At 42.8% G+C, this 138,623-nt stretch overlaps 2 protein-coding genes across 2 annotated transcripts; both read left to right on the top strand.

The window, feature by feature from the left end:
• The first annotated feature begins 1,618 nt into the window (after window positions 1-1,618).
• DYNC1LI2 (dynein cytoplasmic 1 light intermediate chain 2) lies at window positions 1,619-45,993 on the top strand. Its single transcript, XM_075940046.1, has 13 exons — window positions 1,619-1,858; window positions 2,820-2,893; window positions 3,659-3,775; window positions 10,381-10,611; window positions 21,795-21,961; window positions 24,591-24,684; window positions 25,282-25,417; window positions 26,346-26,457; window positions 27,648-27,707; window positions 33,508-33,549; window positions 34,057-34,174; window positions 37,167-37,283; window positions 42,986-45,993. Exons 1-13 carry the CDS (start codon window positions 1,764-1,766, stop codon window positions 43,087-43,089), a joined length of 1,467 nt encoding a protein of 488 aa, XP_075796161.1. The 5' UTR covers window positions 1,619-1,763; the 3' UTR covers window positions 43,090-45,993.
• An 18,169-nt stretch (window positions 45,994-64,162) lies between these two features.
• CMTM4 (CKLF like MARVEL transmembrane domain containing 4) lies at window positions 64,163-136,951 on the top strand. The gene is made up of 4 exons (XM_006130547.2): window positions 64,163-65,154; window positions 106,065-106,241; window positions 123,608-123,706; window positions 125,253-136,951. Exons 1-4 carry the CDS (start codon window positions 64,969-64,971, stop codon window positions 125,424-125,426), a joined length of 636 nt encoding a protein of 211 aa, XP_006130609.2. The 5' UTR covers window positions 64,163-64,968; the 3' UTR covers window positions 125,427-136,951.
• Window positions 136,952-138,623: the final 1,672 nt, after the last annotated feature.

Here is a 138,623-nt window from a genome sequence, read left to right as displayed (position 1 = left end):
GCATGGCTTGCTCATGACTGCTTCAGTCCCATTGGATGGGCCTCAGCCCCTTTTCTACCCCTGCCCTGCTTTGCGAGGGGGCTGTAGATTCTGGGGAAGAAGGGTGGAGGCAGGTAGAGGTGTGTCCCTGCAGCAGATGTAGACACGTCTCTGTATTAATCATTCTCTCATTGAAGTTTTTAACTTTGTATTATGTCTTGGTAGAATAGTCCCTAGGACAAGTGAGGCAGAGACTGTCCCTGTGGGGTGAATGTGGGAATGGATAAGGCAGAAGGTGAGCACCTCTGGGAAGTTGCAAGGGTTGGAGAGGGGATGAAAGCCAGATCCAAGACCAATGAGCCCTGGACAGTGCCTGTTGAAAGGAGACTGGACTTATGGATGCCTTGGGGGGTCAGCAACAAGGACCTGCTTTGGAAAGCCCCCTCTCTTTGGAGGTGAATGTGGCACCATTGAGACAACCCTTCCCCCTCGAAACAGGCACCACAGACACTAACTGCAGATGCATAGGATGGCTCTCACAGATCTTGTACATTCATAAGATGATAGATCTGCAGGAGGGGGGAGCAGTGGCATAGCGTGGGGGCCGGAGGGGTCAGTTGCCCCTAGGCACCATGCTAGGGAGGTGCCAATTTAATCCCATTCTGCTCCCTGTCATCCCTGGGCTCGCCTGCTCTTACTCCACCTGCTGCCTGCAGCTGCAGCCTCCTCCCTGCCTCTCTACTCCTAGCCCCACCCTCCTCCCTCTCTGCAGGCTGGTTAGTGCATGCAGGAACCCAGCCCCAAACTGGAGGGGGTGAGGGAAGATGCGGTACAAGTTTCCTTACCCCTCTCCTCGCAGGGTCAGGCTTAGCTGTGTACCAGGTTCTGGGCCCTGCCACATGGCATTGGGTGTAAATTTTTCCTTTTCCCCCAGGGTGCGTAACATCCTGACTACACCTCTGCTCCACAACACACCCTTCTCTGCTCTACCACAGAGATCTCCTTTCTGACTCTGTGGTAGCCTCCTGCTGCATGAGTAGAGAGTAGCTCATGTGCTGGTAGCCCAACATATGTTGCTACTAAAGTTTTTTGACCCTCAACACAGGGATGCAGGCACACCTATACTGAAGCACTCCCTGGGGACACACATCTTGAAGAACCTTCATTACTACACAAAATGAATAACTTCTTCCTCCTTTCCCAGCAGCTGAGAGCAAAAACTGTGGAGAGAAAAAGCAAAGCTCTTCCTCAACCTCCCTCCTCTTCAGCACCTGGCGGATGGTGAGCAGGCGTAAATGGCCTCTCCACGTACTCATTCACTAGCAACAACTGGGACAAGGAAAAGCCTAAAAAACACTAATCGCCTCACCCCGCCCCCCCCCCTTCCTTCGCTGCCCTGCAAGCCCCTGGTAAGGAGCACAGTGGAAAGAGAGCGAGACCCTTGCTCAGCTCAGCTGCTTTGCTGTCAGACTTGGCATCTTCTTGGCGGAGAGCCCGACGGACGCTAGGGGGCGCTGATCCGGCGGAGGCTGGGCGGCGGCGCCTCACACAGCCCGCACTCATAGCTGCCTGAGGCGCTGCCTGACCGGATCGGCGCGCTCTGGGGGGAGGCCCCCGGCAGGCCGCGCCTAGAGGACTCTGTCGGGCTGCAGCGTAGCGCGCTGGGTGTGTGCGGGGCGCGGGCGCGGCCTATCCGGGGTGGGAGGCGGCGCCGGGCAGCCCCGTCGGGCGGGTCCTCGGCGGGCCCGGTGAGGTCACTCTTTGTGGTGGTTGCTGTTGGCAAGATGGCGCCGGTGCTGGTGGAGAAGAAGTTGCTGGGGCCGGAGGCGGCCGGGCCCGCCGAGCTCCCCAGCGAGGAGGAGGAAGGGCAGAACCTGTGGTGAGCTGGGCCGGGGCTCGCCGCTCCCGCGGGTCGGGCGGGGGGAGGCTGCGGTTTCCCAGGGGGTCGGGGCGGGCTGGGACCGGCTCCCCTCCCGGAGCGCCCGGGGTGGCAGGAGGGAGTGGCGGGCGCAGCTTGGCCCCCCGCAGCGGAGAGCCCTCTCCACACCCCCGCGCCGAGGCCGGGCTGCCTCTCAGCCAGAGCGGACCGCGGCTCGGCGCAGAGCTGGGGGCAGTGGCGCGGCCTGCGCTGCCCGGGCCTGGGGGTGGGAGGAGGGATGGAGACTTGGGCGCCGCGCCTGGGCTCGTGCCAAACCTGCCCAGGCCCCCTCCCCTGCGCCCTGGGGAGTTCAGGGGCTGAATCTCCTCCGCAGCTCGTGGGCAGAGGCCGCTTCTGCCCTTTCTGGGTGGGGACATGGGGCTGGGGAATGACTTGCGTGTAGTGACACAGGAAATCAATGCAGAGCTGGGGATGCTCTGTGGTCTCCCAGCCCTTCGCTTTCACCACAAAGCCGTGTCTCTGACTTAATCTGGTATTCAAGGCAACAGAGTAAGGGGCTTTCACCACACATTAGTACCAACCAAAATAGCATGATGAGGAACACCCAGGCAGTCAGCACTTAGAGTGGGAGGTTTTCCTACAATTACCAGGCTTCTTCCTTAGAGTTTCAGGTTTGTACATTAGCTGTTAAATGTGTCATTGAGACTGCAGCATTTGTTGTAAAAGTGAGCAGCTGTGTTGTTTGCCTTTCATATTCATTCAAGTGAGGTATCTGTTTGAATATTTTTATTTAGAGATTTCATAAATACCTCAAAGAGACAGGATAGATATCTTTTCTGAATGCATGACATTTGTCAGGTCTGCTTAAATATCTGTTTGAAAATGATTTTGAGCTGATATTTATGTGATCTTTCTTTCCGGTGCCCCACCGGCAAACTAACAAGTAGTGCTGTCCCCATAGGTCCTCAATACTGAGTGAAGTTTCCACCCGGTCCAGATCTAAATTACCATCAGGCAAAAACATCCTCGTTTTTGGTGAGTAGTATCTACAAACAGCATGTAGGGTTAATTTCTTAGAAATAATAAAACTTGGTTCACACACAAAGCAGGTATTTTGAATGGGTAAGGGAGGAGTTAAATGACTTAACAAAATTGTATGAACAAAACCATGAGTGGATGTTCTTAACTGACTTAAAACCTTGCTTATATCTGTTTAGCTTGATTTGTAAATATATATATAATACACACACACACAGATCTGCTTTTGATAGGGGTTTAACTTAATTAGTTTTTAAAGTAAATTTAAATAGTTAGACAAGATCCTTTTGTTGGGATAGAATTGGTCCAACAAAGCTGATCATAACTTTTATCTTTTTGTTCAGGCAATACAGCATGTGGGATCCCCCAGGTTATGTGGAACTTGAAAAGTTGCTCTGGAGCTGGCTTTGCTTATACTGGGAATTAAGAGGGGGCATATCAGATATATCAATTAATGTTCAGATCTACGTTTACTGACTTCAAATTCATGAGCTATGATGTCCCCAAACTAGTAAACTGGCTAGCCTCCTACTGTTAGACTCTGTTATATTAAAACTACTGTAATGGAATCTATTTTTGAACAGTGGAACTGCTCTTCTCACTGTTCCATCTATAAATTGACAAATTTAGCTCCAAGTTTTGAGGAAGGGGGAAACACAAGACTACTTTAAACATTGTGACCTCTTAAGCTTGCTTAGATTATCCTTCCAGTTACACATACATTTCTGAATGTATCTTTTCACTGTACGAACTTATTGGTAGGTGATGACGGTTCAGGTAAAACAACTCTTATGGCTAAAGTACAAGGAGCAGAATACAGCAAGAAAGGAAGAGGACTGGAGTATTTATACCTAAATATTCATGATGAAGACAGAGATGGTAAGTTACATATTTTCACACATAGCCTTTTGCTGCAAATGAGTAGTTAACATTTTCATAGTCATTAAGGGAGTCCCTGGTGTATATTACACCATAGTAGCTGATTCAGCATTCCCTTGTTGTATACGTTGTAAGAAATTGATATGGCTCATAAAAGAAAAATGCATTTCACACACAGAGTATTGTGTCTTTCTCTGCCCTTCTCACAATCTAGGCTCTTTAGGGAAAATGCATTAGAACAACTTGTTCTCATAAGATCCATTTACTTGCAGGATGACTTTTTGCTGATGCTGATTTACTAGTATGTTTTCTATCCTGCTTACACTCAAATAAAGGTTCGTGTCCAGTCTTAAACTGAGAAGCATTTTTAACCCATCTAAGGGCAACCAGGATCTTAAATATGGATTTTGTAATTTTTTTGTAACCAAAACTTTTATAAACTAAGTTATATGTAGGTTATGCTCTTCTATATCTTATGTCTTCGGTTAGATTGTTGCCATTGTCTACATAATGGTGAAATTCCAGTAAGCATGATTAGGTAAGTGAAAAGGAGATAGAACCCATATTTCCTTTTCTACAAACTTGTGGTTGTCTTTCCTCTTTTCCTCCTCTCACACTTCCCAAATCTTGTTGCTAATTTAATTGAAGCTATTATCCAGCAGCACACTGGAGGCAAAAGACAAGTTAATTAAAAGGGGAAGCATCAGCCAGGAAGTAGAGCACTGTTCTGAGTCAGGAGAGTTTAGTGTTCTGCCACAGACCTGTTGTTTGATTTTGCACACGGCACTTCACCATTTTATTCCTCAGTTTCCTTACCTATAAAGTGAGAATATGGTATCAACTATTGTTTATAAATACTTTGAGCTCTAGGTGACCGTGATAATGGTATTGCTCTTCTGTGCCCCTGAAAATAGAAGACTTTGGGGTGAATTGCGTTGGCCACATTGCTGCTTGTTTAGGACTGACACACCTTATGCTTGCATCAGTATTCAACATAGGCTCTGTACCCTCCTTACCAAAGGTACCTTGTGAATCATACTCCTTGATTCCAGATACAACTAAAGAAGTCTTCAGCTATCATGTGGTCTTGCTGGCAAAGGTGGTCCTCCTCATTCCTGAGGTCTAGAGAAAATGTATCAGACATGAAACTTGCTGCAACTTTCCCTTTTGCCTTTCCTCTGCCTCTTACCTTCATGTTATAGCTCCCAAATGGGTACTAACATCTGCAGTGTTACACTTTCTGACTGCTTGCCTCCTTCAGAGGAAGATGGGAAGGAATTTGGGATCTGCAGCAGTACTTTCAACCAACAGGAAGGTATTGCTTCCTCTACAATCTCTCCTATGGTCCTGCATAACTGGTAAAGAACCTTCTTTGGGTATACATAGGCTTTAATCAACCACCTTTCTGAGGAACAGAAAAAGAGAAAAGGAAATGGGGAATGAGAGGAATGCAGTGTTCAGTAACATCCAACGAGCCACTTATCGGGTTTCAGATTAACTTATACAGTAACACTGTTATGCGTATAAGAAGCACACGGGATCTTTTTCAGGGGAGAAGGCAATACACTGTTTATTGAGAATATAGTAGAAAAGCAGTTAGCATATGCTTTATAAAGACAAATGCACGCACGCACACACACACACGTCCTGCAGATGGTGCATAGTTACCAGTCCATGGTCAGTCTTACTGGTCAGGCTAACTGAGCAAGGAGTTGGGCTTTCTCTGAGACTCCTCTGAGGCTTGGCTTGCAGGACTGAATCCAGAGTCCCATGGCAAGAAGTTCCCTATTTATCCATGTCAGTTCCCACTAGAGTCTGTGGGTTTTGCAGGGTAATGTGTCTGTCATCCACCCTAAGGAAGTGCTAATCTGTGTTTCTTTGATGGTGATTGACAGGGTTCCCATTGTTTCTCACTCTTGGTGGGGTCTCTGCCTGTCTCCAGGGTTCCTCAAAACTGCCAGTTGAATTCAGCCTCAAGACACAATGGATGTTTCAAAGTTTCCACTTCTTGATCACCTGGACATCTGTGATGGCTTTCACTCTCACACACCTTCCATTCACACCAAACAGTTGTATAGAGTTTCAAACTAGATCAATAGCTACAAGGGGTACAACTTAATTTGCAATACTTAACAGGTACCAAGGCCTTGCAGTGAACATTATCTAATCATAAGAGATCTATATAGAGAGAAATAGAAGTTATAGAGCTTATAAGCAAGTCATTACATCAATCATTATGTATCATACTTATAATATAATCAATATCAAAATATGCATTTTTTTGCTACCATCTTAGAAAAACATGTTGATGCTGTATGTCAGTCAGGTCATCTGCCTTTTATCAGGGTCTTAGGATTGTGTCAAAGGGAAGGATTCCTAAAGACCAGTAAGATGCTGGAGGAAAATGAGGGGCATCAAATTAACACCCAAGTCCTAGTCACTCTTTCTGTGAGACAAGAAGAGAATGGCCTTTGCATCTTGTTTTGGTTCTTGCATCTGTTCCCTTCATGTTTCCAGACATGGATCCAGAAAAGTTTAATTTTGTGAGGAAAATGCAAAATACTTTGGGCAGAGAGTTGGCTTATCTCTCTTCCCCTACCTAATTGGGCCTTTAGAAGCAAGAGAGCAAACTTGATTGTTCATGATTCCAAAAGCAGATACACTCTTCATTTCCTTCTTTCACACTTCTATTTTCTCTTCCCTCCTTCCAAAATCCCATTTGAGCATTTAGTTGCTTTTCTTGCAACTTAAACTAGAATATAGATTAGGCCCAAGAGACTTACCTTGGAGCTGCCATTACCTTCATCCTTTTTACCACACAAGAGATTTCTACTCAATTCTTGGAAGTAATTGAAATCTGTCTTGGGTGCCACGCTATTCATATAGTCCTTTACTTGAATAGCTGGCAAGTTGAGGGCAGTTATTGTCAGGTATTAGTCATTCAACATTAAATGCACAATATTTAATCTGTAGGTCTCCTGACATGTTAGAACCAATCCACTACTGTATTTCTACCTGAAGATTCTCCTTCACGGGGTATTAAACAATCCTCTATTCTCCTTAGGCCAAGGGATTTACTTCAGAAGAGTTGGTTCAGGGACAGTTGGAAAGCAAAAGGATCCTTGAAAGTCAGTGAGACTATCTGAAGCTAATGTTGTTTCTACCACTACATGACACTTCAGCTCATCTAAACATTGATTGTCAGCAAAATTCACTCAGTGTGGACGACCTGGAAATTTTGTATTCCTTTTAAAAGTTTACTGAACCCTCTAATGGTGAGACTTCCTAGGAACTACGATGGAGTTAATTTCTGTTTCATTCCCTGGCTGTTGTGATCACCACCAATACATCTCATTTAAGCTGGAGAACATGTTCTCAAGAGCTGATGTAATCAGTGGAACATGTGCAAGATGAGCTCCATATAGCTCTGTTACAGCATATTTATTTATAAAGTGACTTTTAAAATCTTTTCTGACACTATTCAAGGGCAGCTTTGTTAAATGATAATGGACAGGACAGAAGCATATTACATTAGCAAGCAGTGAAGTGGCAAGAGACAAAGACTATGTGGGATTGGTGAAGAGGGTTTTACACAACAGATACCATGTAGAAGGAGCATACCATCAGATCACTTCACGCTGCAGGAACAATTTAAGCAGATTCTGACCATGGTAGACATGGTTAAAATAAGACCATTCTTCTGTGTTTGCATTGTTGCTTGTTGCAGAGATAAATAGTTTTAACTTCAGAGAAATTCTGGACAAGATTGTATCACAGATGTGTACCGATTGAGCTAATTGCTTCAGCATGAGACAGATACTGTTAGTACATGTACGTCTCATCAAAGGAGAAACAGAGGCTCTTCTTGGTGTCGTTGGAGCTGCCATCTCAGGATGATGATTTTGACTTCCATCCTATTTTGCAGTTGCTTCACTTCCCAGTTTGGATTGTGGGTAACTGACCTTTTGACCTGATATACCACACGTAAATGCAGGCGATTCAGCTGCAATAGAGAGAGCCTTTTCCCCTTTGAGTAACACTATAAATGGTTTTCTCAGTTATTTTGCTGCTTGCAGTCTGTTTCCATATTGTTTCCAATAAATAAAAAAATAAAATTATGCATGTATTCTAAATCCATTTGCCCAAATTTTTAACAAGTTGCACCTATCTGCATCTTAATGTATAATCTGCTAAATGTTTGATTCTGTATTCAGCCATTTCATTGTCACAACTTTCTTGAAAGATCTAGTTAACTTCCTGTCATAGAATAGGTTCTGAGAACTGGGATGTTGCTTTTACATTCATAAAGTTGATAAACACACTATTCAGGTCCTTGTAAGAATGCTCTTTATGCTACTTGCTTATAAACTAGTTACACCTCAAAGAAATCTAGTTCCAAGCTTTACTACTGATCTCCCAACAAAGAACAAATTTTGTCTTGCATTTTTGTGTCTCATTAAATGGAAAAGGTAGGCAAGTCTGACACAAATTAGACTTTGTTTTCTTCCCAGCAACTTGATTTTATCTAGCATCTAGTATATGGAGAATAGCTTACCTAAAGTGGCTTTGAGCTGCTGTTTGGATGGGACTAAGGCATTTAGCAGATAATCAAGAGTTGTGTGGCCAGTTAGAATCAGTGCAAAACCATTTCTTTTGAGACGTGGTTAGAGAATTAGGTTGTGCAAAGAGACGTTTATTAGTCTCGGATGTATTAGTCTTAGAATTCACACTGCGATGAAGTCAGCATCGATTTACACATTTCTCCATCTAAACATTTCTGTAGGGTTGCTAACTGGAAGTGTGTACATGAATGTATACAAAACCACTCAACCTGTATCTAGAACTTCATGGTCATCTTAACTTTCAGAAGGTAATTCTGCAATTCATGTTTATAATAAAAATTCTCAGCCCACCTTCCAGGAGTTTGTACTATTTGTTAGACTTCTAAAACTGGAAATGCAGATCACACTTCTAAAAAATTGAAAATGATTGCTTTAACATAGCTTTGTCTGTGCATGTTTAAATTACTCATCCAACTTCCCCTTTGTACTCTCATAGGACTTTGGGGTTTAACAGTAAGGCTGCTTGCCTTTCTATAATTTCAACTCCAGACACTTAGTGCTGTGAGAGTACTTCTGTGGTCCCAGTGGGCACTGCAAGTCACAGTTTTAAAAAAGCCACAGTTAAAAGTAATTATAATATTTTTAACTGTATATGTTTTCTGTGTGCTTTTATCACATTCATCTTCCAAAAGTGTCTTGATGAAGTCTGGGAACCCAGAGGAATATTTAGAGGGAGTATTGAGGCCTGGGCCAGCCCCCCACAGAGGATGGAGAGGGAGCACTGTTCTGCCCCCAGTTCTGCTTTGACTTTGTCAATAGCCTTGACACTGACCTTGGCCCCCAGACTCCAGCTCCTGATGATGACTTCCGAGGCAGCATGGGCAGATTGTGTAGGGGGAAGAGACATAACTTAAGACAGGCCCACACTATGGGGGAAGGTTAGCTTAAGGTTCTCAATTCCAGCTACATAAAAAAATATAGCTGGAGTCGACATACCTTAAACCGAGCTTCGGTGCCATCCTCACAGCGGGAGGTTGACAGGAGAAATGCTCCCATTGAATTCCCTTACTCTTCATGACAACGCTGATGGGGGCACCCTCGGTGTTTGTTTTAACAGGTTTTTAGTAGATCCTCTAAATTAAATGACAAAAGAGCGGCCGTCTGCGGCATCAGTCTTCCTGTAAGTGGAGACATGGCCTTAGAATGTATACTGATCAGTAGACTTGGAATACATGCAGATCTTCAGTAGAAAGTTCAAATTTTCACATGTTGCAAGTAAGCAAGATTTGTTTTCACAACAATACTATCCGAATGAGACCAATGATTGCTAATATTAGATACTTCAGTGTTCTTTATAGAATATTGGCTTGCATTAAAGATTTGAGGCACAAATGGAATAGTTGTTAAATTATATTTCAGTTCTAGCTGGGGTTATTTGTGAACTGGTTACATTGATGTCTGCGTTTTCGAGTTTATTAGAGAGGTGTGTTTTTAACTTCTCATGCTAGACTTGCAATACGTTGCAGGATTCTAGCTAAAGATACTAGCACCTAACACAGTGAAGCCTTAACAATGGGCACAATTGTAATGATCTCATGACATACTTGGAGTCCAGGTATGTGTACATATGCCAAATTAATATGTGCTGTGAAAGATATTAAATGAATGATTGTATTCAATGTAACACAAAGCAGAAAGTATCCTTTTTCAAAAATAAAATATATGCTTATACTTAAAAAGCCAGGAAATACAGGTGTTCATTCCTCTTCACTGCTAAGTTAGAACCAAGATTCTTACAGAAAGCAACAACTCATTTTACAGGTACAGTGCCAAATTGTAGGTGCTCTTTTTCTCTTAAGGGATAGGCAGTATGCATACTCATTATGTTAAATGCAAACAGGCTAGACTTGCTTGTAGCTAGCGTCTGCTTATCTTCAAACTGGCAGTGTTATATCATGTTGGTTTGCTACTTACTGACGGGACAATATGGATGTAGCAAAATGCACACCAGTTTGAGGTATAATTGTACCTTTTCCTTTGCAGATCATACACGCTGTAATGTTTGGATTCTGGATGGAGACCTGTATCATAAAGGGCTCTTGAAGTTTGCTGTTTCTGCAGAAAACGTACAAGAAACCTTAGTAGTTTTTGTGGCAGATATGTCTAGACCGTGGACTGTTATGGAATCTTTACAAAAATGGGCCAGTGTCTTACGTGAGCACATTGATAAACTGAAAATTCCTCCAGAAGAGATGAGAGACATGGAACAAAAATGTAAGTTTAGTATGATTTTTCTTATTTTTAATCAAATATATTACACAACTTTAATTTAATTTTATCAAGTTATTAAACGACTCTTCTACCTTTTGCTTGTATTCACCGTCAGAATTCTAATTGAGTTATTTACTCTTTGAGTAGAGGATGAATATTTCAAGTTGTCTTGTATTTGAGCTTTAGTGCTTTCATAGAAATAGATCCGCATTTCATCAGCCAATTTTAGTGTGCAACCCTGAAGTATTTCAGTATTTTCTGATAGAGCACAGAAGGGAAAGAGATTTGTTGAGGTAACTCTAAGGTGCAGTCTCTCTCCTTTAAGCTGTATACTGAAGGTTAAGTCAGTTTGAATCAAGTTAAAGAGCTGAAGCAAAGTTATTAGTGTAGGGTTTCAGGATTTTGAAAGATCACATGGCTTTGTTTTGGGATTTGTATATCAAAGCTTCTTAGAATTAGTAGCTTATATTACTCTTTACTATAACAGATTCTGGGAAGATGATTGTGATGGAGAAATGTTAGTAACCTTCATAGTCTTGATGGGAGGGTGGATAACTCAAACCAATTTAAATAAGTTGATTATTTAACTTAATCAATTTACTTGCTTTTAAATATAGCCTTTGCACTAAATTTGATGCTGCTTCTTGCTAACCAGGGAGATACTCTATATTAATGCATATTTATTTAAGTAATTATGTAGCTTACTTTTTTACTAGGTAATTATGTTTTTACTCAGAGTTTGTGTCACGCTCTAATAGGATGCACTTTCTGAAGCTGACAAGCTATGAAGATTATATTTATCATGCTCTGTGCAGACCTAAATCTACACCGAGGTTATGTCAATACAGTGTCATAGCTGTGCTGCTTAGCAGTGCCGGTATAAGGTATGCAATGTAGCCTCTTTGGCAGGAAAAGCTTCTCTACAGACAAAATAAAACCAACCCCTTGTTGGGGGTTGTAGCCTTGTCAATGGGAGAGTCTCTCTGGCTGACAAAATGCTGTCAAAACCAGCATTTTTCATCAGTAAAACTTTTGTCAGTCGAGATGTTAGCAATGTAGATGTAGCCTCAGACTCTGGAAGGATAGTTTCCACAAGAGAGGTGTTAAATCTATTCAGTATAACCCATGCAAGACTTTTCCCAGCAACAGAAAAGAAAATGCTGGTGTAATTATCAGTTTGTCCTATCACCCTTATGTTTATAGAAATGGACAGTGTTGATGTCCTTGAAATCCCGTCAATGAATCTTGCTGTCAGATAATGTGGAAGAGCCATGTGATGTCGTGTCTTGCAGTGTGGTAATCACACTGCTTATAGAGCTCGGCTGGAATGCTGTCTGGTCCAGGTGCTTCCTTTTGTGACATCTGTATGATTGCTGTATAGTCTCATATTAAGTGGGGGCTAATGCAAATTCTGTTTTAAATGGGAATTGTGGAACAGCATTAATTGCTTCCTCAGAAATGTTAGAAAGGTGATCAATGGATGAAACACTTCAATCTGCTTCTCAGTCAGTTTTTGTTTTTCTGAGAGAAGGTGGGTGAAGTAATATCTTTTATTTGTTAGAGGCAAGCTTTCAATCTTCCACACAACTCTTCTTCAGGTTAATGAAAGCTTGTCGTTTTAAAAGACAGAATTTGGTCCAATAAAATATATTACCTCACCTTCTTTGTGTTTCTAATATCCTGGGACCAACATGGCTTCAACAGCACTACATGCTACAGTAAACTTCCGATAATCCGGCACCTTTAGGACCCAGGGGGTGCCAGATTATCAGATATGCCGGACTATCAGAAGGGGGGGGCTATGAGGGGTCTGGAGTGGGGTGGGAGGGGATGCCACCCCAGGCCCCTCATAGCCCCCGCCTTACGATAGTCCGGCTCTGCCCCAGGCATCCCTGATTCAGCCGCTGCTGGTCAGTTTCAGCAGCAGCTGAATCGGGGATGCCTGCAATAGAGCAGCTGGGGTGCTGCCGGGTTGGTCCCGCAGCGCTGAGGGGCGGCGCTACGGCACCAACCCAGCAGCACTCCAGCTGCTCTTGGGGACGCCTGGGGCAGAGCAGCTGGAGTGCTGCCAGGTTGGTCCCTCAGCGCCAAAGGACAGCGCTGCGGGACCAACCCGGCAGGACCCCAGCTGCTCTGCCCCAGGGGTCCCCGATTCAGCCACTGCTGAAACAGATCAGCGGCTGATTCCAGGAAGCCCCGGGCAGAGCTGCTCTGCCCGGGGCTTCCTGGAATCAGCCGCTGATCTGTTTCAGCAGCGGCTGACTTGGGGACCCCTTGGGTAGAGCAGCTGGGGTCCTGCCGGGTTGGTCCCGCAGCGCCGAGGGGCGGTGCTACAAGACCAGCCCCGCAGCACCCCAGCTGCTCCGCCCCAGGCGTCCGGATTCAGCCTGCTGGTGAAATTGACGCTGCTGGTCAGTTTCAGCAGCGGCTGAATCCCGACGCCTGGGGCAAAGCAGCTGGGGTGCTGCTGGGTTGGTCCCGTAGCACCGCCCCTTGCTCTGCCCGGGGCTTCCTGGAATCAGCTGCTGATCTGTTTCAACAGCTGCTGAATCGGGGACCCCTGGGGTAGAGCAGCTGGGGTCCTGCCGGGTTGGTCCCGCTGCTCTGCTCCCGGCTTCCCCGATTCAGCTGCTGGTCAGTTTCAGCAGCAGCTGAATGGGGGAAGCCTGTCCGGCTGCCCCAGCACTTCCGGGTTCCTGATGGTGCCGGACCATCAGGAGTCCCCGGAGCATTGGATGCCGGACTAATGGAGTTTTACTGTATATTTGTTTTCTCAGTTAAGAGTCTGTTGCTGTGCAATGTACATATAGGGATTATCCTGTTGCACCTGGGGCCATACACCACAGAAGGGCCAGCAAAATGGCTTTTTACTGTCTTTGCTCCCTTGCCAGTTGTAACTCCACTGTTGGATTTCCATGTGCTGAAGTGGGTCTGTGCCATCTGTTTTGTTCAGTGATATGCAGTCTTCCTAACTACTGAATCCTTATCCACTATGTAGGCCGATTGGGTGCCATGTAGTGAGTTCAGGAGCTGACTCACTCAGTTCTCTGAAAACTTCCACGCAGTGTGCAGCGGCGGTCAAAAAGGCAAATAGGATGCTAGGAATTATTAGGAAAGGGATAGAAAATAAGACCCAGAATATCTTACTGTCCCTGTATAAAACTATGGTACACCCACATCTTGAATACTGTGTACAGATGTGGTCTCCTCGCCTCAAAAAAGATATTTTGGCCTTGGAAAGGGTTCAGAAAAGGGCAACTAAAATTATTAGGGGTTTGGAACGGGTCCCATATGAGGAGAGATTAAAGCGACTGGGACTTTTCAGTTTAGAAAAGAGGAGACTGAGGGGGGATATGATAGAGGTCTATAAAATCATGAGTGGTGTAGAGAGGGCCGATAAAGAAAAGTTATTTATTAGTTCCCTAAATAGAAGAACTAGAGGACACCAAATGAAATTAATGGGGAGCAGGTTTAAAACTAATAAAAGAAAGTTCTTCTTCACACAGCGTGCAGTCAACCTGTGGAACTCCTTGCCAGAGGAGGCTGTGAAGGCTAGGACTATAATAGAGTTTAAAGAGAAGCTAGATAATTTCATGGAGGTTAGATCCATAAAAGGCTGTTAGCCGGGGGATAAAATGGTGTCCTTGGCCTCTGTTTGTCAGAGGCTGGAGAGGGATGGCAGGAGACAAATCGCTTGATCATTGTCTTTGGTCCACCCTCTCTGGGGCACCTGGTGTTGGCCACTGTCAGTAGACAGGATACTGGGCTAGATGAACCTTTGGTCTGACCCCCCGCTCCCCCGCGGCCAGCCCTGCGATCTCCCCCAGCCAGATTCACTGCCCCCACCAGCCAGTTCGCACCCCCGCGATCTGCCCTGGCCAGCCCTGCTTCTGCTGGCTGGTTCCCTTCCCTAACTCCCCCGGGCACCTCCACTGCCCTGACCCTGCTTCCCTGTGGCTCATAACCAACCCCTCCTCCCCCCTCCACAGCCAGCAATAAGAGCTCACCTGGTAACACTCACTATGCCTCTGCTGGGGAGCCTGAAATAATACAGCTGCATCGGCCCAGCTCTGCTGAGGGCTTGGGGAACCCAGCGCTGCACGGACAGTCCAGTACCCCGGAACAACCTGGCAGCCACGCTGAAGCCCGGTATTCTTTTCCTGTGACCCGGTACCGGATTGCCCATAGTTTGGGAAATGCTGGTCTAGACTACATGACTCCATCAACGGAGCCTTGTAGATGAGGCAGGACAAGAAAGGGAAATGAAGCGGCGATTTAAATAATCGCTGCTTCATTTAAATCAAAATGGCCACCGCTCTGTGCCGCTCAGCTGTTTGTCGGCACAACGTGGCAGTCTAGACAGGGATCTGCCGACCCCAGAACCCTTTGTTCCTTTGTCCGTCGAGCCTTTATGCCTCGACAAACAGCTGATCAGCACAGCATGGCGGCCATTTTTATTTAAATGAAGCAGTGATTATTTAAATCGCTGCTTCATTTCCGTTTGTCGAATAAACTAATCTACATGGCTCTGTCGACGGAGCCATGTAGTCTAGACATACCCTATTAGTGTATTCAAACAGCAGAAGCAGCGCCTGCCTTTGATCTTGCTGCTTGCAATAACAAACATCGGTGACTCTCGCAGCAGCTTTCACGATGCCATTGCCAGCTCATCTCAGCACGGCACCACAGTCCCACTCTGCACCAGAACATGTTACTGCAATTTGGCTCTGCTCAGCACCAGTTTTACAATGCAGCTGATCTCACGGTCTTCCCCTCTCCAGAGTCTCCTTTTCTGGATGGGGATTTTTCACCAGAACTACTAGTAAAATACTGCCAAGCGGCGCAACCCCTCTTTTCCAGTGGGGAGGAAGATGACTTGGAGAACAAAGACCTTTCTCTGCCTAGTATCCACTTGAGTATAGGGGCCCACGCAGGCAAAATACACCTGCCACTCAATACCCGTGGTACACCCACTTCTGGATGGCACCACCTATACCATTCCCTGACTACCTGCCATACTGGGGCAACTGAAAACACTGCAGAGCGCGACATACTAATCGTCCTGCAATTTGGAGGCAAGTCCACAAACCGCCCCCGCCAACCCTTTAAGTGGTGGTGAACTCTAATACTGAACCTATACTGGACATACAAACAGAAATCACAGGGGATGATTCGCCTATGGCCACTGTGGCACCCCCTTCACCTCAGCAAGCCAAGCTGCCCTCCACATCTACAAATGAACTCTCTCACTTTCAGGATCTCTTTAAAAAGGTGGTGGATAACCCCAATATTGCTTTGGAGGAAGTCTCAGATAGCTAACATAAGCTCACAGATATTGCAAGCCACTGATACCTCCAAAATAGCACTCCATATTAATGCAGCCGGCCTGCACAGACTATATGGTGGACCAGAAATACTTGGTTGCTGAGGTGGCATTTCAAAGGGGCAGTGCTGCACCGCTGATCCTAGGCTCTGTGCAGCACTCGCCCTTTGAAATGCTGCCACAGCGTTTCAAAATGACAACACCGCATGGAGCCCGGGGTCAGCTCTGTGTGGCGTTGCTGCTTTGAAGTACCCCCTGCCCCCCTGTCTGATAGAGGCAGCAAGGGAAGGGAGAAATGGACTAGTCCTTAACATCTGTAGTCATGTATCCTGGCTCTGTCTTCCTCTTTCCCAAGGGAACCCCATACTGCAGTAGAGGGTCTTCCATTTGATAGGCACAAATTCTTTGCTGCCAACATCAATGAGGTCCTTCACTCCTTTTGAAGCACTCTCGAGCAACCCTAAGATCCTTTGGCATACAAACACATATGCCAAAGAAGAAACAATACAGGTATCAACCATACCAACAACAGAGATATCCTTATTCACATCATCGACAATATGATACTCATTACCACCAATACTAGAGATCCAGAGCCCAAAGACATCGCCCTCCCTCTTCTGAGGTGAACCAGCCTCCAATAAGCTAACTTGAGGCATTGGTAGAGAGCAATTAGATGAAAACTATCTACTCTCTCCAGTGCTTATAGTAACCAACCCATCCTTCACCTTCTGTTTACAACTATTCTTCCATAACTGGGAAGCTACCACTTCAGACCATTGGCTCCTGAGATCATTCAGTGAGGATATACCATCCATTCACATCCTCTCCTCCCAATCACCACCCGCTCTCACCCTCTTCAGGGACCCTTCTCTCATGCTATTACTCCATTCAAAGGTGCAACGCCTTATCCATCTCAGAGCCATAGAGCCAGTGCCTACTCAGCACAGGGCGAAAGGGTTTTATTCATGATATTTCTTGACAGAAAGAAAAACGGGAGATGGCGCCCCATTCTAGACCTCCAGGGTCTGAACAAATGTACAAAAACAAAAATTCAGAATGGTCACTCTTTCCACAATAATCCCAGCCCTGATTCTAGGAGATTAGTTTTCAACTCTTGACCTCCAAGGTGCATGTTTTCATGTTACTATCCACCCGGCACATATTAGATGCTTCCTCACATTTCACATTTACGCTTGAGAGTGGCCACTATCAATACACTGTGCTTACCTTTGGTCTTTTCACAGCGCCACAAGTGTTCTCAAAACTACTGGCAGCGGTAATAGAATATTTAAGGATGAAGGACCGGATAATCTTCCCATTTCTGTATGATTGTCTGCTGAAGTCTCCAACCCTTTCTCACAGCGGTGTTTCTTGCAACATCGATGATGCAGTGCTTCCAAAAGTTGGTCCTACAAATAAACAGAGACAAGTCAACATTAACACCTACCCAACAAATCCATTTCATAGGCTCTTTTCTCAACTCCACTACTGGTCAAGTCTCACTGCCACAGGAAAGATTCAGAGCAATCTGCAGTCTTGTACAAACCATTTGCATCAGGTCACAGCTCACAGCTGCCTCCAGCTGCAGGGACACCTGGCAGCCTCCACCTTTGTCATCCCCAGTGCCTGCATATGAGTTGCCTTCAAGCCTGGCTAGCTTTAGTATACAAACCAAAATGGTACAAACTCCTCAAGTACTCACAGTGCCACCTGCAGTCAAAGACTCACTAGTGTAGTGGAGCATCCCACTGCACATACGCGAAGGGGTTCCATTTCAGCAAGAATCCCCTCACAATCACTATCACAACAGATGCACTCCTCACTGGATGGGGGAGCACACATAGGCCAAACGACAACGCAGGGACTATGGTCCACCTCTGAAACCAGCTTCCATATCAAGCTCTTTGATCTCAGAGCTATACGCTATGCCTGCTTCCACTTCCTCCCTGTCATCAGAGGCTGCAATATAAAGTTCATGACAGATAACGTGTAGCATGCATGTTCTACATGAACTCTGCCTGAAACTCTGGCATTGATGCCTCAGATACAATATCACCATATCCACCACATACCTACCTGGTATTCAGAACACCACTGCAGACAAACCTAGTCTTTGCTTCCCCATACAACACGGGTGGGAGTTGGACAGTTCTGTCCTATACACGATTTTCCAACACTGGGGGTTTCCCCAACTTGACCTGTTCACAACATCCCAGAACAAAAAATGCCCAGAGTTCTGTTCCAGAGCAGGATTGGAATCCCACTCCAGGGCGGATGCCTTTTCGCTCCCATGGACCAATTTTTAAAAATTTTTAAATGCCTTTTCACCCATACTTCACAAGGCAATACAGAAGATCAGAACAGAGATAAGATGTGTGAATTAATAGCACTGGCATGGTCCAGGCAACCCTGGTATGCCTTCTTGATGGGAATGTCGACTATCCTCCCCCCCCCCCCATTGTCCTACCACTCAGTCCAATCTCCTATCTTAACACAGTGGCCAGATTCTTCAACCCAACATAGACAATCTCCACCTGAGAGCCTGGCTACTCAGTGGTTCTCTCATGAAGAGCTAGTGTGCTCAGAACCAGTATGCGCACATGCTACCTACCTCCAAAAATGAAAGAGGTATGCTGCTTGGTGCACACAAAAGCATACCTCCCCAACCTCTGTGCTTCTTCACTCAATCCTTGATTGTTTACTGGAACTTAAATCCCCATGCCTTTCTATTAGCTCCATTAAGATCCATCTCACTGCCATTGCCACATTGCACCATAAGGTAGACAATGCCACAGTATATGTCCATCCAGTCGCCAAAAGATTTATGAAGGGCATCCAGGCATTATACCCCGATATCAGACCACCAACACATCTCTGGGATCTATGTGTTGTCCGTAATGCACTCATGCACAAATTCTGTGAGCCTTTGTCACCATATTCTCTCTTACACCTCTCAATGAAAACAGCTTAAGCAGCTTTCCTGGTCACAATCACCTCTGCCAGAAGAGTGGGAAAACTTGGAGCTCTCATGGCAGCCCCTCCATATTCCATTTTATCATGTGAGAGTCATACTTCACACCCTAAACGTCTACCCGTAGCACGTTCTTCCTTCCATCCATCAGATAGTTGACTAGACCTTAACATCCCTCATTTCAGTGTAAAACAGAAAATTAATGAATTTAAATAAATGTAAGTTGTACAATTATTTTGGAAAAAGAGAAGCAGACAATTCTTACCTGTGTTCTTTATAGATAAAGGAGTTGCATGGACAGCAGAGTCTGTGAAGGGTCAACTTTTTGCACAAATTTCAAGTTGTGGGTGTATTTTCAATTCTGTGAATCACAAGTTGTTTGGGAGGGATCAGGTTTTTTGCATGGATGACTATGTATTGAACATTGTCTTATACTACAATAGGTTTAGAAAATGGGAACTTATTGACAGCAGAACATTTAAATTAACTAGCACCACGTATGTTATACTTGTTTGTGAATCTTTGTTCTGCCTTGTCAGTTTTTTTTGAACAGTGGATAATTACTGGGGCAGGAGGGGGGGTTTTTTAATTTTGCATTTTTGAATTATTTTAATAGTTTCAAAAATTTTCAAAATATAATTTTTTGCAACTCTGCCACATAAATGGAGGCCTTTCCAGATTGAGATTTATTTATGTACCGCATACTAAAAAGAGCCTTGAATATAGTCATGGACTCAGCGTACAGATAGTGTTTGACTTTGTGACGTGAGAGATAATAACAGCAAAAAAATGAATTTCTTTTTTAAATGAAGGAGTGGCTGTTTAATTTGATGTGTTCTGCACTTGTTTACATTTTGCAAAAAAGTGTCTCTCCAAAGGGTGTGGATAAATAGCATTTGCTTGCAGAAGGTAATTCTTCTAGTAGGCTTTCAGTGAATTAAAGTTACAGTGAGCTGTCTGATATAAGGCACAGAAATTTGTTTGGCCTGAACTACCAGAACAACAATTATTTTCCTTGATGCTTCTGTCAGTGCACACTTAATACTACGAAGTTTGTTTGCTTGGAGTGCTACTTTCATGTTCAGCTCTTAACTTCTATATTTCTCATTTATATTTTCTGTTGTGATTAAACTGTTAGTATCCTGAATTGGATATGTACCGTAGTTTTTCTGACCCTGAAATGACTTTTCAGAAGCAAAATTTTTGGTCAGCAGGGATCCAGAAATATCAAGTTAGAAATCACTTGTTTGAATAGTTATCTCATTTTCTTTAAATGTTATGCTCTTGTAGTTTAAATTTGTGATCTCAGGGTATCTGTAATTGTTTCTAGATTTGAGGGTCCCATTAATTCTCCTTTTTTTTAACCAAGACTATGATTATTTTATGTCTCCTGTTAGCTCCCCCTGTAAATACAAAGCACAATGCTCAGTAGCTTCCCATGTTGTCCAAATTATCCATAAATATAATTTTAGAGTTAACTTCAAGTCGTTGTAGTTTATTTAATATTGCATAGGGATGTAAAGGGTTAACTGGTTACCTAACACTAACCTTCCTGGCTTATCTGGTAACCAGTTAACCAGCAGTCCTCTTCTCCCCCCCCCCCCCCCGGGAATTTACATATCTAACACTACATAATTGTAATTCCCCATTGCAGCATAGAACAATATTTGGTAGTGGTAGCACTGCTTGCTTCAGAGATGGGAAGCACCACTGCTTTAAAAATCTGGGGAACAATATCCCTTTCCTTTAATATAACATTAGTGTACAGGATGTCATGTAACACTATTCCTTATGTGCTCAGTGGAGTACCCTGATGATATAAAAGAGTGGTCCCCAAAATGTGGGGTGCACAGGAATATTCAGGGGTGTGTGGCCGATCATAGGCCAGCCTACAGGGGGTAGAGAAGAAGAACCATTCATCCCCGCTTCTGGCCTGTACAGGTATATGTGCCAGCTTTAAGTGAACAGCCACTGAATTTTACACTGTAACTTGTGTTTGCCAAGTCCTGTATTAGCAGGGTTGTCATTAAGTGCTTCTACTTGATCTCTTGCTAGAGAAATAAACTTAAGTAAATCTGGGTTTGCAGTCTTTCACGTTCGTTACTAAGAGTTTTGATCAGAGCTGTCCTGTCCATAGGATAGTTCCGGGCAGCCACTCCAGGCCCTGCACTTTGCGGGTCCAGCTGTGGCTGCCTCAGCCATCTTCTGGACAGAGTCAGGGAAGTTATCAAGGGGCCTAGTGTGTGAGGCAGCAGTAGGGGCTGCCCGCCACAACCACCCCTGCAGCAGGAAGCACAGCAGAGTGAGCTGAGAGGGGGCAGAGCAGGCTGCCATGGCGAGTAAGGGAAGCCAGACCCCTGCAATAGGCCCGTTCCAGGCCCCGTGCTACATCACTTGGAGGAAGAAGCTTTGGTCTTGGGGAAGGGGTGGAGCGGGGCAGGGCCTACAGGGGGAGTTGTTCTGGACCCTGCACTTAAGGGTCCTTTGGGAGGAGGGATTGCATCATCCCTATTTTTAATGCTTAGAAAAGTTGAGATCCAAGTTGGAACATTTTTAAAGGATTCTAATGTTCACAAGATAAGAATCACTAAATACTCCTGAAAATGTTGGCCCTTGTATTGAAATTACAGGTGTGCTTTGGGTTCAAAAGCTGAAAGCTAGTAATAGCCAAATTCCAAAATCTCTTTTTTTTTTTTTTTTTTTTTTTTTTTTTAATTTGGAGAAATTATAGTTTCTGAAGTCCACATTCTTTTTTCAATTCATGCCTCACCTTAAACAGGTTGTTAAAAAGATGCTCATAAACATGACGTGAAATAATTTCAGATAACTTTGATACAAATTTTAAAAATTTATTCCCATCTCTTACCTTACAAAGATCTTTTTTCATAGTTATAAAGGAATTCCAGGAGTATGTGGAACCTGAAGAAGGCTACCAAGGATCACCACAGAGAAGAGGTCCATCATCTGGCCAAGAAGATGAAAATGTTACTTTGCCACTAGGAGAGAATGTGCTGACTCACAACCTTGGGATCCCTGTGCTAGTGGTTTGTACAAAGGTGAGCTTGAACTTGAGTTTATTAGAAAGGTTAGTTACTTATCCTTTTGTAAGATACATTTCGTGCAGACATTTGCAAGCTGAAAATGAAAGTTCTGGATTTAGAGTAGATACACTTTTTAAATAAAATTTTGATGTGTGTTTAGATTCTAAGTTTTTAATTTTTATTCCAGAAGTATTGAGAGACTAGTCAGGTCTTTTCAGTTTGGCTGAAAGATATGAGGTCTAAAGGGTGGACTTTCTCCACCTTTAGCTTAAAGAGGGAAGATGTTTTATCAAATCTTTTCTCCAGGTTTTGAGGCATTTGAAATAAATGCTTCATTTTTTTTCCATCAGGTTTCATTTAGGCCAGGTATACACTAGACCCGACAGCTCAGCTTAAGGTGTGCAACTCCAGCTACGTAGAACACATAGTTGGAGTCGGCTTACTTTAAGCCTAGGTTTGTGGTGTCCCCATAGCAGGAGCTGACGGGAGCCAGTGCTCCCATCGACTTCCCTTACTCCTGGCAAGAGAGAGAGTACCAGACGCTGGCGGGAGTGCCATCTGAGTTCGAATTAGTAAGTCTTAACTAGACTCGCTAAGTTGAAATCCGGAAGATTGATAGCAGCAGCATTTTATCCATTAGTTACTTAGCTCAGTTTCCCAAATGAATGCTGATTAATACAAGGGAAGATGTGTACAGTAAGATCTCGAAGTCACAAATACCAGAGTTACGAAGTGACCAGTCAACCCCACACCTCATTTGGAAAGGGAAGTAGGTAATCAGGCAGCAGCAGAGATCAAAACGAAAAAGCCACCTTTCCCTATACAGAGCATTTTCCAAACTATGGTCCGCGGCCCGATATCGGGCCGCGGAAAAAAAATACCAGGTCTCCTCATGGCTGCCGGGAGGGGAACAGAGCGGGGAGGGGTGGGACAGGGGAGGAACGAGCCGCCGGGAGGCAGTGCTGGGGGCAGTGTGGCTGTCCCGGTGGAGATCCGGGCAGACTGGTGGGCAGCCAAAGCAGGGCTGGGAGCGGCAGGGCTCTCCCGCGAAGATCCGGGCGGGCAGCGAAAGCAGGGCCGGGAGCAGCGGGGCTGTCCCTGTGGAGATCCGGGCAGGTGGGCGAGCAGGCGGCGAAAGCAGGGTTGGGGACAAGCGGGGCTGTCCCACCGAGATGTGGGCAGCGAAACAGGGTTGGGAGCAGCGGGGCTGTCCCGCAGAGATGTGGGGGGAGAGCGGGCGGGTGGCAGAAGCAGGGTTGGGTGTAGCGGGGTTGTCAGGTGGCAGAGATCGGAGAGGGCAGGCGGCGGAACCGGGGCTGCACGAGGGGAGAGGGAGGAGAAAGAGGAGGACAGGAAAATCAGCTGCTGGAAGCAGGGCTGGACGGGGGCATCGGGGCTGACTGGGGGAGATTGGTGGGTGGTGGGGGGAACCGACCACTAGAAGCAGGGCTGGATGGGGGCAGCAGGGCTGGATTGGGGAGATCGGAAAGAGAAAGTCGGGGGAGTGGGACTGACCTGGGCACATGCAGACCCTGGCAGATGAGAGAGTCTGGCTGGGGATTCCATTTTGCCCCCTCCCCCCCACATACCCTCCCTGGAGTAGTTACGAACTGCCTGGCAGGTAGATACACTCAAGACAGCGTGAGCATATCTACCAGCCAGGCAGCTAAGGACTAATACACCTAATTATAATAAAATGTACCTAATTAGAAAATACCAGGCATTTTATGTGTCTGGTAAATTCTCAACTTCTTTCCCAGACAAAACCTTCAAATACCAGACTGTCCAGTACAAAACCAGACACCTGACAACCCTACCCTTCCTTGCACCCTCCCTCTTAGCCAGATCCTCTACCCCCAATCTGCTCCTGCTCCCGCCTCCTGAAGTGCTCATGTGGCGCTGGGTCCCCCAAGCCCTGGCCCAGGCTGGGTGGAGGATGCAGCCAGGTGAAACACTGAAAATTTATTCATTTTTCATTCTTTTTTTTTATATGCGTTTATATTTTTGGGCTGCAAAAGACAGTACTGAAAAAAATGGGTTCCAACTAAAGTAAAAAGTTTGGGAAACCCTGATCTAGCCAGCTTTCTATCCATCTTACAGTCCATCTATCCAATCCATATTCCCTTAACTTGCTGGTAAGAATATTGCGGGTGACTGGCACTGGAGGCTTTGGGAAGACCAGAAACAACTTATTTGAATATTCATCATTTGCTTATTGAATATGCAGATATGCAAATGAATGTTACCAGACCTCCAAAAGCTCGTGAATGGATTTACTGGTCCCCGTGTCAAAAAGTTTGGGAACCCCTGCTATACAGTATAATACTGTGTTGAACATAAATTACTAAAAATGAAGGGAAAATTTTAAAAAAATATGACAAGGAAACTTTCTGTGCTTATTTCATTTAAATTAAGATGGCTTAAGGCATTTTTCTTCTGCATAGTAAAGTTTCTAATCTGTATTAAGTCAGTGTTGAATTGTAAACTTTTGAAAGGACAGCTATAACATTGTGTTCATAGTTACAAACATTTAAGACCTATGATCAGCTTCCATTCCCGGTGTTCATGTTCTACTGTACATCTGAAAACTTGAAGAAAATGCAAGTTCTATGCAAGGAAGTGTTAAGTGGCTTTTTTTTTTCAGTGTGATGCAGTGAGTGTGCTAGAGAAGGAACATGACTACAGAGAAGAACACTTTGACTTCATTCAGTCACACATTCGTAGATTCTGCCTACAGTGTATCCTTTTCTAATCCGAGGATAGTGGGAGAACAAAATCTGAAAGATAGGGAATATATTTTATTATATCGTGTGTGATGGAAATAAAATAACCTAAGGCAAAACTGCATCTCAAATTAACTTCTGGTATTTATAGTAACTTAATGTATAGTATTTGGAGTGTAGCTGTGAAAATATATTAAGAAGTTTTAAGTTTTCTTTTATCTGAAGCTATACATTTGATCTAAGGTCTATTTCATTCTTTGATAAAGGACTTCAGTTCTGAGATGTACCACATTACTTTTTTTCCCCAGAAATGTGGATTTCCATTTTAAGCTTGCAGCCTGTGGCTTTTTTCAACATTATTCTGGTGTCTACATTGGTCAGTGTTTTTAAAGTTAAATCTTATTTCCTAAATGACATGATTCCCCTACTTCCCAATGATGCTGAACACAGATAGCTTCTATAGACCTCTAAAAATTAAGGCGTTAGGTGCCTAACTTTAAGCACCCTACTTTGAAAATCGTGGCTGCTACTCAATAGAAAACTTCAAATCTTTCAGTTGAATTTAATGTTTAAGTTCTATACTTCAGACCTTTCCTTAAATGCAATAATTAGATGGAGCTGCCTTGATTTATACGTCAGTTAAGGAAGAAAAGAATCTTGACTTGTTGTATAAGTACATTGTACATAAAACGTATGGCTTTCACTTTACCACACCTGCCTTAGTGGTAGAAAAAGATGCAGTTTTTATGTAAGTTGATGTAAGAAATATATTTTTCAATTTTTTTTGTTTTGTTTTATCTGACACCCTTATCACTGATACGTATGTGCTGGATAACAAAGCAGCCCTTGCTGGCTCTGCTCTAGGAGAGGAGGAAGCTTTCTCCCCAGGAGCAGGGATGGCAGCTCATCCAGCACTCAGTTAAATTCAGAATTTGTTAGCTGGCTGATGGCAATGCTGGTTAACAGAGTTTTCCACTTAAGAGAGTGCCTGACAACAACTTTTACAGTATAAGGAGATAATACAAGTGAAACTTGTGCACCTTAAGATTTAGTGCATTTTATTCTTCAACAGAAAATAAAATTATCATTTAGATATGAAATATTCTGTTCTAATGTATGAAATTTAAACTTGTTAAAGTAGAACAAAAACCAGTTCTTTCCAATAAACAATTCTTCATTAGATCCATAATAGCTTTTCTCCAAATCCAGCCTCCCTTCCCTCTGAAGATAACAATCATATTCCTGTACATTTGTAAAGACTGATAGCTAAATATCAACATGCTGGTAGGAAGCTGGAAACACCATGTAGGCATGTTTTCCAATAGATACTGTCTGGGTTTTGGGGGGGAAGTACTTGCATTGTTTTAGGATTCAGTCCCTAGATTTATTATAGTCTAACATATGTGCTTCCTTGCATTCCACATTAGCTTTAAAAAAGTATAGTAGCCATAGATGTATTTACTTAGTGATAATGCCATCTTCATGTCTTGGTAAGCATAGTATGAGTGTTCAGTGTGAGAACTGTGTAATGACATCTTAATGACATGGTAAAACTGTTACAAAGGAAATACAGTAGTATGCTAATAAGATTGCTTGCTTAAATGTGCAGACATTGTGCCAACAATCTTTTGAGTCTAAAAATTCAAACCCTCCCTTAAAATTTTTTTAACCTGTAGACCTGCTGGTTGGGACAATGAAAAGAAAATTGCTATTTTACATGAAAACTTCACAACGGTGAAGCCAGAAGATGCATATGAAGACTTCATTGTAAAACCTCCAGTAAGAAAGGTACAAAAGCGTTACTTTTTGAAGTTCAATGTAAAGAAATTAGAAATCACCTCACTTTATGTGGATGGCTGAAATTGATTATTGCTAACATAGTATATCAATTTTTACAGTAATATGCTTTTCTTCTAAATGTTAAACCACATTTGAAGTACTGGCATACATTCTTCAGTGGTTTAGGGCTGGGGTTATAAATACTTTTCTTGCTGGGCTATAAAACTCTGCAAATCAGCTGTGCCACAACAACTTTTATACGTCTTCCTCCCCTCCCTTCCCCCCCCCCCCCCCCAAAAAAAAGGGGCTAGATGCTGCATTTGCAGATAGCAAGGAAGGACACTAGCTCAGGGCCTCATGCAACAGGGGGCCCCGCAAAGCTAAGTTACCAGGCTTTGGTTTCAGCCCCAGGGGGTGTGGCTTTGGGCCCTGGGCTGCAGTCCTGAACAATGGGGTTTTGGCTTTCTACTGTGGACCCCAATGAGTCTAATGCTGGCTATGCTTGGCAGACCCCCTGAGGTCTGCTCCCACATTCCCCAGGAGGCCCCAAAACCCTGGTTTGGATTTGTCCCTGGCCAAGGGATTTTTTTGCTAGTGTCAGACTCTACTTTTTAACACTCATGGCTAGGGTTGCCAGATAGTTTAACCAAAAATACCGAACACTTATTCCCTCCTCCCGCCCCCCCCAAAAAAAAACTGGGGGAGGGGAGAAAGGGGGAGACCAAAGTTGTTGAGCAAAAAAATAAAAACAAGAAAAAAAGATCCCTGACAGTTATTAAGCAAAAAACAAACCAAAAAAATCCCAAAATACCAACAAAAACAAACAAACAAAAAAACCCAGCATGGCCCCTTTTAAGGGGCTTTTTTGCCGGCGGCATCTTGTTTTCTTCCTCTGTGCCAGAAGACATTATCTCTGCAGAACCAGGTAAGTGGGGAGACTGAGAGGGGGCTGGTAACATATGCATGCAAAAATCATGTCAAGTTCATAACTTGAGTTTTCTTTGCCAGACAGAAAGACATAGCAAACTTAGTAATAGTAATTCTGCACCTGAAATAAGCCAGAAGTCATAGGATGGATATAGGGGAGAGAATCTGGCGAATGAAGTGGAAAGGAGTTGAAGTTTTTTGTATGCATCTGTAATTATTTGTAGTTTGGGTGACCACTTTCTGTTTCTAAAGAGAAATGTATTGCTCAACAGTTAGTCCATGAGAAAGAATTGGCCGCAGAAGATGAGCAAGTGTTCCTTATGAAGCAGCAGGTAAGAAAGTGAAAATGAAGCTATTTGAAATGAAAGATAACTTGAATTAGACATTACTTCACTTGGAACTTTTCACAGTTATATGAAGTTTAGGGCATTTTGTTTGCAATATTTCATTTTTGATTGAGTATCCATTATTCTATTTTGCAGATTAAAATGAAATTATAAAACTTTGCCTAAAATGTCCATTTTTATTTTATTTCCATCCATATCAATAGACAATATAGTCACAGTTTTCAAACTTCGTATTCCTGCTAGTGGAGGGTGGATGCCTTTGAGAAGACAGAGGAGCCACCAGGAGTACTCAACACTCTGGAAAAATCAGGCCACTTTTTGGTGCTGAAGAATTGTGGTTCTTCGAGTGATTGCTTATGTGCATTCCTATGTGTGCACGAGTCTTGGAAGACTTTTCTCTAGTGGTACCTATAAAGTCAGCTGTAGCAACTCACAACATCACACACACACACACACACACACACACATAAAAAATACAGGGCTCGTCGAGCAGCGCGGTTCTGCGCTCTGCATATGTGCAGATCATTCCGCGCCGGCTCTTCCAGGGTGTAATCTACTCGCCACGGGCGAGTATATTACACTGTTTGTCGAGGTAGGTGTGTGTGTGTGGGACACACACACACACCCCTCCCTGCTGACTCAGCAACTACTTCACTTCTTTCTTCTGCCAGTGACGGTTGTTGGACTGTTTGGACTTCTTACCTAACACGTAGTAGCGATGTCAGTGTGCAGTCAACTATACAATTAACTATTAAGCCTAGGCTTATCGGTTAATCTAGTCCACTACACTCATTCTCTGCACCTTGTTTCCTCTGTATCAGCGGCAGTAAGGTGCAAGGGAGCAGTAGTCGTTGTGAGGAGCTGGTGTTGAGCAGGCTCCCCATGGCCACCAGATCCACTTGTCTGTTGTCCCCGTCCCCCCGGCACGGAGGATGAGAGGGGCTGGCTGGAGCCAATACTCACAGGTAGCTGGCTTTCAATCCAGCTCTCCGCACATGCTGGCTCCATGGACCCACATTCCCACCCCCACCCGCTGCCTCTTACAGAGGTAGGGGAGCAGGCAGGAGCCAGTGCTGGGAGGAGCTGGCTTAAAAGCCAGTTTCCCCCAGCATCAGCTCCCCAATGCCACATGTTCTCTCCCCCTTTCCCCCTGTGCTGCTATCTCTATCAGAGACTGCAACGTGAGGGCAAAGGGCAGGGGAGGCATAGAATCACACAGAGCAGTTTAAACCAAACCACAAAATAAAGAAAAATTACCCTGAGGGCAACTAGACTCACATTTCCCTGGTACTCACTTCTAATTTTCTCTTTGTTCAGTCCGCTCCCATGGCCTGAACTCCATGGGGCGGGGGGGAGGCCACAGTAGTCCTGCTGGGGTTTAAATCATTGTGTGTCAACTCCCAGTTTAGCTCTCCCACACATAGAAAGCAGGCAGAGGGGCTATATCTAATTCAAATTTCAACCCTCTATCTCCATTGGTTCTCCTGGTCCCCTGGCCGAGACTTTTGGTAGGTGCTTTATTTAACTCCTTAGTCACCGGGTGTTGGTCAGCTCTCCTCCTGTTCTTGACAGTGTCAGAAAATGCATGGTGGTCTAGCTAACTTGCCAGGCATTCCTGCCTCCATTGAGAGACAGAGGTGTGATGGTGATGACTGACAACACCGCAGCAATGTTTTATATCAACAGACACAGTACTGCTCACTCTTCTTCCCTGTGTCAGGAGGCCATTGCACTGTGGGGCCTATGCATCTCCCGCAACATCTGCCTGCTGGCCTCAAGCCTTTCGTGAGAACAGAATGACTTCTCGGATCACCTCGGTCTGATGTTTCAGTCCCACGAGTGGTCTCCAAGTGGATGTTGCACTCTCCATTTTCCTCAAGTAGGTTCATCTCCAGGTAAACCTGTTTATGACCCGTCTTAACAGGAAGTGCTGGCAATTCTGCTCCTTCCAGGAGCATGGCAGTGGGTCACTGTTGGATGCTTTCCACTTAATGTGGACACAGCCACAGATATGCAGGGTCCTCCTCAAAATTTGACAGGATAAAGTGGTCATCCTGGTCATGGCCAGGTCCATAACACTCCCTCTGGTGCCAGACCTGCTGAACCAAGGGCTACGCCACCCAAACTTAGCATTGCTCCATGTCAGAACGTGGATGATCTATGGCTGAGCCGTCTCGAACTCCAGTGTTTGGACTCAAGTCAGGGAGGTGGAACAAGATTTCTACCAAGGCAACATACCTAGCTAAATATAAGCAGTTCTCCCCCTGTGGTGTTTCGCCGGGGTACTCCCCCCTCTCCAAACAGTTCTTGGTCTCATTGCTCCTAGATTACCTGCTTTCTTTAAAGCAGCATTAAGGTGCATTTGGCAGCTGTCTCTGCCTTCCACCTGGGGTCTGGACCAACATCCCTCTTGGGGACCCAGTAGTGAGTCACTTCCGTTAGGGGTTGGACTGTCTCTTCTCTCCAGTGTGGCAGTCTTTGCCCTCTTGGGACCTGCATTTGGTGCTCTCTCATCTTATGGGCCCTCTGTTTGACTCCCTGGCCACCTGTTCTTTAGCATACTTCTCATACAAAGTGGCCTTTCTGATAGCGATTACTTCAACCAAATGGATGTCAGAGCTAGGAGGTCTCATCTCTGAGCCCCCTCACACTATTTTTTATAATGACACAGTGCAGCTGTAATCCCACCCCTCACCCCGTCCTACTTTTCTACCCAAGTTAGTGTCACCTTTTCATGTCAATCAGGATACTTTACTCACTGTATTCTTTCTAAGGCCACATACTACAGACAGGGAAAGGGCGCAGCAGTCCCTGGATAATGGCCGAGCCCTTGCTTTTTATCTGGAGCATACCAAACCAGCGGTTCCCAACCACCGGTCCACAGACCAGCAGTGAGTCACGAACCACTGCTTGCCAGGTCTTGGCACTTTGCCAGGCCATACCACCAGCTGCTAATGAGCCCTGCCTGCTGTGGAATTCCGTCCCCTATAAGGTGTGTGCCTGCATGCACACTGAAAACTCTCCTAGCGCCCTCTCATGGTGAGTGTCGCTGCGGACTGCCCTAGTTCACCATGGCTGGAGCTGGAGCCACAGTGAGGCTGTCTCTACTCGGGCAGACTTACCATGGCCCTGGTTCCAGCTCTTGCAGCAGCCACACGCCTGGTCTCCAGGTCTTCATGGCAAGCGGCTGCCCTGAGTTTTTTCAGTTGTGGGTGGTGTGTTCAGGACCAGCAAGCAGAGCTTTTGCAGCCGTGAGTGTCCTGGCCTTCATTGGTATTACAGAGGATCAGGTTAGAGGCCCCAGGGAGTTGTGCTGGGTGCCCATGATTTCTGCCCCTCCCCCAGCAGGGCCCAGTTTCTCCCCTGGGGTCTCCCCTGCCAGCTTGTGTCTGCACCACATGTCTGGCCGTTTCCCAGCGTCCTGGTGCAGCACAGCTGGTAGCACCAGTTGGAGTTGTGTGGGAGGAGCTGGGCTCCCTGACTCAAACCAGTAGGTGTCAGGGGGTCTAGTCAGGTGGGTGTCGTGTGCCTGAGATGTGCACAGGCTGAGTGACCTTGCACTTCTAGGCCCTGACTGTTAATAGCATAGAGAGGAACTCTCAAGCCACCAGAAACGTTCACTCGCCTGTCATCTGTGCCGCAGACACCGCTGATCCCATGCATGTGTCGGGCTGGGCTATTGCCAGGTCTGGAAGGGCAGGAACGGGGTTTGCCGCACAGCGGAAGTGTCATGTGGAGCCTGGTATGGCAGCCTTAGAGCAGTCGCAACCTAGGCACCAGCGCGCAGCTGGGAGGCAGTGTAGGACTAGGTGAGGGGGCATGGCAGGCACTGTGACTTCTGGGGGTGCAGCTAGTTCTGGAGGGACTCTAGAGATATGGGGCTCTAAGAGGTGGGGGCTGGCAGTAGGAGGCTCTGGGGGCGAGGCTAGTAGTAGGAAGGCTCTGGGATCAGGGTTGGCACTGGGGGGCTCTTGGGACAGGGTTAGTATTGGGGACTGGCACTGAGGAGGGAGGCTCTGGGGGTTTGGGTGCACTGGAGCTCTGGAAATAGGCATGGAGGACTGGTGGTGGAGGGCTGGCGATGGAGGGGTTGGGTGCAGGGGTCTCTGGGGTCAGTGGCTGGCGCTTGGGGGGTAGTGAAGGGGTGGAAGTCTCTAGGCGTTAGGGCCAGCACTATGGGACTCTGGAGGCCAGGGCTTTTGGTGGACTGGTTTAAAAAAAAAATAATAATAATAATAATTATTTGCATGTTCATTTGCATAGTAAATATTCAAATGTTGGCAGTCTGCCAATCATTTTTTAATGGGTTTGCTGGTCCTTGGAATCAGAAAGGTTGGGAACTACTGTACTAAACCAATCTAGCAGTCGATGCAGAATGCTTTTTATTTCCATTGTGGACTGCATGAAGGGCCTCCCAATTACATTACAGTGCTTCTCGTCCTGGATCACTACATACATCAAGCTGTACTATGAATTGGCCAAGATACTGACCCCACCTGTCATAGCCCATTGAACTTGAGCTCAAGCCTCACCATCAGCCTTTCTGACACAGTTCCTGATTCAAGACATCTGCAGGGTGGCTACATGGTCCTCAGTGCACACTTTACAACTCATTACATCCTCACTGAGCAGCCCCAGGATGATGTGACATTCAGCAGTTCTGTACTGCACTCTGCAATGAGGTCCAACCCCCCCTCCGTTTGGAATGTACGTGAGCAATCAGTCAAAGAAAGAACCATTACTTATATTTGTAACTGTTGTTCTTTGAAAGGTGTTACTCATGTCCATTCCACACTCACCTTCCTCCCCTCTGTTTGTTCTGGCATGAAGGAACTGAACCAAGGGTATATATACAATGCTGTGAGGCATCAAGGGGCACTACAGCTGACCCAATGGGTATTGCTAGGGAAAAGCCTTCCAACAGTTGTGCATGCAACATGTACACATATTGGAATGGACACGAGCCAATACATCTCAAAGAATGACAGTTACAAAGGTAACTGTTCTATTTGGTAGCCTCATCTTGGATTCTCAAGTTAGAAAACTGAGGCATACGTTTTCCAAAATGGAATCCTATAACCCTTTTGGATATTTGCAATAACTGAAAATACTCTTGTCTGTGAGTGGATATGGCATGTTGAGATTACATTGGCATATTTTCCCATTTGATGTATTCAGGAACAAATAAATGCTCATTCATATAGCAGAGAAGAAAAATAAATGGTATTAATATAGCAGAAATAATTGCAGAATGTTTGAAATTGGCTACAGAGATATGTAAACCCTAAAAGTGATGTGAAATTGTTCTGTAAAGTATCAATAATAATGCAGTAGCCAAACTTCAAATTAAAATGCTTCCTCAAAAGCTTTAATATATAAGCAAACACTTTGGCATGTGCTTTTAAGATGTTAGACATGAACAAAGCCAGCTTTCAGATATGCTGCATATTAAGAAATATGTACAGTAAAGAAATGAGAACATGAGAGTGCCATACAGTTGTATGTATTTGGATGGGTGTGCTTGAGAGGTTCTAAATTGAGCTGTAAGAATCATTCCACATCAAGATTGAAGTGTTAGTGAAACTGTACAAAGAAACTTTTGTGTACTTATTACACAGTATTTAGTTCTTGTAATTGTAGTGCCCTCTAACGGTAACATTTGGAAATACAGCTATAGAATAAATGGTTAAAATAATACATGGTCAAAGTCCGCTTCCCTGTTTTTATTTGAAAAGTGTGTAGTTTTGCTCAGGTATGTTTACAAATCACTTTACTATCTTCGCAGTCTTTACTCGCCAAGCAGCCAGCCACGCCTACAAGAGCATCTGTAAGTATGCAATAGTAGCTTTTCATGAAAGGGGAGTAGCTTTTCTTAGACCAAGAAACTATTCATATGGTCTATAAACAAGGTACAGACTAGAGCCCCTTCTCTGAACGACCAAATATGAGCATTCCTTTATAGAGCATGATTCTAATCTGTGGGAGGCATATTGTACAGCTCATTAATGTAATTATGAGCTAATGAAAAAATTGAAATTATGAAGTGTTTGTAGGTATTCAGATATAATGTGACAGAATGTTTAAGAAATAATTGTGGACACTTGGCATTAAATGATCTGGAAACTGAGTTGAATTTAGACAGTGTTGTAGTAATTGTGTATATTAGTGCAGAGGCCCTCGTAAGTTTGGCTCTTGTAAATAATTTTTCAGTGTAAAAGTGTTTATGCATCACAATATCAAAAAAGGTAAATGTAGAAGATTTGTATGTAGAACAATATTTATAGACTGTTGTAAATTAGTCTATTCACTTACTTGGATTTGGACTGTTTCTAAGGAATCTCCTGCAAGAGGACCTGCAGGATCCCCAAGAACCCAAGGCAGAGCTGGTCCTGTCAACGTTCCCAGTGCCTCACCAATAACATCAGTTAAGAAACCAGATCCAAATATTAAAAGTATGCATTACAATTTTGGCATTTTACTAGGCATTTTTTGTTTCCTCTTAAAAAGAGAAAAACACATCGGTTTGGAGATTGACTGACTCATACGCCATGTATGACACATCCTTAGCATTCCAAGTTGTTTTCTGAGACACTCATTGCTTGAAGTAGCATTACACTGTTGTCTAGCAGGTCAAAGTTCATATACATTAGTGTTAACAGTTACCTAAAATAGTATAACTTGACTCTTTCTCAGCCAACTGATGTATTTCCCTCTCATCCCCTCTTTCCCACCCTTTTTTGTTTTGTTTTTTCAATTTCTGCCATCTGATCTTAAATCTAATTTTACATTTTTATCTCAGCTATTTCTACTAGAACCCAGAATTGACCTTTTTTCCCTGGTTCTCATAGACCTTAAAGCCAAAAGGGACCACCATGATCAATCTAGTGTGGCCTCCTGCACATCTCATGCCATAGAACCTCACCCACTCCTATAATTAGACTATAGTTTCCATAGTGCTTCTGAATTTAGAACTTACAAATATTTCTAGGAAGATGTAGATCCATTTTTCCAGAACCCAGGACTGACTTTTCTCTCTCTCTCTTCTTTATGTACATTGAGAGAGGTAAGGAAGAAGGCATTCCTCAATGCCATTCTCTCTCACTTGGATATGTAGACTGCTCTTGTCAGAGTAGTGTATTTATCTGTTGCCGTTTAACACCCATCGATCTGTGTCTGAGCTTCTGGATTTTCATTGAGTAGCTATATGCTGAGAGGCCTGCACAACTCGGAAAGCAGCGAGGGCCATATTACTTGAAAGAAAATAGCTGAGGGCCGCACGGGGAGGTTTGGGGAGGGTTATACTTTCAGAATTTTTCAATTAAATCACACACACAATTTTTGTAATTATTTTAATTTTTATTTATGAATGCAGATCACACCAAAGAGATGAGGGAAACATTTCCGAAGCATTTAAGAAATAAAACAGATCAGAGAAACATTTAAGTTACTATGTATTTAAATGTTTTAAGCTTTAAGGATTTGTAATTAAGTGTCATAACTAAGAAATTAAATGTAATTAGGATAAAAGTTTTTATGTAACATTGTAGGATTTGACCAAAGTATATAGCGGTGAAGTTTTCAAGGGCAGAAGCTGAATTCATAACGATAGAGCTTTGTCTAAACATAGATGTTCACCATTCAAACTAACTTAGTTTTAATTCATACATGGTGTAGTTCTGGTGTAGACCTGTGTGTAGACACTCTTATTTCAGCATGTATCCTGTTTTGATTTAATTGGTCAAAATTTACCAACTTGAGCATAATTAATATAGGACAATTTTATTCCAAGACAAGTGTCTGTGTACAAACTTGCACTGATATAACAAAAGCTATGAATTAAAACTGGATTAGATTTTGTCTAGACTAGGATGTAAAGGCGCAGTATTAGCCCATACTGACGGAGGCATTCTAAAAGCCTAGTGAAGACAAGGTTTTGTAGGTGTCAAGATGTGTTAGGCTGATTGAGTGCCCTGGTAACAGCCTAGCTTTAACATGCTTAACACGTATTATTACACTTACACATTTACAGTATATCTTTATATTTTTTTGTCCTGTATAAGATACTCTATGGGGACAGGTTATCTCTTATATGAGGGAGAAAAATTGTTCTCCTTGACCTTTGGTGATAGGTCAAGAAGCAATGGGCTTAAATTGCAGCAAGGGAGGTTTAGGTTGGACATTAGGAAAAAATTCCTGTCAGAGTGGTTAAACGCTGGAATAAATTGCCTAACATTAGTGTTCTGGAAGAGGTAAAGACCACCAATATCAAGGCAACTTTGAGAGGTATCACCGGTGTTGGCAACTTCTCTGGACTGATCACATTGTTCAGATTGTAGAGCATCACCTCCTTAAACAGTTCCTGTTTTCTCAGCTGAAATAAGGATACTGTAATGTAGGAGGACAATGGAGGCATTATAAAGACTTGCTAAAGGGTAACTTAAAGAAGTGAAATATTGACATTGACACTTGGAAGACACTCGCCCAGGGATCACTCAAAATGGAGAGAAGTCCTATGCAATTACTCCCTGCATTTTGAATTTGCCCGCTGACAAGTGAAGGAGGAGAAGAGGCACAGGAGGAAGGAGAGACTAGCTTCTAGTCATGGTCAGCAGCCTCCTGCTGTACCTGGAAATATCTGTCCTCATTGTAATAGAACTTGTGGTTCAAGGATTGGCCATATCAGCCACTTGAGGGTCCACAACTCCCATGGAAGATGATGATACTCAGCAATGAGTGATTTCCCATGATCAGGCTTACAGGAAAAACAAAAATCATTGCCTTGAGCACTGGGCCATTAAGTTCCTTAAGTACCATTAAAGGCTTGCACTAGAAATTCTAGATTAATAAACAGGTTTATACTTCATATTTCTAACTTCACATACAAGAATGATACACACGCACCATAAAATATACACATTCAGGGCTCACAAGTTCTTGAATGATAGGTTTTTTGACCAGTTTTGCATGAAGCATATTTAAGTTGTGCATATGCGTATTCAAAACATTTCCATTACAAATATGGGTGCAAAGCATCACACATAGACTTAAGTTGAAATTCTTTGCTGCTTTTCTCTAAGGTTCAGTGCAGAGGGTGGAGCAGTCTGAGAGAGATAGTACTTTAACCCATCCACCCTTCACCTTAAAGATTCTGGGCTGCTTCAGGATCTCGTGTATCCCAGAATTCTTTTAACAATCTGTGCTATAGCCCTGTCCCTACATGTCTCCTGTGCCAGAGTGCCCCCCTTTCCCACTGTCCGTGCATATTTGAAAACAGGCTGGGTAAGTGAGAGTTTCTTATACTTGAGATTTTTCTCTCTTGGCTAGTGGGTATAAAAGGTATTTTTTCTTAGCACTTAGAGAAATGTAGGGATACATATATTTTGGAATTTATGATTAAAAAAATGGTTTGAGTAATTTTATATTGGTTATTTATTTTTTAATTAGACAATGCTGCAAGTGAAGGTGTGTTGGCTAGCTTCTTTAACAGTCTGTTGAGTAAGAAGACTGGCCCTCCTGGGAGTCCTGGAGCTGGAGGAGTGCAGAGTACAGCTAAAAAATCAGGTATTGAAAATCTTTGTTGTTACAGAATGTTTTGCATGCTTTTAATGTTTGACTTGGGTGGGCCACATTTAAATCAATGTGCTTATCAGTTAAAAGCTGCTCAGTCAGATAAGAGCTTGAGGAACATGATATGGAGCCAGTATATAAAGTCTCCTTAGAAATGAAATAGACCAATTCAGATGTGCAGATTTTTGGGTTGGCCATTGAATTTGCTATAGCTTGACCCTTTTAATGAAGTTGCATTTCTGGGAAATAAACAGCACTGAGCCTTAATTATATTCTGAAGGTGTTAATCTACCATGTAGTTTAAATTTTATTTCTGAAATCAATCTATGTGGCACTTTGCTATTACTTACCTGATAGGAAGGCAGCTAGCTTAATTGTTTAAGGCTGCTGTTTCCAATCAAATCCCTAAAATCTCTCTGGAATTTAAATTAATACATATTAACTGCTATGAAGGAATGTGTTAAAACTACAGTAATAAGTATTAAAATAGTGTCATCAGAAGCAATTGACAGCATTGATCAAATAACTCAATCATACATATGTAGTTGGCTCCAGTGAGCAGTTACAGTGCATTGAAGGGACAAAAAAGTTAAACCTTCAAGATTTTTGGCACCTGCGTCATAAAAATGACTGAATTCAGTTTTCTAATACAGGCAGTCCCCGACTTACGCGGATCCGACTTATGTCGGATCCGCACTTACGAACGGGGCTTTTCTCGCCCCGGAGCTCACGGGCGGCGGGTTGCCACCCGTGTCCTCCGGGGCGAGAAAAGCTTCTCCCGGTCTCCCAGGTCTGCTGGGGGGGTCCAGCAAAGCCGCTGGACCCCCCCCCCCCCCCAGCAGACCAGGGACACCCGAGCAAAGCGGCAGCGGCTTTGCTCGGGTGTCCCTGGTCTGCTGGGGGGGTCCAGCGGCTTTGCTGGACCCCCCCAGCAGACCAGGGGGACAGTAGCAAAGCCGCAAAGCACGCCAGCAGTGGGACAGCCGCGGCGTGCCTGGACTGTCCCGCTGCCCACGTGCTCTGCGGCTTTGCTCCGCGTCTCCTAGGTCAGCAGACCAGGGAGGCGGAGCAAAGCCGTGGAGGACTTGGACGGTCCCGCCACCCCCGTCTCCCTGGTGCAGCTAGTGCCCCCCCCCCCCCCCCCAGCTTTTCTTGCCTACCTCTGGGGTAGAGCAGCTGGGGGCTGCCGGGTTGGTCCTGCAGCGCCGCTCCGGACCAACCCGGCAGCACCCCAGCTGCTCTGCCCCAGGAGTCCTGATTCAGCCGCAGTTTCAGTAGCAGCTGACTTGGGGACGCCTGGGTTTCTTAAGTTGAATCTGTATGTAAGTCAGAACTGGCATCCAGATTCAGCCGCGGTTGAAACTGATCAGTTTCAGCAGCGGCTGATGCCAGTTCCGACTTACATACAGATTCAACTTAAGAACAAACCTACAGTCCCTATCTTGTACGTAACCCGGGGACTGCCTGTATACATAGTCAGGGCTCGACAAACAATTATAGCCCGGAAGAGACGGCGCAGAGCGATATGCGCATGTGCGGAACGATATGCGCAGAGTGCAGAACTGCGCAGCTGATGAGCAGGGCTCGCCGCCACTCGGTGAGCCCTGTACGTAGTTGTTGCATAATAATTCCACCCAAAAAGGCAGCTCCCAAGATTACCTTCCTTTACAGCTGCTGTACCCATGTCACCTTTCAAACTTTGATAGTGGTTTCCTGTATTTGTTTTCCATTTAATTCATGCTTCTGTGTACTTTGAAAACTATTCATAATGCAGTGGATAAATGTGTCTCTTTTTAAAATTTCTCAAATTATTCAGTATTACAAGAGGGCCAACTAAGCCCTCAATTTTCTTGCACTTAAAAAAACCCATAGTTACTCTGATACCAATATGATAGCTGTAGTAAAGGAACTAGAATAGAATACTTATCACAGAGTTGAAGCATGTAATTTTTTGCCATATAACTTAAATATTGAAAGGTTTCCCCCATTATATTAGTTTCCATCCTCTCATAATTCATATGTCAGTAAGGGCTTTGGTCAAAATTAAAAAAAAAAAAAAAAAACATTCAGGCAGAGATTGAGCATAGAAAATTTCAAATGATGTATATTTGGTAAAGCTGTATATGAAAAAAAAAAACAGTAAAATGGAAACTCTGCCAAGAGACTATTACATTGTCAATAGTTATGTATGAAATATGGGTGGATGCCATTAAAAAGTAAAATGTGTGCTAGTACACACCTGTAACAGAAGTGGATGATAAAACTAAAATACACCGCTTTTTTAAAATGGCACAATGGACACTTCCTCCCCCCCCCACACACCTCACCTCCTCTCAGACAGTTTGTGCTCTTGATTCTTAAGCAGCACAAAATTAAACTTTCAGCTAAGATAAGGGCTCCCAAGGGTTTGTGAGGTAGTGAAGAGGATACAATGCTGGAATTATACCTCTTTCATAAAATCTTTGTGTCTGGCCAAAGGTCCACGACGGAGGGAGAGGTTGGCAATGGCAGGAAAGTAAAGGCAAGTTTAAGTGTCTGAGGAGCATATTGGCACTGACAGTTGCTCAGATTAGAAAGTGTGTTATGCATTGGCGCCCTATTCTACACTAATAAACATACTAAAGTAGTCTTGGTGTAGTGATTATTAAATACACAACCTGAAAACCCCTTAGAGGGGCCTGATTTTTAGGCATGCTTGGTACTCACTGAAAGTCAAGACCCTTTATAGTGCCTCATTCAGTACCCAAAAGCACTAGTTTCTGAAAATATAGACAAAGGTTTTCTCCAGACAGCTTTGCTACTGTACATCACAGCAATCTTGTTGGTTTATTTTAATCAAAATAGTAATTAATTGGCAGTGTAAAATGTCAGGACTCTCACTTTTTTTTCCAGTACAAGTTTGACCTCCCTGCTCCAGAACCCTTGGAACCTCAGTGGTACCGAACCAGTGAGTTTTTTTGGATGAGGGTAGGTTAAGGCTCCACTCCCAGCCATCAGCCCAGCTCTTGGGCGCCAGCCATGGTCACTGGGCTCCGCTCCCAGCTGCACTGGCTCTGCTGCCACCAACTTTGGCCAGAGCTGCGCTCTCCGCTGCTAGCCTCGGCCGCACTCCTGGACTCTGGCCCCGTTGTCACCAGTCCGGGCTGCGCTTTTGACACTGGTCACCCCCACTCCCAGCCAGGCTCTCTTGTCCAGCAATACCCATGACCCTGCCAAACCACGGAGGTAGTCGGACTAAAGAGTACCAGATTTTAGAGTTTCAACCTGTGCATCTGCTTCAGTAATAAGTTTATTCCCAGTATGCTGTTCAATGAGTTCCACTAGTGTTACCTTTCAGTGGGAGGAACTATATGGCTATGTCTTCTGGCATTTCTTTTAACTCAGATGCCCATCAGGATGGTTTAGAGTTGTATTTTTTTCCAAAACTTGAGCTAGTGTTTAAAAGAAGTTCCTCACTTTGGCAGAAGCCGCTTGTACAGTGTCTGCCTGACCTATGTGCAGCACCTCTTATTTACTTTTTGATGTCGTCAGACACAGGCCTAGTTCTGTTTTGTGAACAGGTTTTCTATGTTTCTTTTTAACTCAAAGGTTTTCAAAGGATGCGAGAAATGGGCTTTTGTGTTCATATTTGTGTGTACACCAACTAATTTCAAAATAAGTACTTTTCAAACAGATGCTTCAATACTCATATTACTTACATGAATATCGCTAAATTGTTTCTACTTGAGTCTGTATCTTAACCCTTTCAAAAAATAATGTTAGCTGTTTTTAACTTCGTTATGTCTTTGTACTTTGGAAAAATGACTGCTTAGAGATTTAAGTGCTATCTTGCCACTTAATGTTTTCAGCATGTACCCTGGGAAAAATTCACCTAATATTTCACACACATTTCTGAGCTGGAAAACAGATGCCTGTTAAATTCTTTGGCTGTGCAAAAAAAAAGGCAGTTGGAGGAAGCTGTACATAATTACATAATTAATCTATTTTTTATTGAGTGCATGTCTCAAAGCTTTGCTTTTATACCTTAGCATTTGCGTGGTTTAACTTGGGAAAAAAAAATGTATCCTATAAGCAGGGCTCAACAAATAATGTAATCTACTCGCCCGTGGTGAGTAGATTACAACCCACAAGAGCCGGCGCAGAGCGATCTGCGCATGCGCAGAACCGCACGGCTGGCGAGCGGGGCTTGCCGCCGCTTGGCAAGCCCTGCCTATAAGGATGTTAAAAATTGTATAAGTAGGGTAACTGTGTATCTACTTAAAATCTTAGCAATTATACCTGCACAGGCTTTGCAGTATAAAGCTTAGCTGAATTTAACAGAGACCACTTACTATTAAGCATCAGCTTGTTGATTAAATTTAAACATCCCTACTATCATATTCGAATCCAGATTCAGACCGTGATAAACCAGGATACAAACAGACTAATAACTCCAAAATACTAGTGATCAGTCTCTAACTCAGGGGTCTCAAACTCATGGCCCGAGGGCCATCTACAGTCTGGATCATATTCACAATCTGACTAGGGAGACCTGGCAGCTGGGGGGCAGGCAGGGCATGTCCAAACCCATTCCCCATTCCTGCTGCCGTCCATCCTCCCTCCCCCTGTTGTACCCGTCTCCAAGGGACCTGACTGTGGGGATTGCTGGAAGTGGTCTTTGGTGTGGGACGGCAGCAGTGGTTGGGCCCCCCGCACTCCTTCAATGGTGGGATCTGCGGGGAAGCAGAACACACTTGCTTCACTTCCCCAAAGATCCTACTGCTGCGAGAAGTGTGGGGAAACCCTAATGCTGCTGCCACCCCACACAAGGCCTTCCCCAGTAATGTCCAAAGCAAGGGTGCCCGGGGGACAGGGTGCCTGGGGGGGGGGGAGAGGGAGAGAGGATTTTCAGAGGTAGGAAAGGGTGGGGTTGGGGAACACTCCTCTTCTGCCTTTCCCTTAGGCTGTCAGGTCTCCCGTGTGGATTGCGAATATGTCCCAGACCATAGATGGCCTGCAGCCCGAGAGTTTGACTTCTCTGTTGAAGCTGAACTGAGTATTAATCCTGATAGATAAAAATCTGAATGGTAAAATCTCCCTATTTGTACCCCTATTGTAAAGTATATGTTGATTTTAATTAACAAATGCAACACATTTAAATCTAATTCTTCATTCAGTATTAAAGAATGTAAAATTTGTGCCCCTTAGAAAAATGAAGAATTTTAGTTTCACTTTTGAAGATCAACACAGTTAATTATGAAGAAAACAATGAGAGTGATTCAAAACAAACTAATAATACCTTGTAGCAAGTGCCACATTATATCATAGAATTTTTCTTATGCAACTTATTAAATATTTCAAGATTTCCATTAAAAAAAGTTCTTGAGTATGACCCACACAATGGTCTATACTAATGATGGAAGAATTGTTTACTTTAGTTTTTTGGAAGAAACATCTTCACGAGATTGTTGTTAAAATTTTAGTTGTCATAACAAGGTACATCATCATACATATTTAAAAGCTGAATCACACAGAAGTGTCTCTTAAGGGCTAATCTATTTCTCATTAAAGTTACTAGGAATCCTACAAAAGGCATTAATTGATAAATGAATCAAACCCTATGTTTTAGGCAAGATGGATGAAATAAAGAGAAGTTACATACATATTTTCAAATAATGAATTTGAACTGCATTATTTATTATTTCTTTTCTTTTTAGGACAAAAGACTGTTTTGACAAATGTTCAAGAAGAACTGGATAGAATGACACGCAAGCCCGATTCCATGGTAACAGCAAACTCTCCAACAGAAAACGAAGCTTGATATTGCTTAAAAATGTATATATAAATGACCAAATAACTATGTACATTGATCTGATAAGACCAGGATTTTTCTGCTATGGCAGATGCTGTAAGTTTTCTTGGGGCAGGGGAAATGAACTTAAATCTTCATTGGCTTGTCCCAGTATAAAGTGCACATTCAGGAAGTTTGCATATAAAATCCCTCTGTATAAGATAACCATTTAGAGTTTATATAGGGCAATTGTAATTTTGGAGATAAGCAGGTACAACTGCATTTCTTGTCGTGAAGAGCACAGAGAAGCAAAATGCAGAATTCCTTTTGCAATACTACTACTGACTGCACGCAAAGCGAGAAAGACATGAAATCCCTTTTGAGTTACTGGAGCTGGTCATTTGTATGTTAGCAAATGCATTGGTATACTTGGAAAGGTGGTGATGTAGCACAGAAGTAATTAGATGAAGGAGAGAGAAATCCAGGTAAGAAATGCAGCACTAGTAGGGAGAACACAAGATATGTCTCAGTAGGAATAAAGAATGCTGACGGGATTGGAGATGGAACACAGATACTAAATCCTGTGGTCAACATAGGGCAAATAATCACTGTTTTAAAAGACTTCTTGAAATTCAAATTTCCAAGCCAAACACTAAGCATCATGGGAATTATTCTTGTTATAAATTGTGTCTTTACTTTAACAGAAGATGTATAAGATGCGGTGGTACCCTTTTTTGGTGTAGCTGATACAGGGAGAAACTACAACTTGCTTAGATCCAAGTGCCTGGCACAGTGTGTGATGTCTTTGGAAGGTGCTTGAACTAATTGTGCACTGTAGTACAAACAGTCACTGCTTGGTTTTATTTTAAAATCAGTAGTTTTGACAGTTATATTTAATTTCAAATCCTGTTTTCTGATTGTTCCTGCCTTGTTTTTTAAATGCCAAGAGGTTAGCCTATTAAGAGTAGTGGGTGACATATCATTTTCCCATAATGAAATGTGCTACAGAACTCTCAAATATTTCTTGTTTGTAATTAAACAATGACTACCAAGCTTAAACTGATTCCTGCCTTATACCTATGGAAGTTTATAGACTTTCAGGGTTCTTGTTCCAGCCATGTAGGCTGCAATCTGCAGCAGACTCTCCAATTCTAACTGTAAACTGAAGAGTATGAATGTGTATACTGAAGAATATAGAATCAGTGACTGTTCAGTTTGTACGTTCCCCTGATGGTAGCATTTTCATATGGAAAGTTGTAGTTGTCCCCTGTTGCTGTTCAAAATCGTGTCCTTGATCAAACCGTCATTCCGTAAAACACTTCTACAGTTAATTAAATGGCACTTTGATTTTATCACAGTATATTTGTTTTACACATAAACACTACCATAAGTTAACAGTTCCAAGCATATTCTGTGCTCTGAAGGGGAAAAAAACACAATTTGAATTCTACAAAGTTTACTTTTTATTGATATGATGAACTTGCTTGTTGTACTAAATCTGATGTCTGGATATAGCTTCCCTAATATATATCATTACTTAAATATGCAGAATTAGATTGACCATTAACACAGACCTGGACATAACTTCAAAACTCATGTTAAATCAAGAGACTAGCTTTTCCTGTTTTTGTAAGTCTGTCTAAACATTATCTAGAAAGCTAAGAGTATTTACTTGCCTCTGACAAACATTAACATAAAAGCATGTTACTTGTGCCAGTTTTATTCTTGAAAAATATATATTATGTTTTCCTTTTTTTAAAAACTTTTTATAATGTTATGACCTTGAATTACACATCTGTCTAAATGGTTGAAAATTGAGAGGCTGTGGATAGCAGATAGGTTATGTGGTTATACTGCCTGGTGTAACAGGTGCCAGTGACAAGATGAAGTAAAAATAATCCTGTTACCACACCAGAAGAAGCAATTGAATACTGTCTTGTGACATTGAGATTGGGGAATAAAACATCAAAAGCAAGACACGTAAATTGAAAAAGTCTGTGTTTCTAATGGTATACAGTTGTAATGAAACCTGTGCAAAACTGCATATTTGTATTAATGTTTTGTCATTTGAACTGATAAGCACTTTCTGTATCAATATGGCTAAAGTTACAGTTTATGTATAAATTCTCTTAAATCTACTAAAACTGAGCAAAAGCCTATAACGTATTATACAATTTGTCAACTGTGTAGAGGGATGCTTCTGACAAAACAGAAGTTTTGATTTCCAGTTCTTGCAAGTTGATGCTCCTAGTTTATTGGAAGAAACTTTGTAAGTAATGTAGTGTCCACTGTTTGCCAAAGTCTAGCAACTTTGGAGAGCTGCACAGTTGTTTTTCTGGTGTTTTCGAGCATTGGAACCAAAGGCCAAACTGCAAACAGCCTTTACATTTTAAAGTAAAATTTATTTTATTTGCAAGATACACTTGTATGTTAGACTGTTAAAACTATTATATGACTTATATTTATATGCATTATAGTGATTGCATCTACTGTTCTGTTTAAACTAAAAAAATTAACTTATCAACTTGAAGATAAGGCAAGTATAAAGGTTAAGGATTGGCCCTCCATAAAAATGCTATGGTTATGCTGCTTGATTTTAAGTTTGCACTTTTTATTGGCGTTTTAGAAACTGTTTAAACTGAACAGAATTTGTCATATTTTATTTAATTTAACTACGTTGAAGGTGACTGCTCTGTACATCATGAACTTAACAATATACATGCTGTAAATGAAAGTTAACTGTCCTGTATACTAAGTTTATTGATGTTTTTAACTTACAATTAGGACTGCAGATGTATCAAACACAAACTTTAGTTCAGTTGTATGGCTTTAACCAGGTGCAGTATGCAGTCATGTGGAATCTTGCTTTCTAGTGCTGGCAAAAATGAGGACATGTCTTTAGTTACTGGCTTCAATAAACACGAATCCAGACTGCTTATAATGTGCCTTTTTTATTAAATGAGACAAATTCGAGAACTCCTTTGAAGGGGACACAATCTCAAGGCATGTATATAACAGGCACAGTTGACTCATAACTGAGATTCAGCTCTGGCTTTATTATCAAAAAGTGCCATTGCAGATCATATTCTTGCAACAGTTGCACTAAATTTAGTGGGAGATGTTTACATGCATAAGGTAGTCAGTACAAAAAAATGTTGCTATGTTGTGATCCCTACCCAACATAGCTGTGCAGGTAAAAGCCCCTAATGTAGATGCTGTTATGTTCACAAAACTGCTTTTGACACTACAGGCAGTCGCTGAGTTACGCGGATCCGACTTACGTTGGATCCGTACTTACAAACGGGGCTTTTCTCGCCCCGGAGGACGCGGGCGGCAGGACCGCCCAGACGTGCCGCGGTCGCGCCGCCCGCGTCCTCCGGGCCGAGAAAAGCGGCTCCGTGTCTCCCTGGTCTGCTGGGGGCGGGGGAGGCGCAGCTAGTGCGTGCCCCCCCCCCCCCCCCCCCCCCAGCAGACCAGGCTTTTCTCGCGGACGCCTGTGTTAGAGAAGCTGGGGCGCTGCCAGCTTGGTCCCCGCAGCGCTGAGGTGCGGCGCTGCGGGGACCTACCCAGCAGTGCCCCAGCTGTTCTGTTCCAGGCGTCCAGATTCAGCCGCTGCTGAAACTGATCAGCGGCTGATTCCAGGAAGCCCCCTGGGCGGAGAAACTCTCCCTCGGGCTTCCTGTAGTCAGCCGCTGGTCAGTTTCAGCAGCAGCTGAATCTGGACACCAGTTCTGACTTACGTACAAATTCAACTTAAGAACAAACCTACAGTCCCTATCTTGTACGTAACCCGGGGACTGCCTGTATGGCTTATTATGCTCCAGGTGGTGGGGGTAAGGGCTGGAATAAGCAAAAGCCCCCTTTTCTAGTATAACCTAGTGCTTTCCCAGTTTAATATTATAGCTGTACCAGCAGAGCGTTCCAGATGTAGACTTGTCCTTAAATGTGTTGGTCTGGAACCCAAATTACTAGGTGTTAAAGTACCGTATATTCAGGCGTCCAAGACGACCTCTGATGTTAAAAAACATCCCCCAAAAATCGGGGGTCGTCTTGTACGCCGGGTATACATCCCAGGCGCGCCTGGGATACCCCGCCGCCGGAGCCCCTCCGCGGCTTTGAAAGCCTCGGGGGAAGCCGGCGGGGGAGCATCCCAGGTGCGCCTGGGCTGCCCCCCCCCCCCCCCGCCGGAGCCCCTCCACGGCTTTGAAAGCCTCGGGGGAAGCCGGCGGGGGGGCATCCCAGGTGCACCTGGGATGCCCCCCCCCGCTGGAGCCCCTCCGCGGCTTTGAAAGCCTCAGGGGAAGCCGGCGGGGGGGGGGCATCCCAGGCCCCGCCGGCTTCCCCCGAGGCTTTCAAAGCTGCTGCAGCTTTGCTCCCGGTGCCTCTGGTCTGCTGGGGACCATCTCCAGCAGACCAGGGACACCGGGAGCAAAGGAGGCGGAGGGGCGCTGGGGTATAAGATGAAACCCTATCTTTTAATTAAAAAGATAGGGGGTCGTCTTATACGCCCAGTCGCCCTATACGCCGGAAAATACGGTAAGAAGCTGCAGGGCCAGTGCAGTTCCCCATTCTCTGCTAAAAGCTCCCTCTCCTTGGCTGATGTGGTGAGAGCTACGCCTCCTTACTAAAAATTGATTTAGTTTTGGCTTCAGTGCCCCCCTTTCTTCCATTATTTCCTATGTTTAAAGAATTCAGTATCTCTAAAAAAGCTGGCTTTTATAACTTAGATGCCTGTTGCATGCTTTGTCACCAAAATTCTGGTTATTCCAATGTGTCTTAGATTTCTTTGGTATTTTCCTATTATAATAGCTGCCCTCCATGCCAAGATTGGCAGGTTTCTACAGTAGAGTTTTTTTTTCCCCCTGAATTCAATCCTTATGAAGACCAGTTCAGCAATAGTATAAGTTTTGATTATAGAGGATAAACTTAAGCATGTCTCACTTTTTAAATTTTAGTTCATTAATTTACAACAAAGAATGTAGCACAGCTAACCATGAAACCAATGAGGTGAAATTTAGAACAAAATTTTATAGTATATGCAACTAGAAGAGTTCTCCATTTCCAGTTGCAGCATCATTGAAGTGACTGACAGATTTCACAAGGAGCATGAAAACACTGGCAAAAAAGAATGCCCATATCATGTTTGTTCAGCAGTATCATACCCTGACATACTGAAGCAGTTTTCTCCATGCTAACTGCAGTTTGAAAGATAAATGCCTCAGCTTGGCAAATGGCCTGAGTGTCTTCACTGAAGAGACAAGGTGGATGAAGTAATATCTTTTATTGGATTATCTATTTAGGGAGAAACAATCTTTCAGGCTTACACAGATCTCTTCCTTAGTTCTGGAAGTGTATTCAATAGTGTCACAGATTAAAAAAAAAAAGGTGGAACAGATTGCTTAGCATAAGTAGTTAACAGTTTTCAAAGGGTAAAGTGCTCTGTTAACACCCATCTAGTTAGACAGGGGAAAAAACAAAAAAAGTGGATGGAGGGGTTAAGCAAGTTATAGATAGTTGTATTAAGCCATAAATCCAGTGCGGTGTATCTATTCAGTTCATACACAGGAGCAGTGGCTATTATTGAACACTAATCCAGGTTATGATCTCTTTGAACTCCTGTATTCTGATCCAAATAAAGACAAACTTCAGTGTTTTTTCATCTAATACATTAAAAATCACAATCGTCACTTAGGCTACGTCTAGACTGGCATGATTTTCCGCAAATGCTTTTAATGGAAAAGTTTTCCGTTAAAAGCATTTGCGGAAAAGAGTGTCTAGATTGGAACGGACGCTTTTCCGCAAAAGCACTTTTTGCGGAAAAGCGTCCGTGCCAATCTAGACGTGCTTTTGCGCAAAAAAGTTCCGATCGCCATTTTAGCCATCGGGGCTTTTTTGCGCAAAACAGTACTGTGTTGTCTACACTGGTCCTCTTGTGCGCAAGAGGGCTTTTGCCCAAACGGGAGCAGCATAGTATTTCTGCAAGAAGCACTGATTTCTTACAGTCAGTGTTCTTGCGGAAATTCAAGCAGCCAGTGTAGACAGCTGGCAAGTTTTTCCGCAAAAGCAGCTGATTTTTGCGGAAAAACTTGCCACTCTAGACACAGCCTTAATGTTTACTTTCTGGTGGTTATTCTTGTTGATTGTAGGGAAAATGTCCAGGGAATAATATCTGCTAGAATATGTAGCTAGAATATGGCCATCAGATTGTTGAAGAAACAATTTGCCAGACTTCCAGAAACAGATTAAAGCGTTATCTGAATGTAGTCTCTCTCTCACACCCACCCACCCCGGCATTGCTTAGGTCTGTAACTCAAAGATTTATTTTTATTTTTTTTAAATGAAAAATATACATGCATTATTTCAATTATTGTATTTTTCAAAAAGGAAAATGGAGGCTGAAGTGAGTTCAGGGTGAGAAGGGGCAGTGGGTAAGTGACTTACAGCAGGAGCTTGGAAGGTATGGAGGGGCTCAGAGCAGGGGGAGGGCATTCTGAAGTCAAGGCAGGTAGGAGGTGCAGGACAAGTGGCTGAGGCTCAGGACAAGTGGCTGGGAGTGGGATATTAAGGGGTGCTGTTCCAGTAGCAAGTCCTCCCAGCCAGCTGCAGCAGCGCTCCCCTACCAGTGGCCTCTCCACTTGCCATCACCCGCAGGCTGTCTGGGGGTTGGAAACCAGGCTGTTATAACTAGGGCTGTAAAAATTTGTTTGGGAATGTAATTGCTAAAAATAATAACAGTGACACGCACTGTGGGCTCTGCAGCATAAAGCTTAAATAAGCTTTAAACTGCAGAGCCTGCAGCAAAGCCTCCCTGGGAGCATGACTGGCCCCACTTTTGTGGAGGAAGATGCCACATTGAAGACGGAGTCCCAGCTTTAGCTTTATACGTTCTGCATTTCCAAAATATAGCCAAACTGCAAGCAGTGCTTTCACAGATGTCGCACGATCTTTCCCATGATGAGGTTCTGTATTTGGTTGCCTATAACTTTGCCATACTTTAATCATTTTGGGGCTGAAATTTTCCAGGCCAGGTGTATGCCTCAGACTGAACTCTTAAATATTTTTGCTGAATTTTCTCTAGCCATTTCTCAGAATGAGGTTGAGAAAAATATTTTTATGATGGGATGCAATCTCAGAAGTCCCTTTGGGTTGTCCCCCTGGAGTGCTGATCATGCCACTGCCATTCACCTTCCTGCTCTCTGGGGGTCCCCTCCTGCTGGGCCAGATCCTTTGGTCTCCCTAAGACAAAGGACGGAGTTGGGGTTACTGCCCCCTCTCCATGCCGCAGAGCAACATGGGCACTGAACCAGTTCAGTTGCAAGAGGACTCAGCACCCAGGAATCCAACCTCCAAAAGGGATCAAAATCCCAAACAAATTCATCTTACTCTGTAAAGGTTTTACACAAAGAAAGCTCATAAGGTAAGCCCTCTATCAATGAAAGAGAGAACTGCCCTGTAGTTGCTTCCCCTAGATAACAATTATTTACACTGGGCTTGATAATAAGTTTGTATTAAGTACAAAAAGGATTTAATCAGTTGCCAGTGAAAACAGATCAAATTAAATCACTAAATTTAAAATGAATAAGAAATATTTAGGTAGTTTTAATCCAGTAAGAAATGTTACATGCATACTTGTTAGCCTAAATAGCTGTTCTTAATTCAGTTTAAAAGCTTCAAATCAGAGTTGATCTTTTACTTTAATTTGGGTCTACAGCATCTTTAATGGCAGGCATTACCCTGAAAGGAAACAGATTCAAAAGCCAGCTGAAGACAAAGGATGATTGCTTACCACTGGTTAAGTAGACTTTCCCCCAGGCTATGTCTAGACTTCAGAGTTTTTAAAATCTCTGCTGCATCCAGGGAACACATCCGCTTTTTTGGAACACTTTCCGAAAAAGTGGGCGCGTTCTTTCAGCATTCCTGTATTCCTCATTTTATGAGGAATAAGGGATCTTCCAAAAGAGGAGGTTTTTCTAACTTTTGGCCACCTGGAGAGCTGTATCTACACTGGGCCACTTATTCCAGAAAATCAGCCTCTTCTGAAAAAACAAGCTGAAAAAGGTACGCAAATTGGGGTTCACAATTTGCTTATCTTTTTCTGAAACCCTCCACCCCCTATCCTCCTGCAGTATAGAAATAGCCCTAGACTGGGAATCCTTTGTTTGCAGTTCCCATCCCCATGGAAAAATTACCAGGTTCAAGATGGATTTCAATATCAGGGAGCATGGTCACATATCCTTATAGGACCAACCACTGTTTAGGCTAACAGGACAGATGTGACTATTTATAGGTTGTCAATTTGAGCACCGAGTCATTAAGTTTCCAGGGCACCAGTAATGACCATTATTAACACATTTAGAACTATAAACAGATTCACACTTCATCTTTCTAACTACACATACAAAAATGGTACATGCACAGAAATAGGCTATACAGATTCAGCAAATTGTAACATTAAAATAGATAGGTTATAGGAGGTATTTTCTCTAAAACATCTTCAAGTTATGCATATTCATATTCACAAGCCAGTTTTCATAAAGCATGGTGTGTGTGTCAACTTTATTTTGCCCCTATTAAAAAAAATCTTATAACTTTTTAGAGAGTCTAGTACCTCCATATTTTGGAGCAGGGACTTGAATAAGCATAAGCTCCAGCCCTGAATAAGTAAGTGATTCTTTTAGTACAGACAGTATCCTGATGCAGATGCGCAACAGAGCTGAATTAAGGTTGCACAGACCATCTTAAATCTTTCATTTCCTGAATTTTGAGTACTTGACTTTTCAACTTTAATGTTCTTTTTACACTATTGTAAGTAATGTTATTTGTCCTACAATAATATTCAGAATTTTTTTTTTAACATAGGAAGAGATAATCACTACCCAAATTGTTTGCTATCTAAAGTCCCACTTGGGAAAAAAGCATAGCTGGGTTCATAAAAAGTTGATGAAGGAGAGTTCATCAATGGCTATTAGCCAAGATTGCCACATGTGGGGGTGACCCTAAATGTTTGGCGAGGGAGGAAAAAGATGTGGAACTTCCCAACTGGCCCAGTTCTGTACACACCCCATAAAGCTCTGGCACTGGCCAGGGTTGGATACAGGATACTGAGCTATATGGACCCATAGACCTTACCCAGTATAGCCATTCTAGGAAACATCTATGCACAGTCCTGTTAATTCAATAAAACTATTTGTCAGTATAAAGATATGCAGTTGTATAAATGTTTACAGGAGTGTGGCATTAGATTGTAAACTCTTTGGGAAAAGGAAAAAATGTACTAGCAAAGAGTTTGGGGTCATGGCACTCAGTTTATTACATCTATAGCACCCCCAAAAAAAGAGGCTTTTTTATGTGGCATGAGAGATGTAATAGAAGGGGCAAAATTAATACAGGCTGAAACTTGGTTAACCGGGACACACTGGTCCAGCAACATCTGTGGTCTGGAACGTTCATGGAAGGCTCATGAATGTCCTGGGACCAACGCGTCCTGGTGGAGAGCAAGCACCTGGGAGTCCTGCAGGCTGGCAGGGCAGCGGGAGCCTGAGGTGTGGTAGTGGGGCTTCCTGGCAGGGCAGTGGGAGCCCCACATGCAGTAATGGGGCTTCCCATTAGTGCACTGGGAGCCCACTGTGCAGAGGCAGCGGGGCTGCCTAGCACAGCAGCAGCTGGATGCTGCAGGGAGAGCCTGATGCGCGGAGGCTGCGGGGCCGCCTGGCTGGGCAGTGGGGGCCAGTGAGAAGGGGGAGCCAGCTGGGAAACCAGTGGTCAGGCTGGAGGGGGCTTGGTGGCAGGGGGGACAAAAACGATCTTCCCTTGGTCCAGCAGAATCCCTCCTCTTGGACCAGTCAGATGCTGAGGATGCCAGACCAGTGAGTTCCAACCCATCGAACAAAGGAGAAGGAAAAGAAAGGAAAGCTATGATTCCCTGAAGGCAAGGATGGATATGGTCATGTAAACAGGGAGAGGAAAGGATGGAGACAGAAAACGCTAGCAAGCCACCAGCTACATACACCTCTGAGGAACATAGTGAATCAGTAATTAGGATTTGCCCTGGTTCTTTTTGTCAAAGGAATAAATGACTATCCATAAAGAATGGCCATGTATTCACAACACACTTGAAGATCACTTCCACTTTTTGATGGCTGGCTGCAGAGAGAGAGAGAGAGGGCACACTACCTTTACCCGCACATGCAGAAACAGACACAGACAAGAGGGATTTTCCTGTCAGTGTATGTAATCCACACACCCTAGCTATGTCTAGACTACACCTCTCTGTCGACAGAGAGATGTAGATTAGGCACATTGAAAATGCTAATGAAGTGGGGATTTAAATATCTCGTGCTTCATTAGCATAAACATGGCTGCCACTTTATTCGAAATGGAGCCTTTTCAAAAACCCAGCAGTGTAGATGCGGATCTTTCAAAAATACAACCCTTTTTCGAAAGACCATGTAAACCTCATTTTATGAGGGATAAGGGATCTTTCGAAAAAGGATTGTATTTTCAAAAGATCCGCATCTAGACTGCAGGGGTTTTTTTTGTTTTTGTTTGTTTTCAAAAAAGCTCTGTTTTGAAAAAAAGCGGCAGCCATGTTTATGCTAATGAAGCACGAGCCTCTGATGTGGTGGTTTACATGGTTAGATCCTGTGATAATATTGCCTGTATAGATGTGTAGACAGAGTTGGCATTGGAGTTGATTGCAGGGGTGGGTTCCTGGATGAGTATGATGGAGGTGTGCTGTGTGCTTATTAGAAAGAATTTGTTTGAGGTTAAGGGGTTGTCTGTAGGTGAGGATTAGTCTGTTTCCCAAGGCTTATGAGAGTGAGGGGTCATTTTCCAGGATGGGTTTTAGGTTGTTGACAATGGGTTGGAGGGATTTAAGTTGGGGGCTGTGGGTGATGACAAGTGGTGTCCTGTTGTTTTCTTTGTTGGGCCTATCTTGAAGTAGCTGATGTCTAGGTTATCCTCTGGCTCTGTCAAACTGTTTTTTTTTTTCACTGAAAAAACAGAGTACCCAGACATCAGCTACTTCAAGATAGGCACAACAAAGAAAACAACAGGACATCACTTGTCATCACCCACAGCCCCCAACTTAAACCCGCCCAGCACATTATCGACAATCTACAACCTGCCCTGGAAAATGACCCCTCACTCTCACAAGCCTTGGGGAATAGGCCAAACCTCACCTACAGACAACCCCCTAACCTCAAACAAATTCTTTCCAATAACCACACAACACACAGAAACCTGTTGGGGAATATTTTAACTTGTCAGGGCACTCATTAATGGATCTCAAAGTCACCATATTATTTCAAACTAATTTCAAAAGCCAGATCAACAGGGAAGATACAAAATTTAATTTCATTTACAAGTTTAATACTTGCAACAGAAGTCTAAACAAAGACATTGGCTGGATGACCAGCTGCATTCCACATCCTAATGACACACACACACAAAAGGTACTTAAGAGTGGGTACTAAGTGCTCTTCTTAGCTTCATTTAGCATGAACATTCTAATTGGCAATTTCTTTCCCCGCTTTTTCCTCTTCTTTTTCCTCCGCCCCCCCCCCCCCCGTGCTATTTATTTGAAAATTGGACCCCTTAAACTTCATTTATCTGAAGATGTGAGCTGTGCCCACAAAAGCTCATGATACCATCCAAATTTTTTGTTGCTCCCTAAGGTGCTGCAAGACTATTTGTTGTTTTTTAAGTTTTTCCAGTTAGGGTATGTCTAGACTACATGCCTCTGCCAACAGAGGCATGTAAAATAGGCTACCTGACATAGTCAATTAAGCGGGGATTTAAAGATCCCCAGCTTCATTAAAATAAAAATGGCCACCGTGCTGTGCTGGCTCAGCTGATTGTCGGCACAGTGCAGCAGTCAAGACATGGATCTGTCAACAGGGGAAGCCTTTGTTGACCGCTCCTGTAAACCTTGTTTCACAAGGCAAAAGGGAGCAGTCGACAAAGGCATTCCCTGTCGACCAATCCACGTCTTGACTGCCGCGCTGTGCCGACAATCAGCTGAGCTGGCACAGCATGGCAGCCATTTTTATTTTAATGAAGCCGGGGATATTTAAATCCCCGCTTCATTGACTATGTTGGGTAGCCTATTTTACATGCCTCTGTTGGCAGAGGCATGTATGTAGTCTAGACATACCCTTATAGACTAACATGGCTACCACTTTGAAACTAGCAAATGAATCTCATCCCGCTCCAAACCTGCTGTGCGGAGTTTAAAATTCCCAAAAGCTTACAAAACAGAGCTAATAAAATTTTGCTTCCTTCCCCCCCTCCAGCCCTCAAAAAGCTTTTTTATTCCAAATGCTTCGTTGTATCCTATACACTTTGTTCATTCTCTCATTATAAAAATACTAAACATCACATGGAGAGCATAACTACACCCACACTGCTTTCTTACCCTCTTCTTTGTGTCTGTGTTTTCATGTGACTTTTCAAAGAAAACTCTATCCTTTCCCTCTGCCCAGTGGTACATATTTTCTCAAAGCATTTATTGCCATGAATAATCTAAGATTTGAGCCTGTCCCAACCCACTTCTAGAAAGCTATCAAATACACTTATTTTTTCAACTACATTTCTATCACTATTTAGTGTGTTAAGACTCTTTCAGAGAAAGCATTATAACCTAAATCTTGTCTGCTATCCAGTACCACTAAAGGGCTCATGGCTCTTTTCATAGGAGCAGGAGTTTACCTCAGTATTTTTTCATCTTTGTTTTTCCCCCTCTCAGTTGTGCAGCTGTTCACCTGTCTACTGCCCTTCACTGGAGAGGTGGGGGCATTATGGAACCCTGTGTACAGTTTGCAAGTGCTTTGCAGTCCTTGAAGAGGAAAACTACATGTTTCAAATATATAATACCTTTTCAGGTATGATGTTTAATGATAATGAAGGACTCCACTCCCAGCTGCTGGCAGTTGTGTAAAGGATACAAAAGCATCCCCAAAGCTCTGGATCTCTTGCCGTTATTTAAACACATAGGGCTGCGTCTAGATTGGCATGATTTTCCGGAAATGCTTTTAACGGAAAAGTTTTCCATTAAAAGCATTTTCGGAACAGAGCATCTAGATTGGCATGGATGCTTTTCTGCAAAAGCACTTTTTGCGGAAAAGCATCCGTGCCAATATAGACGCGCTTTTCTGCAAAAAAGCCCCAATCGCCATTTTCGCGATTGGGGTTTTTTTGCGGAAAACAAATCTGAGCTGTCTACACTGGCCCTTTTGTGCAAAAGCTTTGCGCAAAAGGGAGTTTTGCCTGAATGGGAGCGGAATAGTATTTCCGCAAGAAGCACTGATTTCTTACAGTAGGAAGTCAGTGCTTTTGTGGAAATTCAAGCGGTCCGTGTAGCAGCTGGCAAGTTTTTCCGGAAAAACTGGCCAGTCTAGACACAGCCATAGGTGAATGTCTTTGCTGTTCCCTTTACAGGTGCAGCCCAGTGGGAGAGAGGTTTATGATGGCTTGAAGCCTATGAGTTTTCCTGACCCTGTGCTGTTCTGGGAGTTGTATAGATTCCTGGCATAATGTAGACTGCTCTAGGGGACTGACTATGTTACAGCAGCCTTCTCTGGGTATCCCTTGGGGTGGGCCATAGCACTGCCTGAAATCTCTGCTGTAATGGAGGGCTTGTGAGGTGGGCCTTTATCTATTGGTGCCTGCCTTGGGGAACTCTGTCCCCAGTTGCATACAGGGATTTTAGGGGTCCTTTACACTATTCTGGCCCTTTACCCGGTTCAGATGGGCTAAAGCAGAGGTGAGGAGGTCAACAAATTATACAGAAAGAAGTGTGGCTGATACAAAGTATAGAGGATGACAATAAATTGGGTTGACTAGCTCTCTCTATTAGGGTATCTGCACTTATCCTGAACTTGTTTGAAGATCCTATGATTTATTCCTAAAATGAAATGTTTTTGTCTTGTGAGTAAAACATTTATTGAACTTTTCGACCCACTGAGAATAGTTTTTGCATGTGACTTTAAGGTAACTCCATGGAGCATGTTTGCCATTGTAATTCCTAGTGAGTTGTCTCTCTTTATGCTCTATCATGAGTGTGTTGTAAAATATTGGCATCAAAACATATGGATAAAAATGATGATTTTAGCTGATCGATAGCATTTTCAGAGAGAACCAAACCCTTCAGACATTTTTATTTCTTTGGGAAGGAATCTAAATCCAGATTTATGTTTTGCAGCTCAGGCTCTCACTTATTTATGCATTGAGATCAGGTCTGTTTACCATGTGAACTTGTAAAAGATGAGATGAACAAATTAGATGCAGTTCTTTAAAGCCTATATTTGGCAGAAGCTTTAGGCACAAGTCACATGTGTACGCTTGAATGAAGCTATCTGACCAAAGAGCATGTCAGACACAGGTGAACAATGTCTGTTAGTTTACATCCTTGGAGAACTATTCAGTACATTTCCAAGGTAAACTAGGCAAACCAGTAGGTCTGAGAAAAGGGCACTTAACTTTCAACAATATCCTAACCTTTAAAGGTCCTCACTGGAAGATGCCCCTTCTTGTTTGTACTCACTGTCTACCATGCTACTTTCTGTCCCCTACCCTCAGCAGCCTGCCTAGCCTTTTAGCTGAGGAGGACTAAACTAAGTTCTCTGCAAGGTCTGTCAATGCTGTTCCTGAGTTGGTCTGAGACATCAGCACTGCCCACATCCTGGGGATTCTGTGTGCTGCTTTCCCAGTCCTAGCAAAGTGAAACTGAGGTAGTGCTGTGAGCTGTGCTCTTCTACTGCAAGTTAATCCTGGAGTGCTGCATCAGCTGCCATCCGTGGTCCATTTCTGCTTTCACTGAAGGTCAGTACCAGAACTTTCAATGGGAGCAGGATGGGGGCCTTTGTCCTTACCATGCACGGTAGTAATCTCTAAATCTGATTTAGAAAAAAAAAAAAAAAACCCACCACGCCTGGCTCCCACATTGCTCAGGGCTACAGAATTACACACAATTTGGCATGCTGTGCGCCTGCATGGTGTGAAAAATTATTGGATGTTTTGCTGAATTAAGAAATTAAAATACACTGGAATTCTCTCCCAAGTGAAATTCCTGTACTGACATTTATTGCATGTTTTTGAACTTGAGAAGTGAGAATGCTGTGGAATTTTTTAGAGTCGGGATATCAAAGGAAAACATTTCTCTCTTATGCTGGAGTTAAACTCTAATCACTGCTCAGCTCTCTTGGAATTTGGCAGCATACCAGTGCTCCTTTCCTTTAGTAGGTCATGTGGAAATACTAGCATGTTTTCTTAAAGAAACTCTCAGCTCTTTTCAAGTACTTACATGGATGCTACTTTCCTGTTTAAACTGGGTTCTGCTTCAGAAATTGCATTTTCCCTCAGATAAGAACTATTCACATCTACAGTTTTGTTGGGGTAATCATTCAAATATTTCAAACACAATAACACCTTTTAATTGCAACTTCATCAAATAATTCTACCTCTGAAAATGTTGAAAATGTAATATAATTATTGTGATGCTCACTATATGCAATGTTTGCTTCATTTTCATCTAGGTTTCTATTACTCTGAAGTTGTCCATATGTTTACCAAAGGCTGTAAATCTTATATATATGAACAGCTGGTACACAAAAGCAATTTTGTTCAGTTATAAGGGTGACATATGGTTATGGATTCTCTTCCCCTTGCTCTTTGCCCAGATTATTGATTGGCTTTAAGATAGAGCCAGAGTACTGGAGATATTTTCTGATAGGCAACAGTTAATTCTGTCCAGAGTTGGATTATGTATTCTGTGCTAATGTGTTGTTGTGCTAGCTCCTTTATGTACGTAATATGTACACTGAATTCAGTCTCTACTCCAAAGAGCTCACAGGCTTATTTTAAGAAGTTATCTTAAAGTAACATAATCTGTTTTGGATGAATGCAATAACCTTTAGCCTGGATCAATATCTGAAATGTATTTTATACATTTAATATCTATGTATTTTCTTTTGAACACTATATAGCACACTCTATAAAGGCACTGCCTCTGTGTCAGGCAAGGACTCTGTTTAAAATATGGGCAGAAACCACAAAAGCCTTTGCCGACTTGGTCTGGGGAAGCCAGCCCACCCATCTTTCCATAAGAATGCCAATGAATGTCCCAATGGCTCAGTATATTGACACCAGGAAGCACACCACTGGTGGCTGAAACTGCATGCTTGTGCCCCAATACTTTTACTTAAAACATATGTTAAGCTATGGTTCAAATAACACTATCAGCATAGCTTGTTAGGGAAATTCCTCACCATTGCAGAAATAACCAGAGATTACCAGAAGGGATAGAGTATTAATCATTCTTTTCCCCGTTTGTGCTCACTTTTGATGATAAATAACGTGGGGCCCTTCAGTGTTTTCATCCACAGTTCTCAAAATGCTCTATAAATACGAAGTTCAACTTAGGGATGTTAAGGACTAGTTGACTCCCCCCCCCCCCCCCTTGCTGCCTCTATCAGAGGCAGCAAAGGGGGGAGTGAAGGGGGCACTTCAAAGCCTCAGCACCGCACATTTGAGCCCAGGATCAGCTGTGCAGTGCTTCCCTTTTGAAACGCCGAGGCAGCATTCAAAGGGGCAGCCCCGCACAACTTGAGCCTGGGATCAGCTGTGCGGCACTCAGGGTCAGCGTGGGACTCCCCAGCTGACCCCGGCTCTATATGGCATTTCAAATCGGCAGTGCAGCATGGAGTCCCCCGCTGACTCCGGGCTCATTGCTGCATTGCCATTTTGAAATGCACAAGAGCCCCCGCTGGGGACTCTTGTGCATTTCAAAGTTGGCATGCTGTGTGCAGCCCAGAGTCAGTGGGACATCCCGTTGGCCCCAGGCTGTATACAGAATTCTGCATTTCTCCTTTAAAATGTACAAGAGCCCAAGCAGGGGCTCTTGTACATTTCAAAGGAGGAATGTGGACGTGCCTATCGACTAGTTGACTAGTCGATGGAAATTTCATCAACTACTGAACTAGTCAATTAACTGTTACTTAACATTCTTAGTTCAACGCCTCATCCCTTGGCTCCCCATTTTACAGAGTGATGGTATGGAGGAGTTAAGTGACTGGCACAAGGCCACACAGGAGAGCTGTGGCCTCCCACTTGTGTTTTACCCAAATTCCTCAACTGCAGCAGATGGCATTCTCTTGCAGCATGCTATTACGTTCTGACTGAAATGACAAGGGATAATTCAAAATCATGTTGGTTTTGTAAATGTTTTGCTTTAAACCATTCTGTTCATGGTTATTTTGTAAAAGCTCCACTCCACCCACTCCTTAACAAATTATAAATGTGGCACTGACAATGTCACTTTGAGTTGTTAAAGTCCTGGTGCTTCAGGAGCAGCAATTGGAGAAAATTGACTGTTTTTAGTGCATTAATATTGCTAGTTGTCTGTTCCAGTTATGATAGCATATTAGTGCTGTTTCTTCATTTCTTCCTGCTTTCTTCTTATTAATTATGCCTATTTTGTTGTCTTATTTCCTCCCCGTGTTCATAGTTCTGTAGTGGACTGAGTTATGGGTTCATTACTTCTATTCTCAGCACATACTTTCTCGTTTCTCCTTCTCTGCATTGGATGGATCACTAAATCAAAGTTTGCCTGCTATCTACAAATCAAGCTTTCTATGGATCACAAATCCTATGTATGAACATTGTCTCCTTTCATTAAAAAAAGTTTGCTATACAGGTGTTACAAGTCAGTGTGGGAATCAAAAGGGGATAGCTCAGCCTCCTTTGGCTACTGCTAAAACATTACTCCATACCAAATGAAGACACAGATCTCGGGGGGTATGTTTCCACTAGCTCATTAGTTCCTTGTGTACCAGTAGTTCGAATTAGACATCCTAATTGGAACTACCTACTCCATGCCGCGTGTAGCCGCTGGCACGGAGTTCGGACTAAGGGGGATTTAAAAATGGCGGTGCCCAGGAAGATGCAAATGAAGCCCGGGATATTTAAATCCCGGGCTTCATTTGCAACTCCAGTTGCCCTCATTTGCCTACCTAGCTCGAACTAACGAGCTAGTGTAGACATACCCTGGATGATAAAGAAATGTCAGAAGTGCAAATATTTGCTCATGGAATATACCTGATGGTATCAATTACAAATATGTATTTTGCATAGGAGAAGTTGACAATGTAAGGGAGTTAATTCCTGTATCTTTGAATTCTCAGTTCAGGCATCATGACAGTACTATTAATGTGCACTTTCTCTCTGAATATGTAAGGTTTTAGAAAATGTATGCAGTTGCATTTATATACATTTATTTGCCATATTATGTTGTACCTCTTTCGTAGATTATGATAGCATTTTTGTGTACAGAAAAATTGAATGTCTCTGAATGTTATCCCTCCTAGGTCTGTATGCAGTTATGTTGTGACTATAGACTACATCTTGCCTTTGCATTGGGTTTGCTAATTTAAAATTTCACTTAAAAATATTCTAGCCCTTATAGAAAATGAATACAAACTAATATAGGGTGTCTTTTAGGGTTTATGGACATTCTGTAACCGTAGATCTAAGAGATGAAAACTGCCCTATATGGTTCAATAGATTAACTTTGAAACCTAAAGAAAATTTTGAAAATCTCAACTGTGTTAACTAGTTCACTGCTGATCAGCAGTAAAAATATCCAACAAATCTGTTTATCCCACACAACTCTGATCCCTCTTGGGAAACCAAAAGTCTCCTACCTAATGACTGTAATAGCTAACTGAGATTTATAGAATTGTGTTTTATCCAAAATACAGCAAAATGAAAATTGAAAGTGTGAAGGAGACAGCACAAAATAAGTTGAATTTAATAGCAAAATAACACATAGGCCATTATATTGACGTCATATATTTGTGTTTTTTGGATTTAATACATGTATAATTAAGTTCAAGTTTTAAATCTTTATTGAAAATTAAAGGTGAGTTTTCAAAATTGCCCAGGTGAGTTAAATACTTGTGCCCAGATATACAAGAGAATTTTGACCGCTGTTCCCACTGACTTTCAATTTAAATTTAAAAAAGAAATAAAGACTAAGGATGGGATTTTCCCAAAAATATAAAACTGATTTATTGTAAAACTGCCAATTGGCTGTGCCAAATTATTGTGGAATTCAAGTTTAGCTTGTCAACAAGTAGGGGGGACTGGAAAAAAAAACAACACTGTGAGATGTGATCCTGTTTGTTACCTACATTTCATTCTGATTTTCTTCTGATTTGCTGTACCACAGAGTAGATGGCACCTTGGTTATACTGCCATCTACTACCATAAAGAGTTTCTCTTTTTCCTTGTTTACCCTTCTTAAATATTTGCAAACTGATCTCATAATTCTCCTCCTTCCCCTATTCGACAATAACTAAGGTCAAAGCACACAACAACCTGCTCAGAAAACTGGCTGGAACGACATGGGTCATCAACACCTAGATTTTATGCACTATTTGTCACACTGTTTATTCCAGAGTGGAATACTGCACTCCAGTATGGTTTCACTCATCTCACACAAAAATGACTGACATACAACTTAATTCCACCATGTGTGTCACCATCTACCTTGGTTACCAGTTCTCTGCAATATTGATCCACCTCGTGTTTGCAGAGAGGAAAACGTAGCAAAGCTTGTGACGAAATTGAATGATATGCAGTGTCTACTGTTTATTAAAAAACTTGATTAATCCATTCCATGGTCATCTGTCTGCACATTGCCTAGTGTAGAAAAAATTTACTGTGTGAGGGATTTATGGTAAAGGACACATAGTAGGTTTCATAGTCCACAGAGTGACTAATAATTACCTTGTCTTGGATCCCACTCAATGTCAACTTGGGTTTGATTTATGGAAACGCAATGAAGCCTTCTAAACCAGTTTCGGATTGGACAAGGAATTTTTGCTACAGCAGAATTTTGGCAGCATTTTAGAGAAGTCATGGTTTGTGATAACTCACACTGATGCATATTATTGAGGACTGCAAAATTACTTAGCTTCCTGGAGGTCTTTGTGCTTTGAACACTGTTGATAAGAACATTGTGGGTTAGTTCAGCGTTTCTCAACCTTTTTCTATAAAGTACCCCCTTTGAAAAGGTACCCCAGTACCTACAGTTTTCAGACACACAAAATTTTTTCTACCATTGCAGCACATTTGTTTAAACAACAATCATAGCCGGGCAGGCGATGAAATTTTTGGGTGTAAAAAGTACAAAAATAATAAAGTGCTGTAAAACTTAAAACAAAAATTCAGTTTTCTCCAAATTTCAGTTGGGTTGACATACCCTCCCCCCAGACTTTTCTGGAGTACTCCTAAGGGTACTTGTACCACTGGTTGAGAAACACTGGGTTAGTTTGTCCAGCTTGCATAAATCAAATAACAACAATCTCTTAGTAAAATAGGACATGACTGAACTAACAATGAACATCATAGGAGTCCCATTCTCTTCATATAGCTCTCACTGCAGGACTGAGGTCTTAATCTCTGTGAGTCCTTCCAGTTTCTTAAATCCTGTTGCTCTTCTCCATGTTCCCATTAATTAATTGTCTCAGGAAGAGTTGACCACACACTATTTCAGCTGTGGTCACCCCAGAGCTGTGTAAAAAGCTTCTTTCTGTGACCTCTGAACAAACCATCTGTGACCCATTATTGCTTTGGGGGTCTATTTTAAATATTAACATCACAGCACTTGATAAAGAGGGAATAGTTTGTGGTCTGCTTTCCAGAAAGCTGGCCTGGTGTAGTGCATAACGAGGTGGGAGTCTGAGTTTTTTTGCCCAGCTTTGCTAGGCGATTTCTGCATGAACTTGGATGAACCACAAAGTCACTCGCCCATCCCATGCCTTGGTTGCCCCATTTATAGAAGGGGGATCACCCCACCGCCTATCTTGGCAGAGACTTCGAGGCCGAAGAGCTTTGGGAGATTTGGTGGGGAGGAGCACTAAGGCCGGGCACGGGCCCATCTTCAATCCACGATCATCTTCTGCCTTCTAGGCTTCTCTCCTCAGCCGTACCTGTGGCACAAACCCGTCTTCCCAGAAGACGCCAACTCCAAGCGACATTCATTTTGCCCCCTTTCTACCCTGCTGCTTCTCCCATTCCGGATGCGCAGGACTCTCTCGGGGCAGGTCCCGGGAATGGCCGGAGTCCGGGGCGCAATCCCGGGCACGCAGAAGCCCTACAGGGCTGCCCGTGGGCCTGTACCCGGCCCTTGCTGTGGGGCGGGGGCCCTGTGCCCAGCCTGTGGGGGCGGAGCGGGCCGTTCCCCGGCACGGCGGCCATCCCTGACCCGTTTCGCGGGGAGCGGGCCGTTCCTCACGCTGCCGCCGGCCGGCTGTGGGCCAGGCCAGCCGCGCAGGTAACCGCTCCCGCTCGGGGCAGGCGCCTCCTGGCCCCGGCGCGCCTCAGGGCGGGCTCTCTCCGCCCTTTCCGCTCAGCGGCAGGGGGCGGAGCAGGCGGCAGCGGCAGCAGGAGCCGCTTCTCCGGCCGGAGCTGCCCCTGCGTAGGACAACAAGGGGGATCCCCGGCGGGCAACTCGCGCCCGCCCGGCCTAGGAAGCTGAGCCTGGGGCGCCGCCACTAGCCCCGGGCACCGACCGCCCCAGCCCGGCACTCGCGGGGGCGCGGCTCCGCTCTCCCCAGCAGCGGCGCCCCGGGGGTGAGGAGCCGGACGCCCTCCCCGGGGATTGCGGTGCCAGCGGCGGGGGTCCCTTGGCGGGGCTGGCGGAGCGGGGCCGGGCGCCGCACCATGCTGCCCCCGCTCTCCCTGCGCCCGTCCGCCTAAGGGAGGGAGCCCGCGCCCCGCGCCCCGGGCTGCCATGCCGCCGGCGCTCCGCTAGGCGAGCCCGGGCTCCGGCAGCGGCTCGGGACCCGACGGGCGGCGATCGCGGCACCTCACCCAGAGCCCTCCGGCGGCGGCGGCGGCGGCACCATGAGGAACGGCGAGGACCTGGAAGGCTTCGATGGCGAAGCGTCCAGCACCTCCATGATCTCCGGGGCCAGCAGCCCCTACCAGCCCACCACCGAGCCCGTCAGCCAGCGCCACGGGCTGGGCGGCCTCCGCTGCGACCTGGACTATCTGCGGAGCGCCTTCGGCATGGTCAAGATCAGCGAGGTGGTAGGTACCGCGCCCCGGGCCGGGCCGGGCCGGGTTCGCCCAGGGACGCAGTATCCGTCGCCTCTCCACATGCGCGTCAGCCCGTGAGCGGGGTATTGGGATCCAGGCCCTTTGCCCCAGCGGGGTGTTGTTCCTCCCCCTGCCTCGGCGCCCTCCCTGCTGCGGGGGGAGTGGGGTGGGGAGGGGCTGGGAAGCAGAGGGGTTCGTCCCTGCGCCCCCTAATCTGTGAGGCTCGCGGGAGTTGGAGCGAGCTCTGTTGCGCTTCAGGTGGGACTTTAACCTCCCTCTGTCCTTCATCTCGCTCTGCTAGCACGAAAGGTTTCTGCTTGCATGGCCCTGCTGAGAACTGTTAGCACTGCCACCTCCTTCGGGCCACGTTAGGCTGGAAGGTTAAAAGAACCCTTGAGTTGTTGGTGAGTGTCCTAAATCCCAACCGGGGTCGGTTATAAATTCTGCCTCCCCTCCTCCTTTTTTCTTGGTTGGGTTAGTTTCACTTGTGCTAATGGTTGCTTGATGGTCTTATTTTTAAGAGCGGGAGACCTGGGAATTCTGATCTTTTGATACGAGGCAGCAGGTGAGGGGCAAGTTTGAGAGTCCCTTTTCTGCCTCACATCGATTCATCATCTGGTAAACAGTTCACATCCATTGTTTCTCTGTTGCTGAGTCAAAAGTGTGTAGGAGACGGTGTTTTTGATGTTTTGTAGGTGTATTCACCTACCCCAGATTACTTTGGCTTGGTTTATGTGTATATGTGCTACTTAGCTGTTAGTGTATTTTTAGTTGTAAAGATGTATATGCTCCCCGCTAAAATACCACTTTACATGTTTAGAGCTCTATTGAGTAGATGTGGGACCTGGAGAACAGAGGTTCTGGTGAAGTGAAAGTGATATTAGCTCTGGCATTTTTTGTATATAAGAAAGTTTTATTTAAAATTGTTTAGGCCACAAACTTCATTTTAAAAACAGCCTGTGCTTTCCTACATGCCATTTGGAGCCCACTTATTCACTTTCTTATATTGTTAGTTGGTGGATTCAGGACTAAATTGTATGTGTACAGATTTGTAGCCGACCTGTACATAGCTTTTGATATTATTGCAAACATTGTCCAGTTATGAAGGTGACCAGTTAATCTACTTTTTTTAATTTGAGAAGAATATTATTTTTATTGAACTGTGATTGAAGAGAAGTAGGATCTGTGCATCTACATACCTGTACCATCAGAGTATCATGATTTTTGATTATTGAAGAAGTAACTAGTTGTGCAGCTGACATTCTGTGGCCCACATTTTGCCCTTTTATGAATCCTACTTCTGTTGACTTAAAGCAACACTGCAACTTGAACTCTAGTCAGCTCAATAAATGAATTGAAATAGCTTTCAGTCCTACACCTGCATTTGAATCCCACTGCTGAACTGTATTTGATTTGATTTGCAGGATCAGGTGGGGACTAATCAAGAGGACTTACCCATTGTGCTATATATTGCGTAGACATGCCATAAAAAGACAGTCTAGGGTGCCGATCCTACACAGATTCTCAGTGTATAAAGTTAGCACATGTGTGAGTAGTTTCCCTTGACTTTAGTGGGATTACTTTTAGCATATAAAGCAAAGCATGTGGCTATGTCTTTGCAAGACTGGGTCCTATACTTCTGGCAAGGTTCACAGGAGGAAACAAACAGGAGGAGAATAAATGGGAGAGCACAAAGTAGCTGTAAGTCTAATGAATCGTATTAGTAAAAATTCCTAATTCTTGTAGTTTTACACACTTTAGTTTTTAATTTTTTTGTCCTTGTTTGTGGAAAATTCTTACAAGCAGAGGACACTCATGAAAGTTCGGATCTTGCAGGCGAGTAATTTCATTTGCAGTAGTTCCAATCGGCACTGCTTGTCCTCATACATGTTGCTCACTTCTGTACTTGCAAGTTCAGGCCTCAACTGACTGAAGTGGTGTTAAATGCACAAATAAAAACACATTGAAGAAATAGGGAAATATTTTTAAATGTATTTTAGATAGTACACGTCACGTATTAACAATTTTATAGTAAACGTTTTTAATATAAGTGTGATAAAGATATTAGTGTGTGTGTCTCTCTTTTTTTGAATATGTGAGTACAGCCGTCCACTATATGTCCAAGATGCATTCCAAAAAACTTGGACTTATAGCGAAACAACTAAAAGTGGGGAATTTTTTTCCTGCGGCTGACTTCCATTTGCGCAAATGGGGTTGTTGCTCCCCCTTTCCCTCCCCCGACTTAAGAGCGGGAAATGCTTATAATGCATCAGTTCCTACAAGCATCAGCAACTTTTGTGTGAAATGGATGTATACCGGGGCGACTTAGAGCAGGAATGCCTTGTACCAAGGCAGCACAGTATATGGTATATACACAGCACAGTATGTGGTATATTGTGATTTTTCTAGGTGTTTTTGTGCATATGTGTGTGTGTGAGATGATACTGTTTATCTTTCACATCTGGCTTACTTTATTAGTGGGATTTGTTTTACCAATTCTTTTTCTGATAATTGCAAATTTAGGGATTTTTTTTCTCTATCTTCTTGGAGATGCCACTCCATAAGCTAGAAATTACTTATACAGTTTCATATAGTTGTATGACCAATGCATTAGGGAAGAGATGTATATTAAGGTTTGTTTTTTCCTTCCTTCTTGTTTTCTCTCTCAAATGCTCCCTCTCTTTGTGGCAGATAATTAGCACAAGATTCAGAAATTATAGTGGGCATATGACGTATTAAAAATTAATACAGTAGAAAGCACTTATTTTCAGACTTAATTTAAAATATATTCAGGGTGTTTTTCCTTCAATGTCATGCAGGTGTTAACTTTTTAAATCAGAGATTTTGATCTATATGATTGTAAAATATGTTGATTCTGGGGTACTTCTACAACTAGATTGCATATTTGAATAAAGTAGAACACTTACTATATTGTCAGTCTCTCTTTTCATCTCCCCTCAGAAACACGATGCTTTTGTAGTATGTGGTATTGATCATCTTAGGTCCTATGTCCTGAGAGTAGCTCCATTGGAATTAATATGACTAGTGATATGTTTGAGTGTGGGGCCTAAGAAACTGTCATCAATGTGCAACATGCGCCTGTTGTTAGCTATACATGTGCTAAGGGTCCTGTTTTCTGGCGGTAGCAGTGCTGGAGTTGGTGTTTCCTAACATAATCTGCCATAGGACTTCTTGTTTCTCAGGTCTACTATTTTCTCCTCTTGCAGTTACTGCAGCACACTCCTCCTTTTTTGGCAAGTCATATTTAATATTTGAAGTTTAAATGGAGATTTGAAGACTATAAATAGGTTTCTAAATTTTGATTTTGTTTCAAAGAGCAAGCCCCAAAGGCATAACAGTATGTTTCATAAAAACTTTAAAAAAAATCCTACTAGGAAAGAAATAGGAAGAACACATTGTACTGTACTTACAAACGCAGGACGGTCCTTATCAGCTTAGCAAATATTTTGCTACATTTAGTCCATTGTTAATGAAAAGGTGTATGTGGACTAACCTTAGTGGAACTAAAACATGCTTTGTATGGTTTTGATAAATGTAGTCTATTTGTCATGTACGGTGGGACAGAATTTACCAAGACATGTAGAGGTTTTTGACATGAGTCTGAAGCGTACTGATGTTCTACCATGGCCTGGCATATTTGGCTTCTGGCTATTCATATTAGTAAGTAGGAATCCCAGAATGAACATCGGAAATTTGCAAAATAGCAAATAAGTAAACAAACCCTTCTAGAAAGAAGGTGGCAGGGAGGGTATGATGGGGTGTACCAACTTCACACTGGCCTGGGAGGGGTTAAGCCGGCCTGTTTGGCTAAGAAGGCCCCTCCCCCACAGCCCTGCTAGGCATGCTCCAACTGCAGGCTTACTATAAAAGCCAGGGGAACAGCTTACTGAGGGCTGACCATAGGAGGGGAAGGAGCTCCTGTCTGAACACAGCAGCAACTACTGTGGCAAGTGGATGCTAGGGAGAGCAACTAACTGGGAGGACGCAGGTGGGGAAGACTGCCCCATGGACTGTGGGTTACTATAGACTAGGCCACTGGGCCTTGCTGCCCCGCTGCTAGAGGCTATAGGCAGGGGTCCTGATTATGGGGTGAGGCCACGCAGACGGGACTCAAGAGACCCACCACCTGGCTTCCCTGAGGATGGGGCTTCCCACCTCATGACTGAGGGGAAGAGTAAAAACAGTGCATTCCAAAATGTAGTTTAGTCACTTATTTGACAAGTCTATTGTTTTAATTATTTTAATGTTTAACAGTTATACCTTCAGTGTTCTGTAGTAGTTTGTCAATGTAATAAAGGCCACAGTACAGCATTCCAAGTCTTTGAGAAGTGTGAATGCAACAGTATGCACGTTAAAGAGGTTCTACATTATAGTAAATACAGACTGGTACAGGAAGGATTAAATTAGTGTGTGATATATGTGTTGTAATGCAAATTCCTTTATTCAATAGACATAAGATTGAGAGGATAATTTATTAATTCAGGACAGACACTGCCACTTATTAATCTCTGTCCATTCAAATAACTGCTACATATGTTTACTGTTTTATCATGGATTTTGGCAATACTGCTGAAATGATTGCTACTCCAAATGTACATTTTGTTTCTCAAAAAGAAAGGGGAGACAGGGAAGGGAAAGACACATGACTGAAGAATTTGCAGACAAACCCCGCACTTATGACCTAATTGGTTCCTGGAGAACTGTCCTAAGTCAAACCCTTATTTCCCAGAGGCTCAGTAATTAAATGAGGGTTCCATTCCTGGCTGGGGGCTGTGTCAGGTGGAGGCAGTGCGGTACGAGCTGCTTGCAGAGACGGCTGGGGGCTGTGCCAGGGGAAGGTGGCAGCCGGAGCAGGGAGGTCGTAAATGCGGGGAGTCGTAAGTCAGGTGGTCGTAAGTCGGGAGTCACCTGTAGTACAAATAGTTGTCTTCAAAAGAAGTCTGTAGTGACTCAAATTACACTGTTACATGATTGAACATCATTGATAATGCTGGAGTGTGACACTTGAGGCATGAAGAATAATTCAAGTGTTTTGTTAATAAATCTAGTATATATTTGAGAGAGCTTATGTGTCTCTCCATCTATCCAAGAACTCCTCCTAATGGTAAAAGCTTAGACCATCAAATTTAGTATTCAGCTTCCGCTTACCATAACTTAAAGCAATATAAGGGTGTGGTTGTGCCAGGAAAATGGAATGTGCCTGGAATGGGATTGCTTCTCATAAAGCCACACTGAAAAGAGAATCACCGGGCAGGTGAAAGGGGCTGGCTGGAGCTGGAACGCCCCCCCCCCCCAATATCTGAGACTGTTCCAGCCCCAACCCTCCCACTTCTCAGGTGATGCTTCTCCCCCCCAGATTTGTAAAGAGACATTACTAGCTGTTTCCCTTCATCAAGGAGTGAAGGGAAAGTGAACAGTTTGTTACATTCCTCACTGTGGCTGGGCAGCTCATCGGATAGATGAGCAGTGCACTTTGCTCTTGGTCCTGGACAGGGACAGAAAGAGGAAGAGCAAGCAGCTCAGCCCTGGTATAAGCTTGAACACTATCTCCCTTCCTCCCCCAGCATCACAGTATAAGATAGTTGGATTGTTGGTCTATGTAAGTAAGGAAAATTCAAGCAGAGAGAATTGTAAGGAAGAAAAGTCGAACACAAGAATGAAAAATAGGAAGGGGTTGGGGTGCAGTGTCTGGGGGGTATGGGTTCAGGAGGGGGCAGAGGGTTTGGCTTATGTGGGGTAGAAGAAGGAGTGGGGGCCAGAGGGGTGGTGGGAGGAAAGGGCTGCAGTGCCAGAGGCAGGCTCTGGCTGGGAGACTTACCTGAGTGACTCCCAGACAGCAGCTTAGTATGTTTCTCAGGCAGCCTCCTTGCCTTCCCTGGCCAGACTGTACGGGCCATGTACATCTGTGAATAAGAGCCAGGGGCAGGGGTGCTTCACATGCTACCTGTTTGAAGAACAGGCAGCTCCCGTTGGCTAGAAACTGGCTAGTAGGATTGTGCTGGGGGTGGAGGCAGCAGGTGAAGCCTCTGCCCTCACTCCCCCAGCTCATAGCTGTGAAACACAAATGGTGTGACAGCTGCTTTTTGGAGCAGCATGCAGGGACAAGTAGGGGCTGCATCTATGGGCTGGATTTGGTGGCTTGGCAGGCCAGATCTGGCCTGTGGGTTGTATTTTGCCCAGCCCTACTCTAAGGTGCCACAGGGCTACTTGTTTTTAAAGTTACAGACTAACACAGCAACTCCCCTGAGACTTAACCTAATGTGCAGCCTAAAATTCTTGTACTCTGTTTCATCCAAATACTTAGTGGCTGCGTCTACACTGGCATGATTTTGCACAAGAACTCTTTTGCGGAAGAGTTCTTGTGCAAAAACTCTTCCAGAAGAGAGCATCTACACTGGCATGTGCCTTTGCGCAAGAGATGTGCTTTTGTGCAAGAGCATCCTTGCCAGTGTAGACGCTCTCTTGTGCAAGAAAGCTCTGATGCCATTTTAACCATAGGGCTTTCTTGTGCAAGTAATTCATGTTGCCTGTCTACACTGGCCACTTGCGCAAGAACAGGTGAGCAAGAGGGCTTATTCCTGAGCAGGAACACAATAGTTCTTGTGCAAGAAGCACTGATTTCATACATCAGAACGTCAGTGTTCTTGCACAAGAACTCCCCAAAAGTGTAGACAGGCTGCAAGTTTTGGCGCAAAAGCAGCTGCTTTTGCTCAAGATCGCGCCAATGTAGACACAGCCAGTATGTTTGCACTGTAGGAATAACTTCAGTTTAACTACATTGCTGTAGTTATGTCAGCATAACTCCATTGTGTAAATGCTTCCCACACCAACTTGAATATTGAAAGCTACATCAACGAACGCATTCTTCTGTCAACCTCATAGCTGTGTCAGTTGGGGTGTGGAACTGAATGTAGCCACCAGAGCAGGATTTTGGTGTTTCTTTCTTGTGATTTGATGCCTGTGAAATTTTATCTAAGTATTGAGAATTTGAATTCTCCTATACTATCATATAATTTTCCGGTATCCCCAGAACCTATTTACCATTTACTAGACAGAGCTGAAAAATCAGTAATTACACCCTTGAGAGAATTTAGTTCCGTTTCTAAACAAAAGACAGGTAAATCAGTAAGTCACACCCTGATATAGTGAGAGCTCCCTTCTCTTGTGGTGGATTTAATTTTTTTCTTTCTCTGCTTTCACTTTCCCTGTGTGATTTCTTCCTTCCACTCTCTATGAATTTATCTGCCTTATTACCTCTTCTTTCCTGACTGCATTCTGTTCCTTTAAGAGGTCTTATTACTGATAATATAGTTAAGTATGCTGTTCTAGTAGGCAATTCCCACACCTTGTGTGTGCAGAGCTTTCTGATTCCAGCATCCTGTGCCTTCTGACGGGTCCCAGCTGAAACTTCTGATTACAGTGTTCCATCTTTGTTCCTGTTAAATCTACTTGAATGTCAGAAAGTATATTAAACCTCATGCATCAGAGCTTTAGACCTTATCCTGATCTTTAATAATTAAGGACTGATTGGTGTGAAGGAATATTATCCCACATTTGCCTGCTGTGTGGTTCTTGTACCTTCCTCTAGTTGCTGGTTCTATCCAGAGATGTGATACTGGGTTAATTGTACCTTGGACGTGACAATTTTGTCTTCCTACTTCATATTTTTTGCTTCTAATTTAAAGTATTGTTATTAGATATGACTTGGAATTTTCATAATAGTTTTTGCTGTGTTAAGGGATAATAATTCTTTAACTTTATTTAGACTAGAGTGTAAACTCTTTGGGCCAAGACAGTGGACTAGGGACTTTGAGGGAAGTTGACAGTTTTGACGTTGTACAAGTAGTAATGGCCATTGAAAGTAGTGATGAAGAAACATAAAGATTATAATTACTGTCTTACAAATTAATTACCAATAAATAGATAGTTTTGTACATAAATATGGTGATAACTCTACTAAAGGAATAGACTGTATAGTCTGAGATGCTTGCTAGATGAAAGTTGCTATCGGATTTGATGCAAAGTAAGGTAACTATTAATATTGTTCTTTGTTGATACTTCAAAAGAATACCCAAGTGCCTCTTGTGGTTCTGTAATCACTACAGGCAGTCCCCGGGTTACGTACAAGATAGGGACTGTAGGTTTGTTCTTAAGTTGAATCTCTATGTAAGTCGGAACTGGCGTCCAGATTCAGCCACTGCTGAAACTGACCGCCAGTTCTGACTTACATACAGATTCAACTTAAGAACCCCAAGTCAGCTGCTGCTGAAACTGATCAGCAGCTGATTCCAGGAAGCCCGGGGCAGAGCAACTGTGCCTCTGGCTTCCTGTAGTCAGCGCTGGTCAGTTTCAGCAACGGCTGACGTGGGGACGTCGGGGGCAGAGCAGCTGGGGTGCTGCTGGGTTGCTCCAGTAGCACCGCTCCTCGCTCCTTGGCGCTACTGGACCAACCCAGCAGCACCCCAGCTGCTCTGCCCCCGGAGTCCTGATTCAGCCGCTGCTGAAACTGACCAGCAGTGGCTGAATCAGGACGCCTGGGGCAGAGCAGCTGGGGTGCTGCCGGGTTGGTCCAGTAGTGCCCAAAGCGGCGCTGCGGGACCAACCGGCAGCGCCCCAGCTGTTCTGCCCCAGGGTCCGCAACAAAAGCCTGGTCTGCTGGGGGGGGCACACTAGCTGCGCCCCCCCAGCAGACCAGGGACACGGAGCAAAGCGGCAGCGGGGCGTGCCTCGCCTCTGAGGCTTTGCTCTGGCGCGGAACCGCTTTGCTCGCGGTGCCCCTGGTCTGCTGGGGACCGTCCCCAGCAGACGAGGGACACCGCGAGCAAACCCGCAGCAGCGGCGGGGTCCCCCGCTTCTGAGGCTTTGCTCCGGCCGTAAGTCGGATCCGCGTAAGTCGGGGACTGCCTGTACTTCATGAGTCCCTACAGCTTATATTTTATTTGTTTAGTATAGGATATGCACGTATAGCACCTATCCTAAATATAGGTTGCATTTGTGGCATCAGTCTTAGAAATAGTCTCTTTGAGGTGATATTTCAGTAGACTTTTTCTACACATTTAGTAATTCTACTGGGATAAATCATATCTATCATTTCTTTAAAATTATTTTAACACTTTCCTCTTAGGGAAACCTCCCTTCTTTTTAAGGTTTTTAGCCCACTTTAATATACAGTAAAATTTTTATGTTCATACTTACCATAGCAGTTATTCGAGGAGAAGTAATGACAAAATAACTCTTTGTTGTTTTTTTTTTAATTATATTGCTTGAAAAGCTCCTGAAAGAAACAGCTAGAAAAAAGAAGCTTTTGGAAAGTAGTGATCTCTGAATGCAGTAGAGTGAATGAGTTTCTCTTTCTGCTTTGCCAGACTTTCTCGCCACCTAGCAACAATAGAGAATAAATAATGCCAGCCTTTGGCTGTAAAATATTCAGTCAGTTTTTGGAGTATGTCCTCCACTCTACTGTATATTAAATGTCTATCTAAGTTAACTCAGTTTTAAATCCTACATCTATGAAGAAACTCTTTTTGGTGGCTGAGGTTGCTATTATATTCTGTTTTTACTACTAGGATTAATGGATGTTAGCATAGTGAATTGTGTGGTTGAAGTGTGACTGTATTCTGAAAAGTTTCTTGGTCCTCTTTGTGAGTCTTCTGGTGGAAAAATTCTTTTTTGTTGCTGAGCCTTGTTAGTGACTTAGTTATAGGTTGAAATCTACATAAGGAAAAGGACTAGAGATTTATTGTAGGTTTTATATCTCTTCTCCAATCCTTCCACCCCCCTTTTTCTTTGTGCATAGCAGCAGGTAGAATGGAACAAGTCGACTCTCAATGTTCTAAGTTGTGTCCAGTGCACTTCAAAATTTCTTTTAAAAATATCAAGCTCAGTTGTGGATCTTAACTAATAATTTTTGGTCAATAAAACTTTGCATGGATTTTATTTGCAGAGGTAGAATTAGACACACAATGGAAACTGAATTATGGACTTACTGTCACACCATAATAGCAGCTATTGATACTATAGCTGAACAGGGGACTGAACTTTCTCTTTTGATATTCTGATAATAAAATGACTAACTTTTGAGTTTTTCATATAGCAAGTGAAGTCAGTTGCCTCTAATGCTGCAATCTTCAAAATTGAGTGGAGGTATTTCTGGTACTAATGCAGTGTGTCAGGGTTAATGTTTAATATTGTTCCTTAGTGAATGAGGTGGATTAGCAATAAAGAGGCATCTAGATAGACAAATTGTGTATATTTTCTTGTACCGATAATTACTATTACTTTGAAGTGATCTCTCTGGAAATTACTTTATTCCATTTTACATACAAGAATAATGCTGAAAGATTCTGAAGAAAACTGTAGAAACCATGTGTCTGAAAAGTCTTCCAGTTCCAATTGCAAATCTGTAGGTTTCCCTTATTTCTATTTATCATCTTAAGTTAAGCACATTCTATTTAGAAACAACAAATACCCCTAAAATGAGATCCAAAAGTCACACACTAATATTTTTAATGGAACGGTACTAAGGCTGAAATATGGTTTCAGGAACAGAGAGCAACTATCAAAATAGGGTATTTAAAAATCCATCAGCATATGCATCTTAAACTTAACAATAAAAACTAGAGAGAGTACCCAGTTTCTAATTTATTTTGTGGATGTTAATTTCACATACTTTTGAATGTAACTGCCTGCAAGAAAACAGGATGCTTGGTAACAGTTTTGCAAAAACAAGGATTTGGAAAAGAGGCAAACTGATAAAATATTGAGAGAGGATGAGCAAGCACATGACTGCAGGGGAAGTAATAATAAGCTATGAAGTTGTGAGGTAGTAGCCAAGACCTTGAAGACCTTTAGCTATCAGGAATGAATCTTTGAATTGGATTCAGACCCTTTGAATTAACTCTGGAGCTGCAGGGTAGAGGATGTGGAATTTATATGGTTCCACTTCTTTGTCTAATCAAGGGGCTTAGATTAGAGCAGGGGTGGGCAATAATTTTTGATAGGGGTCCATGCCAAAATCTTGGCATGGACCCCTAAGTGGTCACGGTACACGCTTTTCTGTGGAGGGAGTGTGGGGTCTTGGATGGAGGTTGGGTGCGGAAGGGAGCTTGGAGTAGGGGACTAGGGTGCAGGAGAAGGGTGTGGGGTCTGAGAGGGAGTTTGGATGAAGGAGAGGGTTGTGAGTGTGACTTGGGGCAAGGGATTGGGTACAGAGTCTGGTAGGGGGTATGGGTGCAGAAAAGGATTCTAGCCTGGGGGAGAGAGATAGAGAAGGTGCAGGGAGGGGGGAGTTGTGACCTGGGGCAGGAGGGAGGAGGGGGGTACAGAGGGTTTGGATTGTGACCTGAGGCAGAGGATTGGAGTGCAGGGTCCAGAAGGGGAGTATGAGTGGAGGAGAGGATTCTGGCTTGGGGAAAGATGTATGAAGGGGTGCATGGTCTGGGAGGGAGTTGGAGGATGGCAGGTAGTGGGGGTGCTTAAGGCAGGCCTTGGCTGGGAGGCACTTATCTAAGTAGCTCCCAGCCAGCAGCCCTTTCAGGCAGGCTCCTCCCCTCCCCAGTAGCCCTAGACTGCTGGCTGGCTGTGGACCTGGCTCTCTGCGCTGCTGGGAGGAAGTAGGGAGGGAGAGAAAGACTTTTGCACTTCCCTGGCCTAAAGTAAAATCTCACTGCTCTTATTGGCCAGAAACCAGCCAATGGGAGTTAAGAAATTTTGCTGCACTGCCCCCTCCCCCAGCAAAATCTCTCAGCTCCCATAAACTGGTTTCCCTGGTAAGAGGGCTTTTTTTTTTTTTTTTTTTTTGCATTAAAGATGATTTTGAAATATAATCTGAAAGGGAGAGAACATTTTAAACCTCCTTTTACCTTGAGTATTTAATATTCACATGTCTGATAAGTGTTCAAAATCAAGAACCAAATATTGCCTTTTACTACAAAAATGGCACTCCCTTTGACATCTGTAGAAGTTCCACTCAGAAGTTTTGTAGGTTTTGGCCCCGGAATGTCTGTGTTCATTTATATATATATGAAGTTGTTTCCCTTTTGGTGTAAATAGAAGAAGCTTAATTACTGTATCCAGATTTCTTGAGTTCTGTCACTCAACTTTTGTCCTTTTGACTTGCAAGAATATAGAAGATAGAAGTGTTTGCGCTGTTAAGCCATATATAAATATATATTCTGTAGTTGACTTATTTTTAGATGAAAGCCACCACTCCTGGAAAACTAAGTAAACTCTCAAGCAAAAATATCAAATTGAAATAAGGCTGAAAGTACATATTGATAACTTTAAAAAAAAATGGGGAGGAGGTAAAACTGAAGAAAATTTGAGTTGAGTGCAGAGACTTGAAGGCATGGAGATGGACAGTAACTATGCAACCATAACTAGTTACATTTGTCTTTGGTGTTTCTTTTCTTTGTTGACTAGGGTCTCATTTTAACAACTCTTACTCATGCATTCAGTGTTTGCTGGATTAGACTTCTATATTGTGAGATGTTTTAGAAAAAACTCTTCATCCAAAAATCTTTAAAGTGAAAAACTGATAAACATCTTAAGTCTGGAAGTTTCAGTATTCATAGTGACTTGTTATTGGTTCATTTCTCTTTAACATCTTTTAAAATAAATGCTTCTAGAAGTCTTTTGTCTCTGAAGGATGAATTTTAAATTTGGACATTATTCAGTAAAGCTGCTACAGATTTGTATTTATCATGCCATTTAAATGACAACATTGACAACACACAAACATTTGCTCTTTTCACTCAGTGCCTACTGAATTTAGTTATAGAGTTTTAATAAAGCCAGTAGACTAATGACCTTCCATATACTATTTGTCTAATCACTTACATTAATAAAATACAACTGAACAAAAGCAGGAGTGTATCCAACCATAATACAGCTATGTGTAAAGCTGTAACATAGGATGAAGAGAAATGGATTGGCTGAAGCAGTTTATGGATAAAAATGTCTCGAAGATTCTTTATCATCAGGACACCGTAATAGGGCAGAGTTAAGTTTGTTTTAGTACCTTATGTCCTTTGTCAAATATTTCTGCTAGGTTTAATCCTCTGAATGCCCCGTGCGTCTAATGCTTGGGTTTTTTAAAAAAAGTAATCATTACAACCGTAAGGTTTTACCAATAGCTTCTAATGTGTATTCAAAATAACTTTTTTATTATGAATTGATATCCAGATGCCAGAGCTTGTATGGGAAGTTGTACATATCTGAAATATAAAGTATGTATGGCAATTGAGCTAAACTTTAGTCTAAATTGAAGGTTAACTTAATTTTGTTTAGTATCCTTCATTAAGGAACATCTTAAAGCATAGTGACCATTTATTCAATATATGAGAATACATTCTGTACCTATATCTGGGATTGCATGAGGTAATGCTTCTATGGTTATTTCAGTAATGTTTCTGTTATATGCTGTCAAGTTTACAGTGCTAGAAAATTAGACTGTTTTGTGTAAACTGTTCCCTCATGTTTTGGAAGTTTCTCTAGTGGCATACTATTTTATGAACCAGCTAGAAGCTCTTTCATACTAGAAATTTCATTTATTCTTGAATATTTGTAAGCTGCAATAATCAGGTGAGAAGATAACTAACATAAAAGTTGTGTTGATTTTCAAATTCTTAAAAAAACTATAGATCAAAACCTCAGACTAAAATTCTGTAGGGAAGTGTAAAGTCTGTTCTCCCAACATGTAAAAATAAGTATTTTGATACCAATAACTGATCTGGTCATGAGGAAAGAGGAAACTAGATTTATGCTTTTTTTTACATCTGATCAGTGTTCAAGGGCTTGTAGTTCTTCTGACGTTTACTGAACTTATCTCAAGTCTGTTGTTACTCGAGTGCTTGCTGCTCTTTTCTTTCCCAAGGGCTATGACTTTAGTGACCAGCCAGCCTCTACAAAGAACCATACATTTATTTAGGACAAAATGCTTACAGAGAAAACATGTTATAAAACAATAAACAGTTGGGGCATGCAAAGCTTACCAGCTGTTACCCATAGGGTTTGGTAGGGATTGATTTTTTTTTTTTTTACAGTTTTTGATAGCTATTTATGACTATTTTAAAGCCCTTTAAAATATTTTTATCTGTTTAAATTTTCACAGTTGCTGGAAATGGCAGGAGGTGTCAGACAATAATTATTTAATGTCAGTAGGTATTGAGATATAAGACTTCAATTTTTTGTAAGTATTAAAACACAAATTGTCAACATCATATCCCAGACTAGACAAAATAAATATCTTTAATTCAAACTCTTAATAATTTCTCAAGCAGCATTTTTCTTTCTTTGCCTATCTGCAAATTTGAATTATCTGTCTATATATTTTAGAAATCTGTCTGAGTCTGTTGAGAAATTCCTCCTTAACAGTAAGAGCTAGGACCACCAAATTTGGTATTCAGCTTCCTTTTATCCTAACTTAAAGCAAAGTCAGGGATTGGTTGTGCCAAAGGAAATGGGAAGTGCTGAGAGTGGGATTGTTTCCCATAACATGGAAGGGGAGGGGGCAGAGAGAGGAGGGACACAATACTAAGAGAGACCACTGGGGACAGTGAGTGCAGGGGAGAGCTATACGTAGAGTGGCCATTGGCATTAGCCGCACCATCAAGAGAATGGCCAGCAGGGCTGGCGCTTCGCCATCTTGCTTGCCACCAGACAGGGTAAGTAGCCCCCTGCCCCAAACCCTTCCTCCCCCTGGTTGTTGACTGCAGCACTGGGGGGGGAGGAGGGGGGGGAGGGAAGAAGCCTGACCTGAGCTCCTTCTCATCTCCCAGCCCTCACTCTTGCAACCCCCACATACCCTCAACCTCCTGCTCAATATCCCCAAAACCCTGCCATGACTCTTGCACCCACCACACCACCAGCAGGCCCCTGCTTTAAAGGACCCTGGCAATGCTGGGTAAGTCTTCTAGTTATCAATATTTATTGGTACTTTTTGTACAAATGCCGTATTGTGTAATGTTAACTCCCATACAGTGAATATTAATTAGGTGACTAATACAGTTATACTTGCCCCTGTTTGTTGTTTACTGCTTTTTAGTTAAATCAGCATCACATACTATCTTAATCAGCAGCTTATAGGGAGGGGGAAAGAACTCTGACTCTGAAAGTGTTTTTACAGAACAAGTGCAAAGGCAAAACAAGACACTGTTCAGTGCAGCCATCTTTCAAGGCTGCCAGGACAAAAAGGAAGAACATGTTTAAAGGGCAATGCCTGCTATGGCTGACCCCTTAACACTATCCCAGACCGCTGTTTTTACATATCCCAACAGGAGCCACCCACTTTTCAAATCATAGACTTTAAGCTCAGAAGATCATGATCATCTATCTGATCTCCTGCACGTGGCAGGCCAAGGACACTCAGCCACCCACTCTTGAAATAGATCCGTAACCTCTGGCTGAGTTACTAAAGTCCTCAAAGCATAATTCAGAGATTGCAAGCTTCTTTCAGTGGCTGAAATTTGCTGTTTCCAGCCAGTGGGAGGCGTGAGAAGCAGTGTGGGCTGAAGGACATGCTGGCCACCACTTCCCACCAATCTTGTTGGCTGTGAATGGTGAATCGCAGCCGCTGGGAGCTGAGGGGCTCCATGCCTGCGGATGCTCCAGGTTCATAACATGTCCCAGTGAGCTAGTGGCTTGCATTGGTGAGTTGGGCATTGAAGTTTACCAACTTCTGACCTACAGTGACAGTGTAGACCTGTTGATAAGCCCTTCCTGCTCTTTGATGCATCACTTTTTTACCAAAGAACTTTGGCTTATTAATGAGTACATATAGTAATTGTGTGTCTCCTCAGCCTCCATTTGCTTAGGCCCGCGTTTCTCAAACTGTGGGTCCCGACCCCCCCGGGGGCTCGCGAGCAACTTAGAGGAGGGTTGCAGTATCACAAAGTTTGAGAATCCCTGGCTTAGGCTAAACAAGTCAAGCTTTTTGACTATCCTCTCATAAGGTAGATTAAGTTGTCTGTTGCACTGATTGTCCTAGTAACCCTTTTCTGCAGCCGTTCCAGTTGGACGTCATCTTTCTTAAACATGGAAGACCAGAATTGCTCTCACTTTTCTAGATGAGGTCTTGCCAATGCTTTGTATAATGGTCTTTACTGCAGATATTTTGCCTGATGCATCCTGGGTGTGCGTTAGCCTTTTTCATGGCAGCGTCACATTGGCCGCTCATAGTCATCTTGAGATCAACCAATATAGCCAAGTCTTCCTCCTCCTCTGTAACATTGATGTGAGTTCCTAAATTCATGACTTTGCAGTATTAAATTTCATCTCATTTCTATACTCCAGTGTTTAATGTCACGCAGATTTTCTGGTATGGTACTGGTCCTCCTCAATAGTGGCAATACCACCCAACTTTGTTGTCCACAAATTTTATTCGCAAACTCCTACTTTTTGTGCCAAGATCATGAATAAAAATGTTAAATAAGATGGGTCCAAGACCAGTCCAAGAGACTTAAAAAAGTTTTGGATTTTTATCTTCTGTTTTTTAAATCTTTATGTGTATTTGGGCCACATTTTCAAGCTTTTCTATGCAACCCTGTGAGTAAAAAGCTTACTTTTATATTTTGTAAGTGAAATCTGAGTTTCTTACCTCCTAACAAATGCCTTCTGGAGCTGAGGCTTTAAGACAAACAGCAAATATCGTGAGACTAATGATAAAATCAGGAGTTGGCAGTACTGCAATTGACCTACTACAAGATAAGATTCTTTCCTGTCATATAGTGCTTTCTTATCCGAAGTAATTCTTTTGTACAGCTGTGTAAGTGGCAACGCAAACTTGAAGCCCTTAAGCTTTCCCTTCACAGCTGGCAGTGCTCTTTAATGTTGTGGCCTACATCTATTTTTTAAGTGTTCTGTTTTACCAATATGTCTAGACTCATTTAGCCTTTTAAGGCTTGGTATCTGAGAGGACCATCAGATTGCAATTTTAGGATGCTTGGGATTACAAGTACATTTTGCACCATTTCCTTTTTATTGTTAAAATTCTTGCTCTAATGGATTCATTTTTGGTCTACATTATGTTCTTGGTTGTTTATCCATTAAAATTCCTTTCTTAATATAGCTTTGGTAAGATGGATGCTTGATACTTACTCCTGACTAATCTTAACCAGAACTTCTAAGGGATATAAAGCGATTCTGTTAAATTTTAAATGATATTTTAATAGTGTCCTTTAGTTTGTTGAGAATAGGGATGTTAAAATGTGAGGCTTTTGGTAAACGTGTAACTGCTGAAAATTTCAGCTGTTACATGTTTACATGTGGGGGGTGGGAGGAGAAGGGGAAGCAGCTCCATGGGAGCCAGTGCGCACCGGGAGCTGGCTTTTTAAGCCAATTCCCTGCATGTACCAGCTCACCTGCTGCCCACTTTCCCCATGTGCTGTTGCCTCAGTATCAAAGGTATGTGTTGGGGGAGGGGGAGAGGTGGAAACCAGTGCTCATGGACAGCTGTCTTAACACAGAGGTAGCAGCGGGGAGGCATGGGGGGACGGGGAGGAGAGTGAAGTGCCTTATGTATAACTGTGAAGGTTAACTGATGAGCTCACACTGTCATATTTCAGATGAGAAGTGACTTGCAAAGCTTTTACATTTTGTTTTTAAATAAACCTTTTTATCCCTGATTAAACAGAAAATGTGCATTGATGTAAATAATAAAAATCTATGTTGTAAAACAAAATAGCTGTCACCTGTCCCTGGGCAAGGCCCCTCATTTCTCTCCCTTCTGACTGGGGGATTAGTTTATAGCTTTCTTGTAATTCACTCTGACTCTTCCAGCCCATCTGACCAAGAATTCAAGCTTAGCTTTCTCTGTAAGCATTGTGAACCAGGTGTGCCAGCACATCAATTTACCAAAGCAGATCCATTTATTTAAGGACAAAAACATACAGGAAAAAAATATAAAGGAATAAAAGTCAAAAGGCTTTACCAGTAGCTCCGTTAGTCCTGTGGAAACCCTAGAAGGATCCCATCCATCTAGTCCTTCAGCAGAGCTGAGTCTCTGGCTTGGCAGAAGATTGTCTGTGTGTCTGAATGGAGAAGAAGGCCTCTCTGTCAGATTAAACTCAGACCCAGTCTGTGCTACAGAGCTGTGTTGTGGTATATCAGCTTATGTTAACCTAACTCTGAAAGTTGTCCAGACTACAGCAGTGCTCCTTCCTATGTAAGTTGCCCATTACATTGACTTAATAACTCCTCCTCTATGAAAGGCATTAATACATAGGTTTATATAGTTAGGGTGATGCAGTGTTTTTGTAGACACTGTTACTTATCGCTTGCTGGCTGTCAGTGCTGTGTGGGGCTCACAGATGTAACCCCTCTCCCCTTCTGCCTTAGGGCATGTCTATACAGTAGAGCTAAAGCCAAAATAAGCTACGCAACTTGAGCTACATCAATTGCATAGCTTAAGTCGAAATAACTTATTTTGGCTTTTGGCACTGTCTGCACAGCAGGAAGTCCAAGTTAGAGCACTCTTCCTCCGACTTCCCTTTCTCCTTATAAAGTGAGGGTTACAGGAGTCAGAGTAAGAAGACTTCCAGCTCGACATTATTTTGACATTGTGTAGAAATAACTGCCTATAGTGTAGATTAAGGATGTTAAATTTAGAGTAATCAACTACAGGCAGTCCCCGGGTTACGTACAAGATAGGGACTGTAGGTTTGTTCTTAAGTTGAATTTGTATGTAAGTCGGAACTGGTACATATTGTAGGGGAAACTCTAGCCAAACATTTCTCCAGAGCTCAGTTTTATTCTCCCACACCTCACTTCCCTCAGTCCTTTATTCTCAAGCTGAGGTGTCTGCTGAGAAAAGCTGCTCCGCGTCTCCCTGGTCTGCTGGGGGGGGGGGGCGCTAGCTTCGCGTCTCCCTGGTCTGCTGGGGGGAAGCAGCTAGTGTGGGGTTGCCTCACCCCATTTGTAAGTAGGGATCCGATGTAAGTCAGATCCATGTAACCCGGGGACTGCCTGTAATTGAGTAGTCGATGCAATTTGCATTGACTATTCAATTAGTCAATAAGGGCAACTCCACTTTTGAAATGTTGCAAGAGCCGGTGCAAGTCCTGCGGGGAGTACAGGGCCAGTGGGGGACTCAAGCAGTCCCTCACTGGCCATGTGTTCCCTGTGTGTGCTTTGCTTTTGAAATGTAGCAAGAGCCCTTTTCTTGCTTCATTTCAAAGCGGAAGCACTATCAGTTCCCCGCTGCACCCCTACCCTGCCCTCAGAGACAGTGCTGGGGAGAACTGGCTTTTAAGCCATCTACCCCCAGCATCGACTCCTGCTCCCCCCCCCCCTTGCTCTGTGTCTCTGATAAAGGCAGCAAGGGTAGTGGGGAAGTGACTAATCGAGTCAACTGTCCGATAAGCCTATGCGGGGGACTTGCTGGCCCTGTGCTCCCCATGGCATTTCAAAGTGGCCACGCTGTGTGGAGCCCAGGGTCAGCTGGGGGTGCCATGGGGAATCCCCAGCTGGCCCTGGGCTGCATGCAGCATTGCAAAGCGGCAGTGCTGCATGGAGCTAGGGAGTCTGGCCCCAGGCTCCATGTGGCGCTGCCACTTTGAAGCATCCCCTCTTTTTTCCCCATCTTGCTACCTCTTTCTGATAGTGAGCGAAAGGGTGTGTGTGGGGAGCGACTAGTTGTTCATTCGCATCCTTAGTTAGAGTACTGACTGTTATGTTTCTGGAAATATCACTGATGGCCCTCAGCACATTTAGAACTATAAACAGATTCACACTTCATATTTCTAACTTCACATACAAGAATGATACATGCACAGAAATAGAATATACACATTCAGCAGATTGGAAATTTAAAAATGTCACAGTGCATTTTGCTTAACATGTCTTTGAGCTATACATATTCATATTAATAAGCCAATTTTCATAAAGCATGGGGGCATATATATATATATAAAAATAAAAAATTAAGAAATGCCCAAACAGATAGGAGTGCAGTGTGCTAATGGTCCTTACTGTGATGATCAGTTTTTGGGGGTGTGAGTTGGGGTTGGTAGTTGATGAGATTTTCTCCAATGGGAACAATGCATGTTCAGATACGTGTCTCCCGCTTTCCATTGCTTTGCATTGGCACAGTCCTGACTTGGTGTGAGAGGCATTGGTAAATCATAAAAAGTTTATCAGTCTGGGCTTGCTAGAACTGATTTATACTTTGTGCTTCCTTTAGTTTAGAGAAGGCCAATTGATGCTCTGTGTGTGCATGTGCTCACACATCTTCCATTGGCATGATTCTGATACAGTCTGTGGGATGATGTAACAAAGTTTGTGTGCCTCATAACTTTGAAGGGTGCCATCCAGATGGCATAATTTTCTTTTTAGATTATCTTATTAATTTTCCCTCCAGATTTGTATGATGTAAGTCATTGTAGTGTGGTTCTTAACAAACTGGTGTAAACTCTAAAACAAATAAAAAATAAAAGACTTTGTATGAGGTTAACTAATGTAGTAAGTACATTAGTTGCCAAAATCAGTCTGTTTCTCATTACTAATTTTTGTTTTACAATGTTCATGTTTTGCATTTATTGGACCTGTAATAAGAAAATATAACGAGGTCAGATAGTGGTAATGTTCATATTTTATGTACTTTTTAAAGTGTGATCAGAAGAAATATTTCTTACAATCTGTGTGTATCTTTCATTCTAGAGATTAACTAGAATATTTGAAATTATAAAAGTAATAAGTATGTTTTCTTAACCATTAGAAATGGCAGCTTTGGAGAAAATACTTAATACCCCTCCTCTCACACAGTACATTGAAAGCAGTGGTAATTATGCTCATTCAATTCTTGCTCTTTGTGGCCCAAAGTTAATTTTTGTTTCTGTATATTTTCCCAAGAAAGAAATTCAAAAACTTGCAGTATAATTCCCGAACAAAATTTATTTAATTTTTATGTATTAATTACAGGTGGAGATAGCCATTTCTGTGATACAGGCAGTTAATTATTTCCAAAGCACATTGAAGAAAATTCAAAGACTTCCTTTGATTTTACTGGACTTTTGATCAGTCTCTTGCCTACTAAAATTATCTTAGGTAGTTACAATTTTTGATTGCTGCAGCCTGGTGACCTAGAGGTAGATGGCTGTAGTACCCATTTACAGTAAAACTCCAATAATCCGGTATCCAGTAGTCCGGCACTCCTGATAGTCTGGCATCAAAATGGCAAGAGCCTAGTGAGTGAGCTTCGGCAAAAAACGAGTCACAAGGTAGCAGCAGCAGCTGAACTGAACGAAAAGGGTAAAAAAGGCTTAAAAAAACTAAAACATTACAGTATACTGTATACAGTATGTACAATAAAAAGGGTTAAGAACACTTTATATACAGTATATACTGTATACAGTATATACATAACCATTTTATAGTACCTCCTGATACTCCGGCATATCTGATAATCCGGCACCACCTAGGTCCCATAGGTTCCGGATTATTGGAAGTCTACTGTAGTAATCTTTTGAGCTCCGCAGCCCTTTTGAATTTCCCTTTCTTAACCTGTAAGTCAAATCTGGATATTAAACTATTGGTCTAATAATTTTGAAAAGAAAAAAGTGCATTCTGCAGAGTTAAAATTGTGATGCTGTGAAGAGAGCTTTATGTTGAGGTTGTGGGTATGGAAAAGGAGATGGAATGCACTTACTGCGTATGCAGCACTGATTCCTGTGAAAGGCTTGACCTATGTTGCTTTTTGAATGTTCTGTACTAAACTTGAGTTGGAATTTTATTGCATCATGAACTTGAGTAAACCCTCCACAGAAATATTGAGGATGAGCTTATTTCACTATTTTAAAGCATTTGACTTTATCAGTATCCAATGGAAAAACTCTATTGTGTGGATGCCTTTGTTTTTTAACATATGAAGAAAACGATATTGTTATAAAAGGGTTCTAAATTAAACGATAAAATAGAGTGGAAGCAACAGTTCATAATATAAATGAAGTTATAGTGCTATAATCTAATTTGCCAGTTAAGAAGAACATTTAGATTTTAAAATGTTTCCGTTTTAGATCTGATTAAAGATTGCCATGGATGTCTTGGGGCTTTCGTTCAGACATCCAGATTATTTTCTGAAGCTTATAAACTCTATTAATCATCATCAGGGGTCATACTTGCAGTTTATTCCTGGAAGCTACATGTCTTTTCTGCTTAATATAGATGATGTAAAGACAGGCAGCTGATAAAATTCCCTGATACTGAGGCCAGGTCTACACTACAGGGGGGAAGGTTATCTTAAGGTACATAACTCCAGCTATGTAAATAACGTACTTGGGGTCAACATACTTTAAGCCAAGCCTGGCTCAGTCTCCACAGTAGGAGGTCGACAGGAGAAACGCTCCCATTGACTTTCCTTACTCTGCATCAGTGAGGAGTACTGACATTGACGGGTGCCCTCAGCATTCAGCTTAGAAGGTCTTTATTAGACCCACTGAATCAAACCTGGGAAGATCAATCGCCAGAGTGTCGATCCTCCGGTAAGCAGAGATGTGGCCTGAGAGAGTGTAAATGGCAACTTGTTTTTAATTCAGTCTTGTACCAGTCAGCAATTTTTTCACTCTCCTTTGTGTGGTCAAGTGTTATCATACCCTCTTAACCTTAATAAATCTGGCATGCAAGTAGCTCCTTTGAAACCCAGTACTGTTGGTTGGCAGTTGACATCGAAGAATAGAGTACCTTGCAATCTCTTCTTATTGAAAGGCTGAGTCTGCACTATTACTTTCATATTCTTCATCAGCCTAGGGAAGGGGCAGGCAACTCCCCTTTTGATGGGGAGTCACTCCAAGAATTTGATGATTGGTCAAGGACCACACTTTTCCATGATATTAATGGAGGAGATGTATGTCTGGGATGGAGGTTGGGTGTAGAAGGGAGCTTGAGATAGGGGATTAGGGTGGAAAGAGGGTATGTGTCTTAGAAGAGGATTTGGATGAAAGAGAGGGGGCGGGAGCAGGGATGCAGACCTGGGGTTGGGGAGCAGAGAGTTGGAGAGGGGAGGAAGAGGGCTGGGGTGCCAGGTGCAGGCTCTGGCAGGGAAGTGCTTACCTAGGCAGCTCTCTGCCAGCAGCCCAGCAGGTCCATCAGGTAGACTGTCTCTTCCATGCTCCAGTATGCTACTCAAAGTAGCCAGCTGCAGGGGCATTGTGCTTCCCTGAGCCCCAAGGGCACCAGAGGTTCTTTATGCGTTGCCTGTGCTGCAAATGGCCTATGGCAGAGAGTTGTAATGTGAAAAATGCGAGCTTACTATGTATTATGTTAAAGGATTTACTTAGCATAATGTACAATAATGTACTTAGAATAATGAACATGCCAAAAGGTTAGGGAAGTTATTTGAGTTCCTGATAAAGGAAGGAAACAGCTGTGTCTGTACTTTTAAAAACTTCCCTGACATTAGGCCACTAGGGAAATTAAATATTTCCTTATCGCAAAATACTGTTTTATGAATAGTATTTAAAATGGAACAAGTCTTCCGGTGAAGAGAGAACTAGGAAACTCAGAATTGAGATACTTCCAAACAGTATACAGAGCACTTTTTAACAGGAGCTAAATTATTACTGCACCTGGGCACTTTTTTCCCCTTTTCAGTTGTATTGGTGATTTTACATTTGTTTAAGTACTATATCTTCTCCTCTGTCAAGAATCTTTTTTTAATTCATCTCAAATCAATTCGGTTAAAATAAGATACTTGGGTAAATGTCTGTCACAGCCCCCAGCAAAGCTCCCTCAGCCAGACTGTCCTCAGTCTGCTGTGTTTGGGGTCCCATCAGGTTAAAGCCGTGTGCTTTAAACTTCCTTGGAGGGTAGGGCTGGGGAAACTTAGTGGTTATTGAGCATGAGGCTGGTGGTGGCTGACAGTTGGAGTCCCGCTTGCCGTCCCTGAGTCAACCACCACCAGTTTCCTGAGGGACAGAGCTGGCACCCTTGGAACACAGGAGGGATAAGGGGGGCCCTGAAGGTAGGGAGGTTGGGGGGCCCATCCAGTGGCGCAATGGATAAGGTACGTGCCAGCCTGAGTAACAGGCGAAAGTAAGGTAATGCTCCCTGGTGCACCACTCTGGTAAGAACCTTATGCACCCCAACCCTGATTCCTGCACCCTCACATCCCCAGCCCCCTTCTCTAGCACTCCTGTACCTCATATTTCCCAGCCTTATGCCCTGAGCCCCTCATACATTCCAGCCCCCTGCCATAACAGTCCTGCATTTCCCCATACACCCCAACTCTGTGCCCCTCATACATCCAATTCCCCTGTCCTGAGCCCCTCATACAACCCACCCTTGACTCCTGCATCCCCCAACTCTCTGCCCTGAGCCCTCCTGCACGCCACCCCACACTTAAATTTCTTACAGGTATTGCTGTATCACAACCCACCCCCTGCGATTAAGGCCCCCCTAAGGAAGTCAATTGTAATACGACAGTACCTGTAAGAAATTTGTTACTTTTACCCCCTGCTGAGTAGGCTCCGGCAGTGTCTTTTCATGACCTTTTTGGAATGCATCCTTGTATGCTACCCCTTCTTTCTCTTTCTCATCTAAGGACGTGAGTTGTAGCACTCAAAGGCATATGATCTAATAACCTAATACATTTGTAAGTCTTTAAAGTGCCACTGGACTCCTTGTTGTTTCTGGTTAGAACTCTTTCTTCCAGCTCAAGCACCCTGCTTTTAGCGTACACATTGTTTATCCAGAGCCCAGATATTAAGGCTAATAGTTTTGTTTTGTAGGTTCTTGAGGGAGAGCAGGGGTTGGCACCTGTCAGGAGCACTTTCCATCCATGGTTGAGTCACTACACATTGAGGCATTCAATGATACAGCAAATTCATAAAACTAACCGGAATTCACAAGTTGCACATAGATTTTTCTAGTGTTACTAAAGTGCACAGTAGGAGAGACTTCTGCTAATCTACTTTAGCAAAACACCAGTGTTATTAAAATATCACCTTCATTCACATACAGTTTACAAGGCGGCTGTTTTTTTAAGCTCTTTTATGTAAAGGACCTAGGTCAGTGGTCCCCTACTTTTTGAGGCTGCCAGGCACCCGGGGGCGGGGCCTCACATATGCCACATGCCTAGGGGCGTCACCGCACATGCGCCGCGCGCCTGGGGCCACACATGTGCCACGCGACCGGGGGCGGCATCACGCATGCGCCACACGCCCAGGGCGGGGGCCACATATGTGCCGGGGTCTGGGGTGCGAGAATGGCTCAGGCCGGCCCTGGTCACTAGGCGGGTGCACATAAATGCCCTGGCGGGTGCCATGGCACCCGCAGGCACCGCACTGGGGACTACTGACCTAGGTAGTAGTTGAACTTGACCTTTCCAAATAACCTCTCTTGTAAACTCTAGTGCTGCATAAGACAGTGTGACATTGTTACCAGACTAGCTATCCTCCTTTGTAATCATAGAATCATAGAATAATAGGACTGGAAGGGACCTCGAGAAGTCATTGAGTCCAGCTCCCCGCCCTCATGGCAGGACCAAGCTCCATCTACACCATCCCTGACAGATGTCTAGCTAACCTGTTCTTAAATATCTCCAGAGAGGGAGATTCCACCACCTCCCTTGGCAATTTATTCCAATATTTGACCACCCTGACAGTTAGGAATTTTTTCCTAATGTCCAATCTAAACCTCCCCTGCTGCACTTTAAGCCCATTACTCCTTGTCCTGTCCTCAGTAACCAAGAGGAACAAATTTTCTCCTTCCTCCTTGTGACACCCTTTTAGATATTTGAAAACCGCTATCATGTCCCCCCTTAATCTTCTTTTTTCCAAACTAAACAAGCCCAGTTCATGAAGCCTGGCTTCATAGGTCATGTTCTCTAAACCTTTAATCATTCTTGTCGCTCTTCTCTGTATCCTTTCCAATTTCTCCACATCTTTCTTGAAATGTGGCGCCCAGAACTGGACACAGTACTCCAGCTGAGGCCTAACTAGTGCAGAGTAGAGCGGCAGAATGACTTCACGAGTTTTGCTTACAACACACCTGTTGATACAACCTAGAATCATATTTGCTTTTTTTGCAACAGCATCACACGATATATTTGGAAATAAGATACACTGACTGATATTGACAAAAAGCTACTTCCTTCTACAAATTGTTTTAAAAACCCCTGTTAAAACTGAAAGCTTCTGACATACGTCCCTTCCCCATGGTGCTCTCTAGAATACTGGTCTGGCCTAAGAAGTGTATGCCCCTAATATTGAAAATATTAGCCTTCCTGTAAGAGGTTTGTAAAGAGATGGATGGATAAAGTCCATTTCTAGATAACTTTTGGAGGTAGGTTTAAAGCTGACCCAGGAGAAGGGGGTTGGAATTGGCAGTGCCCAAATCTTGGAACCTGTTTTTGAGAATTTCTGCCTATTGTGGAAATGTTACTAGTTCAGCTAAACTCACAAGATTTCCATAACCTTGCATGATGGAAATTTTACAGTTATCACATCCAAAGTGAAACTAGAAAGTGTGACACTTTATAGAGCAAGCTTGGCAACAAAATTGTAAGCATGTGGTTAGGCTCTGGAGATTCAGATTTAATGGCATTACTTTTACCACCCTCCCCCCCCTCCCCCACCCCCCCCCCAAAAAATCAGAGATGGTTTAATTCAGGGTTCTGGTTTTGGTTTCCTTGGCCTTTCTCACTATTTTATTTTGTGTTCCTTGAATACAGTTAGTTAATTTAAGATACCAACTTACTAGTGCTTGCTGAACCGTCTCTTTTTTGTTAAAGACCATTCTCCTAATGCTTCCAGGTTTAGGAATAGAATCCCACTTTAGAGTTAGTTTTTTTGCAGTCATGTTATAACCGAGTTTTTAGTGATGCAGAGTAGGAGTGGACAGGAAATCAATCATCCTGCTTAGGGTAAAAGGTGTATTTTTGCTGGAGAAGCAGTACAGTAAAACTCCGATGGTCCGGCATCTGATGGCCCAACCCGGCAGCACCCCAGCTGCTCTGCGCCAGGCGTCCCCAAGAGCAGCTGGGGTGCTGCTGGGTTGGTCTCGCAGCGCCAAGGGTCGGCGCTACCGGACCAACCCAGCAGCACTCCAGCTGTTCTGCTGCAGGCATCCCTGATTCAGCTGCTGCTGAAACTGACCAGCAGCGGCTGAATGAGGGACGCCTGGGGCAGAGCCGGACTATCGGAAGGGGGGGGCTATGAGGGGTCTGGAGTGGCATCCACCCCACCCCAGGCCCCTCATAGCCCCCCCTTCCGATAGTCCAGCTTATCTGATAATCCGGCACCCCCTGGGTCCTAAAGATGACGGATTATCGGAAGTTAACTGTACTATGTAAAAGTCTGATAGTCCAAAATATTTATATTTGTGCCAGCTGTTTTAGAAGTGGGAAATGCATGGGCTTTACAAGGAATGAGACTTGATTGCATACATTGAGTTAGGACCATTGGAAACTATATGTCTATATTTGAATGAAAGAAAATTATTAATTTTTTCAGATTTTTCTAAAGTTTTGTAAAAGCAATTTATTCTTTGTATACTGTATGTATTGTACCACTAATCTAAACAGCCTGGAAGTAAAAAATGTCTTGGTAGTGTGACAGTTTTACTAAAATGTTGTGGGTATTTTTCAGGCAGAAAAAATGCTGACCATTTTGTGGTTTTTCTGAAATCATGTGCAATTATGTCATTGAACCACACAATAAGGCTTTCTGTGGTGCATTTAGATAAACAGGAAAACTCGTTTTTTAAATTTTGTCTGTTTTCATTACAGAACCAGTCTTTATTTTTAGTGCTTAAGTTCAATACTCAAAAATAAAACATGCAGCAAATGTTATCATTGATATGAAGATATGCCACCAGTAATCTTCAAAAAGCTCCCATTCAAGTTTGATGTCTGTTGCTAAAGGCTTTATTATTTCACTTAAGATACAGTAAATGACTGTATTTAAAATGTGTGTATGCATGAGTGATGCAAATATAATCAGTTGACTTGGCCATAGAACATTTGACTTGTTTGCAAAGGATTGCTTACTTCTATGCTGAGATTCCAGCATTTTACAATATATATTGAAATCCACTGTAAAACAGATGGAAAGCCACAGTTTTACTGCAACATCCAGTCTTAGTATTAGACAGTGTTATACTCTATTCAGCCAGTCTGGCAGTCATAGACTAACATAACTTCAAAATCGTCTGGCCCTCTACTGAAAAACACAGAATTTCTGCCTGTAGGGGGTAAGGGAAGCTTGAAAGAGCCCTCTGCCTAATAACGTACTTTCCTTTAAAAAATTCCTCTCTATTTTCTTTGTAGCTTAATCCTTACATTTTTATTCTCCAATAACTTCTCTGTAAAATTAAGTGTACAGAGACATTTTTCTATTCCTGGTTTCCTTATTGCAAGTTGAGCTGCTTGCACTTATTATTATTAAATAAGTTGTCTGACATTTCCTCTTATACAACCCTGTTTTTCAGTTGCCTTTAACTTTGCTATCTTTAACAGTTTGGACTGAATTTTTTCATATCAGGTGTTTAACTTGGGCTGAATTTTATTTTATTTTTGAAATTTCAGGCAAAATGGTTCATCTGTTTCTGAAAACATGATTGGGGGAAACATACATTTTTGCCAACTTTGGAAAAAAAAATCTGGTGACCTTTTTCTTTGAATAGCTCTAATACCCCATGCTTTAGAGAACAAACTTGAAATTTGGTGGGAAAAGTCTTTTTTGTGCCGTTTGCCATTCCTATGAAAAACTGCCCAATTTGGCCAACTTTTAAACCTTTGTTTAAACCATGCTGTTTCCATGCGCTCGTTAGCGACATCTGACTTTCAGAAGCTAAAATCTGGAAAGATTCTATGCTTACTGAACATATGCAAGCCTCTTGCGGTTTTTCGTGCTGACCAGTTTGCACATGCATCATCTCCAAAGTGACTGAGGTCCAGCCCAAAGGTGCAGGAGCTCAGAAGGACTCTTTAACCACTGAACCTGACTGCTTTAGACCACGCACTGGAACTGAGAATATGGAGACTCAGATTTTCACAGACCCAAGAAACTTCAGCGGTGAGCCACTTCAAGAAAACTTGCATAATTCCAAGTTACTATAAAATTTTGTTGAAACGACGACACATGATTTTGCTTTCAGTCCATTTATAGAGGAATACATACACATTGTAAGAATGTGTATCACGGGTAAACGCCCTTTCTTCTATATTGAATAATAAAGTGCGTTCTACAGGTTATAAATGCTCAAAAGTTTTAGTAGTGTCTTATCCATCATAATTAGGAATTGAACATATTTTTTGCACAATTCATCATCCTAAGTGTCTCATTTGCCACATGATTTTTCCCCAATTTTGTATAAGGTGGTGATTTCCTTTTGAGCTTGTTGAGATGAATACTTGGGGGAAATGCAGGTTGTCAGCAGAACAAAAAGACCCCATATGCTGTAGAATAGTTGCCAGTTGTAATGATCAGTCTGACCCAGTTTAGCTCCTAACCAATTTTTTTTGGTTACTGTGACATAATTATGTACAGTTTGTACTTTAGGAATGGGGTTAGAATGGCATGGAATCATGTACTGTAAACTATATAGAAAATATTGTAAAATACATTTATTATAACCCTTGGAAGTATTTTTAAAAGGCTCTTGTATCTCTCTTTGGACTACAGTTATATAAATCATGATGTCTCAGGCTGTTCAAGGAAACTTAAAGTTTCAAATTTAGCCAATTAACAGCTCACATTTAGTTGCAAAAACTTGATATTAATGCTCATGAATAAATTGAAGATTCATAAAAGCTCTCTTTTCCTTTGAAGTTAATAATTCAAATGACTATCAATTGTGAGGCAGCTATTTACAGTAATGTTGGTCAATATTATGTATTAATAATGCAAGATCGGGCCACCTCCTGGCAGACTGTTCTGTTTTTAGTTTAGCAGACTCTTCAGATTTGACGTGTTATTCTTATTGCTATTTAATGTCACGGTTGGACCCAAACCTTCAGTTATCCTCAGTGGTTCAACATGTTTGTTTACACTGTGCTCACTTTGACCAGCCTTCTCTTTGAACTTTAGCAAATGTCAGTATAACATGTGATACTAGTTTAGTTTAGTTTAAAGGTTTAATCAGAACTTCCTGATTTAACTAGAAACCCTATCAATAACCTAGGTAGCTGAAGGAGAGAATTCAGGCAGAAGCCCAGCAGCAGAGTGGGGGCTATCCTGTTTATTGCACTCAGTGTAGCATGTATGATTACCTGTCCTATGGGCGAGTGGCGTATGTGTGCATTCCGTGCAAGGAGCTCCTGGCCTTCAGAGACTGCGTACTGGCTTTGGAGGCCAGTGTGGCTGAACTGAAGGAGCTGAGGGAGGCAGAGAGGTACGTAGATGAGGCTTTCTGGGACATTGTAGAATTGTCCCACCGCTGGTCAGACAGCTCTGCGCTGTTCAGGAGGATGAAAGGCTCAAGGAAGAAGAGCAGTCAACGGGAGCACAGGGAAACCTTCCCATAGTTGGGACCCTCCTTCCAGATGTTGGGGTATCCTCTCACATTGAGGTTACCTCTCCGGGGGAGGGAACTCCAGTCAGTAGGAAAAGGCAATTGTTAGTAATGGGAGATTTGATCATTAGAAATATAGATAGCTGGGTTTGCGATGACCGGGAGAACTGTATGGTGACTTGCCTGCCTGGTGCGAAGGTTGCAGATCTTTCGAGGCATCTAGATAGACTTATGTGTAGTGCTGGGGAGGAGCAGGTGGTCGTGGTACATGTAGGTACAATGACATAGGGAAGGGTAGCAGAGACATCTTGGAGGCCAAATTTAGGCTGCTAGGAAAGATACTGAAATCTAGGACCTCTATGGTGGCATTCTCAGAAATGCTTCCAGTTCCCCGCGCAGGGCCAGGTAGGCAGGCAGAACTTCAGAGTCTCAATGTGTGGATGAGACGATGGTGCAGGGTGGAGGAGTTTAGATTTACAAGGAACTGGGGAAACTTTTGGGATAGGGGGAGCCGATACAGGAAGGATGGGCTCCATTTAAACCATAGTGGATCCAGACTGCTGGCACTTAACATTAAAAAGGTCACAGAGCAGTTTTTAAACTAAGAGATTGGGGGAAAGCCGATTGGTGCAGAGGATCACGTGGATCGGACAGAGACTTCTCTTAGAGGAGAGTCTATTGATAGAGATTCACTAGGTTTTAGTCAGGAGGAGAGGATAAAGTATGGGCCAGATCAGACAAAAAACATTCACATAAAAAAGAATCTGACACATCAGAAAAGGGCAAACAAATAAACAGTGACAAGTTTTTAAACTGCTTGTACACAAATGCTAGAAGTCTAAAAAATAAGATGGGTGAATTAGAGTGCCTCATGTTAAAGGAGGATACTAATATAATAGGCATCACAGAAACCTGGTGAAATTAGAACAATCAATGGGACACAATCATTCCGGGGTACAAAATATATTGGAAGGACAGAACTGGTTGTGTGGGTGGGGGAGTGGCACTATATGTGAAAGAAAATTTAGAATCAAATGAAGTAAAAATCGTAAATGAATCAACATGTTCCATAGAATCATTTATGGATAGTAATTCCCTGCTCTAATAAGAATATAACAGTAGGGATCTATTATCGACCACCTGACCAGGACATTAATAGTGACTATGAAATGCTAAGGAAGATTAGAAAGGCTATCAAAATAAAGAACTCAATAATAGTGGGGGATTTCAACTATCCCCATATTGACTGGGTACATGTCACCTCAGGACGAGATGCAGAGACAAAATTTCTTGATACCTTAAATGACTGCTTCTTGGAGCAGCTGGTACAGGAACCCACAAGGGGAGAGGCAATTCTCAATTTAGTCCTGAGTGGTGTGCAGGATCTTGTCCAAACAGGTTAGTTAAACAGAAATTAAAAGGTACAGTGACTAAAGTAAAATCCCTGCAAGCTGCATGGACACTTTTCAAAGATACCATAATAGAGTCCCAACTTAAATGTATACCCCAAATTAAAAAAAACAGAGTAGAGGAACTAAAAAAGAGCCACTGTGGCTTGGCTTAACCATGTAAAAGAAGCAGAGAGAGAGAAAAAGACATCCTTTAAAAAGTGGAAGTCAAATCCTAGTGAGGTAAATAGAAAGGAGCATAAACACTGCCAAATTAAGTGTAAAAATGTAATAAGAAAAGCCAAAAAGGAGTTTGAAGAACAGCTAGCCAAAAACTCAAAAAGTAATAAAATGTTTAAGTACATTAGAAGCAGGAAGCCTGCTAAACAACCAGTGGGACCCCTGAATGATCAAGATACAAAAGGAGCACTTAAAGATGATAAAGTCATTGTGGAGAAACTAAATGAATTCTTTGCTTCAGTCTTCACGGCTGAGGATGTTAGGGAGATTCCCAAACCTGACCCGTCCTTTGTAGGTGACAAATCTGAAGACTTGTCCCAAATTGAAGTGTCATTACAGGAAGTTTTGGAATTAATTGATAAACTTAACAGTAACAGGTCACTGGGATCAGATGCCATTCACCCAAGAGTTCTGAAAGAACTCAAATGTGAAATTTCGGAACTATTAACTATGGTTTGTAACCTATCCTTTAAATCAGCTTCTGTACCCAATGACTGGAAGATAGCTAATGTAATGCCAATATTTAAACAGGGCTCTAGAGGAGATCCCGGCAATTACAAATCGGTAAGTCTAAAGTCAGTACCGGCTAAATTAGTTGAAACAATAGTAAAGAATAAAATTGTCAGACGCATAGAAGAACATAATTTGTTGGGCAAAAGTCAACATTGTTTCTGTAAAGGGAAATCGTGTCTTACTAATCTATTAGAGTTCTTTGAAGGGGTCAACAAACGTCTACAAGAGGGATCCAGTAGATATAGTGTACTTAGATTTCCAAAAAGCCTTTGACAAGGTCCCTCACCAAAGGCTCATATGTAAATTAAGTTGTCATGGGATAAGAGGGAAGATCCTTTCATGGATTGATAACTGGTTAAAAGACAGGAAACAAAGGGTAGGAATAAATGGTAAGTTTTCAGAATTGAGAGGGGTAATTAGTGGTTTTCCCCAAGGGTCAGTCCTAGGACCAATCCTGTTCAACATATTCATAAATGATCTGGAGAAAGGGGTAACAGTGAGGTGGTAAAGTTTGCAGATGATACTAAACTGCTCAAGGTAGTTAAGACCAAAGCAAACTGTGAAGAACTTCAAAAAGATCTCACCAAACTAAGTGAGGGCAACAAACTAAGGGCAACAAAATGGCAAATGAAATTTATTGTGGATAAATGTAAAGTAATGCACATTGGAAAAAATAACCCCAACTATACATAGCCCCCATCATATTATAATTTAGCTACAACTAATCAGGAAAGAGATCTTGGAGTTATCATGGATAGTTCTCTGAAGACAGCCACGCAGCGTGCAGCGGCAGTCAAAAAAGGAAACAGGATAAAAAAAGAGAGAGAGAATAAGACGGAGAATATCTTATTGCCCTTATATAAATCCAAGGTACGCCCACATCTTGAATACTGGGTACAGATGTAGTGGTCTCATCTAAAAAAAAAGATATACTGGCATTAGAAAAGGTTCAGAGAAGGGCAACTAAAATGATTAGGGGTTTGGAACGGGTCCCATATGAGGAGAGATTAAAGAGACTGGGATTTTTTAACTTGGAAAAGAGAAGACTAAGGGGGGATATGATAGAGGTCTGTAAAATCATGAGTGGTGTGGAGAAAGTGAATAAGGAAAAGTTATTGACTTGTTCCTATAATATAAGAACTAGAGGCCACCAAATGAAACTAATGGGCAGCAGGTTTAAAACAAATAAAAGGATGTTCTTCACACAGCCTATAATCAATCTGTGGAACTCCTTGCCTGAGGAGGCTGTGAAGGCTAGGACTGTAACAGGGTTTAAAAGAGAACTAGATAAATTCATGGAGGTTAAGTCCATAAATGGCTATTAGCCAGTATGGGTAAGGAATAGTGTCCCTAGCCTTTGTTTGTCAGAGGGTGGAGATGGATGGCAGGAGAGAGATTGCTTGATCATTACATGTTTGATTCACTCCCTCTGGGACACTTGGCATTGGCCACTGTTGGCAGATAGGGTACTGGGCTGGATGGACCTTTGGTTTGACCCAGTATGGCCATTCTTATGTTCTTATATTCTTACTAGTCACATAAAGAGAGCTGAATTAACGGTCCAAAAAGTCTAGGCTTTCAATGTAATTGGATTTTTCTTTAAACTTAACTTTTTTATCTTCTGAGAGTTGCTGGTTATATTGAAGTTTGTGTACTAAATGCATTTGAAATTCTAGCAAGTATACAGTATATTGGTAGTTTCCCAGATGTCTGGTTCTTAGAGAAAATATTGGAACAGTCCTCTAGAAAATCTTCTTTGAGAAAGTTAATGGGAAGAGGAAGTGAGGCAAGCAAGGAGCAATTTAAGGTGTATAGTGCAATAGAGCGGTGTTTCTCAACCAGTGGTACGAGTCCCTTAGGGGTACTCAAGAGAAGTCTGGGGGGGAATGTCAACACAACTAAAATTTGGAGAAAACTGAATTTTTGTTTCAAGTTTTACAGCGCTTTATTATTTTTGTACTTTTTATACCCAAAAATGTCACCACCTGCCTGGCTACGAGTAAGTTGTTTAAATACATGTGTTGCAATGGTAGAAGAAAAATTGTGTCTCTGAAAACTGTAGGTACTAGGGGTACTTATACTTTTTTTTAAGGGGGTACTTTATTAAAAAAAAAGGTTGAGAAACACTGCAATAAAGAGATGTCACCAGTTACAGTGAGAAGTGTGATTGCAACATGTGTAGAAATACCTGTGCTAGCAAAAATTGATTGTTTTTTTTCATGACTGGACTTTTGCATAGGTGCTTTGTATAGTAGGGATGTGAACAGGTAAGCACCACCCTTACCAGTTAACTGGCTCCTGAGAGCAGCACCCTACCCATAGCCTACTGCTAGCGGAGGGCTGCTGCAGCCCCACAGGAGCCCTGCACACTGAGGTGGGAGCTGGGAGCCCCTTGGGCTGAGAGCTGCTCCAGCTGGTCTGGAATGGTCCTCGGCCCCGGATCCCACTTAATCAGTTAACTGGTTAAACCTAATGTTAAACTGATTAAATGGGATTTTTACATCCCTATGCTGTAGTAGTGATGGAGAGATTGTGTTCATAAGGGTTTTGGATTGAGTTGTATCTTTGTTCGTACCTATAATCACACCACAATGACTAAATATACAGATCAAAGACATATTGAGAGTTTCCTTGAAATTCATAATATTGATATGGGAAACCACCAAACACTAATTTAACCGTAAGTTGCTTTCTTAAATCCAAAGGTAAAATGTTGTTTGTATAGTTGCTCCAGACATGCCTAAAGTCTAACTAACAAGCAATTTGCTGCAGCAAAACAGGAACAAAACCTTTAAGCATTTGATCAAGATACTTACAAATGGGTAAAACCCTGGGGGGCTTAGATCTATATTGGTCTTACGTGGTCAGGCAAGTATTGGCAATGAACCTCTTTAAGTGTTTACTTTTTATACTCTTTTTAATAAACAAGTGATGTCATGCCAATTAGTGACATGAGCTAAAAGCTAATTTGACACAATTGAGCCTTATTTCCAGTCTTAATCTCATTAAGACTGACTGCTTGAGGTCTTGTTTCTTCCCAAGGCCTGTCCTTTATCTTCTCTCCTCCATCCTTGCATACAAGCAGAACAGCGTCAAGGTGTGCGCTTGTTTCTTTTAAGACCATTTTTTACTACATGTTGAATCTCTCTAGTATGGCATCTTTGGGACCACACCAGTACTACACCAGAGAATTTGCTGAACCACTGGAGCTTAATATTGTCTAGCAGCATTGCCAACACTTCCACTGTTTCCTGGACCCTTAGAAGACATTTAGGGTTAAATTAGAGCTAAATTATCAGCACAGAACACTGAAAGCAAGGACAGGTGGCTATAAACAAACTTTATGGTCCAAGTGAAACTTGGCCACACCCTTGATAAGTGAACATCTAGCTAACTAAAATTGTGCTGAACCACAGATGTTGCAGGACTAGAGAGTGTTTACTCTATACATCTCCTTTACTTTATCAGATACTTTGGGAACCATACATCATCTTTCCCATACTTTTGTACAAATAATACTTACTGTTCTCACTGCCGTATTTTACTGACTGATTGAGGCCTTTTCCTGCCTGGCCATAAACTGTAAGGAAAAAATGTTATTAACCAAATTTAGGCTAACTTTAATTCTTTAATTTTATATTTATCCTACAAATGCTTATATGGCCCCAGTTACATTACATGTGTTTACCCCGCTCACTACATTTGAGGGAGGAAAGTTGTATTAATTTCCATTGCAGATAGGGAACTGGGAACCACAGATACTAAAGCTTCAGCGGGTTAGTCTATAACTAGAAAAGCTTGAAAAACAACAAATAGTCTTGCAAAGTAATAGAGAGGTAGCTGTGTTAGTCTGATCTTGGTAAAACAAAAGGAAAAATATGTAGCACTTTAAAAACTAACAAGATAGTTTATTAGGTGATGAGCTTTCATGGGGCAGACCTACTTCAGATCATATTCTGAAAGTGAATTGGCATAACCATATATAACAAAGGAATACAATGAAGAAAGTAAATAGTCTTGCAGCACTTTAGAGACTATCAAAACATGTAGATGGTGGTATGAGCTTTCATGGGCACAACCCACTTCTTCAGATGAATGGAATTATTAAAGATCCAGTTTCTAAATAAATAGAGGATGGGGGGGAGAAGGAAAAAGAAGGGGAAAAAAGGGGAAGAAATAGTAAATTATTGTCCATGCTATGTGAAGCTGATACAGAAGGTGCTAATAGTTCTTAAGTACCTGTTTGCATTTTTATATCATTAGGATGTGGAATATAGTGGGCCATCCAGCCAATGTCTTTATTCATACCTCTGTTATAAGAAAACAAAAAAAAGCATTCATGTTGCACTTTAAAGACTCACAAGATGGTTTATTAGGTGATGAGCTTTCATGGGGCATCCCCACTTCTTCAGATCATATTCTGAAAGTGAATTGGCATGACCATTATATAACACAAGGGATACAATGAAGAAGTAAACAAATGATAGTAAACTTCTGATAATCCGGCACCTTTAGGACCCAGGGGGTGCTGGATTATCAGATATGCCGGAGTACTGGAAGGGGGGCTATGAGGGGTCTGGAGTGGGAGTGCGGGGAGGGGGGGGCGGTTGGCGGGGAACTGCACAGCCTGGGAGAGGGCGGCTCTGCGGGACCAACCTGGCAGCATCCCAGCTTCTCTGCCCCTGGCTTCCCGAAGTCAGCCGCTGGTCAATTTCAGTGGTCCACGGGCCGAATCGGGTTCCCCGGGCCATGTTTTTCCCAGCCCTACTCTGTGGATCTATTAGGTTTTTGTCTGTGACTGTGGGATTGGAGCAAATCCAGTTGTATCTTAAGGCTTGGCTGTAAACAGTAGATGGAGTAATGTGTCTGGGATGGAAGCTAGAGGAATGAAGATAAGTGTAGCAGTCGGTAGGTTTCTGGTATAAAGTGGTGGAAATACGTCCGTCATGTAATTGTACTGTAGTGTCAAAGAAGTGGATCTCTTGTGTGGACTGGTCTAGGTTGAGATTGATGGTGGGAGTGGAAGATGTTGAAATCCTTGTGAAATTCTTCAAGGGTCTCTTTCCCATGGGTCCATATGATGATGATGTCAGAGAGACTAAGTCACTTTCCCAAGTTCACAAAGGAAGCCTGTGGCAAAGCAGAAAAGGGAACCCATGTCTTCGGAGTTCCAGGATACTGCCCTAAGCATTGGACCTTATTTCCTCCCATAATTTGAAGAGAGGGGAGTCTTCAGTATAATCAAGGATCACATATTAAAGTATCTATAAAGAGAGGACAAAAAAGAGAACCGAAAATATTCATTTTCCTTCTTTTCTTTTAAATCTCTAAGGGCATTACAGAAAGTCATTTAGGATATCTAAAACCAGTGTAGTGATAGAGATGTAGCCGTGTTAGTCTGGGGTAGCTGAAGCAAAATGCAGGACAATGTAGCACTTTAAAGACTAACAAGATGGTTTATTAGATGATGAGCTTTCGTGGGCCAGACCCACTTCCTCAGATCAAATAGTGGAAGAAAGTAGTCACAACCATATATACCAAAGGATACAATTAAAAAAAATGAACAAATATGAAAAGGACAAATCACATTGCAGAACAGGAGGGGGATGCGGGGGGAAGGAGGGGGAGGAAGGAAGGTAAGTGTCTGTGAATTGATGATATTAGAGGTACCTTCCTTCCTCCCCCCCTCCCCCCCGCATCCCCCTCCTGTTCTGCAATGTGATTTGTCCTTTTCATATTTGTTCATTTTTTTTTTAATTGTATCCTTTGGTATATATGGTTGTGACTACTTTCTTCCACTATTTGATCTGAGGAAGTGGGTCTGGCCCACGAAAGCTCATCATCTAATAAACCATCTTGTTAGTCTTTAAAGTGCTACATTGTCCTGCATTTTGCTAAAACCAGTGTAGGAAGGGATGTTGGACATGAGCCTTTCTGTTTTCACCAACTTATTCCTATTGGCAGAAGTTTTATCATCCCAGAGCTGACTTGACCTGGCAGATGTGAGGACCTCACAGAGATTGTGAGAACTGAAATGGGAGAGCACTTCTGCCCTGAATTGATGAAACTCGTGATACTAGCCTTTAGGCAGGCCAGAGCAGAAGAGTATGCTTGGAATCAGAGTTTTATGGCGTTTGCCAAAGATGAACATCCTGACTCAGTGCTTAGCATGCCGGGTAAGAATATGGGAACTAAGAGAACTGTATGCACAACATCGCCTCATTGAACAGTCTGGGAGTTTTGCAATTAAATTCAGTGGAGGTAGAATTTCCCTTTCTATTATGGGTTCCCATAGTCTTTTGATATGCTTTGCTATTTGATATATAAAAAAGGCTAGAAAGTTAAATTTCTCCCTTTGTTCTACATTTAGACACTAACACAGAAATAGAGTTTAAATAGTTTGACTAAAATCTCACACCTCCTCTTAGTTCCTTAATTTAATCTCTTAGGACTCTAGCCATGTTATCTTTGGTCACTGTTGAGCCTTCCAGTTATACAGAATTTCTGAGAAATGGGGAAAATGCTTTTTATGGGGTGGGGTGGGCAATGAAAATCAAGCATCTTTCTGGCTGCCTTTTATGTTACAGAATTGGCTGAACTCCTGTTGGACACTCACTAGACTGCTATGAGGGGATCCACTTCACTGGGTCCCTTGTGCTTTAAGCCTTCAGAGTAAATGAATCCAGAGACCCTGTCCTTGGTGTGAGGTCTCTAGGCATGCAATCGGGGTAAAATTGTGTCTTGCGACCCATTCTGGAAACAGACTCCACAGACCAACTGCTTTGCTCCTGAGACTGTTATGGCCCTGTAGAAAGTTTAGACACATCCTTTCCCAGAACTCCAGTCACATAAGTACTTTGGGTTTATTGTTTACTTCTTCAGTGGCATGCGATAATGAAGTGTACAGATACAGATAGACTTGGCACAGATTCTAAAACACCATTGCTCTTCACTTAATAGCATAAGACATAGATCCATGTCTCTAGGTATTCCCCTGCTTCAGGCTCGGAAGTGTTCTTTGGGCTTGGGACGAGCCCTCTGGGATGTCCAGGATCCTTCCTCTGCTTATGTCTGTCCTTCGGAGACATGAAGCCTCCCTGTAGGTCATCTTTCTGGCCACCTGCTTGTCTCTCTGCCTGCCTGCCTGCTCCTGCTCAAAGTTCCTGTCCTGCCTCAGTTTAAGTTTGTGGCTCCCTACTAACACCTGGTTCCTTTGTTCTGTGGCTGATGTACTCCATCTTCATTTCATCAGCCCCCTGTAGAAAAGCTGAAGGAAAGAGCTTCTGCCTGCTCTAACACACTAATGATTTGCATTCCAATGAGTTATAGTGCAGTTGTAACTTCATAGTAAAACCAGGATTCTTAAGTTGTACCGATAAAGTTCACGAATAGTCACAATATATGAAGAACCAAGAAGTCGTCACCTGCTCAATTTTTCACAAGTTATTTTAAAAGGGAACTGTGAACTTGAAAATTGCATTTGTCTGAATTTATACCTATTATGGCTTTTGCTAATATCTTAGTTTTCATTTTACAGAGTTAAAATGTATACTGTAGTCTGTTAAGCACCAGTGTTGCAAACACTTAAGATTTATACATGTGCTTAACTTTCCATGTTCATTGAGTTTCAGTGAAAATTTCAAGGAATATAATAAGCATTTTCAGGATCAGAACTTGAGACTCTTCTCTTTATCTGAGGCTTTAACTCAGCAGTGAAGGTTGGAGGGGAGATTAAGTATTTGCGGAAATAGGGAATTAATATTTCCAAATCATAACAATAGGGTGAGGTATGTGGAGGTAGGAGTAACATTAGACGCTCTTCTAACATTTTTATTGAAATTGACTAGATTTTTAAGTTGACTATGACCCTTTAAACAAATATAATGGGAAAAAGCATTTTAAAATGGTATTGATCTGCATATTATTGGTACTAATAGGAAAATCAGTTAGATATTTTCTCCAAGTTCTGAAAAGACATGTCAATTGTTTAAAAAAGAAATTAAATATTTGCTTTGTCACTTGCATGTTGGGCTTACAGGGGGGCCTTTTTTTAGTAGCCTGTGATCAGTGGTTACGTTGACTTCAAATCAGTTTAATTTTGTTACTATAAATTTTGTGATACATGCACAAAAATCTTGCTTTAGTTCCTTTTAGTCAGTGCGCTAGTCTAAACTGAAATTGCACATTCTTGAGAGTAAAATGATCATGTTCCCAATGGAAATTTCAGGAATACTTGTGGCTATTTTCAAAATGTGGAAATCTATTTATATTTTTTCCATTTGTTTTTTTTCCCCTTAGGTTTTGGCACTTATTGCATTCATCTGCATAGAGACAATCATGGAATGCTCCCCTTGTGGAGGCCTTTATTTCTTTGAGTTTGTGAGCTGTAGTGCATTTGTAGTTACTGGAGCTTTATTGCTTATGTTCAGTCTAAATCTTCACACAAGAATACCACAGATCAACTGGAATCTTACAGTAAGTTTTCATCCAAATCTTCATATTGTAAAAGTAGCTGAATAAACATTTAAAGTTTATTCTTTAAACTATGCCTGTCTTTTACTGTAACTTAAGATCCGGAATAAATGCTATGTATGCTGAGTAAAATATATATCTTATTTATGTCCAATTCGAACACCCACAATGTAGTGTGTCTTGAGAAATGTAATGAGATTATAGGATGTTAAATTAAATAAATCTGGAATTGTCTTCTAGCAGTTTCTCCACCTCGAATGAGAGAATTTTTAGCAGTGCCAGCATTTTTTATTTATGGCTGAGGTGGACAAAAATACTCTTAATTGTTGTATAACTTTGAGAAATGCTGTCCAAAAATTATTTTGGAATCCATTTTATTAGATTTGTAAGTCAAAACAAAAAGTTGTTGAAATACATAGTAAATGTGTTTGTAATAACCTGCTGCTGTTTTTGGACACTTCGAGTGAGGATATATGCTAAATCTCTTGTAAACATGAACACAAGGATTGTGTTATAGTGAGGGGAAAATTGTGCTGTCAGCAAGGAGAAGTCAGCTGCGTTGATATGGTTACATACCGGAGACTATATGAAACATAGACTAGTAGTCTTCATGTTCACAAATACAGGAAATGTGGGGTGGGGAAAGAAATGCCAGAAGCACCGATTCATTTTTGGATGTATCCTCGTTTATTGCTTGCTATGAGCTTCACTTTTAGATTTGGTTGCCTGAAATGAACAAGTGTGTCACCATGTCGATCTGTTGCACATCTACATCTGTATTAACTTTTGGACATCTCTGTATGTAGTTCACATATGTGAATGAGTCTTTTCATGCCTTTGTTCAGCCTGTAGTAATCTAATATAAATTTCTGTTGCGGTGTACATTTAGGCCTATAGTCCTGGTGGATCAGCCAAAACTAACCTTATGCAAAACCGTGGGATTTTTGCTGCCCTGTATGTGACATTTGTTGCAAATTACCTAACAGACAAATGTGCATATTTGCAAACAACTCTCAAGGAACCATTAATGTCAACACACCCTATTCTGAGCCATGCGGGTGATAGGACAAGGAGATGCACAGAAACTGGCAATTGGGGGATGCCTCAATACCAGGGATGTCAAAAATAGTGTGTTAGGGTTACCGTGAATTTCTGAAACAGTAGCCACTGTAGAAAACTAGCCACACTCAGTTGGCCAAATAGCCACATTGTTCAGGCCAACTAGCCATGCTGAACCAGTCAAATAGCCGCATGTGGCTACTGGCTAGCCTGTTGGACACCACAGGGTTACATAATTACATGCAGTGGGGGAGGCAGTCAGCCCTGTGGGAGCCGGCTCCCTGAGTATCATTCCCACCTTCTCCCCTCCCGCTGCCTCTGATACAGAGGCAGCAGCACAGAGGAGCAGGCGGCACCGTGCATACCAGCTCCTGCCTGCCCCCTCCATGCTGCTGTCTTTGACACAGGGGAGAAGGTGGCTCCATTAGAGCTGGTATACACTTGCCTTCCCCATGCTGCTATCTCTGACACAGAGGCAGCAGCAAAGGAGCGGCAGGAGCAGGGGAGGGGGCTGCATGTAACCGTGCACATTAACAGATGAGCCCAGGCTTAAGAGCCCAGTGGTGGCACTCCGGTTCCCCAAAGGGACAGAGACTTGGGTGAAAGGGACAGAGCTGGAGGCAGCTAGCCTTCAGCACTGCCTGGACCATGCCACTTCCAGCCAGCCCTTAGTGCCACCCGGAGCTACGGTGGTGATTTAAAGAACTCCGGCCTCCGGCTGCCACCACTGCTGCACTGGTGGTGGCAATGGCCAGGAGCCCCAGGCCCTTTTGAATCACCGGTCCCCAAGACAATTGTCCTCACTCTGCCCCTCCCCACGTTGGTAGGCCTGTAAATAAGACTTGGCAAGACTGCTTACTGTGACGGTGTCATTGTCTTGGAGGTAGGGTAAATACTAGATTTAATGCATATTACACTGGAGCAAGCCTGATAGTGACTGCTGAGTAATACAGGTAGATCTTATGACTCAGCTAACACCTGCTTCTTGCAGAAGCCCAGTTTAAAATCTTAGGTGGTGAACTATCTATTACTTTATTTAAAAAAAAATTTCTGATAGAAACAGGTCAGCATGTGTGAATCAGATCTGCCTTCCTCTACAGTCATGTAACTCCATTGACCTCGGTGGCTTGATCTCACAACCAACTTATGCCAGAATAACATTGCTCTTGGGACAGAGGAATACATGTGTAGATGGGCGAAGCTCTCCCATTGGCATAGATAGCATCTTCGCTAAGCGAAGAGTTAAATGGCTTTTTTGAGGTGACACAGGAAATCTGTGGCAAAACTGCAAATATACCTGGGAATTGCTAAATCCCAGTAATCCAAAACCAACCTTGTTCCCTAGTTCTCCATGTTGAGGTAAGCATCTGCAGGAGAGAATTCTACACTGCAGTTTTAATAATTAGCAGGGCTCGCCAGCCACACTGTCCGGCGATCTGCGCATGTGCAGATCGCCTGAATCCGGCTCTTCTGGGTTACAGTCTACTCGCCACGGGCGAGTAGATTGTATTATTTGTCGAGCCCTGATAATTAGGATGGTTCCAGGCTGCTCTAGTGTGCATACAAATTGAGGCCCTCAAGCTTCTTGCATGCTTGGGCAAAGTTAGGATGCTCCTATGGTATAAGAAGAATTTTATCTGTGTTTTCTGACTACATTGAATTGCATAACGACAGAAATCAGGGATGCAATATGTTCAGTGTTTCTAATACAGGCTGTACAGCTTACCCACACGTTTAACCCTATTTTGTTCATATGGCAGATTGTGTGCTTCACACATTTTCTCAGCAAAAATACTGTGGTGCTTTTTCTATAGTCTGGCAGTTATTTTAGGAATCCTGCAGACTTTCATATTTGACATCCTCTAAAAGCATTTTCAATAATATAGTAGCCCAGTGTCTGAGACTCTGTAATACTGGCTGTTCCTTCTGGGTGGCGCTGTTGTCTGAGTCACATCCTTCGCCTCCCACCGTGACGCTCAGCTAACTTCTGCACTGCTCAGCCGGGCCGCCGCGGGGACACATGCAGCCATTTGGTCGCTGCGGTCCCCATGCAACATGGGGAGCGCAGAGCCCAAATGACCATGTGGGCTCTGCGGTCCCCCGAGTGAGAGGCAGGAGGGGGAGGTGAAGAGACAGAGAGAGAGAGGCAGGAGGCGGAGGAGAGCTGGCGGGGGGAGGCAGGAGGAGGAGGAGAGAGATTGGAGGCTCAGGAGAGAAGATCGACATGGAGGAGAGACCTGAAAATCCTGTCTTATGACGGGCTAATTGGCTAGTTTTCAATAATAACAAGCTTCATAATTTCTGAGTAATGTTTCAGGAAGCATACATATTCCTATTTCTAGTTTCATTATTTCCATTATCTGCTCAATCAACAATTTCAAGCTGGTATTTAGTTATCTAAAAACTAACTGAAGATTTTTAAAGTTTAATACAATTGCAGAGGCTGCTCTGGCAGTATAGAGGTTCAAACATTCTTTATTTTTGGTCCTTTGAATGGTTTGTAGTGTTATGACTCTTTCCTAACCTTATCTGAGACATGCCCATCTCTGTAACAAACTTTCTGTGTAAACAGTTTATCCACAATCAATCTAGAAATTAAATAGGAAAATAATTTTTAGGTCATTTGGTCCACTCCCATGGGCCTTGTAGTATGTTGTAAAAATTGTTCATTTTTATAGAGATTGGTTAATCAGGGCCCCAGCATTTTACCACCGAGTCATTGAGGGTAACAAACTGGGCCTCTGTACCAGCAAAGATTCATCTTCTGCTGCTGGTTGAATAGCAAACTGCAATTATACAGATTTTCAGGAAATAACCTTTTTTATTCAATACCAGGAAACACTGATACTATGTCTTTGTTTTAATTATATCTGCTATTGAAATGGTATTTGAAACCCATAGCCTACAGCATAAGAGGACCACATACAAATACTGATTTTTCTTTGGGGACCAAATTTACTTGTCCTTACACATCTAATTCAGTTTGTTAGTGACAGTAATCCTAGCAGCACCAATGTTTGCTGCAATAAGAAAAAATGCTGCGTGGGTTTTGCCTGACCTCCACTGTTTGTAGTAAATGTACCAGTCTCTGCCAGCATCTAATACAGATATAAATTAATGGAGATTGCCTATCTCCTAGAACTGGAAGGGACCTTGAAAGGTCATTGAGTCCAGTCCCCTGCCTTCACAGCATCCCTGATGAATTTTTTCCCCAAATGGCCTCCACAAGGATTGAACTCACAACCCTGGCTTTAGCAGGCCAATGCTCAAACCACTGAGCTATCACTCCCCCCCCCCCCCCCCCCCATGCAAGATCAGTTATTTTGTGGCTTTTACATTTCAGCTATTTTAGCAACAGTGTTTTGTTTTAATTTTAATTAGAAATTCATTTGCCACCTAAATATTATTGAGATACAGTATATGAAAGGAATATGGGATTATTGCAGATAAGAAAGAAACTTCTCTGGAAAGAAAGCTAAAAAATGATTATTTGTGACAGTGAGATGAAAGAATGGATCAGTCCTTCAGCTGTGCTGCATAGGATTGCCATGAGATGTGTCAGTATAAGAAAGATCACAGTGAAAATTTTCATTTCCCTCTATGACATGCAGCTGAGATGTGTATGCTATTATGCAAGGATACTTTACTTGAGTTCCAGGTTTATAGTCAAAGGGTACATCTAAACTACATCCCTCTTTCAAAAGAAGGATGTAAATTAGACATATCGAAATTGCAAATGAAGCTGGGATTTGAATTTCCCGTGCTTCATTTGCATAATCGCGTCACGGTGTTTTTTCAAAAAACGCTATTTCGAAAGTGAAACCGCAGTCTAGCCGTGGTTCTTTAGGAAAGAAAAGCCTTCTTTGAAAGATCCTGTACTCCTCAAAAAATGAGGTTTACAGGATCTTTTGAAAAAGGCTTTTCTTTTTGACAGAACCGCATCTAGACCATGGCTTTCGAAATAGCGTTTTTTTTAAAAATCGCCATGAGGCGATTATGCAAATGAAGTGCGGGAAATTCAAATCCTTACTTCATTTGCAATTTCAATATGTCTAATTTACATCCCTCTTTCAAAAGAGGGATATAGTCTAGACATAGCCTAAGAGTTTAGAATGTTGTCCTATGTTGCTGTAAAAGCTGATTGTTACTGTAGAGAGCTGCAGTAGTTTTACAATAACTGTATTTTCCAAAGTCACAGTGTCTCAGTGTCAGAATAGAGAAATCAAAAACTCCTCTGTAAAGATGGGGGTGGTGAACTTGCAGAACATATTTAATTGCTGTGGCAGGCAGTCGAGAATGCTGAAGTTCAACAATCTCTTGGATGAGCAGAGTTGTTGCAGACATAGATTTTTAATTATTCCATCAATGAAATGGACTTTGTGACTTAGTATGTCACATTTAATTTCTGCTTACATAACCATTTGCTCCATCTAAAATGTTTGTTTATTCTGTCGATGGTCTGACTGTGGTTATATCTATTCATGTTAGATACTGATTTATGTGTATATAAACAAGGCCAACAGTTGTTATGAATGTTAGAAGATCTGCATGATTTGATTTTAAAATCAAATCTGTCTGTATTGCCGTGTTGGCACCTGTCTCCTTAATTTTGTCAGATACCTTGTTTCACAAACACAAGTTCATTGAACATGAAGACTGAGCACTAGATATTCATGTAGTCTGAAAATGTACTTCAGCAGGTTGATAGAGTTGTGGGTGTTGTTTTTTTGTTTTTGTTTTTTTAAGAAAAGCTGCAGAGGGGAACAATGTGCAGAGCCCTGTGCAGATACACAATTTGTTTCCGTGTCTGCATATGAATCCACAAAAATGAACCACCAATATCATAGATGTGGATACCTGCAGTCATATAGTGGATATCTGCAATTTTGTATTTGCATTTGCATCCACATCCATGTCCGCAAAAATGAGCCACAGATATCTGCATCCATGTTCATGGATGCAGATACCCGCAAATATAAAACGGATATCTACAGATTTGTAGGCTCTAACAGTGTGTACAAATGTCCAAGTAGGTGACAGAAAAATAATTATCAGAAATCATGCCAGCTGCACAAAGGACTCTGACAGGTGATCAATTCTTCAAACGCACTAAGAGGGGTTTCTGTAGTTACAAGTTCATAACCACCTTGGCTCAGAACAAGCACACACATCAATAGGTCAAGTTCGTCCAGCTCTATGAGAAGCTGCAAACTTACGCTCTAGGTACGCTATCACCATCTGATGTTGCACAATTTTCTAAGCATTAGGGAAGATGATTCTGCTGAGCATACTCTAGTAAAACTTTAGCTTAAATAGGAGGAAAACTACTAGCACTTGGCCTCTATTGCTAGTGATGTATATATCACACTAGACAGTAACTTCTGCTAATGTCTAGGACTAGAAACTCTTGGCAGAAGAACTGGTAAGTAGTAAGGTGCAAGGGCTTGAGAGAGGATAGGAGATTGAATACCAGGGAATTTAAAAAATAACACGCATACATCAAGAGAAGTTAAAAAATAAAGAGGTGAAAATGTAAAAACATTAAATAGAAATGGCAGATTTTGTCACTTTCATAGAAGAAACATTACTTCCTGCAAAGCTTATGCAAAAAACACACACAAATGGCAGGAGCCGTATAAGGAAGAAATAATCTTGACCTGGCCCATCTCTTTCAGTGCCACAAAGTCATTTTCACCCTTCAAATGTTAGCAAAGATTTTCATAAGCAACTGATCATTTTTGGATACCTAATTTTTAATATGTGCCCAATTTGAGATGTCTTAAAGGGGCCTGATTTTCAGAAAGTGCTCAACTCCCAAAATCATTATTCATTTCTGAATGTGTTGGATGTTGATCGTCTTGCCATGGGTGGGAACCTACCCCGGTTGCAGAAATTTTTTAACATAAATCCTGAATTTTTTTAGTTGCAGTGTCTAATATGTGAAAACATGCTTTGTTGCATGGGAAAAATAAATAAATATGGAGGTGAGAGGGGTGGGAAATGATTCTAACACTATTCATTTGGATATTTCTTTATAGGACTTATTTTTATTTCACAAACCATGTTTCCATTAGTAACTGCAATGTGAATGATCCTACAATGCTTAATAACATGACTACAGGAGTAAAATTATGGGAGGGAGATTGGGTTCAGCAGACTGATTGGTATGTTTATAAACTTCAAATTGATGGCTGCACATAAGAACAAGGAGAAAACAGCCCGAACTTTGTAAAGTAAAGTGGTGGTTTGGAGAATGAATTAGAGATGCTGGACAATAAAAATGAAGCTAAAAGGAAATGTTAGTTTCAGCTCTCTCTTTTGCAGAAATTACTTGGAGAATGGTAGACCTCAGACTTCTATAATAGGTTTTTGACAAACTCATTCCACTGAAACAGAGGTTTGTTTTCCAGATTATATACATTTAGATGGAAGTTAAAATAGTTAAATGTAAGCTTTTTTAATTTCAAGAATTGAGTGGCCAAGAGAGAGATTCTGTAAAAATGCCCTAATAAAATAAGTATGCTTGTAAATGGATTTTTTTTAAAATGCACGATATGACTGTAAAGAGCTTCTGTTTTCATTCAGAATGTCTGCTGGAAAATTACATGTGTTCAGGTTTGGAGTGGAGCGAGTGAGGGCCAACTCTTGGCAATGGATCCAGTGTGGAATGCTTAACGGAAAGGCTCTTTCCCTATCTGTTCCCTGTCAGCTCTTCAGAAGTTACTTCCTGCCTATCAGCAGCAACAGACTTCTTCAAATTTACATCCTTTATTCAGTCTCTCCACTCCGGTTAGGTCTGGGGTTCCATCTGTCTGCCAATGCTTGATTCTTAAAGGTGAAAGACAATGGGATGATTATGTTACTCATTACAGCATCCTTGGATATCATGGCTGTGCATATCAGTTGCCTAGATATTGCTTTGCTGTGCCCTGCTCTGCTGTTTATGTTGTTCAGCCCAGCTTCAGGAAGTGGACAGAAAGTCTGAAGACAAGGAAGTAAAATGAAAGAAAAACCTGGTCTTAATTTCACAGCTGAAATATTGGGTGATAATGGAGGCCACTTACAGTTACAATCTTTGGCCACACTAAGTTTATCTCAATATTTTTAATGTATACACCAGGGCTACACACCTTTGCAAGCCCCGGGGGCCACAGTGATACTCATAGCACATGCCGAGGGCCACAACTTACGTGTGGTTGCATATACTCGCAAATATATATGCAAATAGCTTCTTTCACACTGATGGGCATGAATACAAAGATTAAGCCTTAAGCCATGGTGCTGGACACAAACAAGGCCAGTGTGAGCCAGTCAGCATCTCTGAGGGTATGTCTACACTGCCACCCTAGTTCGAACTAGGGTGGCTAATGTAGGCATTTGAACTTGCAAATGAAGCCCAGGATTAAAATATCCCGGGCTTTATTTGCATGTTCCCAGACGCCGCCATTTTTAAATGACCGGTACTTCGAACCCCCTGCCTGTGGCTCCACGTGGCACGGGCTAGGTAGTTCGAATTAGAGCTCCTGATTCGAACTACCTAGCCTGTGCCGCGTGTAGCCACGGGCAGGGGGTTCGAACTACCAGGCATTTAAAAATGGCGGCGCCCGGGAACATGCACATAAAGCCCGAGCTATTTTAATCCCGGGCTTCATTTGCAAGTTCAAATGACTACATTAGCCACCCTCGTTCGAACTAGGGTGGCTAGTGTAGACATACCCTGAGACTCTGCCCACAAGGCTAAGCAGCTTGCACTTTCCACAATGCCCTGGTGCTCACAGCACCTCCTCCCTGGAGGCTAGAAACATCGACACCCTGTACCCGTCTGTTCCAGCCAAGCCCGTCCGCTTGCGACTTTCACTGCTCACCCTGCCTGGGAGACAGCTCGCCGTTGTGGAGCATGTTCCCAGTGGAGGCCATGTTCAAAGGATTCCATCCACAGGCTGCGTGTTGAGTCCAGCGTAAACCCAAACTGCACTGCGGGCCACAAACAAACAGGCCGCTGACCTCATGTTGAGTATCGCTGGCATACACTATTGTGATCAGCTTGTACAGTTGCCTGGAAGAGTTTAATTTGTTCTAAGGCAATACCTCCATAAACAAACTCGATTCTATTGTTCCAGATTCTCCTCAAGCTCCTTTTCCTTGATGCCTATTAAAAAAAAAGGCAACAGTTAGGCCATTGGTGTTCTGAGACCACTGCTTATCATGCTGACGAAGTCTTGCTTTTGCTCCCCCTTTGGTCCATCCCTTTTGTAAGCTGTTGAGTACAGAGACTGTCTTTTTGTTTGGTATTTATACTAGGGATTTAAAGGTTTAACCGGTAAGCTTTACCCTTAACAGTTAACGTTACCGGTGGGACTGGAGAAGCTGCCTGCCTGCCACAGCCCAGCCCCTCCCTGTGGTGGGCCTGGTCACCCCATAGGCAGGGGCTGCTCCGATTGGGACTCAGGAACAGCCCCTGCCTGTGGGGAACTGTGGCCTGTCCCAGGGAGGGGCTGCTCTGACATCACATGGAGCAGCCTCTGTTTGCAGCGAGTCAGGGTGCCCCACAGGGAGGGGCTTCTCTGACCAGGACACCAGAGCAACCCTTGCCTGTGGGGCACCCTGACCCCCGCCGCAGGCATGGGCTGCTCCGACATGCACCACAGGCAGGGGCTGCTTTGTCTGGGTGGGAGCAGCCCCTGCCTGTGGCGGGTGAGGAGGGAGGTATTCCAGTCCAGTGGGAGTGGTTCTAGCCTAGCTTCAGTCAGTTAACTGGTTAAACAATATATTTAACCAGTTAGCCAATTCAACGGGATTTTACATCCCTAGTTTATACAGCATCTAGGGTCAATGACTTGGGCTTCTAGGTTCTAAGATACTACAGGTTGAACCTCGCTGATCTGGCACCCTCGAGACCTGACTAGTCCCGTATGAGGGGATTTGCTGGACCGGGGAAGGTCCCTCCCTTCATGGCCATGCTGCCACTGGGCTAGGGCTCCAGCCTGCCCCCACTGCTGCCTCACCCCCTGGAGCTCTCCCCGGCCCTACTGCTTCCAGGGCCAGAGTGCCATGGCCAGAGCTATGCTGCGGCAGAGCTCTGCAGCCACCTGGCTCCACAGCCAGGGCAGAGCTCCATAGCTGCCTGGTGCCAGAGCTCTGCTGCTGGGAGCCGGAGCTCCTGGTTGCCGCTGGCATGGGCGGCGAGTTATATGGGCTTGTGGTGCCCATGCTCCAGCAATATTCAGAGCCGGGGGCCCTGTTCCACCAATATTTGGAGATGGGTCTCTTCCCCTGGCCCTGGCCCCGTCCCTGCCATGCACAACCTTCAATCAGCTCCCACTTGCCGGCTGCTGCTGCCATGCACTGCGTGCTCAAACTGGTGGGCAGGGAGACAGCCGGGCGTGACGTGATGTCACGGCCCGGGACTTTAAAACTGCTCGGCACCACACAGCTGAGTTGCGGGTTTGGAATTCGGGGACTTCTGGGGCGGAGCGCAGACTCCGGCCCCGCAAAGTGGAAGTCAGAAGGTAGGGGAGGGCTGTGAGAGAAAGGGGAAGGGGCGGAAGAGGAAGGGGCTTGTGCAGAGGGGAAGGGAGAAAACTAGGGGAAGGGCTGGGAGAGGAAGGGGCTTGTACGGGGTGAGAGGAGGAAGAAAGGGGAAGGCACCAAAGGGACAGGATAGAGGAGAGACAAATGCCAGGGGGCCAAGTGCAGACTGAGGAAAAGGGCAGACGGGGAAGTGTCAGTGGGAGGGGGGACAGGGTGATGCTGGGAGGGGAAAGGGTAAGGTCATTGGGGGCTGGAGGAGGAGGTTCTGGGAGAAGGCTTGAAAGAAGGGGTGGGCATGAGGAAGGCCAAGATAGAGCAAGTCATGTGTGAGGGCACAGAGGGGCATGAGGGGAATGGGGGCAGAGAGTAGTGAGGGGGTGGGCATCAGGGAAAAAGAAGGCAAAGGGGGTAGGGGCAGTAAGGGAAGGGGGAGGCACCAGGAGGGTGCAGGAGTAAGGGAAGGTGCAGGTGCCAGGGGATTCTGGGGGTGAAGCAGAAGGGCAGACACCTGCAGGGGAGGGACCAGCACCAGAGGAGAGAGGCAGGGCAGGTTTGTAGAGGGAGGTGTTAGAAGAGGGGATGAGGAGGGATAGCTCACAGAGTGGGGCTACTGGAGGAGTGGACACAAGGGGAAGAGAAGGGCTGGTGGAGGGGGGCAGGTTGCAGGAGGGCTGAGGGCGGTGAGAAGGGCAGGAGTCAGGACAGCTGAGGAGGGTGAGGAGTTGTGGGGGCAGCAAGAACTCTTGCGCAAGAACACATCCACACTGCCATGTGCGAGCTGTGCTTTTGCACGAGAGCATCCATGGCAGTGTGGACGCTCGCTTGCCCAAGAAAGCTCCGATGGCCATTTTAGCCATAGGGTTTTCTTGCACAAGAAATCCCTGCCGAGCATCCACACTGCCCTCTTGCGCAAGAGAACTTACACCTGTTAGAAAAGAGCGTAGCTCTTGCACAAGACACCCTTTCTTATCGCGCCATACTGTAAATTTCCTTGCGCAAGAGCAGGCTGGCAGTGTGGATGCTTTGTGGGTTCTTGCACAAGAACGGCTGTACTTGCGCAAGAAGCCGTGAGTGTAGACATAGCCTTAGAGGGAACACTTCCCCCAGCGTCTCTGCCCCCGAGTGAATGTCAAACACATTGTGTTAATGCAAGTGCAGGATGCAAATTGCATGTGGGGGGCTTGGTGGGGGCCAGTCTAATCCCTGTTGGTAGGACGATGGTGGGAAAAGCCCTTTGAGAGGGGTGACATGACACCTTTTACTTCTGGTCGTGTCTATCTTGCCCCAAGCGTGCTACCTCCAGAGACATGGCTAACGGGGAGGGGAACCTGCTACCCATGGTCGCTGGGGCTAGGGTTCTCCAGCTGCTAGAGCCAGAACATGTCCGGAGCTCCACAGCTGGGGACAGGGCCAGAGCTCCCTGGATACTGCTGGGGTCAGAGCTTCTTGGCCAGGGCCAGAGGTCCGAGGCTAGAGCTCCCCAGCCACTGGAACCAGGGAGCTCTGCTGGGGCCAGAACTCCACGCCATGCTGCCTGTCCTTCCCTCCCTCCCCCCAACCTTCTGGGCTCCTGGCTGAGTCACTAGTGCCCCTTCTGGTGCTCCTGCCCTGCCACCAGACCTCCCTCTTCCTGGGCTGTGTGGTCCAGAAACATCTGTAGTTCATGCCGGACCATGGATGTTGCTGGACCAGGGAGTCCTGGTTAAGGGAGGTACAACCTGTACAAATAATAACTCCAGATCAGCCTCTCTCCTGTCTCCGTCTCCCACTCTGCCATCTAGCATTGCTGAGATTTTTGAGCCAGCCCAATGCCCATCCTCATTGGGTTGTAACTGAGTGGCTAGCTAATATTAGTACATTCTGTCAGTTGTGGGTGCAAACATGTGATACAGTGCTAAATATGTGTCATAAAACGGGATTCAGGCTTTAGAAAATCTAGCCTTGTGAACTTACTGTTGTCAGTCAAATGTCTGCCCCATGAGTACTACATTGAAAGAGTCACTGTCTGACACATTTCAGATACTACTTTAATTGTGATTCAAACAGCTAATATCATTGTGTAACAAATCACTAGCAACCAACAGCCAATCAGTCTGTCATTAAATTATTCCTGAGAGAATTAAGGAGCAGTAGCAGTCTAAAATGAATTTGATTCAGACCCTAGACTTTACTCTGTTACCGACAGCAGCTTTGAACATCGTCTTGTGGCACAACATGGTGTCTCATGAGGTGGCTGTAATTTCAGCTGAAATTCTTCTATCTGTGTGTTGTGGTTTTACTTCGTCTATAAATACAGTAGTAAAACTTCAGCTACATCCTGGTCAGATTTGAAACTATACCTTTTTTCAATTAGTTTATTCTTTTTTATTGTTATGGTTACTCATTTTGTCATCTTTATGCATAATTTTTTTAAGGAAACATTTTGCTTCTAGAATCATCACTGTACCTTCTTCTCTTCCTTTGGGCTTAGCTTCTTCAAACCAGATTTTAGCCTTTCATGTTTGAGACTGTCATGTTTTTCATTTGAAATGAGAAGCACTGTCTTTTTCAGAAGAAGAAACTTGGCAACTTTCTTGAAAACTACAATCAAATATGATAACACACATGTGCTGTAGTTTAGACAATGTCTTCAACTACCACCCTGGCCCTAAGCTCTCTTCCCAAAGAAAAATCATGGAGAAATGTAGGGACAACCTAACGTCTGTCTCTGACCTCTCTGTCAGACTTCAGACTAGTCCAGAGCTACTCAACACATGGCCCGCAGCCCATTTGCGGTCCGTGGTGTGGTTTGGGTTTAGGCGGGACTCAACACACAGCCCGCAGGTGGGATCCTTTGAACATGGCCTCTACTAGGAACACGCTCCACAACGGCGAATCAATAATAACATAACGGCCGTACTGGGTCAGACCAAAGGTCCATCTAGCCCAGTAGCCTGTCTGCCGACAGTGGCCAGCAACAGGTTCCCCAGAGATAGTGGACCAAAGACAATGATCCAGTGATTTGTCTCCTGACATCCCTCTCCAGCCTCTGACAAACAGAGGCCAGGGACACCATTTCTATCCCCTGGCTAATAGCCTTTTATGGACCTAACCTCCATGAAATTATCTAGCTTCTCTTTAAACTCTATTATAGTCCTACCTTCACAGCCTCCTCTGGCAAGGAGTTCCACAGGTTGACTACATGCTGTGTGGAAGAACTTTCTTTTATTAGTTTTAAACCTGCTACCCATTAATTTCATTTGTTGTCCCCTAGTTCTTCTATTATGGGAACTAATAAATAACTTTTCTTTATCCGCCCATATAATGGTCTTCTGTTGAGATGCATTTTAGTAGTTAAATTCCTGAACTGTCATTGCTTATTATAAGTGCTGTCATATGGGTGGAAATTGGGTAAATATTGCATTTTATTAATATCAGTAGAATTGACTTAAATGGGGCCTGTGTGTTGTGTACTCTTGCCTTAATATTTGTATTTGTGCCAGTCAGTGCAAAAGAAGCTATTTGCATATATTTGCATGTATGTGCAAGCACACTTATGTGTTGGCCACTGGGGCTTCTAAAGGTGAGTGGCTCTGGCATAGAGGCTGGTCTTGTGGCCTTGATTGGTTTTCAGACATTTTTACCTATATTACTCTGCATCTCAACGGAGGGGGAGGTGTGAGGGAGAGGCAAAGGGGACTCCTGGCTGCCACAAACGGCTGTGCTGGAGCCCTGGGCCCTTTGGCACTATCCAGCAATGTAGAAGATCTGGCTGGAGGGGACTAGGCCAGGGACTATTTCCTTCTGGGGTCACAGAGTCAGACTCTCTCCTGCCTTGCTAAGGGTAAGTCTCTCCACAGCCCTGCTCTGTATCCCTTGGATGATCAGCTACAGTATTTAAGGTCCCAAGATGCCTCCCAATCTTCCTTGTAACACTTCTTGGCAAATGTAGCCACCATCATTTCAGACTTGCCTGAGTATAATTTAAGAGAGCTGCTCTTTTCACATGGGCTGGTCATATGCAAGCATTTTGATATCTTTGTCCTCTTTCCCTCATTTGTAAAGGTAACCTGGCAGTTCTCCTGCGTTCATTGGTTCTGGCTACAGGTTGCAACAGTAGTGAATAATGGATTTTTCTCCAACGTGTCAGGAAACTGTCTCTTCCATTTAAATAAGGATCTGGCCAAAGTGATCCTTGTATACACTTGATTGTCGTTTACTGTACTTGAGCTAAAAGTGAAAGCAACACACACCCTGATTTGTTCAGAACGTGGTAACCCATCTTCCAGCTGAGCACACAGATCATGCTGGTGATTTGCACCCTCTATCATCGGTTCTCTCTTCGTTTCTCCCCACCACTCCCAAATCCTCAGCCTGAAAGGCGGAAAATGGTTTGGGGTGTTAGTGTGTGACATACTTTCATAGCACAGTAACTGTGGCCAGGTCAAAGTGTGAGATTGCTAGAGCTTAGTTAAGGACTCTTGTCTGTGGAGTGAGCCACTTGAAGAAATGTGTTTGAGTCCAAGCACGACCATTTTAACAGCACTGAACAAGACTTTGCTTTTTTGCAAAAATGTTGCTGCAGTAAATGATGGAGTAGGAATTAGTGGTAAGCAAAGTAGCTGAAGGTAGAAAAGATGAATAGCAGAGGCCACTATGGACAACTCTGTGCGTTTTAATTACTGATCATACAGTGGGGAAATACCTCCAAAACATTTTATGTTCTACAGGTTAGATCTCCTTGGTCTGGCACCCTCAGGACCTGAGCTGTCCCAAACCAGGGAGTTTGCCAGACCAAGGGAGGTCAGTGCTCCTCTCCTGCCTTCCCTGCTGCTGGCTCCTCTCCAGGGAGCTCCCGAGGCTGGGGTACCCTGCCCTGCCACTGTCCCACTAAAGCTGGCCCAACCAATGTTCCCCACCCTGCTTTCCATCAGTTGTGCTAGGGGTTCCCCAGCCAGGCCCACCTGGCTGCCACCAGCCCCAGTATCTCCAGGGGTTTCCTGGGGTTTTCTGGCTGTTATCACCAGGCCAGCGTCACTGCCACCGGGGATTCCCCTGTTGGGGCTGGACTCCCTGTTTGCTGCTTGGCCTTGCTACCGGGGGTTCCCTGGCCAGGGCTCCCAGGCCACTGTGTGGCCCTGCTGCCACCAGGGGTTTTTCAATCCGAGCTGCCCAACCATACCAGCCCTGCTGCTGGGGGCGTTCCCGGAGTTCCCCAGCTACTGTTAGCCCTGGGCTCTCCAGCCACCTGACCCCACTGACACCGGGGGTTCCCCGGCCAGGGTGGAGGTTTCCAGATGCCACCTGGCCCTGCTGACACTGGGGTCCCCTGCTGAGCTACTGCTGGCCCAGCAGGGACTCCACAGACTCCGCGTTCTCTGAGCTGACTCCCGTTCCTGGGACTCTTGGTCCAGAAAAATTCGTGGCCTTGCCAGACCACGGGTGTTGCCAGACCAGAGAGTCCCAAATTTGGGAGATTCAACCTGTAGTTATTGGTTGCCGCATTTGAATTTAAAACTATGATTTGCACTGCAGCCTTGGTTGTACAGAGCTGATCCTTCTGTTCCTTTAGTTACTGTTGTATTATCTTTTCCCAATTACTTCATGTTCCTTTGGTTTCCCCACACTGCGGTCCTCAGCTGCTGCATTCCATGCTCTTCCTTGCCCCTAACTCCTCACCTTTTTCAGTTACCTTCATAATTGCAGTCTGCCTGTCTTGAAAAGCTGGTGATAACTTACCGTAGTTGTCTGAGCAACTAGATTCCAGGGCAATATCAATGGATTTTCCCCTTAAAATTATGCAGTAGGGTGCCCTAAATAACATGAGGGATTCTTCATAAACTAAATGATTCTGCCACTCTGCTTTTTGGTACTTCATCTCTTGCTCATGTGATTTTTAACTGTTGCCAATTGAGTGTGGTATTGAAGGGAATAGCCCCCTTCTCAATAGCTGCTAGCTCAGAATTTTTAATTGTGTCCACAGCAGCATGTTAATAACCTGATTTGGAATGCTGGAAGCTTAGCAGCATGATTATTTCATTGCTAAGCAACACGTAGTCTAGTTAGTTGAATTGCATATGTTGCTGCTGCAAGGGTTTCTACATTTTAAAAAGCAATCAGATTTCTTTCTAATCCCAGTAACCTCATGAAGAAAGTGTGGGTTTTTTTTGTGTGTGGACATCTATAAACATATTATGTACTCACCTGTCCAGTATCTATATAAGTGTGTATACATATGTAGATAGTGTGTGAATATTACATCCAATACATATACAATACATATAGTGAGCCTACTCAATACATATACAAATGAGAGAGACTGTGCACAAGTAATACAGACATTTTAATTATATATTGCCATAAGGTCTGGCATACTTTTACCAGTGAGACACTGCTGCTCTGATCAGCTGCTGGAGCCAGACGTGCGAGTTGTGCATGAGAGCTGCATTATGGTTAAGCAGTTGGAATGCTGCAGATTTCTTTAATATCAGCTGTAATAAAATAGTTTGTCATTGTTGGTACTAGCAGTCCTTTTTTATTTCTAAATACTTCCTCTGACCAGAAACTGGTATAACATATTCTGAATCTATAATGATTTGTGTATATATTTGTGTGTATGTATGTTTTGAGTGTCATGTGCTTCCTAGATGAGAGTCCTTGCCTTTTTTGCAAAAGGATAAACCACATAAAAGTTGGGGAAGTCTTAACACAGATTCTGTTCTGATCCTCTGTGTTTCATCCATTCAATATAATACACACAAGGATGATTTGGTGTAATTCTAATAACTTTATTTTTATAGGATCTTGTCAACACTGGACTCAGCACTTTCTTCTTTTTCATTGCATCTGTAGTACTGGCTGCTCTGAACCATAAAACTGGAGCAGAAATTGTTGCGGTGGTAAGAAAACAATTTAAGTTTCTTTACTACTTCACTGTTATTTTTCATCAGAAGTGAAGGGTGACTTTTTCCCTGCATCCCATTGGCTACTTTCCTCACGCTAGCTCACATATTTCTATACATTTTTAATGGTTATCATCGACACATTTTTTTACTAGTAGCGGTGTTTCAATTTCAAGGAAATCAGCTTTCCCCCATGACATAAAGAAATATTGGATGAATCCTCCCCCAGAGATTTAATGGTGAGAGCCAAGGAAACTAAATTTTAGGCTTAATTGCTTGGATACTCTTAGGGATGTCAGCGTGTAGACGACTACATGATTAACTGATGGTCTGGGCTTATCAGTTAATCCCCCCCCCCCCCCCCCCCGCCGCTGCCTTTGTATCAGCGGCAGGGCAGCAAGTGAGAGCCTGTCTACATGAGGAGCTGTTTTTTAAACTGGTTGCGGTCATGGACCAGCTCCCATCTGACAGCCCGTGCTGCTGCCTCTAATAGAGAGGCAGCAGTGTGGGATGGCAGAGGGCTCCCCGGGATTGGGGCCAGGAGTACGCTTGCTGTTGGCCCCACTCCAGGGACTATCGAATAATTGTGTAACTGCTAAAATGTGATGCTGTTACACAACTATTCAATTATATGCTATCTAACATCCCTATACTCTATAACTTTGAATGGACATTTGTAAATGTGGTGGTGTTATTTTTCATAAAAGGTTATAGCTATGAAATCAGACCCACTTTACAGTTGTTAAGGTCTTGCAAAATTCTTCTTGCATGCTGTTTAGTATGTGCTTTTTTTATTGGTTAGTAAAATAGTAATAATTTTTTTATTATTACATCCATCGTAGGGGCAAGTGAATCGATTTGTGCCTGAACTGGCAAATTTTAATGAGTTTTGTAAGGCTGGGTAGAATAAGGGCTAAAGTTACATAACTACTCCACAGAACTTCCAGGGTGAAGTTGAGAAGTAAAAATTAACTTATTTCCTGTGCACTGAGTGGCCTGACCTTGGGACAATGATCTCTTCCCTCTTCCTCATCCAGAGCCATATGATAGAGTAGCACTGCTTCACAATAAAGTAGGTAAGCGAGATTAGAATTCTCATTGTGGGATTAAGTTATTTATGTTGGAGCATTGGTTTGAGGTCCATAGTGATCAAAATCACATTTGCTTATTGTATAAGCATCTCTCTCATCCCCACAATCTGTGTTTGGCATCCTTATTATTAAATCCAGGAGAAAAGTTGAGGATTCAACGGGGAAAGAACTATCTTGTCTTTCTTTAGAGGTGCCTTTGTCATGACCGTTGTCTTGTACTGACCATGTTAAGGGTGTTTTGTTGATAGAGACCTTCAGTCTTTAAGATCATTGATCCAGTGTCTTTCACAAACTGCTAACATTCATTTAAAATAATATACATTGCAGCTGATTGTATAAGCCACAATAATGCTAAAGTATAAAACCAAGTTCTAATGGTTTTGTTGTGAAACTGTTACCATTTTTTATTTGGAAGATTGCCTTTGACAAAGTTTTGCTGCTGTTTCTTTTAGATATTTGGTTTCTTGGCGATGATAGTGTATGCTGTGAATATGTATTTAGCTGTTAAAAAATGGAGAATGAACAGCAGTCAGCAGAACAGCCGGCAGACAAGCAACTACATTCGTGCTCGGACAGAATCAAGAGAAGTAGATCACCACCCTGAGATTCAGCGTCTTGATGCGTGAAAGCTACAAAAGAGGGGATAGAAAATTGTAACATTTTATTTTGTCTCATCAAGTGAAGTTTATACAGTTTGAAGTTTTTCATTTTATGGGAAGAGTCTTGGCAGAGACAAGCTGACCATTTATATTTAGAGAGAGAGAAGTCTGCATTTATTCAGAAGCTATTGGCTTGAAAGCTATAATTATTGGCCATTCAGAAGCATAATCTGTATACAACAATTGCATATATATATATGATGTATGTTAATATTTTAGATTAAACACTTGTATAGTTTCTTTCCAGGTACCAGCTCTAGAGAGACATGCACACCCTGCCACTATTTTATCATCCAGTAAGAATGCTATGATCAACACTATATTAATTATTCAGTTAAAAAAAAATCCTCCAAAAATTAAATAGATTTTGTTGCATATGAAAAGAAAGTGAGGGACAAATAGCAATAACATAAACCAGCTTTATTGTATACCAACTCTATATATACTTCCTCATTCAGCTTTGCCAATGCAATTCACTTCTCACCTGCAAGACCTCCCACATTGCTGTTCTTGGTGCATTTTGAAGCTGAAACAGGCAATCCCATTCAGTATTTGGGCTGGTCGATTGGTGATATGGACAGATGCACTATGGACTATACTAAAACCACCAAACTCATTTCATGTATGACCTCAGCCAGATTTTGAATTGGGGCTCCTACTCATTGAAAGACTAGCACTTTCACCTGCTGCACAATTAATGCAACCCATCCAACACTAGGATGTAGGTATCTGCTCATGTTTGAATATGTATTACATGATTTTCATTCATGAAATACTTTGGGGAGGTTGTCAAGTAATAGACTCTACACTCCAATCAAGGTCCATTATTTTCTGAGGTTTCAGTCATCTGGGAATTTTAAGGAAATCAGGAGCCACCAAAAATGCATGATGTATATATTGTAGGATATTCCAGGACTGCAACATTGTGTTTTGTGTAAGATGAATACATTTATGGCATATTTTGGTTTTAGATTGGTTGTTCTGTTAAATTAAAATTGATTGGTAGTAGGTAAAATTTAGATGACTAAATTAATCATAGCTATAAATCATTTTTCTAATGTTCCTTTGAAGCTTATTTTACAAAGTGTATGGTTGAACCTATTGTTTTCCCTCTCTATGCTTCCTATATTTATAAACAGTTTTCCTAACACAAATTTTCTCACTTCCATTGAACTTTTAGTGAAGAGAAGACTGTATTCTTTTGTTGGAGAACTTGAATTCTGCAATAATATGTCTAGAACCTCAGTCAAATTTTATTAGGGAGACTTCACCAATATCCTTGTACGCTCTGATTCACGTGTCTCTCCTTTGTGTTGGCATAAGGATAAGTATTTACAACAGGTTTCTCATTTATTGTAGATGGGAACAACACCATACCACCCCCTAGTGGAGTCAAATTCAAACCTGATGTACATGAGTAAAATTGTCATTGAAGTCAGTTAAATTATATATACTCACACCAGATCTTTGTTCCGCAGACTTGTAGCATTGTATTTATGTGTAACTATTCCCTGTATGGGTTGATGTTTACACTATCTTAGTTGGAATCATAAATATAAAAGAAAAATTCATAGACGTTGTCCAGTCAGTTTTAAGTGCAAAATGTAGATTTATTTTCAAAACTAAGTTTTAACAATCCTAAAGTTATAGAAATGTTTACATGAAACTTTATTTTTGTAATTGCAAATGGAACAGGGGAAGCTCTAAATTTGAACATTCTGCACTGTTCACTTCTCAGGCAATGCAAGCCTTGTGCTGATGCATAAAAACCAGAAAGTGAAACTGTTTTTCTTAAGTCATTCTCCAATTTCTTTGCTATTTGCAGTACATTCCACATTAGTTATATCTTTTTTTAAAATTCTGTTTTAACAATTAGATTAAAGGAAACTTACAATTTTTTAAATATTTTAAATCTGTTAGAAGTTTTTTATCATACCATATTTAATGTTATGTTTTACATTTTCACTTAGAGTTGTAATTGAAGGGAGTGCAGGGTTGAGAGTCTAATAGCTGGAGCTCTAATGATCCTCTAGAGCAGGGGTTCTCAAACTTTGTGATACCACGACCCCCCTCTAAGTTGTTTGCGACCCCCCCCCCCCCCCCCGGGTCTCTAAAGTATTTAAAACATAGCCATTTTATTAATTAATTCCAGTGATGGCTAGCTTTAATGTTTGTCATATGAAAACTGACCCATAACTCAGTGTGGTTAACCGTGCTAAATGATGGTGTGTTCAGTGCCCATAGGATAAGTTATTTTTCAACATGCTGTACCAAATGTTGGAGGGATGATATAATTGGGGTAGTTTGTACGTACTGCTGTTTGGAAAAAAAATGAATATTCACAAATCAATCTTAAAAACTAAACACAGTGATCTTTAGGGTAGACATGCAGGTTAGTTTAAAGGAATATACTGAAATATTATCAAAACCCTCAAAAAAGAGATTCATAGGATCCAGCACCATGTTTGTATTTCTTGGGTGAGGTCTTCCACTGAAGTCAAGTAATAGAGGAATCCAGTATGTCATATAATAACAAAGACTTTTCAACATAGCAAAAATGTATCACATTAGCTGATCAGTAAAAGAAATGAAATGGTATATTACACAGTCCCCTTGTGCTTTTCTAGTTAATTGCTGACCCTAAGTGAGTTCTGGTTACTTAGAGACCTAGAAAGAGATCCATTTACAATGTTATGTACTTTTTGGTCTCTCTTCAGGTTATGTGCATTTTACTGCATGGGAAAGAAGGGAGAACTGCATAGCACTTTGCCAGACTGAGAGAGATAACAGAAGGTTTTTGTTAAACTTCATGCTTGGACTGCAGTTGGCTAGTTAACATTAATTCCTTTTTTTACAGTAATCTGATACAATGATCTCTAATATAGTATATTGTACAATCATATAACAAATGTCTGATATGGTTATACATGAGATACAAAGGCTTTGATGTGCTGAGTACAAAATATTTATTATTACGCCATGAATATATGGTCAGCACAACTATGGGAGTTTTTGAGATGAGCTAGGCCAGAATACAAATGAAAAACATTTTCTAAATACAAATCTTAAGTACCTGTAAACAGAGAGAAAAACAGATGCAATTTTCTTAAACTTTTGGGACCAAAAATGATTTTAGGGTCATGTAGATAATTAAGAAAAACACCTCTAAATTAGAGATTTGTTAGTCTAAGAAACATTATTTACATGTGTCATGTAATTTGAAGGGGATGGATTCATTTAGCTTATGATAGAATTGATATACTACAGTCCATACACAGTGATTTGATTTTTCCAGACTGGATTTTGTGCTATGGCATAATGAAATATCTGTACCTTGCCAACAAATTAGAAAAAACTAATAACCAAAATGCAAATACTGATATTAACCTCTGCGTGAAAAATGGGTCAGAAAATTTAACTTTTGTGAAGCTTGCACAGGCAACTCATGTTAAAGTGCTTCCCCATATCAGATTATGGTTTTGCTTTACTACCAGTTAGCCTCACTTTTGTATGGCTTTAAGCACAAAGGGACCACTTTGCTTAGTCCCCAAGAGAGCTAGTTTGCTCCACAAAGGGATCCATCCACAACACTATAAACAGAGCTAACGTTAAAAACAGACCATTAAAACATTTCTCCACAACGCAGAAACGTGGTGCTTAAAATTGTCTTAGGCATCTGGGCATTCTTTCCGAGTTAAATTCTGTCTTCAGATATCCAATTCCAATGTATGTCAGTACGTATGTGTAGCTGAGGGCAAAATTGGCCCTATTTGTGCATAAGGGCCCTACCAAGTTCATGGTCCATTTTGCAAACTTTCATGGCCAGAGGGTTTTAAAATAGGGTTGCCAAGTGTCCGATTTTGAAATGGACAATCCGATATTTGGGCTTTCTGTCCGGGAAACATATAAATGTCCAGTATTTTCTAATTAAGTACGTTTTATTATTAATGCGAGTATCAGTACGTAGTTGCGTACTACTTGGCTGGTGGACACACTCACACTGCAAGAGCATGTCTACCAGCCAGGCAGTACGCAAATATGCAGTAGAGGGGGGCGGGGCCATGGCAGGATGGAATCCCTGGGGCTGGACTCACTCGTGCGCCCTGTTGGGACCGTGCGCAGGATGGGTAGCACCCCGGGATCTGCGTGCGTCTGGGCCGGTCCCCCCCCCCCCCCATGATCTCCCCCAGCACCCTCTCAGCCAGATCCTCTCCCTGCCAGCTGGTTCTCCCCCTCCCTCCCGGGCAGCCCCGCTCCCCCTGACCCTCTCCCAGCCAGCCCTGCTTCCCGCCAGCTGTCCCCATCCTCCCGATTTCCCCTGGCTAGCCCCACTCCACTCCCGCCCGGCCCCCTGCCCCCCATCTGAGAGAGAGTGTGTCCGGTATTTTTTTGAAATCATATGGTAACCCTATTTTAAAATAGGTCAATTTCACCTTTCCATGTGTTTATCTGACATTTCACAGTGTTGTAATCATGGGGGTCCAGACCCAAAGCAGATCTTGGGGAGAGTCACAGAGCGGGTGTGGAGGGGACATGGAATTGCCACTGTCGCTTCTGCAGAGCAGGGACTCAGAAGGCAGCAGCCAGAGAGCTTCTTGCAGCCTTGAGCAGGGACGGGGAGGGGGTGTGAGTCTGATCGTCTCTCGCCGCCTCCTTAGAGCTGCTGTGCAGGGCAAGAGGATGTTCGGATCTTCCTCAGACCAGCTATGCTTGGCAGCTAGAAGCCCCTGGGTGGGACGGTCCCAGCAGCACACAGGAGATCAGAGTCCTCTCTAGCTGCAGGAATTTTGGTGACTGCTGCTTTCAGAGACCAGCTCTTAAAGCAGTACACCCACAGATCTTTCTAGCTGCCTGGCGGTGGATCTGATGTCCTCCCAAGAGCGGAGGTCAATCCCTTCCCTTCCCTTCCCAATCTAGTGGACTAGCAGCTGGAGCAGCCCAGTGAATGGTAGGATCCTCCTTACTTGGGCACCCCTAGCCTTGCTCCTTTCCCTCCCCTCAAATAGCGGCATTTCACTGAGGAGCTCTGATTTCATGGGTCACGTGTGTTTTTCATGGCTGTGAATTTGGTAGGGTCCTACCCATAAGAGACTATGAATGAAATAGAGAACTAATGGTAGCAGCTGCCCATGCAGACTTCTGGTTTGGTTTGGTTTTAAATCGCTCCTTACGCACAGCTTTCCGTCAATGCCATATTCAGTTTTGTCAGCCTATCCACTTGCTCATCTTGTCCCACTCTCTGTAACTATAGCCTAGTAGTGAAGTTGGTTCCTCCCTGCTACTTCCTCTTTCTCTGCCCTCTTCCCCCCCCCCCCCCCCCCTCGAAATCACCTAAGTTATCTTGTTTAACTAGGGAAGTTTTGTACATTCCTCCCCATTACATGGGGTTTCGCTCTGCCAGTGCGAAGACGAGGGCAGATTGTCCAGCACCTTCTCATTGTTTAATTAAGTACTTCCCTTTGAGATTAGTTTGGTGGATTTTTTTAATTTTTTGCACCTTCAGAAATTTGGAAGCTGTGTGATTTACTCAAGTCCCCTAGTTGTGCCCTATAAATCATGGGCAAAAAGAATTGAAGATTCTCTTTCTCACGCTCTCTGGCTATGTCTAGACTATGGGATTTTGGGAAAATCTCCACCACGTCCAGGGAATGCTCTTCCGCTACCTTTTTTTTTTTTTTTTTTTTTTTTTTGCACTCCTCCTATGAGGAAGACGGGTGCCTCTTAAAGAGGGGGCTTTTCCAAAATTTGGCCCAGTCTAGATGTGCCAAATTTTGGAAAAGCCTCTTCCGAAAAAACTATCAGAAAAAGGTACGCAAATTGCGCTTCGCAATTTGCGTACTTTTTTCCAATAAAGCCCCATAGTGTAGACATAGCCTCTCTGGAAAAGGTAGATATCCAGAGAGAGAGAGACAACTAGCTGTGAAATCTGATGCCAGTGCATCAGAAGCTCTTTTGCTTTTGGTGGTTCTGACATTGACCCTGCCCTTGACAGTGTCTGTGGTGTTCGTCCAGTCCTTGTAGTCTTCTGAATATAAGTTATAGTTTGGCTGGCTATGGCAACAAAGTTAATTACTCTCTCCTTTCTTGGTGGTAGATTGTCTGTCTGTCAGGCAAAAGTCATGAATAAATCCAAAAGTAGCTTTAATGAGCCTTAGTGTTCCATCAGGATTGGCAGATAAAAGTTCTGTTTTAAATTAACTTTCCATTAACCAGGAAACAACTTTTGCTTAGTTCCATAGCCCATCACTTAGAATGGTCTGGACATTTTTTCTTCTCAATTTGTGCCTGATAGTTAGTTTTGGTCGGGGGAAATAGACAGCTGGCTATCCTCAATTTCTTCTAAACCAGTGATTGCCTCAACTCTTCTTTCTGTGGTTTGCTTCATAAAATAGAGTTCCTGGCATAGTCCCGCCCTGTGACTACTGGGTCTTATAATACTCTCATTAGTATGTCTACACTGCATTCCTCTTTCGAGAGAGGAATGCAAATTCAGATGAACTAAATTGCAAATGAAGCGCGGATTTGAATTTCCCGTGCTTCATTTGCATAATCGCATCTGGGTGCTATTTTGAAATACACTATTTCAAGAAAAGAAACACATTCTAGATGTGGTTATTTCGAAAGAAAATCCTTCTTTCAGAATTACATTTAAACCTCATTTTATAAGGAGTTTCTTTTTTTGAAATAGGGTATTTCAAAATAGCGTCCAGATGCGATTATGCAAATGAAGCACGGGAAATTCAAATCTGAGCTTCATTTGCAATTTCGTTTGTCTGCATTTGCATTCCTCTCTCGAAAGAGGAATACAGTGTAGACATACCCAATGAAAGTATTATAAGCATACCCATTCAGACTGCTTGGCAGAGCTTTGTAGTCTGGATCACAGTTTGAGTTGCCATTCTAGACAGTGGACCCAGGTAGTCGAGTGCAACAGGACTGTAGAATTAATCACTTAGCTTTTCAATTAAATATTTTCTTTGATCTTTCTAAACAAGTAAAGATTTTCCTTTATGCTAGTTACCCCTAGTTTGAGGCATACAGGCAAAGCAAGCGGTACTTAACTTACCCACATCACATAACTTTGGCAATACCAGCATTGTTTTTTCAACAGGGAATCTGTTCCCAATCTTAAATCTGAGCACCTCTGTGCTTAGCGTCTTTTCTGGATTTCTCTTTTTCAAAATCACTCTTTAACCCATTTTCTTTCTGGAGCTGCTAATTAATATTACAGTGGAGGCATTCTGCATTTCAAATACTATTAAAAATGGCATCAGCCATCCTCTGGATGTGATGTAAAGACAGAACTGCTTTCCAAATCTAAATAGCATGAACATGGTAAGTTCCAACATTGAAACCTCTAGAGCCAAACATCTTTGATAGATAGGATAAAGTCTGGTAGACCTTACTCATGAATCCAAGAGAAATTTGCTAATACTTTTACATAGCTCTTTGTTTTCCAAGTGTTGTGAACATTGATAATCTTCAGTGCCCTCGATATGGAGAAGGGAGGTATTTTCTACGTTTTATAGTAGAGGAGACTGAAACAGAGTGAGTCAGTGGTAGAAATAGGTTTGGAAATACAGATTTTCTTTTTCCCTAGTATCTGGTCATCCCATCCCTAAGCAGAAAAACAAGATTCTAAATTTAGAGAGATTCTGTGCTTGTGAACAGCGTACTTTAAAATCTCTGAGTTATGCTGTTATATCAGCCAGTGTAGTTATCAGACAACCTAATTAAAAGCCTGTAGTTGTCAAAGAAGTCACTATATAATGCATGTATTACTTTCACCAGAAAGGTGAATATGCCGCCTTATTAGACACCAATCTTGCATAGTGTTAGACACTGAGTAATCCATCTGAAATCAAAGCTACTTACATTGTGTAAAGTTGAGCAAATAAACAGGTCTCTGCAAGATCAGGATCCTTAGTCCCTCGCTGTGAGCCCCGTCCATAGTGTAGTGGACTCCTGAAGTGGCCTTGAGGTAAGGATCAGGCCCATTATGAAAAGATAGAAGGCTTATGTCCATGTTGGGCTTCATAGTCATAAAATATCATTTTTAAAGGAAACTGAAATATGTATGAAAATATCAGAATGCTGTAATGTTTGTAAAAGAAAGGAAACTGGAAAGAAATTATGTTTGAAAACTGTTAAGAAAAGCAACAGAGAATTCCTTTCAGTAGGGGAAGTTATTAAGACTCAACAGCAAGATTCAGTTAAATTGCTCTTTACAAACTTTTTCTCCTTATTCGAGAATTTGCTGGAAATTTCCTTAGAATTTTTCTTATTAGCACTTTCTTTGCCACAGTACTCATCATCTACTCTCAGAAGCAAAGAGGTTTTAGATTTGGCTGGGAGAGTAGGAGGATACACTTTGGCCTTAAAGCTTATTTTCTGTGTTTAAGCTAAAAGAAAAACATGTTTGTCCCTAATCTGACCATTGATGTTCAAGAAATACAATTTTAAAAGAAAATCTACTCAGGCTGTGATTTATAATATTCTTTGGTTTAGAGTAGACAGAGGTCAGTTTTGTTTGGGTACATGCAGCTTTCAAATGCATTCTTATTTATGCCTCTGAGTGAAAGTTAACCATTTCTCTCAAAAAAAAATGTGGTGAAGTACATCTTGCATTGACAGACCCTATAAATTACCTATTAACAATCCTTCTCTTTCAATTCTCACGGTGAATGATCTAGCAAAAAATTTTGTCTTTTAGGAGCTATGAGCTAATACTTCTTGTAACTAGTCATAGGTAATGCTTTTTAAATTATACTGGCAAAGAAAATATTTAATTGTGTTTTTTATGTATAATACACATAATTACCTTGATTGACATATTTATAACACAGAGCTTTGAACTACTTATGAAGGGTTTCAGTCCCATGGATTTCATGAGGCACAAGTGTAAGCTAATTAAACTACAGTGAAGGATATGGAAACTGTCATAAATTCATAATGAAAACTTAGAACATTTGAAAAGGCATTGTGCAGATCTTGTAAACAGGATTTTATTGGGGCTGGTCCCTACAACTCTATTAATAAACCTCTGGATGTGAAATATTGAGGGAACAGGATTAAATATAAAGGTCTACTTCTTTTGACTTGCAAGAACCTGACGATTATCCAGAATATGGTAAGTTTCAGGGTTTCATTTTTAGACAAATGTCTTAATAGACATATTTCGTTGAAAGCTTCACTACTTTTAAGTAATCTCCTAATCCCAAATATTTTAACAATGCTATATTGTTCCTGAAGTTTAAAGGTGTAGAGAGGTTCAGGTTAGTATCTTGTATTTTGAAAAATTGCTACTTTCAGCTTTCTACATTTTATACTGCAGATCTTGAATATTTACTGGTTCCTAGTAATTGGATATTGCGGAGGGATAGTGCATCTTATCAGTACCATTCATGTAGCTTTTAATCACATTGTGGAGCTATAGTGATATAGTACTTTTTATTTGTATTGTGATCAATTTAATGCATTTGAAAATAATTCCTATATTTAAAATATAATACACAGAACATCCTAGAAGGAATGATATAGCTACTCGAAAGGTGTTTTGTTGGCCAAGTTTCTCTTCTATGTTAGTTGTCCATTGAAACTTTTTGTATATGTTGAAGTTTGTAAGGGTTCGGGAACCCAGAATAAAATAGTAAAGTATGTATTTATTACTCACTGCTGAGCTTTGATTTGAAAAGTTATGCCTTTTCACAGACTTGTAAACAAATATTGGATAAACTACTTCACCTAGGGTGCCTTCCATGCTTGGTATAAGTACTTTGTCAGTCATAAAGGCAGTAATGTAATGTATTAAACCAGTAAACACTATTTTTGTAACATGGCTTATTAATGCATTTCCAGCTGTTCATTTCATTTTCAGTTAACACTAACCTTAATGGTAACAGCAGCCATTTTCCCCTTTGTGCACTACTAGTAATGTTCTGAGCTCAAGATGGAACAGGAAAATTGTACCTATTTTGCTCTGCTCTTCTCAAAACTGTAATCTGAAAGATGAGAACAATTCAAACTAATGGAGAAATATTCTTGAAAATATTTTCCCCCTTTAAGACATGCCCAAAGAGATCCTCATTTGTGGGATGCATATGCAACCTTGGTGCTGAGTTTGAGTCCTTACTGGGACTGATCCAAACATTCCTGCGTCTAGAGTGCTACTTAAACTAGAATATCATTTGTAAAGAGTAACGTTTAGTTTGGCTGAAAGGCTTTCAAGTGACAGGGAATCTATTCCTATGCTGCCATAGGTGTAAATGTGCACAGCAAGAGGTTCAGAAATACCATCTAACCCCCCCCTTTTTTTTCATTTTCAAATCTCTGTGTTAAATCAATTATAATGATCCGCCTTTGCACTTGCAAACTGCTGGGCTGGGCAAAGTGGATTCACTTTTCCTTTTAATATTAGCAGAGCTCTCCTATGTGGTACCCTTGTGTGTTTCCCCCTTTGGTAAAGAAATTGTAATTTTCTGCCAAGAAAAATACTTAAAGCATTTTTTATGTGCCTGATTCTGCAGCCCTTACTCAGGCAAAACTCCCTGTTGACTCCAAGGACTGTAGGCTCGGGTCATTGTGATTCTCACCTTCCTCTATAAAAGCATGGTGTGACAAATGAATTTTTAGTTGTCAGAAAATTGCATTCAAGCAAAATTGGATGTATAAAGATAATTTACAATCTGATACAATTTAACTGTATTTTTAGTTGGTGTGCTTGTATCTCTTTTAGATCAGAAAAAATCCACAAGTATGATGATCAACAAATACTATTGAAAGTTTCTAGCACCCTCTATTCGAAACTGGTGATACCTTCTTTACTGTATCAGGCTAAATGAGTTACTGATCTTGTAAAGTATAGTTGCTGCCAGGCTTTTTATGCCAAGAAATTCTGTTCATGCTCTGGACAACTTTAAAGGCAAGAAAATTAAACATGAGCAAGAAAACACTTTCTAAACTTGTTTTATAGAGACAACTGATATTCTTCTACATATTATGTACTTCTTTTCTTTTCTATTGTTATAGTATAAGCAAAAGTTGAGGGATTGTAATAAATTTATTAATGTGCTATAGAAGGCAATCTCTAACTTGCTGTTTGATCTTGTCTATCTGTTTCTAAAACACATGCCTTTATATAACACAATTTAAATGGTGTATTTTATCAGTTTTAAATGTCATTTTGCTTATTTGGTGTTTTGTATATGAGCACAATATTTTTTTTTTAATTTTCCAATTTTAAAATGTATTTGTGCTACCTTTTGAGTTTGCTGTTTTCTCTTTATCTTTTTTCCTTTGTTCTTTTGATATACTAAGGTGATAAGCTCTAAAAATTTTCATGGTACTCTTCTGATTATGTCTTCATAGTGGTAAAATCTGTATTTTTGTATGTAAGGAAAATAGTTTTCGGAACACTAATTTCTGATCCGTATAGTACAATCATTTGTGAAGGATTTCTTGTTTAATAAATGGACATGTTAAAGTGTTTAAAACATTTTGTCTTCATCTCTAAATGTATAAATTCAGGACTACGTGTCAGAACTCATCATTAGTCATCTTACTGGATTACCTGCGATTGCCATCCGCTCCGACAGCAGGTGTAAATTGGTTTGTCAGTTCAATGCTTAAATAAAATTGTAGTGATTGAATTGGTGAGGGTGATAAAGCAAGAGGAAAGAGATTCTTTATGGAAAAGGGATGTTTAAAAATCCAAAGCACTCAAGTGGTCCCAGCTGAATTAATGTAGCAGAAAGCCCCAAGAGCCTAGCCGCCAAGGTGTATGTGGCTGCATCACTCTTTGGGGGATTTTTTTTATCCTGTACAATGAAATGCTATTACTTGCTGTGGGCTGCAGTGTTGCACTCTGAATTTCTGTAAATAAGCCTGAAACTGAAATCTTTGAAGAAATGGATAACTTTCTGCCACCTCAGAGTGTAACCTTGGGAAGTGGGAACATGGAATATCTTTATTGCTTAGATGCTGCTTTTGTGAACTGAAGGCATTGAGCCTCTGAAGGCAATAGGCTACAGGAAGGCAAAGCTGAAAGTGAGCCAGGGTGCCTTGGTGCAGTGGACCACAAAGAGACTGGCCATCTAGAGGCAGTGCACTGGATGCTGCCAGCACCCTGGGCTGCATGGCCACAGTGCACCCTGGCTCCAGCCCTGGTGGTCAGGTAAGCACGGTCCCTGCCACTCCGCCTGGCCAGCTCTGTGAATCCATGGTCGGGCAGCATGGTGGCTGCGATCCCAGCCTCAAACTCACGCCACATATTCCCAACACCTTGCCCTGAGCCCCATTTCATTCCAACACATACTTAAATGTCTCAGAGGTACTGTCCTATCACAACCCCTCTGGAGGAGGGGGGTTGTAATTCAACGGTACCTGTAAGAAATGTAAGTTACTTTAACTCCTGACGGGAGGAAAACTCTAAGGAGATCTGTTCATTAAATGGCTGTTGCGGAAACATTCTGGAAAGCTTGGAAAGCACTTAACATACCTGTGAGGGATTGTTTGAGAGTGACAGGAAGTTGAGAGCTCTTTTTTAAGCCCTGTCTCCACCACAACCTAATGTGCTGGATGAATCCCTAGGGGAGGGACTAAGGAGTGTCAAGCACTGATGTGATGTGCTTGTCCCCCAAAAGGTGCCACTTAAATAGTACCTGCTAGCTAGAAGACAGAGCATTTTCCATTTCTGTATGGGCTTTGCAGATAACCAGAGCTAGGGATACGATAGTTGGACAGTGATGTGTCAGGCACGGAAATGTAGCTGTATAGTGGTAGCATGTAGGAGACTCAGGCATAGCACATGATCTCATTGTGCTCGATGCTGTACGAACAGAACATGGGGCAGGTTGCTACCGGCATTGTAGCCTGTGATGGTCACCACAAGAGATCTTGCCTGGTTCTGTAGGAAAAGTGAAACACATACAGGTTCCACCTTTCTGATCCGAGACTTGAGTGGTCCCAGATCGGGCTCCTCTCCCAGCCAGTGAGCCCCACTGCCGCTGGCCCTGGCCATGGCTGTGCTCTCCACTGCTGCTCAGGGCTGCGCTCCTGGCCTCGGGCTGCCCCCGCTCTCAGTCAGGCTCTCTGGTTCAGCGGTACCCGTATTCCTGCTGAACCATGGATTTGCTACACTAGAGAATACCGAATTTTAGAGTTTCA

This window comes from Pelodiscus sinensis, chromosome 12, assembly GCF_049634645.1.
Source record: "Pelodiscus sinensis isolate JC-2024 chromosome 12, ASM4963464v1, whole genome shotgun sequence".
In the NCBI taxonomy this organism is placed as follows: domain Eukaryota; kingdom Metazoa; phylum Chordata; order Testudines; family Trionychidae; genus Pelodiscus; species Pelodiscus sinensis.
Note: the sequence above shows the minus strand (reverse complement) of the source record. Positions and strands in the feature narration are given on the sequence as shown.

What these genes read in the sequence shown, in the direction of transcription:
- DYNC1LI2 (XM_075940046.1), top strand. Translation starts at nt 1,764, where the DNA reads ATGGCGCCGGTGCTGGTGGAGAAGAAGTTGCTGGGGCCGGAGGCGGCC. An exon ending in GAGAGACATGGAACAAAAAT is followed by an intron (nt 10,612 to 21,794) that starts GTAAGTTTAGTA and finishes CTTTTTTCATAG; the next exon opens with TTATAAAGGAATTCCAGGAG. An exon ending in TGTTCCTTATGAAGCAGCAG is followed by an intron (nt 27,708 to 33,507) that starts GTAAGAAAGTGA and finishes CTATCTTCGCAG; the next exon opens with TCTTTACTCGCCAAGCAGCC.
- CMTM4 (XM_006130547.2), top strand. Translation starts at nt 64,969, where the DNA reads ATGAGGAACGGCGAGGACCTGGAAGGCTTCGATGGCGAAGCGTCCAGC. An exon ending in AGATCAACTGGAATCTTACA is followed by an intron (nt 106,242 to 123,607) that starts GTAAGTTTTCAT and finishes TTATTTTTATAG; the next exon opens with GATCTTGTCAACACTGGACT. An exon ending in GAGCAGAAATTGTTGCGGTG is followed by an intron (nt 123,707 to 125,252) that starts GTAAGAAAACAA and finishes TGTTTCTTTTAG; the next exon opens with ATATTTGGTTTCTTGGCGAT.